General features: G+C 50.3%; 6 protein-coding genes across 9 annotated transcripts in view; 2 read left to right on the forward strand and 4 right to left on the reverse strand.

Moving 5' to 3' along the window:
• Positions 1-8,176: 8,176 nt before the first annotated feature.
• Positions 8,177-17,124, reverse strand: CABP5 (calcium binding protein 5; the record flags this gene model as incomplete). Of its 2 annotated transcripts, XM_079723852.1 has the most annotated exons (6): positions 8,177-8,202; positions 10,670-10,817; positions 13,782-13,891; positions 14,849-14,992; positions 15,490-15,520; positions 17,053-17,124. In XM_079723852.1, the coding sequence occupies 6 exons, from the start codon at positions 17,113-17,115 to the stop codon at positions 8,177-8,179; spliced, it is 522 nt and encodes a 173-aa protein (XP_079579978.1). The 2 variants fall into 2 exon arrangements, with proteins under 2 accessions (XP_079579978.1, XP_079579977.1); XM_079723851.1 differs by lacking the exon at positions 15,490-15,520 and having other exon boundaries at positions 17,025-17,115.
• Positions 17,125-20,774: 3,650 nt separating this feature from the next.
• On the reverse strand, positions 20,775-51,617 carry LIG1 (DNA ligase 1; the record flags this gene model as incomplete). 2 transcript variants are annotated; one of them, XM_079723932.1, is made up of 27 exons in its annotated part: positions 20,775-21,030; positions 21,190-21,282; positions 23,049-23,192; positions 23,863-23,916; positions 24,026-24,178; positions 25,741-25,823; positions 25,978-26,122; positions 26,548-26,619; positions 27,164-27,274; positions 27,912-28,007; positions 29,021-29,136; positions 29,623-29,708; positions 30,727-30,826; positions 31,060-31,151; positions 32,010-32,086; positions 32,508-32,674; positions 35,562-35,734; positions 36,528-36,584; positions 36,876-36,956; positions 39,778-39,853; positions 40,060-40,176; positions 41,237-41,338; positions 42,877-42,993; positions 45,017-45,143; positions 46,297-46,435; positions 49,000-49,089; positions 51,595-51,617. In XM_079723932.1, the coding sequence occupies 27 exons, from the start codon at positions 51,609-51,611 to the stop codon at positions 20,947-20,949; spliced, it is 2,769 nt and encodes a 922-aa protein (XP_079580058.1). In that variant the 3' UTR covers positions 20,775-20,946. The 2 variants fall into 2 exon arrangements, with proteins under 2 accessions (XP_079580058.1, XP_079580057.1); XM_079723931.1 differs by lacking the exons at positions 41,237-41,338; positions 42,877-42,993 and having other exon boundaries at positions 51,595-51,611.
• Positions 51,618-61,962: 10,345 nt separating this feature from the next.
• Positions 61,963-89,664, forward strand: ZSWIM9 (zinc finger SWIM-type containing 9). The gene is made up of 4 exons (XM_079723291.1): positions 61,963-62,024; positions 63,129-63,404; positions 72,209-72,521; positions 87,378-89,664. The coding sequence occupies exons 1-4, from the start codon at positions 62,002-62,004 to the stop codon at positions 89,565-89,567; spliced, it is 2,802 nt and encodes a 933-aa protein (XP_079579417.1). The 5' UTR covers positions 61,963-62,001; the 3' UTR covers positions 89,568-89,664.
• Positions 89,665-107,160: 17,496 nt separating this feature from the next.
• On the reverse strand, positions 107,161-128,447 carry ODAD1 (outer dynein arm docking complex subunit 1; the record flags this gene model as incomplete). The annotated part of the gene is made up of 14 exons (XM_079723545.1): positions 107,161-108,217; positions 108,288-108,366; positions 108,691-108,794; positions 108,883-109,046; positions 110,955-111,123; positions 111,228-111,310; positions 112,134-112,268; positions 112,498-112,685; positions 116,128-116,195; positions 119,923-120,036; positions 120,395-120,517; positions 126,694-126,883; positions 127,050-127,149; positions 128,378-128,447. The coding sequence occupies 14 exons, from the start codon at positions 128,445-128,447 to the stop codon at positions 107,684-107,686; spliced, it is 2,121 nt and encodes a 706-aa protein (XP_079579671.1). The 3' UTR covers positions 107,161-107,683.
• A 4,518-nt stretch (positions 128,448-132,965) lies between these two features.
• On the forward strand, positions 132,966-136,619 carry EMP3 (epithelial membrane protein 3 (MAM blood group)). Of its 2 annotated transcripts, none has more exons than XM_079723616.1 (5): positions 132,966-133,033; positions 133,974-134,134; positions 134,378-134,480; positions 135,359-135,499; positions 136,351-136,619. In XM_079723616.1, the coding sequence occupies exons 2-5, from the start codon at positions 134,057-134,059 to the stop codon at positions 136,518-136,520; spliced, it is 492 nt and encodes a 163-aa protein (XP_079579742.1). In that variant the 5' UTR covers positions 132,966-133,033; positions 133,974-134,056; the 3' UTR covers positions 136,521-136,619. The 2 variants fall into 2 exon arrangements, with proteins under 2 accessions (XP_079579742.1, XP_079579743.1); XM_079723617.1 differs by having other exon boundaries at positions 132,985-133,033; positions 134,042-134,134.
• Positions 136,620-138,790: 2,171 nt separating this feature from the next.
• The window catches only part of TMEM143 (transmembrane protein 143), a gene marked incomplete at both ends in the record, with an annotated part of 16,287 nt that continues 14,176 nt past the window's right edge, over positions 138,791-140,901 (reverse strand). Inside the window, 2 exons of the mRNA XM_079724331.1 lie at positions 138,791-139,050; positions 139,669-139,858. Coding sequence (XP_079580457.1) covers positions 138,791-139,050; positions 139,669-139,858 — 450 coding nt within the window. The remainder of the gene's footprint in view (positions 139,051-139,668; positions 139,859-140,901) is intronic.

Genomic DNA, 140,901 nt, shown 5'->3' on the forward strand with positions numbered 1-140,901 from the left:
CAGAAATAGGTTTTTTATGATCACTTTTTTTCACAATCCCTTTGTGTTATAGTATATAAAGATGTAATCTATTAGGAAAGCATCCGATAAAACATTAAAAAACAAAATATTGGTGCTATAAACTCAAGTACACATAAACATGTGTATATACATTTACATTTCCTTGTTTTTTTGTTTGTTTTTATTCCATGCCTCCTCCCCCGCTATTTCCTTGTATTTTCCAATAATGTAATAAACTGCAGACATTCTAAAAGGACAATAGAAAACTTTTTTAATATCCTTGGAAACTTCAGAGAACATTTTTGTTTTGTTGAGACTTCCCAGCTTCTCATGTAGTTCCAAAATGATAAATAATTGAGCAATTTCAATTGTTGTTTTGCCAAAAGGTACTGTGTGTGTTTTTCTGTTCATCACGACTTGTGAAATTCAGCTGTGTCCTTGGTCCTAGCTAGCTAGAGCTGGGAAAATACAAAGCCGTTCCATTATGGCTCAGAGAGGACTTTAAAAATTTTTTTAATTTTATTGAAGTATAGTTGATTTATAATGTTGTATTAATTTCTGCTGTACAGCAAAGTGATTCATATATATATATATTTGTATATATATATTCTTTTTCATATTCTTTCCCATTATGGTTTATTACAGGATATTGAATATAGGTCCCTGTGCCATACAGTAGGACCTTGTTTATCCATCCTATATATAGGATGCATCTGCTAATACCAAACTCCCAATCCATCCCTCCCCCCCACTCTTGGCAACCACAGGTCTGTTCTCTATATCTGTACTTATGTTTCTGTTTCATAGATGAGTTCATTGGTGTCATATTTTAGATTCCACACATAAGTGATATCATATGGCATTTGCCTTTTTCTTTCTAACTTCACTTAGTATGATAATCTTTAGGTCCATCCATATTGCTGCAAATGGCATTATTTCATTCAAAAAGAGGCCTTTTTAAATTCAAACTGCTGCAAAGTCTCCCTCACCCCAAACTGAATTCACAGAGAAATATATTTAGAGTATTAATGAATAATGTTTGTTGCCACACTAAAAAGTTTTCTATAAAAAAGCACAAGTTTTTAGAAATCATAAATAGTGTCTATAATTTTGCCAATCTACAGAATGCTAATGTAAAAGACAGTTTGTAATTGCTTACACCTTAGTTAAAATAAAATTTGAGTAAATACATTTTAATATTAAAAGTAAGCTGGTACAAAACTAGAATTTTGTTTTCTCTCTGTGTTAAGAGAACAAAGGTTTTTTGGAATATTGATCTGCTTTTGACAACGGACTGTAAAGTTTCTTTACCTTTTCAATAATCTGTGGTAACTTTCTGTATTTGTCTTTAAATTTTTTATTGTCACTTTGGTTGAATGAATAAGTACTGTTTCACAATAACCTATGATCTTATTTGACCAAGTATTTAAAAACCTTTTGATATCTTTAACAAACTTCCCCAAGTCAAATTCTAAATGAATTTCTTTTGACCTCTAGCTAACTTTGGGATGATGTTTCAAGGGGACCCTGAAACATCCCAAAGAAATAAATTAAATTAATTGAGTTTTTTTGGTATATTAAATTACATGGGAAACATTGTCAAATAAGAGGTGATAAACCTTCTTAGGTTATACTGTATGGGTAAATATCATTAATATAGATATTCCAAAAATTATATGGAATTCTTTAAAATCTGGTATGTCCTGGTGTAATGTTATCAGTAATAATTCTAGTTATTGTCTTAAAATGTTGTAGGTCACAGAAATAACCAAGTTTCTTTTCAATTGCATTATAATCAGATCTTTAACCATGCCACCTTAAGTCTTTTGTCATTTATAGACAGTCATTGTTTTACTCTGATGCTTTTACGAAAGGAAGATCTTCAAAACGATTCATAAAATAGACTTTTTGACAAATAAGGTTTCTGATGACTTTCAGATCATACCATTGAACTGGGTAAGAAATTAAAAATTCTAATGGAAAACCTGATGGCTTCATCCAGATCAATAGGAATTAATTACATGGGACTGAATGAACTGATAAATATGATTTATAATTTTATGACTGCCTGAAATATTACTGGCTTTTAATCTTTGTTTTCCAGAAACCCTTTCCTCTTAGGCTAAATATATCTTACAGCAAAATGATAAAGTATACCTTTGTAAACAAAGATGAAACATTTATCTTTTTCTCTCTACCTGATCCCCCCAGATTTTGGCTTCTCCAGCTGACTCCCCTCTGGACTTGATGGCTTATTGCAATCCAGATTAAAACTAGTTATACTAATCATTTTAATTTGCTTTCTCTTTGTGGTTTTCAAACTGTTTATGCTTCGTGTCTTTCTCTGCTATACTAGAACCTTATTAATGTTACTAGCTATATTATTTATATCCTGTCTATTTTATAAGGTTGCTGTCTCTTGCATTACCCAAGGTGTAATCAGGCCTCTGACAAAATGAATGATGGATAAATGTCTTAAGGCAATTGATCACATATACAACTATATAGAATAATTGTAATAGTGCAACTCTAGGTATAGGAAGAAGCAACAAGGGAAAACATTATCAGGATCATAATAGACTAGTAAGACAGACAATCCAGACAACTTTAGTTTAGCAACAGGGCCTAATCCAAAAATAACATATTGAGTGTCCTGTCAATGAAATTCTCCTCTGACCTAGGAATGAAACATCATAGAGTTGTGATACAAATTGGTCACCAGATGCCTCCCAAACCTTGGTCAAATTTATGACCAACAGGGGGCACTGTAAACAAAGAATATTGCCTGCCATTCCAGTTCTACAAGGATCAAGCCATTAGCCACTGCAGCTGCCCACCAATGGTACACCTCAAGGGAATTCAGGATGGAGAAAAACAGGCAGAATTCTTTGCTTTGGATACTGGCCCTAGATAGTTAAGACTGCATATCTAAGGAATAATTTCAACAAATCCACATTCTTGCATCTTCCCATACATTAAAAAAGCGCTAAAGTGATTAACTTGCGAAATCTGGTCTTTGTAATGCACAGTACTCTCTAGATGTTCAACTACATGTTTTTCTTTCCAGCAACAACAAGAACAAACAAAAACAAAACAAACAAAAAAAACCTGGTGTATATCTTTGTTCCTCTCTTACCCCTTTGGAGCAGTTCCTCAGAGCTATCTGAAGGCTGTCTCCCAGGCTAGAGTCCTCGGTAAGATCCCTGAATAAAACTTAACTCACAAGTTTTCAGTCGTGAGTTTTTCTTCAGTTGAGAGTTCCAATGGATAGCGCTGAGTATGTGATATTCAAGCAAACACTAATTTATTCTTTTATCCTATCAAGGAACTTGTGCAAGGAAATGCCACCCATGTGCTCAGGAGGTGGAGGTATGAAACAGATTCAGTCCCTGATCTTCCTGAACTTCTGGGGGGGACAGGTGAGAATGCAGGTCATTTCAAAGTAGCAGGTGAAAACATTGAAGACCCTGAAGAAGCCCTCAGGGGAGTTCCTCACCCAAGCCTTGTGAGAGAGGTGCAAGGGCTAGAGCAAGCCTTAGACCTCAGTCTGGGCATTGTGGACATTTTGGCCCGGATCATTCTTTGTTGAGCAGGCTGTCCTGTGTACCTACAGCATGCTTAGCAGTATTCCTGGCCTCTACCCACTAGATGGCAGTAGCACCCCTTCCCCCGGTTATGACAACCAAAAATGTTCCCCATGGCCCCTGGTAGAGAACCAGTGTCTTCGAGGAAGGGATGTGAAAGCTGATATTCTCAAAAATAAGGACAAGTTACGCAGGCAAAGAGGGTATGCGCCTCTCTGAGAGAGAAAGAACAGACTATCACCGGGAAGTATATTTATAATAGAGGCCATCCTCCAAATGGACACATATTTCCACCTTTCACGTTCATTATTCTGAATCCTAAAAGCAAGAACATACTGCAATTGCAATAGCAATAATATAAACAACAACAGCAACCATAGCTGGTGTATTTGAGGTCTTCATGCTGTTGATTACTAGCCCTCAGTAAGAGAAGGAAGTGGATTTACACATTGGCTGTCTGAATCCAGAATGCGTGCTCTTAATTACAACACTGTAATTATCAGTTTGATCCAACAGGAAAAAAGATAAAGTAACGCATCCTTGGTCACAGAGTTAGAAAGTGACCAAGTTGTGATTCAAAATCTAGTGGGGGGCTTCCCTGGTGGCGCAGTGGTTGAGAGTCCGCCTGCCGATGCAGGGGACACAGGTTCGTGCCCCGGTCCAGGAAGATCCCACATGCCGCGGAGCGGCTGGGCCCGTGAGCCATGGCCACTGAGCCTGCGCATCTGGAGCCTGTGCTCCGCAACGGGAGAGGCCACAACAGTGAGAGGCCCGCGTACCGCAAAAAAAAAAAAAAAAAAAAAAAAACAGAAACAGAGTCACAGACATAGAAAACAAATTTATGGTTACCAAAGGCAAAAGGAGGGAGAGGGATAAATTAGGAGTTTGGGATTAACAGATACACACTACTATATATATAATAGATAAACAACAAGGACCTACTGTATATCACAGGGAACTATATTCAACATCTTGTAATAACCTATAATGGAAAAGAATCTGAAAAAGAATAGATATATGAACATATATATACACATATATATGAACATATATATATATATATACATATATATATATGAATAACTGAATCACTTTGTTTTACACCATAAACTAACACAACTTTGTAAATCAACTACAGGTCAATTTTTTTTAAATGGTGCTCTCTCTATTGTAATATTATAAGACCACTTGACCAAAGGGAACCATTGTATTCTTTGTCTCTTTCTTAATTTTTTAAATCAATAGGGAAAAAAGAAACAGTATAAAAGAAAAGGGATTTGAGAGATTCTGTTTATGTTTTCTCAAAGCCAAGACACTTGATCATTATATGACTTCTATTTTTTGTGCACAGGACAAAAGACATTTAGTTTGTTTTAACCAATATCCTACTGTTGGGTATTTAAACTGTTCCTGCTAGTATCCAGCTTTTGCATATTTAGGATTTACTCTTCCCTGGTATCACTGTCTTTCATTCTCTTAGATCAATGCCCCCCCCTTTTATAATAAATATAACATCCTTTTTACTCCCCTGAAATGAAATTTATAAATAACATTACCTATGTACATTCATCATTTCAAAACAATGAACATATTTCTTAACTGTAATATAAGACAGAAATAAAATGAAGGAAATTGATACTAAAGTAATAAGCATGCATGACCATAAATAACCTAAAGGACATTAAAAAGTGGCCACAGGATTGTATCTCTAAGCAGAATCTCTTTGATTACACGAGCTAAAATGACTACAAGGACTTCCCTGGTGGTCCAGTGGTTGAGACTCTGCACTTCCATTGCCTGGGGTAGGGGTTCTGTCTCTGGTCAGGGAACTGAGATCCCACAAGCCGTGTGGCGTGGCCCAAAAACAAAACAAACAAAAAACAAAAACAAAATGAAAACGAACAAAACAAAACCTGGAAGCTATCACAAGTATACCTCAGAGATATTGTGGGTTCCGTTCCACACCATGAATTTTTTGGTTTCCCAGTACATATAAAAGGTATGTTTACACTATACTGTAGTCTGTTATGTGTGCCATGGCATTATGTCTAAAAAAAGTACATACCTTAATTTAAAAATACTTTATGGCTAAAAAATGCTAACCATCATCTGAGCTTTCAGGGAGTTGTCATCTTTTTTGCTGGTGGATGTCTCGCTTGATGTTGATGATTGCTGATTGATCAGGGTGGTGGTTGCTGAAGGCTGGGGTGACTGGCAGTTTCTTCAAATAAGACAGCAATGAAATTTGCCATATCAATCGATTCATCCTTTCATGAAAGAGTTCTCTGTAGCCTGTAGTGCTGTTTGATAGCATTTGACTCAAAGTAATGTAGAACTTCTTTCAAAATTGGAGTCAATCCTCTCAAACCCTGCTGCTGCTTTATTAACTAATTTCATATACTATTCTGTATCTTGTGTTGTCATTTCAACAACCTTCACAGCATCTTCCCCAGGAGTATTTTCCATCTCAAGAAACCATTTTCTTTGCTCATCCATAGGAAGCAACTCCTTATCCACAGCTTGTGCATTTCAGGTTGCCCCAAAACAATTATAATTGTCACGTCAAAGATCTCTGATCACAGATCACCGTAACAAATACAATAATAGTTTAAAAGTTTGGAATATTTCAAGAATTACCAAAATGTAACACAGAGACACACAGTGAGCAAATGCTGTTGAAAAAATGATGCCAACAGACTTGCTCAATGCAGGGTTGCCACAAACCTTCAATTTGTTAAAAATGCAATATCTGTAAAGCACACTAAAGCAAAGTGCAATAAAACAAGGTAAGCCTATACCGCCTCTGTTGAAAACTTCCACTCCGGTTCAAACAAATCAGGATCAACTGGTTGAAACTGAATTAGAAAATTAAAAACAGACATTTTTTTTAAATGCTGGAAAAGAGGTCCCCAGGGAATTCCTTGGTGGTCCAGTGGTTAGGACTCTGCGTTTCCACTGCAGGGGACATGGGTTCAATCCCTGGTTGGGGAAGTAAGATCCCACAATTTGCCTGGTGCGGCCAAAAAAAAAAAAAAAGTCCCCAAACATGCTTAAGACATATAAATGGGGGCAAAATTCTGCCAAAAGTACATATAAAGACACAATCAGGGCCGAGAGATATTTAATTCCATATCACTGTTTTGAACAAAGTAAAGAATGCAACCCCTGCTTTTTTTTTTAATTAATTAATTAATTTATTTATTTATTTATTTATGGCTGCATTGGGTCTTCGTAGCGGTGCACGGGCTTCTCATTGTGGTGGCTTCTCTTGTTGCAGAGCACGGGCTCTAGGTGTGCGGGCTTTAGTAGTTGTGGCACGCGGGCTCGGTAGTCGTGGCTTGCGGGCTCTAGAGTGCAGGCTCTGTAGTTGTGGCGCAGGGGCTTAGTTGCTGCGCGGCATGTGGGATCTTTCCGGACCAGGGCTCGAACCCGTGTCCCCTGAGTTGGCAGGCGGATTCTTAACCACTGCGCCACCAGGGGGAAGGGAAGCCCTCGTTCCACTTGTTTAAATGTAAATTAAAATTTTAGAAAAGGAGGCTATTGAACCAGGTGACCCCTTCTCTACGTCTACTTAATGGACTTCAAAAGTGAGAAAAACTCAGAGGAAGGTGTCAAATGAACTCTTTATTTGGAGGACCTTTGAGTTACTGAAGTGTCCTGCTAGCAGGCAGAGGTAAGGAGGAACATATCCTTCCAGTTTCCCAGCACAGATCAGGGTCGGGAGGCGAGGGATGGAATCCAACAGAGGGAACCTCCCCGAGCAGCCCAGGGCAGAGCCACGCGGAGGCAGGGGGCTTCCAGGAATGGCTTTGCAGAGACCCGGCTGAGCCGAGGATTTGGAAGAACCCATCCTCTCTCTCTTTGCATGATGTCATTTCGAGGGGGATTAATTCTCTGGGGGATCAGCTTGCTCTAAACCTTGATAATCCAGATTTGTGATTTAGTTCAGTGGTCTGAGTATCTGACACAAGGAGAAGGAAGTAGGAGGCTAGAGAGATAAAAACAGACTGTGCTTCCAAGAAATCAAGGGTGGGGGTGCGGTCATCTCATTTGGATGCCTCTTTAATTAACCAGTTCCATGCCCAGTCTTATCAAGAACGCTGTTTCTACCCTCATGATTGATCCATGCCTCCTTCTACTGAAAGAAAGAAACTGAGGAGATTTGAAGCAGTTGAAGCAAGAAGGGGGAAGGGTAGACTCTGTGCTGAACTCTTTGAGTCTAACAGGGGAAAAGACTACTTTAACCCAGAGGAACTGCGGGAAGAGACTCTGGCAGGTCATAGGGATTTAGGATTATGAGAAGTCAAAAGATGTCATTAGTCTTTGGAACTTGGGGAGCAGCAACTAGACTGTTCTGTTCACATTTCCACACACAGACTCTTCCTTCTTAAACTAGTTCCAGAGATGTAACCCCTACCCCATCTAACCCCTACGATAACCAAAGCTATCGTTTCTAGTCTAACCTCAATCCATAGCACTGCAGTGCCAGTCTCCCACCCTCTCTCCTTTGAGGGCCCTTGGGGATGTGGTCCTCCACTAGGGCTTGATCCATGTTGACCAGGTGGAGAGTGACGGGGGATTCCAGAACCTCCTCAACGAGACATCATCTTCACAAACTCTGCAAAAACAAAATTTCTGGTGAGGCACCTCTTTGTTGGTTTTTTTTTTCTTTATTTGATTTTTAAAATAATTTTTTTATTGGAGTATAGTTGATTTACAGTGTTGTGTTAGTTTCAGGTGTACAGCAAAGTGATTCACTTATACATAGAGATATAATCATTCTTTTTCAGATTCTTTTCCCTTTAGATTATTACAGAATATTGAGTAGAGTTCCCTGTGCTATGCAGTAGGTTCTTGTTGTTTATCTCTTTTATATATAGTAGTGTGTGTGTATGTTAATCCCAAGCTCCTAATTTATCCCTCCCCGCTCAGTGAGGTACCTATTTGTAAGAGTAGCTGCCATTATTTTTTCCAGCCTTTACTATGTGTCAGGAACCACCAGTGATCTTTGGGAAATTAATAACTTGACCCTCTATGCCTTGATTTCTTCATCTACAAAACGGGAATCATAGGATTGCTATTTACCTTCTATGATTTTTAAGATGGTTAAACAATATAATGCTTAGATCTAAGACACAGTCGGTGTTCAATAAATAGTCATTATGAGTCTCTGATTTCAACTTTTCAACCGATCTTGGAGGGGTAAGTACCGTTTTACAGGTAAGCAAACTGAGGCTGGTGAGGTTGACCAACATGGCTGAGATCACGTGGATGGTGAATGGAGAACCCTGGAATGAACCCAGGCGGTACTTGACTTTGCTGGGACTCAATGTCAGGTGGACTTATTGGTCCCACCCAGGTCTCAAGGCCCCTCTGTCCTTCCCTGGCCTGTGATTGGCCTGAGGAACTATTTCCTCAAACCATTGTACCTCTCCCAGATATTCATTGATACCTACTCTGCGCCTGAGCCTGGCTAGATCCAGCAGGCATCCAGCAAACATTTGCTATGTCACAGCCATGCAACAAACATCTACTAAGTTTCTACGCTGGGAATTGCACAGCAGAGATGGGTTAGAGAAGCTCCCTCTGCCCCACAGGAATTTACAACCCAGGAGGCAAATGTAACTCAAGGTCTGCAGTCATAACTTCCTTTGGAGAGGAAGAGAAATATCCTTGTATGTCTTTACAGCTGGGTCTACTACACCAGATAAGGATGAAGGGAAGCTTCTTAGCAGAGGTTGCACTGGCATGAACTCCTGAGAGACGCATAGGATTTGAAAATGCATTGATAACACGGGGAAGGTGTGGTAAGTGGAAGGAACATCAGGGAGAAAGGAACAGAAGTTGGAGAACACAGAGCAGTACCAAGTGTGCACCAGAGCATAAAAATTCAGAGTGGTTGTAGAAGATAGAGGCTGGGTGGGTGGGTAACTGGGGCAGCATCATGGATGCACTTGAATATCAGACTAAGAATTTGAACCAGAGAATGTCACGATGCGAGCTTGACGTGCCCTATTGATGTCTCCCACAGAAATGATCCCCCCTCCCATGCGCTATTTCTCATTTATCCAATCACTCAAAACACATGTGCTGAGCTCTCTGCTAGGAATTGGGGTATAATGATAAAAGATTTAGTCTGTGGCCTCAGAAGGAAACAGGCAATCAACGATTGGAAGCTACTGTGATGTCATGTGCCAGTATCACTGCAGAGGCATGCGTGGGTGTTACGGGAGCACCGAGGGATGCCGAGCCTGGTAAGAAAGATGGGGCCGGGCCTCCCTGGTGGCGCAGTGGTTGAGAGTCCGCCTGCCGATGCAGGGGATACGGGTTCGTGCCCCGGTCTGGGAGGATCCCATATGCCGCGGAGCGGCTGGGCCCGTGAGCCATGGCTGCTGAGCCTGCGCATCCGGAGCCTGTGCTCCGCAACGGGAGAGGCCACAACAGTGAGAGGCCCGCATACCACAAAAAAAAAAAAAAAAAAAAAAGAAAGATGGGGCCCCAGCCAGGGGCATAACTGAGACTTAGCCAGGGGAAAGAGGAAAGGGTTTTACAGACAAGACATGAGCAATGAGAGCAAGGGGTCCTTAGTGTATGATTTCTTTTAGTTTTTCTCTGAAATTGGGGAGAAAGGTATCATCTTTACTCCCATTTTGCAGGTGTGAAAACTGACACTAAAAGAGAGGAAGTGACTAGGATAAGGCCACATAGTTACTAAGAGGTGATCCTGAATTTGAAACCCATGAATCTGACCCCAGCATCCCAGCGGCTAACTAATCCACTCTCCTTCTGATGGGACATTTTTTTCCTATGACAAAGGCATCCAGGGAACAAAGAAGGGATGGGAGAGGTGGAGTAGGAATGGGCTTCTGGACAGGGTGTTCCAAGGAGTGGCCAAGACAGAAGCAAGGAGAGGTGAGAGGCACTGAGCTCTTGGAAATGACATGGGCAGAAAGGGATGAAACAAACACCTCCAAAATCTAACCCCCCTCCTCCAACCTCAAACTGGGGCAAGGGTGAGAAGGAATGGCCGACTTGCGAAAAGATCACACTGGGGAGATGGAGGTGGCTGCCCCACACAACATCACCTTCAAAGTCGACGGTGCCATCTCCGTTAATGTCGGCTTCCTGGACAACCTCAGAGATCTCCTGGGGAGTGAGCTTGTCTCCCAGGAGCCTCTGCATGGCTTGCTGCAGCTCCCCCAGGGTGATCTCCCCGTCTCCGTTGGCATCAAACTGAATTGGAGCACAGGGGATGATATTAGCAACAATGACCACAATAATAATAATTAATAATAGCACTGTTTATTGATCACTTACTGTGAGTCAAGAACTCAGCTAAAGATAACCAACAAGGACCTACTGTACAGCACAGGGAACTATACTCAGTATCTTGTAATGAACTATAATGGAAGGGAATGCAAAAAAAAAGAATATATACATTTATATATATATATATAAAATGGAATACATACAGTTTTATATATATATGTATAACTGAATCACTTTACTATATACCTGAAACTAACATGACATTGTAAATCATTGTAAATTTCACCACTGTGGCCCTGGGTCCAATCCCGGTTGGGGAACTACAATCCCACAAGCCACGTGGTGTGGCCAAAACAAACAAACAAACAAAACTCAGCTGAGAGCTTCTGCACATTATCCTCTAAAAGTCAGCTCCTTGAAGGCAGGTTCAAGGAGTCTTGTTCCTTGTTCCATGCTTAGCCCTCCCTATGCTGCACACCTTTAACTAATCCACTAGAAAGTCTTAGAACATAAGTTCTATGTCCAAACACATCTGGGAGCCAACTGCCCTTCTACAGCTACATTGATGCTAACTAACCTGGTTCAAACCACAATCATCTTGTGCCTGATTATGGCGACAGCCTCCTAATTGGTCTTCCAGCTCCCACTGTGGTCCTACATAATCTGTCCTCCACACGTTGGGACTTGACATTCGTGTTCATTTAAAACACCAATCAGATCTTGTCCCTCCCTGGCTTAAAGTCCTCCGATGGCTTCCTATCCCACTCAGAAGAAAATCCTGACACCGCTCCGTGACACGCAAACTCCTATGGGATGGGGTCCTGCCTTCAGCAACTCTTGTTTATTTCATGCTACTCTCTATGGCTCATGCCTCTCCAAGTACTCCAGGCTTGCTCTTCCTCAGACATGCTTTCCTGCCTTTCAGTGTTTGTACCTGCTGCTTTCTAATCCTGGGATGTGATTTCCCCTAGAGCAGTGCACTGCCCAAAGGAAATACAGTGTGAACCTCATGGGTAATTAAAATTTTTCTAACAGCCTCCTACCGCACATACACAAATTTTAAGGGAACAAGTGAAATTAATTTTTTATAATTGATTTTACTTAATCTATCTAATATATCATTTAAACAATTTAAAATGTAAGCAATTTAAAAATTGATTTAACCATGTAATCAATTTAAAAATTATTAATGAACTATGCTACATTCTCTTTTTTTTTCTGGCATCAAACCATTTTATTTACCCAACGTCCTTCTCCTGGCCGGGATCTCTCCAGCTTCACAGTCACTGAAAAGCTGTTATATTCTTTTTCTGCATACTGGATTTCATAAGACTTAGTATAATACCATGCTAAGAACTTACTTAGTATGTCCTTAGCATGGTTAGTTAACACACCTACCCTCCAAAGATACTTAAACTAAGCTACTAAATCTTAATCCAGCGTGTATTTTATACTCACAGCACGTCTCAATTCAGACACTAAATGTTATCAGAAATACTTGATCTGCATGTAGGTTTCATGAAGTATATAGTTGAAAAGGTGGATTTGCATACCCAAGTTGTTCCAAATGAAAGTTTTCCAATAATTGCATACAGTATTCATTTTTAGATTCAAATGAATTGAAATTATATTCAATTGAATACAAATGGAAATTTAATTGAAACTAATCAAAATTAAATACAATTATGTGTATGCAATGGAATATTACTCAGCCATAAAAACGAATGAAATAATGCCATTTGCAGCAACATGGATGGACCTAGAGATTATCATACTAAGTGAAGTAAGTCAGAAAGAGAAAGACAAATATCATATGATATCACTTATATGTGGAATCTAAAATATGACACTAATGAACATATCTATGAAACAAAAACAGACTCGCAGACATAGAGAACAGACTTGTGGTTGCCAAGGGGGAGGGGGTGGGGGAGGGAAGGATTGGGAGTTTGGGATTAGCAGATGCAAACTGTTATATAAAGGATGGATAAACAAGGTCCTACTGTATAGCATGGGGAACAATATTCAATATTCTGTGATAAGCCATAATGGAAAAGAATAGGAAAAGGAATGTCTATATATGTACAACTGAATCGTTGTGCTGTACAGCAGAAATTAACACAACATTGTAAATCAACTATACTTCAATAGAATTTTTAAAAATTAAATACAATTAAAAATTCAGTTCCTCAGTCACACAAGACACATTTCAGGCCAGTGGCTACCACTGTGGACAGAGCATTTTCATGATCACAGGAAGTTCTATTGGACGATGCAGCTCTAGATCTTTACATGAAGCTGAGACAGAAAACCACACAGCTAGTAGGTAGAGATCTTCCTGGGATTTGGACCCATGTTTGCCTGACTCCAGGGTGTCCCCTTCTGAACACTATACGCTTCTTTATTTTTGCCTCACATAGTTGAAAGCTCTCTGAGAGAGAAGAGCATTTTATCAAGGAATCTAAGTGAATTTCAGCAAGCCCCTTACCCTCCCTGGATCTCATCTTTTTAAAGCATCCCTACAACAAGTAGTTTCAACCAGATGATGTCTTGCAGCTTCTTTCTGGGATCTCAAATTCTTGGATTCCCTCTTCCCATTACAGCCATGAGGATTAGAGGTTCTAGCATGTGTTTTGTAGATTGCAGGATCTTGGATAAAGTATGCAATGTCCATGAGCCTCAGTTTCCTCATATGTAGTATTGGGATACATGACTACTTACTCCTAATGTTATTTGTGAGGACAAAATCAGATGAAATAGGTAGAGGACCTTGTGTATTGCAAGTGCTTGAAATATGTTATTTTCCTTCCCTATAAATCCCACCATAGTTAGAAAAATAACTGGTTTTGGTGGGTTCTGTCCATGGTTAATGGCTAATCATAGACCTCTTGGGTCTCCCTCAACCACCTCCAACATTATGAAACTTACTTCCTTGAAAGCATCTCGCATCTCCTGGACACCAATCATCCCAGCTGTTTCTGCAAGCAATTTGGGGGCCATCAGCTCCACAAAATCGTCAAAATCTACACGGCCACCCACTGAGGACAGAAGAGGCAGGTCTAGTGAGATTCCATATGCCCCCAACCCTCCATTACCTCACTTTGCCCTTCAACTCTGTTCAAGAAATAGATCTGCTCCAATCTCTCTGCCTTCTAAGAGCTTCCTTTCTTAGCCAGCTCATGCCCTCTTGTCCCTCTCATCTGAACAGGAGTGGATGGGGTGCCGTATGGTGGAAGTAACTAACTGTTGGTGTGACCTTGAGAAAATCTCTTAATTGGTTCAGATCTAGGTTCCCTCATCTGAAGATCTGGAGAAGGGAGAATATGAATTAAGTGGGCACTCAATCCCTTCCAGATATGAATACTATCACCTCCTTGAATTCAGCATTGTTTACTCAGTAACATGCCCAGAAGCAAACCCCGTAGCAATTTTATCCCAGCTTCGATGACAAAATCAGCTTGTCTCCATCTAAAAACCCATCTTTTTTGTAACATTATTCACCAACATTAGGCTCCAACTCCAAGTTTGTTTCCAGCATCAAATACAGCTCCAATGTTGCCCTCCACTGACAAATCTTAGTGGTGATAGTAATAACTTACGTTTAATAAGCATTTACTAGAGGCTAAGCCTTTACCTGTATTAACATCTTTATCCCTTCCTTTCTACAATCCCACAAGGTAAGGAGTGATATCATCTTCACTGGGTGGATGGGGAAACTGAGACTCAAGAGTGGGGGCCAACTCCACTTCTTATATGACTACAATTAGTAAATAACAGAACTGGGACTTGAACCCAAATCTATCCCTAAAAGTCACGCTTTTAACCACTTCAAACGCTGCCTCCCTAAGTAGAGTCTGAACTGTTTCCTTCCAGACTTCTAGCCCCTCTTCCCTCCTCCTTATCTCCAACTCTACTCTCAACCTCCATATATCCTTCCTAGTTCCACCCTTAGCCCTCCCCTAAGCCCAGTCATTCCTTCCACCCCCTGGCCTCACAGTTCATGCGGATTTGCTGGCCCAGTTCAATCAGTTCCATCTCCGTGGGCATGTAACCCATTGTCCTCATGAGATTCCCCAAATCCTTACAAGAGATGAACCCATCTCGGTCCTTGTCAAACTCAAGAAATGCTTCCCGGAGCTCTGAAAGTTAAGAGAGAAGAACTTTGGGGAAGTTGAAACAGTCACTGGGGAAGAGTAGCATGCCTTGAAACTATCAATGAAGTACTGACTAAAGACTCCTCGAAAAAGAATACATTATAAAAATTTTTTAAAGGAGTGATGTATGAAATGTGTTAGCAAAAAGACTAGTTCCTGAGACCACTAAATGATAGCACTGAAGTCCTTCACATTTTTGGGTGAAGTTATGGGAAACTTCGAAACTACCAAGAGAAAAAAACAAGTTTGGACTCATCCTAAAACTCAGGCATCATTTGTGGGTCTCTGAGACCCTTGGGCATGGGGATGGTTTCTAAACACTTGGGGAAGTACTTAAACTGCCACAAAATCACAGTTGAGTGGGAAGAGAGGGTGTTGTAAAATTTTCATGTCAAGGGGTTTACATTGAAATGCACAAGGGAACAGAGAGCAGGTAAGTGGGTGGATGGCAAAGTGGGGGCATTTAGGGGAGAGAGCTTTACCTTCAATCTCATCTGGTCCCAGTGGTCTTTCCTAGAAAGGAATGCAGGGGGCAGGGGATTTGGAGAGAGGATCAGGGATCCACATTCACTTCCTGAAACACATCTCATCCTCATCCTTTCCTGTTTCTCTTCCCTTCTTGCTCCCGTCTCCCCCTCTCACCTTCTTTCTCCCATCTGCTGACTCCCATTCCATGGCTATTTGTTCCTCCTGTTCTTCCTCACCCCTTCTCATTTCCTCTCTCCCATCCTTGAATCTTGGTCTCTCTCCTCCTGCCTTTCCCAAATAGACATCCATCCTGTTGTGCCGAAATGTGTCCTGGAGGCCGTGGAATCCAATCCCCTTCTTCTCCAGATGAAGAAAGCCAGACTTAGAATCACAGCTCACATACTCAGTTTGCTGACTGTGCCAGGCTTCCACAATCATTTCATTTAAACGTCTTTGAGGTAGAGCCAAATATCACTCCCATCTTATTTAAGAGGAAGTCGAGGGACAGAGAGGTTAAGGAACCTGCCTGAGGTCACACAGCACGTAAGTGGCAGATCCCCTCCCAAAGCAGGGAGACGTTAAATCATTCCTTTGAGGTCATGCAGAAATTCAGGTGCATTGAGAGCTGGGATTTGAATGCAGGTCTACTGGCTGCCAGGTCAGAATTCTTTCCACTATACCCTACTGGCTGTTTTTTCCACCTGCCTCCATGCTTTCTCTCAAGGGTTAGAATCCCCTGGCTGTGGAAGCTGTGTTCAGTGGCACCCAGGCAGGATGATCATTGCCAGCATGACCAATTGCTGAAACCTTTCATGTTGCCACCACCCACTCCTGGACATAACTGAAGGGTCAGGCTTGGGTACATGGCACATCACCTGGAAAATTCCATCAACCCCTGGCCTCTTTCACCCCCTTTTCTCCCTTTATCCTTGGAGATTTCCCCCCAGCTTCTCTTTCTTACTATCCCCTTCTCCCCAAATCTCTCTCAATCTTTCTCTCTCTCATGATCTTAAAAACTAACAATTAAAATCATGACCGTTGGAACCAAACAGACCTGACTCTGCCATTTACTAATTGTATAAGCTTAAAGCAAGGGACTTCATGACTCAGAGCCTTAGTATCCACGTCTGTAAAATAGGAATGAAAGTATTATGGACCTCATGAGTCATTCCGAGGATTAAATGACATCAGGAATGCAAAGCCCTTTGCACAAGTCTGGGCACACAGCGATGACTTAATGAGTGGCATCTATTGTTATCACCACCTCCATCATCATCACCACCGTCATCACTATGGGTGTCAAAGAAAAGAATGAGGATGATCACCAACAATGACATCATCGTAGTTCCCCTTTCCTTTTTCTTTTTCTTCTCCTTCATCTTCCACCTTTTGGTCCTGACTTCTGACTTCACCCTCACGCATCTTGCTGACCCACGTGTCCCCACGATGCTCCCTGGAATTCTCCTACCTTCTCAGTTCATGCTCTCCCCACCGGCTCCCCTCTCGTCCCTTCTCTTCCCCGCATCCCAGCTCCCTTTGCCCTGCCCACCATCCTCCCTCATTGTCCCCAGTCTCACCCGCTGTTTCTCAGCGATGCCTTTTCTTAGGAAGATGCAGGCGGGGCCCATGGGAAACTGCATGGAGGGGGCAGGGCAGAGCTCGCCAGGCGCCAATCTCAAGACGGCTCCCCCCCTTCCTGTCCCCCGTCGTGGCTCTGACTCCTTGTCTTCTCTACCACTCCTTTGCCAACTCTTCCTGCCTCTCTTGGCCTCTCCCTCAGTCACCTTGGCCCCCTTAGAGCTGTGACAGCTGGGTCAGAAATCTCTACTCGGGTTGGGGAGGGATCACAGTTGTTCCTGCCTCCCCATCTGGCTTGAGAATGGAGGCGGAGCCAGTGTCAGGCTCTGACCTTTTATCCCCAGAATAGAATTGGAAGGATAGTTTTGAAAATGAGGATTAGAGCAGAGGGCATCGATTCGCACAATGTTTCAACAGGCACGTTGAGGGATCAGTCTAAGCCTGGCCTCTGCTGGCCTTTGTGTGTGTGAAGATGGAGAGGACATCTGGCCTCCAGGAGCTCTAGGGTAACTCAGGAATGTGTGTAAACGAGCAGAAGGCAAAAATTGCGTGACAACCTGACTTCAGGAATAGACATGCACAGTGGCTCAGAGGGAGATATTTGCCCTTCCTCTTGCTCCTCTCGTCCCTTCCTTTCTTCCTGCATAGTTCAGGGGGGAGAGGCGAGGTAGCCATCCAGGCTGGTGGGCGTGGTCAGAGCCCAAGGAGGCCATGAGGGTGCATGCACGGAATGGGGAGGGGACTGGGGGCCGTCGGTGTGGGGAACGAGACCTTAAATAGGAGAGTGGAGCAAGGGGCAGTCGCCACAATTCTTTCCACTATCCCCCCTCAGGCAGGGGGGTGGGGGGGTGGAGGTGGCGTGCAGTCCCGCCCAGAGCGTCAGGGCCTGGGAAGGTGAGGAGGAACCCATGGAAGAGCAGCCTGGTGTGGAATACTGGAGCGTGAGCTGGGTGATGAGGATGTCTACACGCAAGTCTCACATCACGTAGGGGAAGGGTTTGCACCATGAGCAGAGTGAAGGCAGCGCGGTGTAGGGTGTTGAAGCCAGATCATGGCGAGAGACGCAGCCCCACAGGGGTGGGATGGCAACGGAGAAGGGAGGTTGGTTACATGTGGGATTGTATGGAGGCTAATGGGAATCGGGTTGCTCGCTGCTGGAAAAGGGAGTTCCTAATGCAGGCCAGAAAGGGGAAAAGGTAGAATGAGCTCTGTGGTGTTGGATTGGAACGGGAGGCACTGGTATATACTCATGGATTTCAACTTACAGAGAGGGATATACAAAGAAACACAGACGTCACTGTGTGTGTAGGGACATGGGAACATATATTCTCTAGCTAAGAGGATACAGAAGCAGTGACACCGCAGCATTAAGGAACACCTCTACAATCCAGATCCTGACTTCTAAGTACCGTTCTCCACTAAATAGGAACCAAGTCTCCTAGAAGCAATGGCTGATTTCATGTCTGGAGCAGGACAAGTGTTAATATTAGAAGATGAGCCTGAAATTTACATCTTCTTGTGCCATAAAGCAAGAATGTGCCCAGAGGCACGTCAAAAGGACACAGAGGTCAGCTTGAAGAAGCTCCACTGGCCATTTGAAAATTAGAACAAATTATATAGGATAAATAGGAAACCAGGAGTCCATACAAATATAGATAAGGGGAAAGTTTGATATTTACACAGCTCAAAGTACCTCCTCACAAAATACTAATCTCAAAGGAGAGTCCCTTTATAGTGGGGAAACCTGGCAGACACTTTTTCCTTTTTTAAAATATTTCTTTATTTATTTGGCTGTGACAGGTCCCAGTTGCGGCACTCGGGATCCTCGCTGCCGCGTGTAGGATCTTCGTTGAGGGCGTGCGGGATCCAGTTCCCTGACCAGGGATTGAACCGGGGCCCCCTGCGTTGGGAGTGTGGAGTCTTAACCACTGGACCACCAGGGAAGTCCCTGGCAGACACTTTCTTAAATGATTAAAATGAACATCATCAGTTTGCTCCTGCAAACCTCCCTGTCTCCCCTCCTGCAGACTCTTCCCAGAGCCCAGCTCCAAGAATCATCTCCCCTTGATTGGTTCCAACAATTTTTAGAAGGAGGAACAGGATTTCACCAGGGGGAACATGGTCTCCGCTGCTCCCCTCAGCTCCAGGCTCATCTCTTCAGGGTCTGCAAAATCCAGCCGTCAGCATGATCTTTTCACCCCTAGACCGTACTGTGTCGCTTCTCTGACTGCAGGATAAGGTCACACCCTCCCAGGGGCACACAGGCCGGGCTTGCCACGAGGCACTTTATTTAGGTGGGGTCTGAGTGCAGGGTCTCTTGCAGACTGCCCAGACCAAACCCTGGCCCTCCATTGCCTAGATGGTAGACCTGGGGAAAGTAACTTACATCCCTGTGCCTGTGTCCTCATCTGCTTAATGGGGACAATAAAAGCACCTACCTAGCGGGGTTGTCATGAGGGTCACTGATGAGTGAGGACATCCCTGCCCAGCCCTGGCAGAGGGACATGGCAGCCCTGGCTGGTTGTGTGTGTTCACAGGGGCCCTGCAGGGGCATGGGGAGGAAGGGCATGTCCCTGCCCCCTCTTTCCTCAGGAAGACCCCAGTCCACGCCTAAGGGAGCCGTGGGGATCCATGCAGAGCCAGACTGTCACTGGAATCCCCAGCCATACAGTACTTAACACCTAATCAAACATTTTGCCTTAAATGTTTTATTTGAACTTGATAAATACGGATGCACATTAATTGCCAATCCTTTAAGGAAGAGCTCTTTCAACTATGAGAAACAAACCCCATTTTTACAGTGGTGTGATCACAACAGGATTTTGTTATTTTTTTCTCCCACCTCCACCCCACCCCCAGGACAAGAAGCTCAGTTAGGCAGCTGCTGCCCTTGGTTCATTGGTTAAGGGTTGTCAGGGTGGCTTTCTCTTGTGACTCTCCTGGTTCGTTCCTCATGATCACAAGGTGGCAGCCCCAGCACCAACCATCACATCCACAGTCAGGGCAGGAAGGAAGGGCTGCCACAACCAGGTCTCCTTTCTGATCAGGAAAAGTAGCACTGACTATACTCCAGGCACTGTGCTATGGGCTGGGGGATGTAAGGATGGGGAAAACAGATAGGTCCACTGCCTGCCCTCACAGGTCGGGTCTGGAAAGCTGTGCTGAGGATTCAGAGGCCAGGCGTGGTCACTAGATGGCGGGTGGCAGAGCTGGGAGTCTCACACACAAGTCACCGCACTTAACAGTCTCCCAACAGGATGGGGACCATCCTGGAAAGGTGTGGGGCCTGAAGCCAGACTGCTGAGTCAGAAGCCTGGTGTGGTCCTCCCAGCAGCAGCCCTGGGGAAGCTACTTCCCCTCTCTGTGCTTCCTCATCTGTGAAACAGGCTCTCGACGTGCCTACCTGGTAGGACTGCTGGGAGGTTAAAGGAATTAATACAGAGAGTTTGGATGGCCCCTGTCCAACAAAATGGCCATTCGGCACATGTGGCTATTTAAATGAAAATTAAAAATTGAGTCCTCAGTCATACTGGCCCCATTTCAAGTGCTCACCAGCCACTCTCACACCGCCCAGCACAGACGTGGCACATTTCCATCACTGCAGAGAGTTCTACTGCAAGGCCCTGGTTTCGACAGTTGAGACACACTGTTACACGCTATCAAAGGGTGAGCTGTTATGGCTGTACCCCCAGAGCCCAGCACGGACACAGAGCAGGTGTTCAACAATTATTTATTGAAAAGAATGATAGAACCCCAGACCCCGGCTGAAACCATCCCCTCCCACACGCACACCTGACTATCACAACCCGCACCCGGCAACACCAGATTGCTGAGCACCTGAGGCGACACCCCTGGGCCCCCTCCGCCCCCAGCCCCCGGGGAGAGCAGGGGGCCTAGTAGAAATCTTCCAGGTCGGAGTCTGCCTCTGCGCCTTGCTGGTTCTGAATCTGACTTTGCTTCCGGTACAGACAGGCCACCTGAAGCGAGAGGGTGGGTGGTGGGAGGGTCAGAAGCCCTGGGGCTGCCCCACCCCCTTCCATGCCAAGCCAGGCCAGAGCCCACCTTCTCCAAAAAGTAGGCCTGGCCAGGCAAGCCCACCCCTGAGCCAACCACCCACCCTCTACCGCAGGCCTCACCTGGGAACTGGTGGTGGCCTCCTCCGGCCTCTTGTCCTCACGGACGCAGATAAACCGAGGGAAGCGGAGGGAGATTCCCTTCTCGCTATCCGCCTGCGGAGGCGAGGCGTGGTGGGTGGAGTGGTGATGAGGACCAAGCAGCAGTCCAGCCTGCTCCCGGCAGCAATTCCCCATCCAAAGTCTCCTCCCCACTCCTACGCCTCTGGCCTGTTTCCTGACCCATAAGCGATGGATCATTGTAAAAATTAAATAAGGTCATTTAGTGCCTGGGGCCGCTCCGCGGAGCAGGAGGCTGCAGTAGCTGTGCTTTATGCCGTTGTTATTATTATTAGGGCCAAGGGGTGGATTCTAGAACCAGACTGTGAGGTTCAAATCCCAGCTCCCAGTCTCGAGAGCCTCGTGACCCTGGGCCAGTTACGCTCCCTGGGGCTCTATTTTCCCATCTGTAAAATGGGATGGTCAGCGTCTTGGTGAAGATGAGTGTGAACAAGTGACATGCCTGCTTCACCTAAATGCTCGATAAATGTTGTTCCCATCTCTTTATTACCAGGGGCCCCCGACTTCCCAAGACGGTGCAAGAGTGAGAAATTTCAAGAAGGAAACTAGATGAAAAGTATGAGTTTTGCCTTTACATGGAAGTCAGCTGCTAAGCAGAAAAGCACATGCTAGCTTTTGAAGGATCAGAAAAAATCCCAAAGGGAGTATGCACTTTAAGATTTCCTGTTCCTCAGTCAACTATACTTTAATTAAAACAAAAAACAAAAAACAAAAACCCTCCAAATTGATGTTTCTAAGAATCCATAAAGAGAAAACAATATAATTTGCATTTTAACAATGTTATTAAGATTTGAGATCTCTGTGGATTTTAGGGTTGAACACTTTGGTTGACAATAAGCTGAATTTTTGTGCTAATAAAAGACATATCTGTAACAGTAAAAAAAAAAAAAAAAAAAATTTCCTGATCTTCAGAAGGAGGATGCTAAGAGCTGTCCTAGTGCCGGTGGGGGAGTGTTTCCCTGGGGACACTGATCCTCTAGCAGATGCGGAGGACAGAACCACTATGAGAGAAATTAGCCAAGGAATGTTAAAACTCGGTAGCGTGAAAATTAACTACAGTTGAGAAAGAAACACAGTAGTGGACCTAAATGCTCAGCAGGAAGTATCCTAAATTTTTACTGAAAAGAACTGTTTTCAAAAATTACTTAAGAGCGGAATGTGAGATTATGATATTTAAGAAAGAGATTTTAAAAAAATGATACCAATGAACTTATATACAAAACAGAAATAGACCCACAGACACAGAAAACAAACTTATGGTTTACCAAAGGGGGAAGGGGTGGTGAGGGATAAATTAGGAGTTTGAGATTAACAGATATACACTACTATATATAAAGTAGATAAACAATAAGAACGTACTATATAGCACAGAGAACTACTCAATATTTTGTAGTAACAAAGGGAAAAGAATCTGAAAAAGAATATATATATGTATGTATGTGTGTATATATATATATAAAACTGAATTACTTTGCTGTACACCTGAAACTAACACAACATGGTAAATCAACTATACTCCAATAAGAACATAAAATTTAAAAAATAAAAATAAAATTTTTTTTTAAATCAAAGAAAGCAATTTCACGGTTTTCTTTCTACTCGTGGGGAATTTCTTTTTTTTTTTTTTTTTAATGAGACTTTGACCTCATTCTCTGAAACCCAAATAAAACGCAAGCTCCAGTCTTCCTAAGCATCACCCAGGAAGCTCAGACATGGGCTCCAAGATCCCCTCCCCCCGTTTCCCCACCCTCCCAGCTGGGGTTCCTTCGGAGGGTCTATTCCAGGGTCCCCCAGTTACTCACCAGGCCCCGGGCAGCCGGATAGATGGGGGAGAGGGAGAGGTCTGCACACTTCACCTCCCACACGGTGCTGGGGTCCAGCCAGTGGTCGGGGGCCACGGCGCCGTCGGCCCGGACATAGGAGCGTGGGGCGGGCAGCACCAGGGCCTGCAGCCAGTGGCGGGAATAAGGGAGAGAGGGTCTTGGATCTCAAAGTCAAGGCTGAGGGGAGGGTTGTGGGGGGCGGGACTGGAGAGTGAGGAAAGAGGGAGGAAGACGGGGGAAGGGGATAGATACAGATGCCCCTCCAAGTAAAAAGCTGGTGGTAGGTGGAGCCGGGGGGTGATGGGGGAAACGGGAGAAAGGAAGGAACGACAGAGACCCCTGGGAGCTGAGACAAGAAATTAAAGGCAGAGAGAGTCAGAGAGAGGAACCGAGACCCAGAGACGGGGAGTCAGAGACCTGGGTGGGGGGACACCAAGAATGGGACAGACAGGGCCAGAGACACCAACACACAGGAAAGCCAGAGCACGCCCCAAATGCCTGGGACCAGGACAGCAAACTCCGCGACGACTAGGGGCTCCACTGGCATCCTAAGAGCGAACTCAGGGAACGAGCAACACGGCCTCCCTGAGCCTGTCTCGGGCGCGGCCGAGGCACTGAGCCCGGGGAGATGAGGCTCCCTGACCGGAGGCTCTGGCCGGTAGCTGGAAGGGCTGGGACGAGAACTTGGACGTGCTGCACTCGGAAGCCAGCTCTGCAGCGCCGGGCCCGCGCCCCGAGCCTCCCAGCGAGAGCCCCAAGCGCACACGGGGGTGGGGTGGGGGTGGGGCCTCACCTGGAGCCTCTGGTGATGCTCCTCTAGCTCCTCGTCGCTGAAGCCCGTTCCGAGCTGCAAGGAGGACGGAGGTCAGAGGCTCCACGTCCTCCCAGCACCCAGCCCCCGAGGTTGAGCCACACCCACTCCCTTCCCGCTTCTGCGGCCCCCCAGCTCCCGGCACCTTGCATATGGCCTGCAGTTCCTCACTCTCCTCGTCGTAGGCGGCCAGCAGGAAGCCCCCGTACCGGCCGGCCCGCTTTCCCCGGCCCAGGTAGGCGCCGATCACCACGAGGTCCAGGGTGTCGCCCACGCCGTCCAGGTAGTCCTTCTTCAGCTGGGAGGAGGGAAGGTGGGGGATGAGGGTGTGACGCTCGGGTGTGGCTCCACCACTGGAGCTTAAGCACTGTGCGAGGAGGGGCTGGGTGAGAAGACCCATGACAGTCACCGTGTGGAGACTGGACGTGGAACAGGTTTCTAGGCTGCAAGGGTTGATGAGACAGAGGGGACGCAAATGCGAAGAGGAGGCGGGACCGAGGGGACAGGTCAGGCGGGGCGACCTCGGGGGTCACCCCGGAACCCCCCTCCGTTCGATATGGAGGCACATTCCACTCCTTCACACAGAGAACATTTATCCATTCATTCCAAAAACGTTGATTAAGTGCCAACTGTGTGCCAGGCAGGAGCTCAGCCGTGGGGATACAACAACGAATATTTCTTGAGACTGGCAAGGTTTGTACCTGCACAGCCGCTTACAGCTTAGTGGGGGCAGGACGGACCATAAACGACTAAAAAACACACAGGGAGGGATTTCCTTGGTGGTCCAGTGGTAAGACTCCACACTCCCAATGCAGGGGGCCCAGGTTCGATCCCCGGTCGGGGAACTAGATCCCGCAGGCAGGCTGCACCGAAGATACCATGTGCCGCAACTAAGACCCGAGCAGCCAAAATAATATTTAAACAAACAAACAAACAAACAAACACACACACATAGGGAAACCCTGTCCACAGGCTCCGCCAGCTCAGCGCCCGGCTATCTCCCGCTTGGGTCTCCTGGCCCCCTCCTCACTGCTGCCTCTCTGCTCAAGCTCCCATCACCTCTTACTGGACAGCTGCCTTCGGCTGCCTGCTCCCACTTCTGCCCAGCACCCCCGCACCCGTCCACCACCCACAGAGTGGCCGGAGGACTTGTGCCAAATGACAATCAGACCAGGTGACTTCCCCCTTAAAACCTCCGCTGGCTTCCTGAAACCCTTGGAGGAAAACCCAGTTTTCTTTTACCACCCACTGCTGGGTGATCTGGGACCCACTCTCTGCCCTGACCTCACCTCACGCCTCGATGGTCCTCGACCCCTGCACACACTGAGCTTGTTCCTACCCCAGGGCCTTTGCACTTGCTGCCCACCCCCAACCCCCACCTACATGCTCCGCCCCTGATCTTCACATGACCGACCACTTCCTATCATCCATGTCTCGACCCAAACACTGCCTCTGGAAAGGCTTTTCCCAATCACCCAACGTACTGCAGACCCTCCCTGGCCCCAAGTGGACTTGCTTTCTTCACAGCACTCATCACTCCCCGACTTTATCCCGTTTGCATGCTGGCTGACTTCCTGGCGGAAGGCAAGCTCAGAGGGAACAGAAAGCTCCTTGGGCTCCCTCACCCCCACATCTGGGGTGCCTAGCCGGGGGGTTCTCCACCAGTCCTTGGTGAATTTGCTCATGGCGACTCACTAAGGGAGCAGAGCCAAGGCTGACTGCAGTGGGAGGTGGGAGGGACTGAGCAAAGGGCTCCGGGGCTCACATGGGGTGACTGTGGGGACTGGGCATGGCCCACCCAGCAGGGGCAGGCTTCTGGTCCCCAGCTCAGCAAGAAACGGGGGCAGGGGCAGGCTGCACCTTGAGCCAGTTGTGCGACCTCTTGGCGATCTCGTAGGTGGCGTCCACATCCAGGGTCTTCACCATCAGCCCCTCGCAGGAGTCTGGGGGACACATGAGAGCCCTGTGAAGCCCCGGCTCACAGCCTCACAACAGACGCAGGCAGGGTTCTGGTCCAGTCGTCCAGGGTGGGGCTGGGATGGGTGCAGATCTTGGGGGGTGGGCGGAGGGGGCGCAGACCTTGGCGGATGCCCTCACCTTTCACCGACTGCTCCAAGAACTCGGCGATCTGGTCCGTGTCCTTGGTGTCCAGAGAGGTGGCAAAGACAAACTCGCCCTCCGTCTCCACGAAGTTCTCCCGGAGCAGCTGCCGGCGTCGGGAAAGGGGCTCACGTACCAGGGACTGTGGGGCAGGATAAGAGAGATGGGACAGCATCGTGGAAATAAAGAGAAGAAACCCCGACCTCAGGAGAAGCAGGAAGCGGATGGGTCACAAGTCATCATGTGGCTTATGGAAATGAGTGTGAAGAGGGGCATTATTTTATATTTTTGCCAACTCTCTAATGTCTGGTTTAACAGAGGTTGGATTCTCACATCTGCTTCTGCATTCGGACGGCTACAAAATGTCGTTCAGGTTGCAGGACAGGAAGAAAATCTCCCTCATACAGATGTTGGGAAAGGGAGGGCCTCACGGTCCACGTTTTGAGAACCACTGCCCGAGTGTGGCCTCCGGGCTCAGTGATGAAACTCTAACCGCTGGTTCCCAAGCTCTCCCCCCATCACCTCAAGTCATGCCCCAGCTGACCCGGGCACGATGCCAGAACTCACCTCTCCATTGAGGTAGATGAGGTCGAAGGCGTACAGACACACCTGCACCTGGATCTCTGCCGCGTCCACCTCCTGGGTCAGGGCAGGATGGAGACCAGGAGCGGGGGAAGGTGAGATGGGGCCCAGGTGGGTCCCTTCCCACCATGCCTGAGGCAGACACCCCGGTCACCTGCCATGCCCCCCTTCTCCCCAGCCAACAGTCCACACACCTGTGAGGGCAGCAGTGCTGCCAGCCACACGCACTGAACTGTGATGGCTCTTGGCTAATCCCAGCCACCGCATTCACCACTGCTAGGTATCTGCTCTCCCAGCCTCCCTTGCAGCTAATGGGGGGTGACATGACACAACTCTGGCCAATGAGAGTAAAGAAGATTGCTGGGGTGCAGGTTGTGGGAGCTCCTAGAACAGATCTTTCACAATAAAACAGATGTTGGAAAAGAGGCCTTCCCTCCTTCCAACTTGGCACGCTGGGATAAGAATGCGATGGCTGGAGCTGTGGCAGCCACACTGCAAAAGGCTGCGAGAACTACAACCCAACTGATAGCTCCGTCTCTCTGGGATTGCACAGGACTGGGTGGAAGATGAGGGCAGGCGGTGGAGGGGGCGCAGAGGCTACCTTGCGTTTGCGGGTGGTGAGCACTTGGAATGGCTGGATCTGCTTCTTTTCCCGGTCCCAAGCCACGGCTTCCGTGTCCAGGATGAAGGATGTGACTGACGGGAGTTTAATCTGAAAGGTGAAGAGGGGGACCCAGGGCTGGTGAGAGGTGGCGGATGAGGCCACAAGACAGACGCAGGGAAACAAATATCTTTTTCCTTCTGCAGCTCTGAAGATCCACTGACTAACTGATGTCAATCTTAAAAAGATGCGTGTGAACACAGACCCCTTCTCTTGTTCCCCACCAAGAGGGGAAAAAAACTATGTTTTCTGAGGACTTACTATTTGGTCCCCTATGCTGGAGTCAGCCAGGGGTGGTAGGAGGTACCCAGAAAAGCACTAACTTTCTTTGTGGGAAGGGATAGAAGCTGGAACCCCTTTCCTGTCTGGAAGCGTGGTGGCTACTTGGAGACCATAGGGGACAGGCATTGGGATGAAATGGAACCAGCCAAGGACAGTAGAGGGCAGAGGACCAAGCTGGGTTTGGGAGGACCCTGGTGCTCAGCTGAGCCAGCCTAGGGCCACCCGCCTTCAGATTTGAGAAGAAAAGAACATCTGCAGTTGTTCCGTTATTTGCAGCCCAACGCACTCCAATCTCCTTCCCATCAACCCCTGCTGTGCCGAGCTGGCCTGGCTGGGCCTCAGTTCCCTGCACCCGTAAGTGCAGCCCCGGCCCCCATCTGAGTGAGAGGCAGCAGCAGGTGCCCACCTTGTGGATGCGGCTGATGATATCGGGGTACCTTCCGGTATTGTCCTCCTGATTCCTGCTGAAGATCTTCACCTCCCCGCCTTCCAGAACATGGATCTGCCACAGCGGGGGAGCGGAGAGGGACTCAGGGCCAGGTCCGCCCCCAGGGCCCCCTCCTTTCTCTTCTTGACTCCACTTTCATTGGCAGACGGTTCCAGAAGCTCTGGAGGAGGTACTGGTGCAGAGATCTGAGTGAATCCTCTCCTTGGTTCAAACAGCACCTCCCAGCCGTGTGTGTGGAAGCCCCCGCCACCTCCGCTTCATCTCCAATCCCTACCCTCCTCCCCATGCAAGCACAGGTACTTGGCTCTGCGCGTATGTATGATCTGTCTGGATGTTGTTAGGCCGTAAACATCATTCTGGCTTTTATGATTTTAATTTATTCATTTTACTACGTCTGGGCCCCAGTCCTTGAGTAGTGCTACATATGTGCCACCCAACACGTATATTATCCCAAGAAATAGTAGTGTGTGTGTATGACGTAATATATGACTTTACATATGTATTTTTAAAAATCACTGCCACTATGGTAACTCATTTTGTTCATCTTCTTCTCAGCACTGTATTTCAAAGATCCATCTGTGTTGTTAAGCGTCTACTGAACCCACTGTGTGTAGCCTCCTCAAGGCACCACAGGGTGGCGCCCACCAAGCTCGCTTATCCATCCCCAGGTGAGGAACAGGGCGGAGCCGGCCCCAACTCCCCCCAGGACAGAAGAGCCGCAAGGAGCATCCTTACAGCCCAGACCAAGGCCATCTCCGGCCCTGGGAGGCACCCGTTACATTAATACACCCACCAGCAGGGCACGAGTGCAGCCGATGCTGCTTGAGCTCCCACTGCCGAAGGTCAGGACTGTGACGATGTTATCAAAACTGATTCTCAGAGAAGCCAGTCAGGTGGCTATGATCGCGGATTGCCTGGAGGTGGGAACTACAGCCCCGAGAGATGCGCACGACCGGACGGGTAGTCGTGGCAGAGGCCGGCCGGCCTGGAACTCAGGTCTGAGGGACCCCACGGCCCTGCTCGACGGCGTGCCCCTTTCTGCAGAAGGGATGTGTCCACCCCCTTACCTGTGCCCTCTGTCCATCGTATTTGTACTCGCAGGTGAAAGCTGCCTCCTCAAAGCGCCTCAGGACCTCGCTGACGCCCCGGGTTGGGTGGGCCAACATTGGTTTCAGGGGGACCCCTGGGGGGGTTGCGATGAGAGTGAGGTCAGGTAGACGGGGTGGGGGGGGGCACATTAGGGTGACAACCTCAGGATGACGAAGTGACGAGACAGAGGGAACCTGGGTGGCTGAGCCCTGGAGTGCCGTGCAGCCCCTCCCTGGCCTCCTGCCTCCCTCTGGACTCTTATGTACAAGAAAACGAGAGTCTGTCTGTCTGCCTGCCTCGCCTTTTGGGGTATCTCTGGTGTAGCAGCTCTAATACAGAAGCGGGAAGTCCGAGCAGAAAAGCAACGGCTTTTGGCACAGGGGACAGGACTGACTTTGGAGGAGAGGGTCCTGGGCTTCTGAGACGGGTGCTCTCTGGGCAGCGGGCCCTCCCACGGCCGCCCTGGAGGGCAGAAGCCAAGGCCAGGTGGAGGGAGCGGAGCCGGAAGGCGGCCAGCCCAGCGCCTGGGGCCCAGGGTGAGGCTGTAGACCCACTGCAGAGGGGCCCGTGGGGCTGGTACCTGGGCTCAGCCTGCAGTGCTCCGGGAGCCGCTCCAGACTGTGCTCCAGCAACACGGGGATGATCCGGTCCAGGTCGGGCACCTCGCTGGGGTGGGAGGCGAGAACAAGGTGGGGCACGTGTTTCTAGAACCCTGCTCTCGGGCTGCAAGATCCACCTCTGCGGGCCACCTGGCCCCAGGTCTACTCCCGCCTATCCCCGACTCCCCTTGTCGCCCCGTCTCTGTCGTAGTCCTCCCTCAGCGTCACTATATATCACTCTGACTCTGGCTCCCTCGAGCCGGGCCCGCCATCGCTCCCCAGTCTGTCATCATGAGACGAGCGATTCTCTACCTGGGCTACATGTCACAGCCACTCAAGGACGTGTTCAAAAAAGTGTTTCTTCAAGGCCAGCCTCCACCTGCAAAGATTCTGATTTAACTGGCCTGGGCAGGCCTGAGAGCGACAGTCTGTAGGTGCCCACACAGGGGCAGAGTTAAGGCTGCCGCCCTGGCCCCAGAGGCTCTGCAGGGCTTGTCTGCCTTGTGTACCCAGCACCCAAGGGGCCTGGCCCAGAGCAGGTGCCCCGTGGGCATTTGTGGAATGGCTCGTTTGCCCTCCTGCCGCTGACACCCCATCTGGCTGTCACCGTCCCGCTGGGGCCAGCCCTGGGTCGGTAGCCAGCCAGGTCCCTCCACGCAGCTCTCTCTGGAGCCCTCACCATCACTCCACAGACGTCCTCTCCTTGACTGTCACGACCCCTCACTGTGTGTCAGTCACCAGCCCCCATCTGGGGCTCTCGTGGCCTCTCCACATGCGCAGTCCTGTCTGGAACTTGGAAACCTCTTGATACCTCCTCCTCTTCTCTGTGTCAGCATCTCTCCCCGTCCCTGTGTCACTGACCCTTCACTGTTGGCCCTCTTCCCGACCTTTGTCATCATCCCTGTGCCCAGCACCAGTCTCGTCTGGATCACCACCCAGTGCTCTGTCACTAGCCCTGTGATGGTCACGGATGCTTGCTGGCTGCTGGCCCCTCCCACTTCATCCATGACCCCTCGGGCCCTGCCCACCGCCCCCCTCTGGCTCCCCCCACCCCTCTAGCTCTGCCCAGGGCCCCTGGAACTCACCAGAACGTCTGCTTCAGGATCATGCCTTGCTCCTCCAGCCATGTCTTTCTGGCCTCTGCTGTCTTGCCCTTCCCAGCATCCACCACGGCTGGGGGGAATTCTAAGACAAGCCCCAGCAGAAGAGACTTTGGGATGGGCCCAACCCCGCTCAGCCACCCGAGTCCACAGTGGGTGGTGGTGCCAGGAACAGTGTCCGCAGGGGAGAGAAGCCTGGAGTGGCAGTGGGAGGTGGGAACCACGTGTAGGGGTGGGCGTGGGCGTGGACTTCTGACAAGGAGAAGGGCAGCCAGGTTAACTCGAGTGCTGGGCACGGGGCCGGCCACGGGGGCTCACCTTGACCTGGCGGGGTGAGGCTCACGGCCTGGGCGAGGGCCGCCAGCACCGACTGCTCCGCCAGCCCGAGGCGCAGCCGTCCACTCAGGGCTCTGGGGAGACAGCAGGTAATGGGGAGTGGGCTTGTCCGTATGTGTCCGACCCCGCCCTCTACCCCTTGTTCCTCTCTCCTCCAGTCTCCCCTACCTCGACCCTCTCCTCAAAACCAGAGCCAGAAGTGACCTGAGATCACACAGCCCCACTTAACAGAGGAGGAAACTGAGGCCGGCCAGAAACCACCGTGACCGCTGGCAGCGCCTGCGGACAGAACTGGGGGCCTTGCGGGCGTCTCCGCCTCTCTCCTCAGCTGCCCTCTGAGAAACGGGAGTGGCTCGGGGAAGGTGGGTCAGGGCCAGAGCTGGGCCTGGAACTGGAAGGCAGCCTGCCCCAGGGGTGCCAGAGCGTGATGGTCAGGAACCTGTCCCCGCCACAGGCCTTGCTTTGAGCCAGCGACCTCAGGCAGGAAGCTTCACCTCCCTGGGCCTCCATCTCCCCTTCTGTAAACTGGGGTGAGGCTAACAGGGCCCACCTCCAAGAGCTGCAGGGAGGAAGAAAGCACGTGGCATGGGGCAGGGTACCCAAGAAACAGTCCAACGACTATGTCGGACAAATACTTCAAGGACGGCTACCGCTTGGCTACCCTGCTTACTGTCCCCGCTCAGGCCAAGGCAGACATCACTAATCAAGCACGGCACTCTTCACCCACGAGCCCCCACCCTTCTCCAGGCAGTGCTCCTGAGAAGAGGAGCCGGCTGCGAAAGGAAACCTATGTTCCCATCCCGTCCCCTCAGGGCCCAGGCTCCTCTCTCACGCTGTTCTCATCCAAGGGCGGTCGCGGCGCCAGCAGTGATACAGCTGCCAGTCCCTCTCCACCTTCACCTCTCCCCACCCTCACAGGCCCCCATACTCACCTGGCGATGAATCGTGCTTCTGAGTGGCGGCAGGCCACAAAGAGGCCTTTGATGACGTCCATCTTCTTGGCTGTGGACTGAAGATACGGGGGAAGGGCAGTCAGTGCCTGGGGTGAAGGGAGGGGAGGGGACCACACCTCCCCGCCAACCATGCTGCCTGGGGAGCTGCCACCCTTGGAATACCTGCCCCCCATCGCCCCCTCACTCCCCCATCCCCCGGCCGCGTGCTCACAGCGCGGTGAAAAGCTCGCTCTCTTCTTGCCTCCCACCCCAGCTTTGCTCAGCACATGCCTGTGGAGCCATGACCCACGGCCCGCACTAGATCAGGGCTAGACTCTCGGGAAGAGGCTCCCTCGGTCTTGAGAGCAGCAGAAGGAAAGGAAGCTCTGATCCCACAGGCAAGACCAAGGCGATCCAGCCCTGAACAGTCTAACCAGAGCCTTTTGGGTCCCCAAGGGACAAGGGTCTGGAGAGGGGGTGAGCCGCCTGCCCACTCACAGCGCTGCCGGCCAGCTGCGCGATGTCCCGGAACTTGGTGAAGACGCCGGCGGCGGTGAGGGCAGGCGGGGGCAGCACGAGCCTCTGGGTGCTGCGGCTGCTCTCGGCCACCAGCCCCACGTCGCCCTTCTCGGCCGCCTCGGCCCGGACCGACTCGAGCTGCCGGCCTTGGGGGGGCGGAGAGAGAGGGTGCTGAGGGCAAGGAGAGGTGTGGCCACATGGCTCCTGGCTCCAGGCGGCCTGGATGATGAACCCGTCTACACCAGAGGGGATGTCTGGGGTGGTGTCATCGGTGTGTAGACGGGACTTAAAGCCTTGGGGTGGAATGCAATCACCAGGGGAGCAAGTGAGAAGGCGGCCAAGGGACCCTGTGCCTGCCCTCCAGTTGCTCACTAACGTCCTCCAATGGGCCTTTGCTTGTTTGCTGTCACCTTATCCTTTTGAAGTCATCAATTTAAATACAGTGGAGGTGTTCTGGCCTTACTTATTGTCTAGGCTGGGTCCCATGGGTGCCCCTTGCTGTAAGAGTAGGCGGCTGGACCCCTATGTTCATGGCAGCACTATTCACAATAACCGAAACATGGAAACAACCTAAATGTCCATCAACAGATGAATGGATAAAGATGTGGTATATACATACAGTGGAGTGCTACTCAACCACATAAAAAGAACGAAATAATGCCCTTTGCAGCAACGTGGATGCAACTAGAAATTATCATACCAAGTGAAGTCAGACAGAGAAAGACAAATACCATATGATATCACCTATATGTGGAATCTAAAATGTGACACAAATGAACTTATCTACAAAACAGAAACAGACTCACAGACACAGAGAACAGACTTGTGGTTGCCAAGGGGAAGTGGGGGTGGGGTAGGGAAGGACTGGGAGTTAGAGATTAGCAGATGCAAACGATTATATATAGGATGGATAAACAAGGTCCTACTGTATAGCACAGGGAACTATATTCAATATTCTGTGATAAACCATATGGAAAAGAATATGAAGGAGAATGTATATATATTGGGTTGGCCAAAAAGTTTGTTTGGTTAGTGAATACAATGTTCAATAAAATTCCTGGTGAAAATGAAAAACGTGTCTTTTTACTTAAAACCGAACGAACTTTTTGGCCAATCCAACATATGTATAACTGAGCCACTGCTGTACAGCGGAAATTAACACAACACTGTAAATCAACTATACTGCAATAAAATACATTTTTAAAAGAGCAGGAGGCTGGGAAGGTGGAGGCAAGTTATCACAACAGCTCTGCCTAGCAGTTCTCAACCTATCAGAACCACAGGCCCTTCCCAGGACAGGCATTTTGTGTCACTCCTCTCTACTCCGGAAGAAATGCAGAGATGACACAACTTACCCACACATATCGGGTCAGCACAATGCCCCAACTCATGTACAAAGGAAACAGAGGGAAAGCAATTCACAATGAAACAGCAGGCATTTCAATCTCTGGCCGCTTGGCCAGAGATTTTTTTTTTTTTTTTTTGACAACGACTTACACTTATCTATTCCATAGCATCGCTGATACGCAAAATACAAAGCAGGTTCTGGTGTCTGGACCTACCCCAACTCACTTCCAAAACAATTATATTCCAAAGCTTTATCTGGAAGCCACGAGGACACATGACCGAGTTGCCAGGCCCCGTGCCTGTAAGTGGTATCGCCTGACCAACTCTCCACACCCCCTTGGGCCAGGCAGCCGAGGGGGGCCTGAGGAGACACGTGTGAGCGTGAACACGGAAGGGCGGAAACCGCCTCGGCCCCGCAGTCCCGTCTGGCAGGGAGGCCGGGCGGCACTGGCTGCCGCCTACTCTCCGCTCCTCACTATGTAGGAAGGAGAAATCTTCCTTCCTTTGCGCCAGCGTGGCTGGGTTTTGTGTCACTGGCAGAGGGAAGTATCCTAGTGGACACGGTCTGCAGCGGGACTGGTGCGATGTCAGCACCTAAGGAACGTGTCTTGAGTGAACGCGTGGGAGTGTTCTGATCTCAGCTCCTCTGGCTCCGACGACCCCATGACTCTCTTCCATTCCCAGCCAATCTTCCTCAGGCACCTTGTCCTCTCATGAAACCCTCAAACCTCTTCTTCCTTAAGCGCTGGTGCTGCGCAAGGTGTGACTCAAAGCCCCGCCCCTCTCCTCCCCAGAGACCCTCTCCCTGGGCACGAGAACGGGCCAGCACGTAACCAGGCCTCCGAAGCTCAGGGCTCCCAGATCCTGCTCTGTGATCCAGATCTCCTGAGCTTCGTTTCCTCGATTGTTGGGTGGCCCACAGATACAGGTTGGTCCCAAGCTGAATTTAGTAACTTCCCCTGAACCGGCCTGCCCCTCAAGGTGTCCTGTCCTGGTGGAGGGTCCATCATGATGGACCCGGGGGTATTCTTCTCACCTCCCCACCCCTGACCCCCGCAGGCAGTTCCCTCCTGGCCCCGGTCTCCCCTCTCTTGCCCTCTCCCCTGCTGCCCACAGCTCCCCTGGCCTCAGCTCCTCTTCCCCCAGACCTCTGCCCCACTTCCTCCCCGGCCTCCTGGTTTCCTGTCCATCCTCCACATGGGCCCAGAACCGACCCTGCCCTTTGCCTGCTCAGGACCTTTCCACAGCTCCCCAGTGCCGTCACAATAAACATGGAGCATTCCAGGCCCTTGGCGGGCAGGAGGCCCCGTCCACATGGCCAGCCAGCCTCTCCTAAGCACCGAGGGCTTGGCCCTTGGAGGCTGCCGGCCCCGCCCACAGCCTGCTCTTTCCTCATCTCCCCTCGTGACTCCGCTGGTCAAAGCCCTGCTACCTCCACAAGCCCCAGCCCTCAGTCCTGGCCCCCGTCCCGCTCTGGGCCTGCAGCACCTCCTCCCACCCCGACCGGGCCTCGGCGCAGACCTGGTCCTGCTCTCCCCCCGCACTCCGCTCGCTGCCCTCGCTCTCCCCGTCTCTCCACCTTCCCAGTCCCCCTCCATCGTCTCCCAGGGGCTCCCGGCCTCTCCACTCCCTCCCTCGAAGCTCCCCCCGCCACCGCTGGGGCTTCCACCACAGCCCCCTCCTCACCTGTGGCCTGGGCCACCGCCTTGAGGAGGATGCCATCGCCAATGCCAAGCTCCAGGCCCTGCTGGGGCGGCCCCAGGCGGTTGAGGCTGAGGTAGAGGACGGGGAGGAGGTCAGCAGGTGACAGGGCCGCCACAGAGCGCAGGAGGTTGCTCAGCGTCTCCACCATCCGGAGCCTGCAGGAGGGGATGGGGCGGGGGTGGGGGGTGACCACTTGGCATTTCAGGACCAAAGTGGGGCGGCGGGGGCAGGATAAAAGGAATCTGGGCACCGAGACGAGGAGAGGGCTCACGACCAGCGCCCGGTGTGTGACCCGAGCCACAGGCACCATCACAGGCTGCTGGGGGGAAAAGGACCTCCATTTGACCGTCATCTATAGAGAAGTAACAGCTGACGCGTATGGACTGTTTTCTAGGTGCCGGGCACTGGTGTTAAGCCCTCTGCATTCTCTAACTCCCTGAACTCTCACAGCTCCCCTGAGCTAGATATTATTTGATTTTACAGGCAAAGAAACGGAGGCATGGAAAGATCGTGTAACTTGCCCAAGGTCACAGAGCTAGCATCAGGCTGAGATGGGGTTCTCGCTACAAACAAGACCTGGATTTCCTCTAACGTCGAGGCACGTCAGCCAGGTGGCAGATACTTCTGACTACTTAGGCTAGACTCCGTTCCTGCCACCAGGAGGTGGGGGCTGTTTCCTCACGCCAGGGGTCTGGGCTGACCCTCACATCTTGCTCTGACCAACAAATGAGGCAGAAATGACGGCTGGGCCTCCTGAGCCTGGGCCTCCAGAGGGCCTGCAGCCACTCTCGTGGCCATGCCCGTGGCCTGCGATCTCGTGTGTCAGGGTGAAGCTGAGAGAGGAGAGGTTAAAAGGATTAAGCAGCTGGAGGCGCAGAGGCTTCCAGAGAGACAGGGCCGGAAGGGCCTTCACCCAGCGGCCCCCGCCAGGCCGGCCCGGTTAATTACCGCGCAGAAACCTCTTCGATCTTCTCAAACGTCCGGGCCACAGCCAGGTAAGGGACTCTGCGGGAGGAAAAGAGAAAACAAGAGCTGTGCGTACACCCACGCTGCCCCTCCAGCCACCTTCCTCCCCACACCTCCTTGGGGACAGCCTTGCTAAATCCCCAGATGCACGCAACCCCGCCCAGCCACTGCCTGGGGCGTTCTCTCCGTCCCCTTCAGAGCTGCCAATGGTCTCCCCAAAACACAGAGGGTAGAGATTTGCCAGTTTTCTCCCACTGAAGCTTCCGGAGACAGGGCCTCCTGCAGTGCCAGGGACTGGAGAAGGACAGCCTGGGGAGGGCCAAGCCTCACCTCTGGCCCACCTTCCAGCAAGCATCTTCGACGGGATGGTAGTTGTTCTTGGCAGGATTGTAGCTGGATGGGTCCAGGTGTCTGTGGAGGGAAAAGGGAGACTGTAGGGTAGATGCCTGGGTCGAAGGGAAGTCATTCCTCCCGCTAATATTTACTGAGCACCTACTAAGTGCCAGGTACTATTCCAGGCACAAGGGCACAGAAGTGAATGAAAACAAGTTTGCTAACCTGGAGCTCACATTCCAGAGGGAGAGTCAGGGGGAAAAAACAAACAAACAATAAAACGTAAGGGAATAAATCATTTTAGATAAAAAATATTTTAGAAAACCAAGTAGGGGGAGGAATCGGGATGGTAGGTGCTACTTCAGAGGGCGGTAGGGGAAGGCCAGAGGAGACATTTGGGCAGAATGATGTGAGGAGTGAGCAGTGTGGGTACCAGAGAGAAGAGCATTCCAAGTGGGGGGAACGGTGAGTGCAAAGGCCCTGCGGCAGACACACACCTGGCATGTTTGAGGAAAAGAAAAGGGGTCAGCGTGGCTGGAGTGGAGCAGCGTGATCTGAATGTTTTTCAAAGCCCACTCCAAGAGGCAAGGACCTCCCCCGGCCTCTCGGCCAATCCCTCCCTCACACTCTGGCTGGAACAGCAGGAGGAGGGTACAGTCCCTGGGTGCCACAAAGAGCCAGGCACCGTGCTAAGAGCACTACATCTGCTAGCAATCAGCCCTGTAGGCAGGGACTCTTCTACCCTCCATATCCAGATAAGGAAACTGGGCACAGAGTGGTTAAGTAGCTCACCTGAGGTCACACAGCTAGTAAGCAGCACAGTTCCAGAGACTGTTCTAAACCTCTACATTATACATGCCTCTAGAAATGCCTCACACTGACCCCATTAGAGCCACTGCAGTCACACTCATTTGGGTTAAAATCCCTGCTCCATCACTGACCAGCTGTGTCGTGGTGAGGAAGCAGCTTCCCTCTCTGAACCACAGTGTCTCCATCTATACAATGGAGCCACCAGGAGTCCCTACCCTGACACGTTGTCATGAGGTTAAGGAAGAAATTATGGTGAGGGTTCCCACTCCTTGGTGCACTCTGCGGGGAGCATTTTTAGAACAACACTGACTCCCCAGCCTCAGGCCTATTTCTCTACCGAATGTGGGGGCACAGAAGGGCGAGGGAGAAGACTTCAGATTTTTTTCAGCTCTTCAGCTGATCCTGATGCACAGACTGGGTTGAAGACGGCTGAGCTGGACGGAGCATGCTCAGTGAGTTGTAAGGACTCAGCGTTTGATAAGCGGTAGCCCTCCTGGCCCTTCCTATCATTACAACGAGAGAGACGGCAGAGCGCGGTGGGTAAGAAATTCTACAGCCACACTGCCTGGCTCAAATCCCAGCTCTATCATACACCCCGTCTGTGACCTCAGCAAGGCAATCAAAATTAGTAACAATAACAATAATAATAATAGCAGCCACAACTTGCTGAGCTTGGGCATGGCCAGGCCCTAGTCTAAATGCTTCAAACCCTCAGGACGAAACTGGCCCAGAAAGGGTAAGTCACTTGGCCAAGGTCACACAGCTGACAAAGGTAGAGCTGGGATTTCTAACCTCTCCACAATACTGTCCTGCCTCCAAGCCTCACTTTTCTCACCTGTGAAATGGGGATACCAACAGAAACGACGCACAAATTTGCTGTGAGGCTTCGATGCATTAGGATATAGAAGGCACACTGCCTGCTGCCTGGCACACTGTTAACAGTGGATAAAAGAGTGTGTTTTTGCCACTGATAAGTCCCCATTTTAAAAGCAAGGAAATTGGAGGCCCTGAAAGTTTGTCTCCTGGAGGCAGCCATCAGCGATCAGACTGGGAATATGGTGTAAGCAAAACCATCACAGGGCGTCCCTGGTGGCACAGGGGCTGAGAATCCGCCTGCCAACACAGGGGACATGGGTTCAAGCCCTGGTCCAGGAAGATCCCATATGCCGCAGAGCAACTAAGCCCGTGTGCCACAACTACTGAGCCTGTGCTCTAGAGCCCACAAGACACAACTACTGAGCCCACGTGCCACAACTACTGAAGCCTGCGCGCCTAGAGCCTGTGCTCCGCAACAAGAGAAGCCACCGCGATAGAAGCCCGCATACCGCAATGAAGAGTAGCCCCCACTCACAGCAACTAGAGAAAGCCCACATGCAGCAACGCAGACCCAACGCAGCCAAAACTAAATATAAGTTAATTAATTAATTTAAAAAAAACAGAAAACGATCATAGTATCACATGAAATAAAAATCAGGACATAAAACTTCATGTCAGGCAACGATTCTGTTAGAGAAACTTATTTATAAATAACATAAGCATGGACACAGGCCCAGAAGGCAAGATGGGGCAGTGGTGAAAAAGAGGCCAGGCTTAGGAACCAAGTGGACCCAGGTTTCAGGCCTGGCCCTACCCCTGCCTCCCTGTGTGACCCAGGGAAGATGACCTAACTTCTCTGGGCTACTAGTCTCAATGTCTGTGCGATGGCTAAAATACCTGCTTCCTCCGCAGGACTACTGCAGAGATGAAGTAAAAAGGCATAACAGAAACCTTTAACACCGGATCTGACACATAGTAGGCGTCCAAGAAAAGGAGCCGACCGTTCCTGCAGCGCAGTCACATGCTGAAATGGGGCCATTTAATCTCAGTAATCAGGTCTCAACTGGGGTACAAAATTGCCATTAAGAATCTCCCCCAAATTTTTATTAGAATAATTAAACCCTAATCACAAAATTTTAAGGCTGAAAGAATGTTTTTGGTGACTACCGGTCTCATTTTCGGAGGCCTACTTACAATCAGGTCAGAGAGATCTTGGACTCACTGCCTTATTCCGTTTAATCTGCTGTCATCTCTACAATAGATCCTGACTCACCCCTTGGTCTCGTCCTTTCTCAGAGCGCTGGGTCCCTCTTCTTTCGCTTCTTTCTTGATTGCTGGCTTCCGGGGAGCTGGGAATGAAGCAGGGAAATGGTGGGTCCTTTCTCCTTGTGACAGCCCCTGCCTGCCAACCACTTTCCAGCCAGCATTGCGAGAGGCGAGTTAGACTTTCTAACCAAGTTAGACTTTTTAACCCACGGGAAAGCCGCACTCTCTGGAGAAAGATCCACCCACCTCTCCCCAGGGCAACCCTGCAAGGTGTGGGGGAGAAACTCACAGAAGAAACTGCTGAGCGTCTTGGGAGCTTTGGGGGGAGGCTTAGCCTGGCCGTCCTCCTGTGGTCCCTGCTTCACGGCCACCTTGGGCTCTGAAACGCTTTCTGTTGGGGGCTTTGCTTTGAAAGCGAGAGAGGTCAGATGGTGATGCAAACTATTTTGACTAAATTTTTTAACCTCAAGGTCATTCTGACCCTGAAGATGGAAGACATAATCAATTCTGCCCTCTTCCTTTCCATAGTTTCATTTTGGAGCCTCTCAGGCCTGATGCTTCAGGACTAACTAGTGGAATTCTAGCATCTGGCCTGAGATTGGAGATTTACGGATGGTGGGAAAAAAATCTCAGTACGATAAGAAGAAAATATTCCCACTTCTGCAGGTGCAGAAAATCAGATACGATCCTGCATCCCAAAAATATCCTCACAGCATTTTTTCTGCCATGGGAGGCTTCTGGACACCTCACTGCAGGAGCTGTTCTATGGCCTGGGAGGGTAACTTTAACCTCTAAAATCTTGTAACTCACCCTGGTTATCTAACTTAAAAAAATTATTGCTCGGGACTTCCCTGGTGGTCCAGTGGTTAGGATTCTGCACTTCTACCGCAGGAGGAGCAAGTTCGATCCCTGGTTGGGGAACTAAGATCCCACATGCCGTGTGGTGTGGCCAAAAAAAATTTTTTTAATTAAAATTTTTAAAATTATTGCTCAATTAATAACATACAGTGCCTATAATTTCTGAAAGATATTTTGTTGGAGGATGACTGGCTCTTTTTTTCCTCACATGCACGGAGGAAAAATAACAATAAAAATAATAATAGCGGACTTCCCTGGTGGTCCAGTGGTTAAGACTCTGCAATCCCAACTCAGGGGGCCTGGGTTCGATCCCTGGTCAGGGAACTAGATCCTGCATGACTCAACTAAAAGATCCTGCACTCGGCAATGAAGATCCTGCATGCCACAACTAAGACCCAGCACAGCCAAATAAATAAATATTTAAAAAAATAATAATAGCAATAGAACCTATAATTTCCCCTAGAATCTGCATTTAGACAACACACTGGAGAATCTTATTTAAGTCTTATTTCATCTGAGCCTTATTTAAATTAACTGTCCTCCAGAGACATCTGACCCCCAAAACCATAGAGGTGGGGCTTCAGGGAGGAAGAGGACCAGAAACTCACTGGAGGTCTTCAGGGGCTCAGGGGGTGACCTGGGCTGGTCTCCTTCTTCTGCTTCCTTCTTCTTGCCCCCTTCAGGCTCTGTGAGGCTTTCTGTTGGTGTCTCTAATTCTGAGGACCGATTAAAAAAAAAGCCAGGTGGCAAAAAGTCACTATGACCGCTCCCCCCAAAGGGCATTTCGATTCCCAAGACACTCTGCCCCCGTTTTTTCTCCGCTGTGCTGACTGAACATCTGTGAAGTGACGGGAGGTGTGAGAGCCCACTCCTGGTCAGCCCTGAACCAGGCAGGGACCTTGAGGGAAACCAACCCCGATGCTCACCTGGGCAGCTAAGAAACTGAGAGGGTCAGTCTTTTCTTATAAACCATTATTTTAGAATTATTCACTGCAAAATAGAACTGGAAAGGGTTCAAAATGCCAACAGTAACTTGTTAGAGATAAAAATAAAGGTGCTGTTTTTTTTTTAAGCTGACTGGAAAAAAAAAAAAAAAACCCACATCCAGGGTAATAATAAAAACTGCATCAACTATCTTGGGAAAAAATCTGCCTCAGTAGAAAGAAGCCCCACCTCACCCCCCAAAATCCCCAGACACAGACAATGGCTAAAACTGCATGATTTATAGTAAAATTTGTTACTGACTAAAAATTGCCAACTGGAAATCAAATCTCCACCAAACTCAGATCTTCCCTGGGAAAGATAAACCTAATAAGGACCTTATATTAAACAAACAAACTGACAGTGGCAAAGGCTATGATTATTATAATCTCGTACAGGCCCCAAATGATCAATGGATCAGGTCTTTATGGTTGTGTTTCCCACGGAGCACATTTTATATTTTCAAGGGAAACTGGTGACATCTGCTGGACACCGTGTGACCTACTGGCTCAGGGTATTTTGCCTGTCAGTATTAGATCACATTCTTGGCAATTCCTGACGTTAGCTTTCTGCAAGGCTGGGTACTCACTGGTGGCGTGATAAAAACCAAGTACTGCACAAAAATCAACAAGGAAAGTGGCAGTGTTCAACTGGATTCCAAAGTCTGAGCAATTGTGCAGTGCCCAGGAGACATCACAACTAGTAACTAATTATGATTATTTAGCAGCAAAATTAAATATTATTTTTCCTTTCAACGTTATATGTATTATTTTCTCAAATGCTCAAGCTGCTAGAACATAAATAAATAGTTGTTCAGACATAACAACTTAACTGAACAGTAAAGGTACTGGCCTTGAGGCACCGTGAAAAAGTTACTAAGGCACCATGGGCCCTGGAAGTTTGCGAACCCCTCTGCTTTCTGGTAAGATTTACAACAAAAAACAAACCATTTAGAGGAAAATACATTCCATATGAGAAACATAAAAATAGAAGAGAAAATTGAGAAGCTGTATATGAATTCGTACTGAATTAAGATGGCCAAACGAATGTATTCCAGAATGTTTTCATGACAAAACTCCCCGGGTGGGGCCTTGGGATTCTGACGGACTCGTGTGGATTCTTGGACAGAGGTGTCAAATCAGTGGGGTCCTCACACCCTGCCCTCTCAGACAGGCCCCCGCCCCTCCAGATCACACACACACACACACACACACACACACACACACACACACACAGTCAGTCCCCACCCCCCACCCCAGGGCCTTACCTTCCTCCTCCTCCTCCTCCTCCTCCTCCTTCTTCTTCTTCTTGGCTCCTCCGTCCTCGTCCTTGCCCTGCTCTTGCAGGACATCCTGAAATGTCCGTTTGGAAAGCTGCTTCCGGGCTGGGAAGGCAAAGGGCTCAGTGTGGCCTCCTTGCGGCCCGCCTGCCCCACCCTGGTGAGCTCAGACCCCGCGACGACGGGGCCCTGAGAAGGCTCTGGGCCCCTGCCCTCCTCCGCCTGCCCACAGCCACGGCTCCGGTGCAGGCCTCTGCTGCTTCCTGGCTGTGTGACCCCGAGCAGGTTCCTTCACCTTAGGAGCCAGCAGCCACCCTCCTCTCTGCCTCACCTCTCTCCACACACTATCCTCAAACCCTTCCTGCTCCCCAAATCGCACCTTATTGCCCAGAGATGCCGAGGTGTATGGGATTCCCCCATGTGCCGTGCTGTTCCCATCTCGAAGCCTTTGCACGGGCTGTCTTGGCTGCAACACTTCCCAACCGCCCTTTCTCAGCACAGCCAACCCTAACCCATCTTCCAAGACTCAGGCCAGAAGGCACCTCCTCTGGGCCACCTCAATCCACAGCTCCCCAAGCATCTGGCGTTACCACTATTTTTCCTTACACCAGCACCATCAGTGAAAATATACAGTGAGCCACGTACATCATCTTTAACTTTCTAGTGGCTACACTGAGAAAAGGAAAAAGAACCAGGAGAATTGTTTGAATAATATTGTTTACTTAACCCGATAAATCCAAAATATGATGACTCCAACATGTTCTGAATATTAAAAGAAATGAGTAACATTCTTTTTTCTATGCTACGTCTTCAAAATCCGATGCACTTAAAAGCACATCTCAATTGGGCACTAAATTTTCATCAGAAATACTCGATGTGTTTAGATTTCATGGACTTTACCGTTGAGAAAGTAGCTTCACATATCCGAGTTGATCAAATTATTGCAAAGCTTCAATAATTGAAACTAGAGTCAGCTTTCCAATTTAAATTGAATTAAAGTAGCATTAAAAATTCAATTCCCCAGGGGCTTCCCTGGTGGCGCAGTGGTTGAGAGTCCGCCTGCCGATGCAGGGGACACGGGTTCGTGCCCCGGTCCGGGAAGATCCCACATGCCGCGGAGTGGCTGGGCCCGTGAGCCATGGCCGCTGAGCCTGCGCGTCCGGAGCCTGTACTCCGCAACGGGAGAGGCCACAACAGTGAGAGGCCCGCGTACCACAAAAAAAAAAAAAAAAAAAAAATTCAATTCCTCTACTGTACAGCACAGGGAACTCCACTCAATACTCTGTAATGACCTACACAGGAAAAGAGTCTAAAAACGAGTGAATATACGTATATGTATAACTGACTCACTTTGCTGTACAGCAGAAACTAACAATACTGTAAATCAATTATACTCCAATAAAAAAAAAAATTTTAGTTCCTCAATCACCACGGTTCAGGGTCTCAGCAGGCCGTATCATCCTGCATCATGTGGGGGGTCTCTCCCCTGTCCCGCCCCTGTGTAAAAATCTTCCCAACGCCCCTGGCGACAGAGGCGCCGCTCCTCAGACGGGCTTTCCATGGACCTGCTCTAGTCTCTTTGCTCGTTGTCCCCAACCCCACGCTCTGAGCACCAACACACCTAGCCATCAGTGCCCCCAGGGCCTTTTCCACTCACACTCCCCCAGCCTAGAACCCTCTCCCCTCCTCAGTCCCTGCTCACTCCTCTTCTGTCCCTCAGGGCTCAGCTTGGTTAAGCTCTCTTCTAGAAGTCTCCCTCGAGTCAGGGGCCCTCCCCTGGGCTCCCACAGTGAGCCGTGTGGCCTCCAGCACTGCACACATCACAGTGACAATAACCGACATTTACTGAGCGCTTAGTGTAGGCTGGGCCCAGTTCCAAGCCCTTACAGGTACTCACTTTTAATCCTCCCAAGATCTCTGGGTGGGAGGTACTGTAATTATCATTCGTTTTATGGATAAAGCCCAGAGAAGGGAAGTCATTTGCCCAAGGTCACACAGCCAGTGGATGGTGGAGCCGTGCTCTTAACCACAATGCTATCGGAGCTGTCACGAGGATGGCTGAATGATGCAGAAATCCAAGTGTGGACAAAGACAGGCAACTGAAAGGGCGAGGCCAGGGGGTCCTTACCCGTGCGACGCTTCGGGATCCCTGATGGGGAGACGACCGTGGGAGAGGTGCTGGAGTGGGAAGGGCTGCTCTCAGGCAGTGTGCCAGGACTGGGAGGGGAGACTTGTGGGGAATCTGGAGCAGGCTTCTGGAAGGGGAGAGAAAGAGCAATTCCTGAATGAGAGGAGGAAGGAGGGAGCACCCAGCTACGTCATTTTCCAAGCACTTGAGAGTACAGAGGGACTCAGCCCCACTTAGGCCTCATCCCCTCTTACCTGGGCCATCCCTCCACCATCCTGAGTAGTTTCATGGTCCCAGACTGTCCCTATCATGGACCCCAATAACAATTCTTTTTTTTCTAAAGTAAAAGAATCTGTGATCTTTAGCTAGGCATAATACAGCCCAACTAAAAACTATACTTCCCAGGGTCCCCTGTAGCTAGGTGTGGTCAGGAGACTGAGGACTACACTTCCCAGCCTCCCTTACATCTAGGCGTGGTCAGAAGCCCCAGGTCTACACAATGCAATGTAAGGATATACAGGTCCCTTGGTTCAAATAACATTCACCTAAAGGCAAGTGGAGTGCCCTGCTCTTCCCACTGGCTGAATGTGGGCATTCACTTGGACAAGGGCATCTAGGGATGGCAAGCAACAGTATAGAAGCACCCTGGGGCAGAGTTAGCCAAGGAAAAGACGAAGATGACAAGGAAGAAGCGGCTTCTGAGGGGCCTTGGAGGCTCCGTAAGGACCAGCTTTGGCCTGAGCTGGCAACGCCAGGGGGTTTGAGCAGAGGATCTCACTTCACCATCGACAGACTGAGAAGTGCTGCACTTCAGACGTTATCCTCAGAGCAGCCAACAGGCATGAAATGACTTAAATGAGAGGAGCGAGTGAGCCGATGCACTTGAAGATGGAAAGCCCTCCCACAACAGGAGAGACTGGACGGATTTCCGAGCCCTTCCTCTGTAGCAGGCATTCTTCTCCGATCTGGATGTGAATCGACTCACTGCACCTTCACGGCCACCCTACGAGGCGAGGGCTATCTATCGGGAGCTGCTCTTGCCAGTTGAGGCTGCCCAGGCACCCCAGGCCAGGGAGCCCAGCCCAGACCCCGGGCAGAGGTGGGGTTAGGAGCACAGAGACCAGGCAGGACCACTCAATTCCTCCACCCGCTGGGGCATCATTTCCGGAATTCTCCTGAGCAGCCACTGCACTCAGCTCCAAAGGCCAATGGGAATGATGGTTTCTTCTGGTGAATGATGGTTTCTTCTGGTAAATGTGGGCAGGCTGCTGGGGCCCTACCTGGCTTTTGGGGGGTTTGGGGGCATCCTCCTCCTCGTCCTCCCCTTCGCTGCCCAGGACCCGGGCCGCCTTCCTCCCTGGCCTCTTCACTGGAGAGTCGCCCTCAGGTACCACTCTATTCCGCTCCTTCAGCGCCACCCTGGAGGATGAGAAAATGGAGGGTTTTTTTCCAGCAGATAGAGTGGGGACGCTACTCCCAAATTCTCCAGCCCCTTCTTTATGTTTCATTCCCTTCCTTGCCTTTCAAGCATTCAATGAACATTTTCTAGGAGCCTCCTCAGCATATACTCTTAGTCACCCATCCACCCATCCCGCTCTCTGGAGGCCTCCTGTGTGCCCACCCTGTGATGGGTGATGCTGAGGAGCACGTGAAGTCCCTACTGAGGGCAGAGACTGGCCTCCAACATCCCTTTGGAGACGCTCTTTCAGTCATGTAAGCCCCTGAGTCCCCTACTGCTTGTCCTCACTGCTCTCTTATCCCTAGAACTTCGACTTGCTGACCCCTTTTGACAATGCAGATGAGGGCAGGACAGAGCAGAGAGAGAGGGAGAGAAAGAACCTGGGTCCCAGGACCACCAAGTGGTACAGAGTCGCCTAGCTGCCCCAAACTGCTTAAGCAGCTCAGAATCTTTCAAGTGAGAAAGAGGCAATTTTAACTTTAACCAAGTCACCATGACTTTGGTTACTGGTAAAGCAGCCCAACGACTCCCCCGACACCAGCTCTGAGGCACTCCCAGTCTGGTGAGGAACACAGACACGGCTGTCAAAATACAGCCAATATGCTTGCTGATGGAGGTCACTTAAGGGGCTGGGAACACAGCTGATTCCTACCGGTTTCTGCACTCATAAAGCTCGCGGTCTGGACAAAGACCAAGATGTACACAAACACCTCCCTACTTAGGTCAATGACGGCACGCTTTTGTCATGGGAACATTAAAGAGAATAAAGTAAGTTTAGATGAAGTGCATAGCTCTAAGACATTTTTTTGTGGGGAGAGAAAGTAGACTGTCAAATCTGCGAGAGGAGTTGCTATTGATTTTATTCACTGCTAAACCCACAGGGTCTAGGTGCCCGGCACATAGTAGATTCTCAGTGGATATTTGTTGACTAAATGAATCTATACAGTATGATTCCATGAATGTTTGCCCATATGTACCTGCAACTTGCATACAGAATAATCCTGCTTTTCCTATTTAAAAATAAATTAAAAGTGTGTATTATTGGGCTTCCCTGGTGGTGCAGTGGTTGAGAGTCCACCTGCCGATGCAGGGGACACGGGTTTGTGCCCCGGTCCGGGAAGATCCCACATGCTATGGAGCGGCTGGGCCCATGAGCCATGGCCGCTGAGCCTGCGCGTCCGGAGCCTGTGCTCCGCAATGGGAGAGGCCACAACAGTGAGAGGCCCGCGTACCGCAAAAAAAAAAAAAAAAAAAAAAAAATGTGTATTATTATCTGTTGTATGTCAGGTATGTGCCAGCTACTTGAGATATAACAGTGACCAAAATGAGAGTCCCTGCCATCCAATATATAAGTGTGAGAAACACTTATTCACTCAGCAATTACCTATTGAGCACCTACTATGTGTCATAACTAACTGTATTAGGCGCACGTATGTTTAATGCATAGAAAAAGGTATGGAAGGATACACCTCAAAGTGATAACAGTAGTTCCTCTGGAGAGTAAACACTGGAAGCACTTCAAATTTTTATTTACCTACTTCTGAGTTGATGTATTAATAATTACCATGTGTAATTCCACATGTGGGTATCTATGCTAGAAAAAAAAATCTGCATGTGTGCCCAAGAAGTCACACATACAGACTAAATTGCAGCATGGATTGTTTCAGCCAAAATGCGGAAACAACCTAAATATCCATCGGTAAGGGGATGTTAAATAATTTCTACAGTACATCCATAAAATGGAACACAAAGCAGAAGGTAAAAGGGATCCGATGGTCCCTTGTGTTCAGGAGTGGAAAAAATCTCTAAGTCATACTGTCACTGAAGAAAGCAAGTTCAGGAACCATATACACAGTATGATCTCTATTTTTCAAGACATTAAAACATGCCACAGAAAATAAAACCACACACAATAAGTGTGTATATATAGCAGTGCAAACACAAAAGGGGCAGATCTAGAAGTCGAGAGGGTTGATAAGTTATGACCTCATTCTTACCACTTACTGAGCATCTTTTATGAACCAGGCACTGTTCTATAAGTTGTTAGTGTGTTAAGGCATCAAATCCACACAGAAAGCCTGATATAGATCATGATACCCTGCTACCTGTGAGGAAACTGGGGTACAGGAAGTGAAGTTACTTGCCCAGGCTCCCAAAATGGGGATGTGAGCTAAATCTACCCTGAGTGCATGCTTTGGAAAGCTGACCGGTCCAGGGGCAGGGTCTTCTCGAGAATCTGTGACAAGGGCGCTGGAGGAAAGAACATTGTTCTCTTCTATTTAGATGCGGCCAGTGGCAGGATCTCTGCCTTGTGGCGTCTGCTCCAGAATGAAGTCAAGACACTGGGACGGAGCCCTGAAGACAACTCTGAGGCCCTGGATCCAGCTGTGCCTGAAGATGACCCTACCTTTGGCTTGTCCAGTTACCGGAGTCAAAAATTCCCCTGTGGGGCCCTGAGATATTCTGAGCCAGGTCCCGACTGATAAAAGGAACAGATTCACCACATCCCAGCCCCAGAACATACTTTGGAGGGGACTCTGTTTCTCTGGTGCTGTTGGATATCTCCTTCTCTGGCTTCTTCACTTTGCCCTCTTTCTTGGGCTGGAAAAATGACCTGGAGGAGCAGGGGCGGGGGCGGAAAAGGCAATGATAACAGAACCAATGACCCCTCTAACACACGCCACATTCCACAGCTTCCGATGCCCGTCCCTGTCCCAGGACGCAACAGAAGACTTCAAACAACCCCCTTAGACCAATGAGGAAAACTGAGGCTCATCAGACGGAGGAGGCAACGCTCTGCTTATTTTCTGCCCCAACTTGCCACTCACCTGAGAGACAGGACACATCCCGATTTCCACTCCACAGGGATTAACTATGCACTTACTATGTGCCAAGGCCTGTCCTTGGAAGCTAGGGGCAGGGGGATGACCCAGACACATATGCCCCTGCCCTGGAGGGGCTGACACTCTAGTGGGGTAGGCAGACGTTAGCAAGCAGCTAAATATAAAATGTCCAGAGGCGTTACGTGCTCTGAAAAAGATAAAGGTGCCCTCCCCGCCACCTGAGCCTGGTTAGGCTGAGTGGCTTGCCCCAGAGAGCAGAGTACTGAGAGGGGAAAAACAGGGGCTTGACAGCGCAGGGACCTGGCCAAGTGAGGAGGGTTAGCATTGCCTACGATGTCTTGGGGACGTCGTGCACCCCCAATATGAGGCAATGAGAGGGCACCTCACCTCAGTGCCCCAAACCCCAGGCTAATTATGAGAATATCGGACAAACCAAACCGGGGGTAAGGCTACAGGTGACAAAGGAAGCCTGAGAAAATGTCACCCAGAGGAGGCATGAGAGCTAAATGCAACATGGCTCCAAATCAGATCCTGGAACAGAAAAGGACATTAACAGATAAACTGGTAAAATGCAGCTTAGTTAAAAGGAATGTATCCCTGTTGGTTCCTTATTGTGACCAATGGACCACAGTGATGTAAAGTGTCAGCAATGGAAACCGGGTGAAGGGTATACAGGGACTCTCTGTCCTATCTTTACAACTTCTTGGTACATCTAAAATAATTCCAAAATTAAAAGTTTACTTAATCTTTAAAAAGTAAAATAGGGACTTCCTTGATGGTTCAGTGGTTAACATTCTGTATTCCCAATGCAGGGGGCATGGGTTTGATCCCTGGTCAGGGAACTAAGATCCCACATGCCATGTGGCATGGCCAAAAAAGGAAAAAATTAAAAACTAAAATAAAATAAAGCAAGGTGACAGAAAGCAATCAAAAGTGCTATCATCCCAGGAGAGACTGTCCCCAGATTTCTCATCACCTGAGAAAAATGCAGCCTGGGATCTGTGTAAGCCACCAACTCCCAGGTCTGTGTGGGTGACATCCAGGTCTGGATCTGTCTAGAATCCATCCCCTCCTTCTGGGAATAGCCCTCCACGTTCCTCTTGTGATGCCCGTTCCCCCACATTCTCTCAGTCCCTATGGTTCACGTGGGTCTGCATTTTCACCCACAACCAGGGCACAGGCCCCGGACCTGGCCACTCAAGGCCCTGCATCCCTGGGGCTACGACAGTGGCTGCTTCAGGGACCAGCATGCGGCCCAAGGTGGGCCAATGAAACTTAATTCTAGATATTGTTGTGACAGCTGGGAGAGAGACCACCTCTTTCCACCGGGATTGCTGACTCTAGGGTACTAAAAGCCTAAGGAAGACAGCCTGCCAGAGTGATACAACATCCAAGAAAGCAGAGCTGAACGGTGGAGACAGAGTCCCAGTGAGAAAGTCTGGACAACTGGATCTAACTATTAAAGCCAAGTTTCAGGCTTCCCTGGTGGCGCAGTGGTTGAGAATCTGCCTGCCAATGCAGGGGACACGGGTTTGAGCCCTGGTCTGGGACGATCCCACATGCCGCAGAGCAACTAGGCCCATGAGCCACAACTACTGACCCTGCGTGTCTGGAGCCTGTGCTACGCAACAAGAGAGGCAGCGACAGTGAGAGGCCCGCGCACCACGATGAGGAGTGGCCCCCGCTCGCCGCAACTGGAGAAAGCCCTCGCACAGAAACGAAGGCCCAGCACAGCCAAAAATAAATAAATAAATAAATAAATAAATAATTTTTTTTAAAAGCCAAGTTTCCACTACACAAGCCAAAGAATTCCTTTTCTGCTTTTCCTGAAGCCAGCGTGACTGAGTACTGGGTTCCTCAAGCCGGGCATTACCGACCGGCATTTCAGGCCAGATCACTCTTCGTTGTGGAGGGCTACCCGGGGCATTGTAGGATGTTTAGCAGCCTGCCTGGCCTTTATCCACTAGATGCTAGTGGGAAATTCCCTCTCCCCCCAGGTGGTGACAACCAAAAATGTCTGTTGTTCCCTGGGGGACAAAACTGCCCCTGATTGAGAACCAGGGGTCAGGGTCTCTGAACCTTGCAACTAAGAATTTTGGTTACTACACCACCCATTTTTCCGATCCCCCTTCCCACTTTCCGTACTGCTCAACTCCTGGAAATTCCTACGTGAAGACTAACCCGAGCTCTTCTAAGGTAAGGCGCAGAGTCAGAGAGGCGAGCAGAGAACTTGGAGTACGAAAGCCGGTGGCAGGGGTGGGGTGGGGGGTACTTACATAATACTTCGCTGCATGATGGCGTCAGAATCCTCCCCTCCCCTCTCCTCCTCTCCTGCAATGGGCAGCTCCTGAAGTAGACATCCAAATACTTGGTGAGGATACTGATTGTGCAGAGATCAAAACAGAAACTTTCACACGTTGAGGTTTGGGGAAATCACCCTGAAATCTACATCCATCACCTGGCTTGATTTTTTGCGGTACGCGGGCCTCTCACTGCTGTGGCCTCTCCCGCTGCGGAGCAACAGGCTCCGGACACGCAGCCTCAGCGGCCATGGCTCACGGGCCCAGCCACTCCGCGGCATGTGGGATCTTCCCGGACCAGGGCACGAACCCGTGTCCCCTGCGTTGGCAGGCAGACTCTCAACCACTGTGCCACCAGGGAAGCCCTTTTCCTCTTTTTGAAACCTTGAAGGAATGTACTCCCGGTCGTGTTTGATGTACGTTCTTTGTTCTAACAAGACATAGAACTGTGCTGAAAACCATGCTTCTCTGGAGCAGTTCCTCAGAACTGAGAGGCTGTCTCCTGAACTACAGTCCTCCGTTTGGTTCGAATAAAACTCTTTTTTTTCTATTCCCATTATAGATCGTTTCTCTATTATTTACATTGACACTTCTTTTCAGAAAGAAAAAAACCCCACAAAATCAGAAACACGAGTTTCCCCATCAAGAAGAAACTCCAGTTTTTACAGACCAAAATGATTTGCTGGTGAGATTTATTAGTGAAGAAAAGGGGTCTGAGTCAGAGAACAGGCGCTTCCTTTACCGTATGGAGCCTGCTTTTTGTCTAATACAATGACATAATGAAGACCAAAAGGTTTTGTTCAGTTGGGGTTTTTTTTAAGCTAAGTTTTCAGGTTAGTGAAAAAAATTTTTGCAGTGATTATATAATGTGCTACAATGGCTGTGAGACATGGCAGTTCATTAAATCATACCCACAGGGCTAAATAAATCAGCTGCTGAGCAGTTTCTAAGGTATACTGTTAACCGAAACAAAGGGCAGACCCTCGTGGGGGGCACACCAACCTCAAAAGGGTGCGGACTGCATGATTCCATTTACATGACACTCTCCAAAGGACAAAACTCACGTGGAGATGAGCAATTGCCAGGGGGCGGGGGCTATGAAGGGGTAGGTAGCACAGGGATTTCCTCTGGGGAGACGGCACTGTTCTGTATCTCAACTGTGGTGGTGCGTCCACAGATCTCTGCATGGGATCAAACTGCATAGACACAGACAGTCACACACACACAGGAGCACATGTAAAAACTGAACAAGGGCTAGAATCCAGCTAACAGTACTGTCCAAGGCTAATCTCCTGGTTTTAATATTGGATTACACTAATATAAGATGTCACGGGCTTCCCTGATGGTGCAGTGGTTAAGAATCCACCTGCCAATGCAGGGGACGCAGGTTCGAGCCCTGGTCCGGGAAGATCCCACATGCCGCGGAGCAACTAAGACCGTGCGTCACAACTACTGAGCCCACGAGCCACAACTACTGAAGCCCGTGCGCCTAGAGCCTGTGCTCCGCAGCAAGAGAAGCCATCGCAATGAGAAGCCCGCGCACTGCAACAAACAGTAGCCCCTGCTCACCACAACTAGAGAAAGCCCGCGTGCAGCAATGAAGACCTAATGCAGCCAAAAATAAAATTAAAAATAAATTTTAAAAAAAAATGGATGTCACCTCTGGGGGAAGATGGGTGTACTATTTTTACAACTTCCTGTGAGTCTCTAATTATTTCAAAATAAAAAGTAAAAAACAAAACAGAATGAAGGCACTATTACTGCTATAGAAAGGCGGCCTAGATCTAGTAAGTCACATTTTAACTAATAACAATAAATAATAAAGGAGGCAGAACAGTGGATATAATATGCTATTGATTTTGCAAGACAAGGGAAAATAAGAATATACATATTCGTTAGTACTGCTTATTTCAGCTAATCAGAAACTCTGGAAAGATAACCAAGAAAGCAACAGAAGTGGCTGGGGCCGACAAGGTGACGGGCTGTGAGCCAAACTGGTCACTGTGTACCTCTGTCCTGATTTTATTTTGAACCATACATATTTATTACCTGTTCAACTTTTTTTTTAAATAGTAAATCTAAGCCCCAGATAACTTTTCTAATTCTCTTTCTCAGCCCCCCACGGGCTCTTCCCTCTGGTGAGGCCCTGCCCCCCCCTCCAAGGGCCAGTCCCCTTCGGCCCAGCTCCGAGCTGTTGGGCCGCCAGGAAGCCTCCTGGGGGCACCTGCTAGAAGAGCAGCTCACTTTCCTGGCCTCTCATGGTGGTTAATTAGTACTTCTCTCATCACACTTATTGCATCCACCCCGTGGTCCCCACATTACGTTCAGCTTAACTTTCCAAACAGATGTGGGGCTCTGGAGCCATGGGGCTGTGCCTGGTTCACTCCCATCTCCTCCAAAAATGATTTCCCAACCTTCAGACATTCTTCATACCACCCTGGCAATTTCCACCATATCTAGGGAAACCCTGAATTTTTTTTCACTGAATTATTTTTTCTGTGAAAGAATCAACTTCTTATGAACTGAGGTGCTTAGTGGGCGGTAGGCACTCTTCCAAAACTTTATATGAATTAATTCATGCAAAAGCTATTACAATTCATCATTGTCCTGATTTTACAAATGAGGTGACGGAAGCACAGAGAGGTCGAGTAACCTGCTCAAGGTCACACAGCCTAATGAGTTGCAGAGCCAGGATCCAAAGCCATATGTCTGGCTCCAGAGTCCATGTCCTTAACCACTAACATTCTGAGGGTGAGGAAGGAAGGGGTCCCTCCATATTGGGATCAAGGGAGATGGAGGTGGCCCTAGAACTGGGGGCTGTTGAGATAACAACTGTACCAACAATAATGTGACCCCATACTACCCAACCACCCACTCAAGCATTTCCAACTGTTATCCCCATGTCACCGATGAGAAAAGTGAGGCACAGAAAGGTTAAATCACTTGTCCTGAATCACAGAGCTCGTAAGCAGCAAACGGGGGATCCAAATTCAGACAACCTGGCTCCAGATCCTAGGCCCCCTGCACTCCCATTTGTGTCACTCCCACAGACAGAACAGCATCGCTTGTCACAAATAGGAGACAGCCACAAAAATAAAAAGAACAAAACCAGATGATCAGGTTCTAGTTAAAAGCACCGGCTGCTGGAGGCTCCAAGCCCAGACCTGCTGCTTTCTGTTTGTTCAGAGCGGTAATTAGCCAAGTGCTAGAGGGGGCTGTGAAAGGCACCCTGCACCAAACGCACCCTGCACCAAACGGAGCCTTTCTAAGACAAACTGAAAGAGAATATAAAGGGATTAACTTTCTCCTTATGAGCGTTAGTGTTATTTAATGTCATACCCATACACCACTTCAAGTTTCCTTAAGTAATTCTGTTAATTTTTTAATGTGTGAAACTCAAATCAGAAAAAGCCTTTACTGCTTAAAGAAGCATGCTGAAATAAATAGGGACAAAATGTCATGACGTCTGTAAACTAGTTCAAATATTTCAGCAAATGCCTGAAGTTTGCTTTAAAATAATTCAGGTGTTTTGGGGGGAATTAAGGAGCATACAGATGCAATAAGAATGAACATATTTTGATAATTCCTGGGGCTGGGTAATGGGTACACAGGGATTCATGACACTACTCTCTACTTCTGTGTATGTTTGAAACTGCTACAATAAACGTTAAATTTTTTTTTTTTTTTTTTTTTTTTTGCATTACGCGGGCGTCTCACTGTTGTGGCCTCTCCCGTTGCAGAGCACAGGCTCCAGACGCGCAGGCTCAGCAGCCATGGCTCACGGGCCCAGCCGCTCCGCGGCATGTGGGATCTTCCCGGACCGGGGCACGAACCCGTGTCCCCTGCATCGGCAGGCGGACTCTCAACCACTGTGCCACCAGGGAAGCCCTGTTAAATTTTTTTATTCAGAAAATTAGACGGTGCAAACATAGCAAAATGTTAACAGCTGTAAAATCGAGGCGGTGGCACATTATCCTAGTTGCTCTACTTTTCTGTCTGAAAGTTTTTATGAGTCAAAGGCGAAAAAGTAACCTAAAATTGGGAATAAAAATATAATTTGCGTATACAGCCCAAAGCTCAGAATTCATGAAAATCAATAAGGTAGTGAATAACCCAGCCCCTTTGCCCCTCAAAAAACACTAGTATTGGTACGAGTCCCTCACTTGAGAAAGTTCTAATCTATCCTGGACATGAATTATCTGTTAAAGTCAAGATCTTTTCTTCCCAACCAGCCAGGGAGCCCCTAAATTCCCTTCCACACAAGGAAGAACAGAGCCTCACGCAGAAGTCACTGTAGGGCTCCCAAGACTTTCAGTCTCTGGGACAATACAGGAAAGGAAACCCAGGCCCTGCTCTTGAAAAACCTCACGGGCCCCACTGTCAAAGATATGCAAAGTACGGGACTTCCCTGGTGGTCCAGTGGTTAAGCCTCCACGCTAACAATGCAGGGAGCAAGGGGTTCGATCCCTGCTGGGGGAACTAAGATCCCCACATGCCGGCGCGGCCAAAAAAAAAAAAAAAAAAGTACAAAGTAAATAAGGGTGAAATAGGACTCAGCGCTCCAACAAGGAGACTGGAAAAAATGAAGGAACGAACAAACGAATTAACGAACTCGACTAAAACCCAACTTCTTGATTCGAGGCTCAGGGCTCAGGGCCCTGGCGATAAATACCATTTATATGCTGATTTATATCTCAAACAGCCTATTTATTCTCCAACCACCACCCCTAAGTTGCCAGCCAACTTCCTTTAGGAACCCAACTCCAAAAGTTTCCCAGTCCTTCCCTAAGTCTACAAACCAGTCAATCCTCCTCCTTTTCACTTTCCTTCTGCATCACGTCCTCCCTTCCTGCCTTGACTCGGGTGGATTCCGGTGCACCATTACCGTCTTTCGTCGCTCTCTTGCTCTTGACTCCCGCCCTCCGTCTCACCGTGCAAAACCCCAAAGCTGCTGATTCCAGCCAACTTTCCACCTACCCTGTGCCTGCACCCGCGGAACGGACCTGGACTGGTCCCCAGGGGTCCTTCGGACTCCGGTCCAAGTCTCTCCATTCTCCCAGACCGTACTTCACACCAGCTTCTCCAGCCGCCAGCACCGCCTCCACTCTCCTCCTCAGCGGAGGAAATGGCAGCAATCGGGAGAAAGACAAGTTCCCACCACCTTATCTGCCTCCGCAACTGCGTCTGCGCGCAGGCGCTCCGACTCCCAGCTGTAGGTACTGGGACCACCCAGCTGTGCCCTCATTGAAGGCCAGACCCTCGACCAGCGCACGCAGATCTTATGCCCTCTCACCTCCTCAAACCCCATGCTCCAGCACGCCTCTCCCTTCTCTCCTGCGTCATCAACTTTTCTCTACTAGACCATCCCTATCGGTTTACAATTCTGCTGTGACTCCTCCCACCTAAACAAACAAACAAACAAAAACCCCTCTCTTGACGCCACGTGCTCCTGGCAGCTATCGCCCCATTTCTCTGCTCCCCTTTTCAGAGAAGTCATAGAAAGAACTGTCCCAAGGCACCACCTCCAGTGTCTCTCCTCCCATCCCCGCTTGAACCTTTAAGTTTTCCCACATCACTCCGCTGGACCTTGCTCATCAAGGGGACTGAGGACCTCTGGGCTGCTAAATCCAAAAGTCATTTCTTGTTCCTCATCTTGGCCCATCAGCAGCAGTAGAAACATCTGACTCCTTGCTCCATTGAAATTCTTCCTTCAAACCACACCCTCACCGATTTCCTGGATTCCTGTGATGGGTCTTCCTTAGCCACTGCGGTGAGAAGAATAAGTGCTCCCAAAGATGTCCCCACGCTAATCCTGGACCTGTGGATATGTTACCTTACGTGGCAAGAGACTGCAGATGTGATTAAGCATTCTGAGGTGGGGAGAGTACTGTGGATTATACAGGTGGGCCCAGTGCGATCACTTAAAAATGATTACAGGGGCCTCCCTGGTGGCGCAGTGGTTGAGAGTCCGCCTGCCAATGCAGGGGACATGGGTTCGTGCCCCGGTCCGGGAAGATCCCACATGCCGCGGAGCGGCTGGGCCCGTGAGCCATGGCCGCTGAGCCTGCGCGTCCGGAGCCTGTGCTCCGCAACGGGAGAGGCCACAACAGTGAGAGGCCCGCATACCGCAAAAAAAAAAAAAAAAAAAAGATTACAAGTGATCCTTGTAAGTGGAAGGAGGGGCTTAGAGTCAGAGATTGGAGATGCTAACTTGCTGGCTTTGAAGATGGAGGAAGGGGCCACCAGTCAAGGAATGCAGGTGGCTTCTAAAAGCTGGAAAAAGCAAGGAAATGATTTTCCCTAAAGCCCCCAGAAGGTATGTAGCCCTGCCAACACCTCGATTTTAGGGAAAGCAATTTTAGACTTCTGGCCTCGGAAACTGTAGGAGAATAAACATGTGTGCTCTTTTTTTTTTTTTTTTTGCTGTACGCGGGCCTCTCACTGTTGTGGCCTCTCCCGTTGCGGAGCACAGGCTCCGGACGCGCAGGCTCAGCGGCCATGGCTCACGGGCCCAGCCGCTCCGCGGCATGTGGGATCTTCCCGGACCGGGGCACGAACCCGTGTCCCCTGCATCGGCAGGCGGACTCTCAACCACTGCGCCACCAGGGAAGCCCCCATGTGTGCTCTTTTAAGCCACTCAGTTCCTGGTAATATGTTACAGCAGCAACAGAAAATGTAGCAACTCACTTTTCTAACGGGTGCAGTGCCCAAGGCCCAATCCCTCCTCTCTGTCCTATTTACACCCACTCCGTTGGAGACCTTATCCAGTTTGATGGCTTAAACATACTCTGGGATGATGACGACCCCAAAATGTCTACCTCTAGCTGTGACTTCCCCTCTAGACTCAAGGACTCATATTTCTAGTTTTCTGTGCTGCTATCTCCATCTGGATATCTAACCAACATCTCAGACTCAATGGGACCAAATCCAAACTCTTAGAAAAGACACACACGCACGCATACACACACTTTTATCCCTCCTCCAACCAATGTTCTCCATCTCAGCATTGGTAGCTTTTTTCACCCAGCTGCACAGGTCAAAAACCTTGGAGTCCACTACATACCTATTATTCAATTATCAAACAAGTGACAATACCAAGGGCTGGGGAAGATGTGGAGCAACTGGAACTCTCATATATTTCTGGTGGGAATGCAAAATGGTCCAGTCACTTTTGGAAAAGTTTGGCAGTTTCTCAAACCGTTAAGTATACATTTACCATATTGACCCAGCAATCCCACTTCTGGGTATCTACCCAGTGAAATCCTATGTTCACACAAAAACCCGTAACCTAATGTTTACAGCAACAGGTCTGTTTATAATCGCCAAAAACTGTAAAAAACCCAAATGTCCTTCAATGGGTGAATGGATGAACAAATTGTGGTACATCATACAATGCATCTAATTGCTGGCTAGTATTCCATTGTAGAATATTCTAAACTTTGTTTACGCTTACTCGGCAATAAAAAGGAGTGATCTACTGATACACTACAGGAATGGAGAGGGATCAGTGGTTGCCAGACGGAGGGGTTAAAGGGAGGCCCAGAATCATTTTTAGGGGTGATGGAACGGTTCTATACCTTGATTGTGGTGGTGGTGACATAACTCTAAATGTTTCAAAATTAACAGAACTATACACCGAACAGAGTAAATTTTACTATATGTAATTTTTTTATTATTAAAAAAAAATCAATGGAGTTACCAATGATTCAGGTCCAGCTACTGCCACCCCTGGCCTGCTGTACTGTCCCCTCCCTCTTTTTCTTCACAGCACATAGCACAACCTGACCTTATAAATTAGAATTTGTCTCACCCTCCAGAGCAGTGCTTCAAACAGGGACTTTCTGCCTGACAGAAATGTTCTCTATCTGCACTGTCCAGAAAGGGAGCTCTAGCCATATGTGGCTTCAGAGCATTTGAAAGGCAGCAAGTGCGACTGAGGCACTGAGTTTTTCATTTGTTTCTAATTAATTTGAATTTCAATAGCTACTACTATGTATAAAATAGATAATCAACAAGGACCTACTGTATAGCACAGGGAACTCTACTCAATATTCTGTAATAATCTATATGGGAAAAGAATCTGAAAAAGAATGGATATATGTATAACTGAATCACTTTGCTGTACACCTGCAACTAACACAATATTATAAATCAGCTATCCCCCAGTATAAAATAAAAATTAAATTAAAAAAATAATAAAAGTAATACCTACTCATAAAAAAAATTCAATAGCTACACGTGGCTAATGGCTACTGTATTAAGCAGTGCAGGGATCAAATGTAAGTTCCATAAAGATAGGGATTTTGTCTATTTGTTCAAAGATATGGCCACGGGACCTAAAACAGTGCTGGCACTGAATGCACTGGCCCACACACACTCCTTTGATTACTAAAAATTGGGATAACAAAAACATTACTGAAGAATTTAGGGTTTATAAGCAAGATCTTTCAAACCTGGAGACCATGGTAACAAGGGGGATGTAAAAGGGTGTTTAGGGGTGAATGGTCTGAGGATGACAGGCCAGAAGGCTCAAGTCTGCATTTCTTCTATTTAGTAAAAGCTCACATTTCCTGACCTGTCCCCTATCCTCACCCGACCCCTGTGGAATATTTTACACCTTTCCCGTAAATATGCTACTCTCCCTCCTGCTCTGAGGTTTAAAACAGCTCAGCATTCCCCCAAAAGACAACTCAGGAAGCTGAAACAGGAGAGGGAAACTGCCTTGTCCAGGGCCACACAGCTGGTCAATGACGCATACTATAAACGAAGGGTGCCAGTTCTGAGAACCGCCAGGGATTCACGTTTAAAATATCCCCACCGCACTCCCAGACCTACTGAATCAAAATCCTGGGAATGGAGGGGGAAAATCTGCAGGCCTACCGAGCTCCCAGGGAATCCTAAGACAAGATGAAATTAAGGAGGTCTTACTTAACACGTCCTTCCTTCCTGCCTTTTCCTCGTGCCTTCTTCTCAGGCTGCCTAATAAGTCAGAGATTCAAACGGGCTGAAAAGGGGATGGTGGCCAAGGAGTGAAGTCCTTAATCCCATTTTCTGCTGGCTCCCCTCACTGATTCTCCTCAGCTTTCAGATGCCAGCTCTCCTTTCCAAACGCCCCCTCTTCCTCCCAAGTACCCTCCCCCTTACTCTTGAAGCTTCCCCCTCACTTAAGGGCCTCAAGATCCTTCTCTCTTCCCTCCCCAAGCTCTTCTGGCCCTCCCTCCACCATCTCAGGTAACAATTAGCCCAGACCTTTCAGCTAACCTCCTCTATGGCCCCACCCCCTCCCAGGCCTTAGCCTCCTCCTCGCTGTCCAGCCTCCCCTTCACTGCTCTTCCCTTGGCCCCACCCCCTCATCAGGCATACACAAGGCCAGACCTCCCCCCGTCCAGAAGGTTCGAGACCTTTCATAAGACCTTTGCCTAGGCCTAGCTCTTACCACTGACTTTCCTCTGGCCCCACCTCCATCTACCTGGTCTCACCCCTTAAAGCTGACCCCTCGCCTTCAACGTTTCCCCCGGCCCCGCCCACTGTTAAACTTTTCCCTAGCCCCACCCCTTCCAGGTGGGCACACCTCCCCCGGCCCGTCCAACTTCCGGATGGCCTCGCCCACCGACAGCCTTTTCCCCGCCCCTCATCCCTATATAACCGCGCCCCTTCCAGGTAGTCCGCCCCTCCAGGCCTCTCTTCAGACCCTGTCCCGTACAAGGGTTTCGGCCCTCGTCTACCTTCTACCCGGCCCCGAACCTCCAGCGGACGCAGCCCCGCCCCCTCCAGCGGCCTGCTGCCCGCGCTCTCCCCTCCGCAGCGCGCTCCCCGCCTCCTCAGCGACCCCTACGTCCACTCTCTGCAGCCGATCGACCAGGCGAAGGCATGAGCCCCGAGTTTACGACACGCGTGCCGTTCCCCAACCCTGAAACCCCTCACGGCCGGCGCCACTTGCCTCGCGACGAGCCCGCGCGCCGCTGTCCAGAACGCCACACCCGGAACCGCTCGGCGCTACACTGCAGTCCCAAATTCGCGCCACGGACTTCGCGCGCAGACTTCGGCGGGCGGGGGCGGGGCCGAGCCGAGGGGCGGGGCCGGGCGACGTCCGCGCCACCGCCGCGCGGAGGACGCTGGGAGTTGTAGTCTCCCAGACGCGGTAGTGCCAGGAAAGGGGGTGAAGTGGGGCAAGCCCTCCCGCAGAGCACGCTGGGAAACAGCCCCAGGCCTTCTGTTGCTCTGGATGAGTGGGTGTGGCTGGGGGTCTGCGGAGCGACCGGCGGGAAAAGGGAGATTCGGTGGAAGTCGCTGCGCGACGCACGGCGGGAAGAGAGGCGGGAGGCCGCGCAGGGCATCCCGGGAGCAAGGGCCGGGCCGGGCCTCGGCGCGGGGCATTGTGGGATGTGGACGCCGCTCCGGGGCGGGTAGGTGAGTGGGGAGGGGCGGGAAGGGTGCACATCTGGGGGAGGGGAGAGGCACAGCTGGGTGGGACAGCCGGGATGGGAGGTGCCAAGGCAGGCGGGGCTGGGAGGGGTTGCGGAGGCTGGAGCCGGTTGGGAGAGGCTTCATGAGGAGGGAGGCGCAGCTGGACGTGGGGGAGCATCTGGGGTGATGAAGCCCATCTAAGGACGACGGGCCATGTTTAGGACGAGGACCCATATCTCGGGGAGGATGATAGATGTAGATGGGAGGAGGGGGCCACAGCTGGGCTGGGCGGTGCATCTGGGCAGGTGGGGACCACAGATGAATATTGGTGACACTTCTGAGAATTGGCCACAAGTGAATGGGGCACACACCTGTACGCGAAGGGGCCATACTAGATGTGGGGAGTAAGTCTGGATATGGGAGCATCTCTGGGAAGCAGAGGCACAGCTGGATGTGGCAACCCATATAGGGGTCACATGTTGGAGAGGAGCAACAGCTGCCCAGTATCTGAGACACATCTGGGGAGGAGGGAGCCACAGGTGCATGAAGAATATGACTGGGGGTGAGGGGTCCATGACTGGATGTGCAGAGCACATCCGGAGATGGAGCATCTTTACAGGCGGGCACAGCTGGATGTGGGTTATAGCCCCTGTGTACGCTCATGGAAGGGGCAGTTCCAGACGAATGGAGGCACTAGAGGTTACCGCCAAATGTAGGAGGCGCATCTGGAAGAGGAGGAGGTCCTACCTGGAAGCCGGGAACACATTCGAGGAGGTGTCCACAATTGAGTTTAAGAATCATATATTGGGAGAGGGACCCCAACTGTGCCTAGGGATCGTATTTATGGAGGAGGTGACCAGAACTGGAGTTAGAGATCAGGATGACAGGTTCCAGCTGTCCCAGGAATAAAGCAGGGGGGTGGAAGGAGGCCAAAGATGGGCTAGAGGTTCATGTATAGAGATTAACGGGTATATCCCGCCCCAGGCCCCACCTGGATAGAGGCATCAGCACCGAAGAGGCAGGCCGAGAATGGAGGAAGCAGGACGCCTTGGGAGGGGATGGATCTGATATCCACGTGTCCTCCCCACCCCCCCCCCACCCAGGCGCCCCAGGATGGAGCCCCCACCCGGCACGGCAACGGGGCAGGAGGAACAGGATCTGCGGGAGAGGGCCTTCTTCTCGTGGGCCGAGTTCAGCCGCTTTTTCGACGCGTGGTGCCAGCAGCGGCTGGCGCTCTTCTTCGTCAAGAGCTCCATGCACCTGGCGCGCTGCCGCTGGGCCAGCGCGCCCCCGCTCTACACTCTCATCGATGTGCTGAAGTACAGCTACGTGCGGCTGGTGTGCAAGGACGTGCGCGCGCCCAGCCGGCCCGCCGTGGGGTGCGTGAGCTGAGCCTCCTGTCCTGCTGGGGGCTGGGGGGGAAGGGCGGCCCGGGGGAGGGGGAGGCAGTGAGCCCTCACCCCAGAGACTGGGAGGGGAGAGGTGCCAACTAAAACCGCTAAATACACCTTGAAGAGAAGCCGAGAGGGTCAAGGAGGGAAGCTTCCTGAGATGGAGACAGCCAGTTTGCTGGAGGGACCGAGGCACAGACAGAGGGTGGGCTCCACTTAGAGATTTTAACAGAGACCCGTGGAGAGGCAGGGAGTGAGATAGACACACACAACCAAGAGACATTAAAAAAGAAAATTCCAGAAACACGGAGACGTGGCACCAGAGACACCAGCCAGCCAGAAAAACAGGTGAGAGCCAGATTTGGGACACCTACAAAGAGATCAGAGGCTGAGCTGCAGAGAAAGCCACAGGACAAAAATAGAAAAAAAAAAAATCCATCCATTCAGTAAATACAGGGCCAGGTCCCATGCTGGGAACTAGGGATATTTCACTTGGGGGAGTGGGGAGTTTAGCAAGACGGACAAATTCCCCGCCCTTCTGGAACTTTCATACCGGACAGAAGGCTGACATGATATGAACAAACTCACAAATAGTTCCCTCCAACTGTAATGCTACGAAGGGCTTGAGGACTCCAAGAGGGCTAGGAAACATACCCAAGTGGCCAGGGGTGTTTTAATGGACCCCAATTTTAAACCCTAAACATTCCCCATACAACGTTGGGTTTCCAGCTTCCCTTCAAGCTCGGGAAGAGGCTGAGACCTTGTTCTCATGTGGCAGATGGCCACCCCAATTAGACAGGGCATTGGCACTCAGGTTTGCCCCAGACTCCACTGCTCTCTGCCACCTCATCCTTTGCTACATCCTTGTTTTGCCTGTCTGGCCCCTGTCTGTGTGTGAGTTGGAGACCCTTGGATGGGAGCCATGGACAGAGAGGTGCACTTAAGAACACAGGCTCTGCCTGCTGGCTGCTTGAGACTGGCTCCACAACTTCCTGGGTGGGTCTCTTTGGGCAACAGACTTCACATCTCCAAGCCTCAGTTTTCTCATCTCTGAAAGGGGGTTAGCGCAGTACCTGCCTCGTGGGGCTGTTAAGAGGTTACCGTGAGCAGGAAGGCGTTTACCCAGTGCCTGGAACACGGGGCGGCTGGGTGCAGAAGAGCTGTTACAGGAGCCAAGAGCACAGACCAGGGAGCCGGCAGCCTGGGTGCCCACCATGGCTCCACTGATGATCAGCCTGTGACACTGAGCTCGTGACGTCCCCTCTCTGGGCCTCAGCTGCCTCCCTGGGAAAAGGCGAGAAGCCATAGTATTGATCGCATAGGTTTTGTGAGGATTAAATGAGCAAATACATGCCAGTCATTCAGAAGAGAGCCCAGGTGAGCACTCGGTACCAGTGATGCTCACTCACAGTTAATTAAACATTTATTGTGAGAATTACGGTTCTCAGTAGCTTACTCACTGCTTATTCTGGAAACAGACTTGGAGATCCGGAAGCAGAACAGGATCAAACACCCATCATCACCCAGATACCTAGAACACGAGAGCTTGCTGGAAGCTTAGGCCCAATCTGGAATCTCTGCTTGTTAGCAGAACCCAGTGCAAAGCAACAGACACTTACTGAGCCCCTACTGTGTGCATGCTCTTCGAGAGGCGTGTGGAACCCAGAGAGCAGGTCTCTGCCCTTGAGCAGCTCAGGATCTAATGTAGGAGACAAAGACACCCGCCCCCCAAAAAATGGCCCAAAGTAGTGAGAAAGATGTTGAAGAGGGAGATGGAGGAGGATAAAAGAGGAATGGTCAGCTCTACTGAGAGTCTCCAGGGTGGATCTAGAAGGCTTCCTGGAAGAGGTGACCAGTAAGTGGAGCCTTGAAGGATTTTCTTTATTTATATATTTGTGTATGTCAGTATTTGACTTAAACACATGGCACATATTACATGCAGGCACTGTCCCTCTACAAATATCGGAGGGGAACCAGGGGGCAGAAGGGATGGGAGGGAGTGACAGGCCAGCCAGGAGGCAAGGACAGTGCCTTGGGCTTGGGCCTGGTGACTGGGTGGACAGTGGGATGTTACCTGGATGGGGAGCCCATCACTTCTGAGCCCCTCCGTCCCTCTAGCTGCTCAGGCAGGGCCTGACCAGTGTCACAGCCCAGGGACCAAGGACAGAGTCTGGAGAATTAGTATGTTAGAAAAGGCAGGACATGTGGCTAGCATGGTGTCAGGCCCAGACCTGTGGGGCTGAGTCCAAGGGCTGGGACTTTATCCTAGGGCACTGGGGACCCCTGGGAGGGCTGTGAGCCGGGTCAGCTCTGGGGGTCAGAAGACCCTCTGGGGTCTCATGGGGGATGGACTGGAGGAGAGAAACCAGAGGCCAGGCAGGTGGCTGGGGCTAGGGTCCAGGGAACTCACAGAAGGGCCATCTTTCCGGCCGCTCCTTCCGCCTTTCCTGGAGGTTGCACAGTGACCTCCAAATCACCGTCCCTGCCTCTTCCCCCCTCCAGCTCCGGAGCTCTCCCACTCTCCCCCAGCCTCTCACGGCACTTCTGTTGCTAGAACAGGATTGCCAAACTTTCCCAACACACACCAGCCTTTGGAAGCACAAAGATCTTGAGAACCTGAAAGATCCAGAAGAAATGGACAAGTGGAGTGCAAAACAAAGCAATGGTACTTTTTAAATCTTTTTGGCTGCACCGTGTGGCTTGCGGGATCTTCCCGGACCAGGGAATGAACCCAGGCCACAGCAGTGAAGGCCCGGAATCCTCACCACTAGGCCACTAGGGAAGTCCTAGCAATGGTACTTTTAGAAGAAAAAAAGATGTTTGAAAATAGCTGCGACTTTTTAAACTAACTGTTTACCAGGCACCAGCCCCTTTTCTAACCATATACATAATTTAATCCTCTTATTGAATCCTTCAACAACCCTGCAAGGTCAGTATTATTATTAGCCCCAATTTCCAGAAAACTGAGGCACAGAGAGGTTAAAGGATTTTCCCAAGATAACACAGCTGCTAAGAGGGAAAACCAGGATTTGGACCCACACAGTTTGACCACAAAACCCATGTTTTTAATTACCATTCTATCTCCCTCTTCCTCCCTCCCTCTCCTCTCTCTTTATTTCAATCATGTATCGTTAATATGAGAGTTGAATGTGCCAACACCCTAAGGATATTTTGGTCCTAGGTACCATGTGTTTGTTCATTCATCCAAGAGGTTCGTTTTGAGCACCTACTATGTGCAGGGTGTATATGTTTTCGATGCTGGGATTTCGGTGGGAGTACTCCACATTCAGTGGGGAGCATTCATTACAGATGGGCATCAATCAAATCATCACCCCAATATGTGATGGAATCTGCCTGGGGATGGTCAGGGAAGGCTTCCTGGAGGAGTGATGCTGGCTCTGAGTTGTGAAGGATGAGTAGGAGTTAACTAGATGAAGGGAAAAGGATGTTTCGGGAAGAGGGAAAGAACTTACAGTAAGTTGGTTGCAATGGAAATGTGAAAAAAGTGGACGATTTGGAGAGTTCAAAAGGCATGAGAGGGCTTGTGATGGGTGGTTTTGGTGGGGTGAGTGATGAGTGGTGTGCCTGGTACCTGGGTTTCAGACAGGGGGATACAGTCATTCACTCATCGTTCCTTTACTGAACTGATCACCTCCCAGGGGCCAGGATCTGTTCTAGGTGCTGAGGATACAACAGTAAACAAAACAGACTAAAATTCCTGCCCCTGTGGAGTTTACAGTTACGGGGGTGGGGTGGTTGGTATTACTCCCCCAGATAGATGGAGAGAAATGGCCTATTGAGGCTGCCTTAGACCATTGTGTGGGATACTGGGAACCCACAGAGGGGACATGCCATTCTCTGGTAAGATGCACGGCTTCCCAGAAGAGGTAACCTCCCCTGAGCGGTGCGGGGGGGATTGTTCTACGGCCAAAAGAGGTCAAACCAGAGAGTTTCCCCAAAGCCCGTGAATTTTTCTAGACAAATGTACTGGGTAGAACCCCATGAACTTGCCATTTTGGTAGGTCAGAAATGGCTGTGTGTTGGAAATTTGTTCGAGTTGCATCTGATACCATCATGGTGGCTCCGCATTTGTATTTTATTTAGAATGATTTTACACTTTCAATTTTTCTGAATTTGCATTATTTTTGTTACTTTAAGTTAGGCAAAAAGTCTTAAATGCTTATGTAGATTTTTTAAATCTGTCAGCCTCCAAGGTTTTACTTCGTGCATAAAGGAGAAAAGGGTGTGTCAAGGATCCCCTTCTGACTTAACAAAGACAATTCCTAAGTATTTAGACTGGAGGTTCTCAGGGTGGATCCTAAGAAGGATCCCCCTCCTCAGAGACTGTTTAGAAAGAACGTAGGAGCATTTTGGGTGTGGGGTGTGCTACTGGCATTTACCCCCTGGGAGCCAGGCTTCTTAACTATATGCCAGGCCCCAGATGGTCTGTGTTACAAGGGTTGGCAAACTAGGAGCCCTTGGGCCAAATGCAACCTGCAGCTCATCTTTATAAATAAAGATTTATTGACACACAGCCACACCCATTCATTTACATATCACCCATGGCTGTGTCTGCAGTATAGCAATAGGACATATCTACCGTCTGGCCCTTGGCAGAACAAGTTTGCTGACCCTTGCTCTATAAATGTGAAATCTACCAAAAATGCTGATCTCACCTCCCCTTGGAGAAACATGGACCTGCTTTCAGACAGCAGATGCCAATTTAAATATTATCAGGGAAATATACTCTGATTTTCTTTTGCCCTATTCTCTTTTTTTTGTTTTGTTTTTGTTTTTTAAATATTCATTTATTTATTTATTTGGCTGCATTGGGTCTTGGTTGCAGGTCTTAGCTGTGGCACGCAGGATCTTTCGTTGCAGTGCGCGGGCTTCTCTCTGTTTGTGGCGTGTGGGCTTAGTAGTTGCGGCGCTCTTTCATTTTCTACCATGCTGGATGTCACTCCCTAAATTGATGTTAGGTGATGGGCCATGCCCTTCAGTTTGAAAACCGCTGTTCAGGACAGACTCTTGCTCACACACAAAGAGATGTATAGGAGAGTGTTCACTCAAGTGTTGTTTGTAAGAAGGTAGAACTGGAGGCAACATAACAGTTGGCGTAGTTGCAGAGTGGAATATCAGGCAGCAAGTAATGAAACGTAAAAGTCTTGAAGAGCTGAGGAGTGAAAAAGCAAGCTACAAAAGGATATATAGAGTGGGATGCTTATATTTGTTTCCTGTTGCTGCTGTAACAAATAACTACAAATGTAGCGGCTTAAAATAATACAAACGTGTGACCTAACACCTCTGAAGGTCAGAAGTCCAACACGGGTCTCACTGGGCTAAATCAAGGTGTCTGCAGGACTGCGTTTCTTCTGGAAGCTTGAGGGGAGAATCCGTTTTGCTGCCTTTTCCAGCTTCTAGAGGCCACCCACTTTCCTTGGTTTGCAGTCTCTTCCTCCACTTTTAAAGCCAAGAGCGTAGCATCTTTCAGTCTTTCTCTGAGACTCTGACGTTTCTGCTTCCCTCTTCCCCTTATAAGGACCCTGTGATTACCTTGGGCCCAGTATCTTCTCCTCATCTCAAGATCCAAATTTAATCATGTCTGCAAAGTCCATTTGCCATGTACAGTAACATTGCCCAGCTCCTGCGACTAGGATGTGAATATTCTTGGGGGGGCTGTCATTCCGCCTGACATCGTGCTAGAAAACAAAAATTTCCCAAGTAAACTTCTACTTATTTATTTTTTTAATATTTATTTATTTATTTGGCTGCGCCGGGTCTTAGTTGTGGCATGGGGGATCTAGTTACCTGACCGAGGGTCAAACCCAGACCCCCTGCTTTGGGAGCACGGAACCTTAACCACTGGACCACCAGGGAAGTCCCCCAAGTATACTTTTAAAAACACACATTCAGAAAAGTGCACACATCCTGCATGTACAACTTGATGAATTTTCCCCAAGTAAAATGCACATGTAACCAGCACCCAGTACAAGAGACAGAATACATCCAGTGCCAAGAAGCACCCCCTCCACCATGCCCCCCATAACCACTCAGGGTAACCACTGTCCACTCTTTGGCCAGCAGAGGTTAGCTTTGCCTGTTGTTGGACTTTCTATAAACTACAACCATGTGGTGGATCTTCTTTTGTGTCAGACTTCATTCATCCAGCAGGTTTGTGAGATCATCCATGTTTGGGGGGAGAGTAATGGTTTGTTGATTCTTATTGTTGATTAGTATGTTATTTTTAGGAATATATCACAACTTGTTTTCCTATTCTATTCTGTGTTTGGGTTGTTTCAAGTATTTGGCTAATATGAATGGTGCTGTTATGAACATTCTAGTACACATCTTTCGGTGCTCATCTGCAGGCATTTATCTTGAGTGGAAATGCTATTCACAGAGGAGGCACATGCTCAGCTTCAGTAAATAATGCCACTCAGTTTTTCAAAAGTGACTGTACCATTTCACACTCCCATCAACGACATCTGAGAGTTCCAGTTGCTCCACATCCTCACCAACAGTTGATGTTATCAGTCTCTTTTATCTGCTGGTGTAAAGTGGCCTCTCCCTAGGGTTTTTTTTTTTTAAATGAAATATACTTGATTTGTAATGTTGTGTTAGTTTCAGGTGTGCAGCAAAATGATTCAGTTACCCACACATATATATATTCTTTTTCAGATTCTTTTCCATTATAGGTTATCACAAGATATTGAGTATAGTTCCCTGAGCTATACAGTAGGTCCTTGTTGGTTATCTATTTTATGTATAGTAGCGTGTATATTTAATCCCAAACTCCTAATTTATCCCTCTCCCCCCTTTTGCCTTTGGTAACCATAACTTTTTTTTTTTTTTTTTTTTTTTTTGCGGTACGCGGGCCTCTCACTGTTGTGGCCTCTCCCGTTGCGGAGCACAGGCTCCAGACGTGCAGGCTCAGCGGCCATGGCTCAGCGGCCATGGCTCATGGGCCTAGCCGCTCCGCGGCATGTGGGATCCTCCCAGACCGGGGCACGAACCCGTGTCCCCTGCATCAGCAGGCAGACTCTCAACCACTGTGCCACCAGGGAAGCCCCATAACTTTGTTTTTTATGTCTGTGAGTCTATTTCTGTTTCATGAATAAGTTCATTTGTATCATTTTTTTAGATTCCACATATAAGCAATATCATATGATATTTGTCTTTCTCTGACTTACTTCACTTAGTATGATCATCTCTAGGTCCATCCGTGTTGCTGCAAATGGCATTATTTCATTCTTTTTTGTGACTGAGTAATATTCCATTGTGTATATATACCACCCTAGGGTTTTGATTTGTGTTCCCTTGATGCCTAATGAGTTTGAGCCCCTTTTCATGTGTACAAAGTTTTAAAACCTGGTAACATACCTTCCACTGTTTTTTTTTTTAAACTTGTATTTTTAAATATTTATTTGTTTGTTTGTTTGTTTGTTTATTTTTGGGTGCATTAGGTCTTCGTTGCTGCACACAGGCTTTCTCTAGTTGTGGTGAGCGGGGGCTACTCTTCGTTGCGGTGCGCAGGTTTCTCATTGTGGTGGCTTTTCTTGTTGCGGAGCACAGGCTCTAGGTGCGCAAGCTTCAGTAGTTGTGACTCGCGGGCTCTAGAGCGCAGGCTCGGTAGCTGTGGTACACGGGCTTAGTTGCTCCATGGCATGTGTTTATAGATACATTAAAACATATGTGGGAATGCTCAATACCTAATTTGGGTAGCGGCTACTTCTGGGGTCAGAAGGAGGGAGGGGACATTATTGAGACAGGGTTCACAGAAGGCCACAGCTTGCAATGTTGTTATCACTAAATCAAAAGCAGATACAGGAGTATATGAAATATTTTATTTCTTAAAGTTGATTGAGGTAAGTATAATAAACTATGCATTCACTTTTAATAGAGCTGGGGGTGGTGGGTGCAGAATTCTAGCAAACGTACAGCGCTCCCCCATGTTCCAGACAGTGTTTTTCAGTGCTTTCCAGGTATCAATTCTTTTAATCCTCGCAACAACACTATGAGAAAGGTATGATGATTATTACTCCCTTTTAAGAGGAAACTGAGGCCCAGAGACCTGAAGGGACCTGCCCAAGGTCACAGAGCTGGCATATTCTTAAGGCCCTCTATTCTTCTCTATGTTTGAAACAAATTTTTTAAAATTTTTATTGAAATATAATTGATTTACAATGTTGTGTTAGTTTCAGGTGTGCAGCAAAGTAATTCAGTTATATATGTATTCTTTCTTTTAGATTCTTTTCCATGATAGGTTATTACAAGATATTGAGTATAGTTCCTTGTTGGTTATCTATTTTATATATGGTACTGTGTATATTTTAATCCCAAACTCCTAATGAATCCCTTCCCCTCCTTGAAACAATTCTTTTTTTTTTTTTTTAATTTATTTATTTATTTAGGGCTGTGTTGGGTCTTCGTTTCTGTGTGAGGGCTTTCTCTAGTTGTGGCAAGTGGGGGCCACTCTTCATCGCGGTGCACGCGCCTCTCACTATCGCGGCCTCTCGTGTTACGGAGCACAGGCTCCAGACGCGCAGGCTCAGTAGTTGTGGCTCACGGGCCTAGTTGCTCCGTGGCATGTGGGATCTTCCCAGACCAGGGCTCGAACCCGTGTCCCCTGCATTTGCAGGCAGATTCTCAACCACTGCGCCACCAGGGAAGCCCCTGAAACAATTCTTAATGTTAAAAAGTCAAAATAAGAATAAAGGAGAGAGAGGAGAGAAGGCAGAAGAGGGCAGGCAGCAGGGTGATGTGACTGGCGGCCGTGGTCGTTCCTCCCGCAGGTCCCCCCAGCCCGGCTGCCCGGCCTTCATCATCGTCAAGCTGAGCCCGCTGCGGGACCGCCTCGTGGTGACAGAGTGCCAGCTGACCCACTCACACCCGGCCTGCCCGCTCGAGTTCGCCTACTACTTCCGCCCGGGCCACCTGCTGGCCAACGCCTGCCTTCCCGTGCGCACCACCAACAAGATCTCCAAGCAGTTCGTGGCCCCGGCCGACGTGCGTCGCCTCCTCTCCTACTGCAAGGGCCGCGACCACGGCGTCCTGGACGCCCTGCACGTGCTCGAGGGGCTCTTCCGCACCGACCCCGAGGCCAAGGTGGGGTCTCGGGAGAGGCAGGCGTGGGTGGTGGCGGCGGGGTGGGGGTGGCGCGGCCGCGGAGAGGCACGCCCAAGACTCGCGGGCCGTTCATTCATTCATCCATCCGCCCACTCATCCATTCACGCCTTTCATTCATTCCTTTGCGTATTCATTCAAGATTTATCGAGGCATGGGGTGGTGGTCGGGGGCGGCCACCTGCAAGATATGGCCCCGTCCCTACCCTCAGAGAACTCATCCCCTAAGGCAGCGCCCTCCACTAGAACTTTCTGCGGTGATGCGAATGCCTTGTGATTCCGCACTGTCCAGTATGGTAGCTCCGAAGCCACATGTGGTTATTGGGCGCTTGCCCTGCGGCCAGTAGGACTGAGGAACAGAATTTTTAAATGGTATTTCATTTTCACGAATTGAAATGTAAATAGCCACTTGCAGTGATTGGCTACTACAACCTTGCAGTTGTCCGGGGAGAAACCAATCATAGACGCATCCAAATATGATATCAGGTCATTAGGGTTGCGGCTAGGAGAAAGAGGATCCAGAGTGATGGAAAGTGCTATTTAAAAAAAAATTGTTTTTAACTGAAACGACACACATAGAATATGCACAAATGATAAGTATAGAGTTTAGTGAGTGTTCACAAACACCCCTGTGCCCACCCCCCAGATCACGTCTTAGTAGGGAGGGTGCTACATGACATAATACGATGGATTGGGGAGGAGAATGGTAAAGAAGAATGGACGAGGGCGTGGACAATTGTAAGGGTGCTATTTTTTTTTTTTTTTTTTGCGGTATGCAGGCCTCTCACTGTCGTGGCCTCTCCCGTTGCGGAGCACAGGCTCCGGACGCACAGGTTCAGCGGCCATGGCTCACGGGCCCAGCCGCTCTGCGGCATGTGGGATCTTCCCAGACCGGGGCACGAACCCGTGTCCCCGGCATCGGCAGGCGGACTCTCAACCACTGTGCCACCAGGGAAGCCCTAAGGGTGCTATTTTAATGTGAGTGGTCAGGGAAGGCCTCTGTGAGGACATGATGGGTAAGCAAAGGAGACAGACTGGAGGGAGGGGGTCCCCCATTCTGTCTTCAGAAGGAAGTGAGTTCCAGGCAGAAGGAACAGCCAGTGCGAAGGCTCAGAGGCTGGAGCGAGATCCATGTGCTGGAGGAACGGTGAGGCTCCTCCACGAGGAATGTTTCTGTTGCTTTGATCCAACTTCAGGGCTAGTGTGGGCTTGGAGGGAAGGGAAGAAGGAAGGAAGGAAGGAAGGGAAGGAAAGAAAGAAAATCGGTTTCTCCTTCAGGCTGTGCTTTTCTCTCATGCATGGAAGAGGTCCCAACTCAGGGTAGAGATGAGGCGTGAACCCACTCTCCAGAATCAAGTCCAGAGCACTCCCCCCATCTACACCTCATACCCAGTAACCAGCCCTCTTCAAGCCACCAACAGAAACCCAGCCCTCTATCCATACATAGTATTGATAATAATTTAGGAAACGTTTATCAGGCACTTACTATGTGCTGGGCACTACCCTAAGTGCTTTATAAATTGTAATCCATTTAAATACCACTAGCACACTATGAGAAAGGAATCCACCATTCTCATCTTCACTTTACAAATAAGGAAACTGAAGCACAGAGAGGGCAAGTAACTGGCCCGAGGTCACACAGCTACTTAACCACAGAGCTGGACTTCAGACCCACACAGTCTGGATCCAAGGCCATGCTCTTCACCACTCAGCTATTCCCCAGTTTGGAAATGAGGTTCGGGCCCCTCCCGGTCAGTTCTAGCTGTACCCTGGAAACACCCTATGTAGGGTCGCCCTTGCAAGAAGCAGCATATTCATTATGGAAAGCCTTCAATGTCAAGGGATCATCCTTTTAACGCCCAGTTTGGACGCTGTCATGAAATCTAGCCTAAACCAAGTTTGACTCCTGGATCTGTGATTTGCCCCACCTTAATTTTTTTTAATTGCATTATAGTTGATTTACAATATTGTGTTAGTTTCAGGTGTACAGCAAAGTGATTCAGTTATACATATAAACATTATCTATTTTTTTTCAGATTCTTTTCCCTTATAGGTTATTACAAACTGTTGAGTATAGTTCCCCGTGCTATACAGTAGGTCCTTGTTGGTTATCTATTTTATATATAGTAGTGTGTATATGTTAATCCCAACCTCCTAATTTATTCCTCCCCCTGCCTTTCCCCTTTGGTAACCATAAGTTTGTTTCCTATGTCGGTGGGTCTATTTCTGTTTTTGTTTTGTTTTGTTTTGTTTTGTTTGCAGTATGCAGGCCTCTCACTGTTGTGGCCTCTCCCGTTGCGGAGCACAGGCTCCGGACGCGCAGGCTCAGCGGCCATGGCTCACAGGCCTAGCCGCTCCGCGGCACGTGGGATCTTCCCGGACCAGGGCACGAACCCGTGTCCCCCGCATCGGCAGGCGGACCCTCAACCACTGTGCCACCAGGGAAGCCCTATTTCTGTTTTGTATATAAGTTCATTTGCATCATTTTTTTAAGATTCCACATATAAGTATCATATGGTATTTGTCTTTCTCTGTCTGGCTTACTTCACTTAGTATGGTAATCTCTTGGTCCATCCATGTTGCTGCAAATGGCATTATTTCATTCTTTTTTTTGGCTGAGTAGCATTCCATTGCATATACATACCACATCTTCTTTATCCATTCCTCTGTCGATGGACATTTAGGTTGCTTCCACATCTTGGCTATTGTGAATAGTGCTGCTATGAACATCGGGGTGCATGTATCTTTTCAAACTAGAGTTTTCTTAGGATATATGCCCAGGAGTGGGATTGTAGAGTCATATGTTGGCCCACCTTAATATTTTTAAAAGAAATGAAGAAGTTCTAGAAAACCAAGAGACAGACCAGTGAAAGGGTTATTCCTTTTTTAAAAAATTTAAATTGGCTTTTTGAATATGTAAGACATTCACATGGTCCTAAATTCAAAAGGTACAAAAGGGTATGTAGTGAAAAGTACCCTTGTCACCTCCTGACCCTCAGGGCCCCTCCTCAGAGGCTGCTGGAGTATCAGTGGCTTATCCATCTTTTATATATCTTTCTGTTCTATGGCCCAGTGCTGTCCAGTAAAACTTTCTGTGATGCTAGAAATGATGTGTGTCTGCGCTGTCCAGTAGAGTAGCTGGTGTGGCTATTGAGTGCTTGAAATATGGCCAGTATGACTGAGGAACTGAATTCTTAATTTTTTTTTTTTTTGTCACAATGGACGGCATGTGGGATCCTAGTTCCCCAACCAGGGATTGAACCCACACCCCCTGCAGTGGAAGCGTGGCGTCTTAACCACTGGACCGCCAGGGAAGTCCCCTGAATTATTAATTTAACTTAATTAATGGAAATTTCGACAGTCCCATGTGGCTAGTGGCTTCTGGATGGAACGGCACAGCTTTATACACAGATACATTTGCTTGTCTTTATTTTTAACCTTATTTCCCCTTGTCCCCTCCCCCAGCAAGGTAGCACGTTATACCCACTTTTTTGCATCTTGCTTTGTATACTGGGGCGTGCCAGATGGTAGCATCTTTTGTTCTTCCTCTGGGGCTGATCAAATCCCCCTGAGAAAACTCCAACCACTTGGCTGGCTGGCAGGTAAAGAACAGGCTGATGGCTTCTGGGAGCCATGTTGGGGAAGAGAGCTGGGGAGCTGGCCCTCCATCAGCAAGATGCACAGAACTACCACTCCCCCATGCCCCGCCAGCAGATGGGCCCAATGTCCCCAGGGCCAGCAACCCTTTCTGTTTTACCGCCTCCACAGAATAAATCTCCAGCCACCTGGGGGTGAGAAAAAGCATGAGCTTAACAGATCTAACTGGTTCTAAAACAGCCCTCACATCCTTTGTTTTAACCTCCCCACACTGCCGGGATTTGCCAGTTCCTTTTGAGGACTCTGCTATTGGTCCCAACTGATGGGGGTTTTTGGGGAGGTTGCTTTTGTTTTCTTTTTTTGGGGGGGAGCAGTGGTCAGCTTGTTCATCTGCTTTCCAACTTCTGAAGTTTGGGTCCTGTTGTCTCCTTTCCTAATGCCTCTATAACTTTTTTTAAAAATCCCTTTTCTATAGAGGTACTTGAAGGTCAGGAAGGAGTGAAATTAGCAGGATGTGTTCAGTCTGTCACCTTTACACGGAAGTTTCACCTGGCTTTTTTCACTTATAAGATATAGCAAAAGAGTTCTGGATATTATTCTCTCTGCTTCCAGCAGTTTCCTGAAGGAGCGATTATATTTGAGAAGCTGAATGCTGGGGACCCCCTGTGTTGAGGTCGTTCACTTGGTCTTGGGAGGGGATCAGACAAGAAGAGTGTACCCCAAAGCCACAACCACCGTTTGTGGGCAAGACTGAGTAGCTGCTTCAACCAAGGAGGTGTTAAGACCTTTTATAATCTGCCCTGAGGCCGTGATGATGGGCTGAGGCATCTAATCCCATCTCCTTTGTGGCAGGCTCCAGAGTAACCAGCAAGCAAGCTGGCTTTCTGGGTGAAGATGGATCTTGCACAGAAACGTTGCAGCCCTCTCTCATGTGTACGCTTTGCCTTCTGAGAAAGGTGAAAGTTGTTCTGAGTGTGCTACTTTTAAGAATACTAACTGGTCAGCTGGTACAATCTCAGCAGAGGACTCTGTCAATATCTGTCAAAATGACCAAGTCACTCACCCTTTGACCACTCCCTCTCCCACTGCTGGGAATTTATCTTGCAGATGTAGTTGCACAGATGCCGAATGATTTCCACGCAAGGTTAATCATTGGGGTTCGTGAAAGTAAGATTGGAAACAACCAAACCCCACCCATGGGTAATGGTTACATAACTGGAATACTATGTAGCTTTAAACAAGAGTGAGAACAATTCTAGGAACTGATCTGAACAGATCTCTCAGTTACAAAAAAAAAAAAAAAAAAAAGCAAGGAGCAAAACAATGTACATGGTATATTGTATGTATAAAACGGAGAAAATAGAATATAAAGGTGGCTTGCTTGTATTCACATAAAGAAAATCTAGAAGAACAGCAAGAGATGTGGATGGACATAAGAATAGCGAATGGCAACACAGTGGTTAGAAAATAGAAGTAGGAAGAGGACCCAGTGCTGGATAGCTTTCTATTATTTGGCTTTGGGACCTTGTGAATTTTGGCACATTTGAATAATTCATTTTAAAAGAGAAGATAAGGGGCTTCCCTGGTGGCGCAGTGGTTGAGAGTCCTCCTGCCGATGCAGGGGACATGGGTTCGTGCCCCGGTCCGGGAGGATCCCACATGCCACGGAGCCGGTGGGCCCGTGAGCCATGGCCGCTGGGCCTATGCGTCCGGAGCCTGTGCTCCGCAACGGGAGAGGCCACAACAGAGAGAGGCCTGCGTACCGCAAAAAAAAAAAAAAAAAAGAGAAGATAAAAAATAGACAATAGTCCCAATGTGCCACACTGATCTGTTTCTCTCTAGAAAAGAAAGATTTGGGATGAGCAATGAGTGTCCTAAGACGTGACAGTCAGGATGGCCTGGGTTTTGCCTTAGTAACAACCAGCCCTGGAATCTCAGTGGCTTACCTCACTGAACTTTATTTCTTGCTCACTGGCCAAAGCTAGTCATGTGACCGTGGAGAACTGCAGGGGGGCAGAGAGATGCAGTCCTGCCAAGTGCCCAGGACAGGAGAAACCCACCATTACTTGGCACAGGGAAAAAGACAACCACAGGCTTATAGAACTGTTTCACTGAGGGTCTCCCAGAGCCCTATCTGAATCTGGGGCTTGTGTTTCCCCTGCTCTGTAGTTACCCTGGACTCTTGTGGCTCAGTCTCAGCCTTTCTGCCTCTTCCTGGCTCCCCAAGGGAATCTCCTCTGTGTCCAGTAGCCTATTTTTACATCAGGCCAGCCACTTTGGGGGTGATACAGTAACAGCTAAAAACTTGATTTTATTTGTACAGATATACACTAAAAACTTTACATACATTCTAGCTGTGCCATTTCCTGGCTGGGGAACATCCAGTAAGTTGTGAACAAGTTATGTAACTTCTCCAGACCTTGGTTTGTTCATCTATAGAATGGGGATAATAATAGACACTACCTCATAGTTGTTAGGGTTGTTGTGTGAGGGTGTGTGTGTGTGTGTGTGTGTGTGTGTGTGTAAGGAACAGTGCCTGGAAAGTAGGAAGCTCTATATGGTTTAGCTATTTAGCTATTATTTTTATTCCCTCATTTTTTGCGGGGGAACAGTCTAGAGAGTAGTATTATTCTGTTCACATGAAAAAGGAGGCTGTGTGCCTGAATATAGGAAGAGGTGTGGGTAGGGAGTGTTGTGTGGCATGGTTTCTGATGTCCACATTTGTGGAATCTGGTCTATAGTTAATGCATCCCTGTGCCACCGATTTGTGTGTCTAAGACGGTACCCACGATCATTCCCATCCTCCAGTCGGCTCCTCCCTGGGCTGCTCCATCCCCGCTTGTGCCCCACCATCCACTCTACGCCTCAACCCAGAAGCCTGTGTGTCAGGCCCATGCAATCACTTTTGTGAAGAGTCTGGTGGTCAGCTGCACAGGCCCTGGGCCCAAACTGCCTGGATTCAAATCCCAGCTCTGCCATTTACTACGCGTGTGACCCCAGGCAAGCAACTGAACCTCTCTGTGCCTCAGTTTCCCCATCTGAAAAATGGGGATAGTAATAACAGGACCTGTTGTGCCGGATTGTTGTGGAGGTTGAAAGAGTTAATGCCTTGGAACTGGGGGGTTAGTTCTCCCCAGCACTTTACACACGTGAAATCTCCTGTTCATATTTATTCATCTTTGGTTTGCAGGCTCTCTCTTCCCACTCAGAGGTGTCTTATTGGCCCTCCTCAGTGCTTGAGCAGCACTTGGCATGTCTGATTTGCTCAGTAAATATTTGGTAGAGAAATTCATTCTTTTTTTTTTTTTTTTTTTTTTTTTTTTTTTGCGGTACGCGGGTCTCTCACTGTTGTGGCCTCTCATGTTGCGGAGCACAGGCTCCGGACGCACAGGCTCAGCGGCCATGGCTCACGGGCCCAGCCGCTCTGTGGCATGTGGGATCTTCCTGGACTGGGGCACGAACCTGTGTCCCCTGCATAGGCAGGCGGACTCTCAACCACTGCGCCACCAGGGAAGCCCAAGAAATTCATTCATTTATGTATCCCCCTCCCACCTTCATCACATGTCACCACACCCCTCCAGTGTCACCCACACATCTCCGTCCACACCTTGTCTTTTCCCCCCACCACCATCCTTTATGACCTGGACTTGAATCCCAGCCCTATTGCTTGTTAGCACCATGATCTGGAGAAAGTCACTTCCCTGGTGTAGTCAGGGACCCTAAGACCACCCTCAGGTTCAATGGGGACTCACAGAACTCAGCAAAGCCATTATACTCACAGTTACAGTTTATTACAGTGAAAGGATACAGAGTACAATCAGCAAAGGGGCGCATGGGGTGGGGTCCAGGAGAGACCAGTGGTCTCTCCCAGTGGAGGTATATGGACAGTGCTTATTTCTCCCGGCAACAGTGTGTGACAACACGCATGGAGTATTGCCCACCAGGGAAGCTCACCCAAGCCTCGAGTCCAGGGTTTTTATTGGGGTTTGGTCATGTAGATATGACTGCCTGAGTGGCTGACCTCAGTCTCCAGCCCCTCTGGAGGTCAAGCCCGAGGCCCCCACTATAAACCAGTTGTTAGCAAGAGACTATTTAGAGTGGCCCAAGCCCCCCAAGTGAACAAAGACACTCTATTGGGCAGGACATTCCAAGGGCTTAGAGGCTGTCTCCTAGGAGTCAGGAAGGAACCAGACCTTTCTTTGGAAGGTGTGGGGTTTGGACAACCCAGACCTGCTGAGTTAATCTTCTACAGCAAACCTGGAATCTCTCAGCCTCAGTTTCCCTATCTGCAATATAAGGAAAATAATGGTCCCCTCTCAGCAATCACCCTCTCTCAGTCAGAGGACCCCACACTGGGAATTCCCTGGCAGTCCAGTGGTTAAGACTTGGTGCTTTCACTGCCCCGTGGGCCTGGGTTTGATGCCTGGTCGGGGAACTAAGATCCCACAGGCAACCACACGCCAACCTCTGTCCCATTAGCCTTTCTCTTTAGCATGTCCTCCACACTTGGATGATAATAATAATAATAATAACAGCTATCACTCAATACACACTGACCTCGTGCCAGGCACTGATCTCCATGCTTCATGCAGATTAACCCATTTAATCCTCATAGCAACTTTATAAGGTCAATGCAGTTACACTCCCCACCTTTGTGGATGGGAACAGCTCAGGCACAGAGAAGTTCAGACGCTTTCCCTAAGTCACACAGCTGATGCATAAATCCGCACAGTTAGTAAGAGGAAGAACCTGGATCTGGATCCCTACGGTCTGGCTCCAGGGTCCAGGAACCCTTAACTATCCAGTCATTGGGCCTCTCGGCTGAAAGCAACACTAGTTGTGTTATTGTTCATGGAGACTTGGCCAGTCCAACAGGACAGGACTTGCACCTGCCTCATTCAGTCCCTTCTGTCTCCTCAAGGCTAACACAGTGTCAAGCACATAGTAGGTGCTTAGTAAATGCCGTTTAATGAACAAATGGCTGTGCAAGAAAAGCTTATGTGCCCTCTTTTTTTTTTTTTTTTTTTTTTTTTTGAATGACCTTAAATGTCTTTAATTGTAGTTCAGGATGCATGACTGATAAGCACAAAATTAGATCTAACAAAATGAGGAAATATATAATTAGCAGGAATGCAGTGGTAATGAGAACAACAGGAAGTTAGAGATAGTAGCAAACTAACATTGGCTTGGCTTGACTCTTGCCTTGTGGGAAGCCCAGAAGGAATTAACCTGATGAATTCTTCAATCATTTCTTTATCTAATGATCAGTCATATTTGGTACCAAGACAGACTGTAGTGTTCTGCTGATGCTGACACGGCTTTGAATAAGAAAATGTGTGAAAACTCAATAGCTCCTCCTACAAGAACTTCATTAATATTCAGTTATTAGATTTAACTTGTAGTTGGATGTGTTGGTGGATGGTGCTCAGGGCTTGTTAGAGATGGGAATACTTCCATAAAGCAGCACCAGATTAAGCAACAATAAAGAAATCTAAATGTTCTCACTATTGGGTATGGGACTGGTGTAATATTCTTGTTAAAAATCTGCTTTCCCCTCATTACAGTTATATTTTCTGTTGGAGTTTGTGGCTTCCTGTGGAATCTAATTCTTTCTTTTGTTTCATAATTCAGTTGATAGAGTAAAACATGTTTTTAAAATTTCTTGGGAGAATTATCAGCCTTTATATCTTTGGGGCCAAGTTATTGAGCTTCAGCTTCTATGAGTCCTCATTTCCCATTTTGACCCCTACTCTTTTTTTTTTTTTTTTTTTTAAATTGTTTAATTTCTATGTGTTTATTGTTCATTCACTTTTGAATTTTCCACTAGACTAGTAATTTTTTTTTTTCTAGTAGGTCTGTGTCTTTATTCCTGTCTTACCCCTATGTTCTTCATGACATTTTTTTTTTCTTAAATTCCATATATATGTGTCAGCATACAGTATTTGTCTTTCTCTTTCTGACTTACTTCACTCTGTATGACAGACTCTAGGTCCATCCACCTCATTACAAATAGCTCAATTTCGTTTCTTTTTATGGTCGAGTAATATTCCATTGTATATATGTGCCACATCTTCTTTACCCATTCATCCGATGATGGACACTTAGGTTGTTTCCATCTCTGGGCTATTGTAAATAGGGCTGCTATGAACATTTTGGTACATGTCTCTTTTTGAATTATGGTTTTCTCAGGGTATATGCCCAGTAGTGGGATTGCTGGGTCATATGGTAGTTCTATTTGTAGTTTCTTAAGGAACCTCCATACCGTTCTCCACAGTGGCTGTACCAATTCACATTCCCACCAGCAGTGCAAGAGTGTTCCCTTTTTTCCACACCCTCTCCAGCATTTCTTGTTTCTAGATTTTTTGATGATGGCCATTCTGACTGGTGTGAGATGATATCTCATTGTAGTTTTGATTTGCATTTCTCTAATGAGTAAAGATGTTGAGCATCCTTTCATGTGTTTGTTGGCAGTCTGTATATCTTCTGTGGAGAAATGTCTATTTAGGTCTTCTGCCCATTTTTGGATTGGGCTGTTTGTTTTTTTGTTATTGAGCTGCGTGAGCTGCTTATAAATTTTGGAGATTAATCCTTTGTCAGTTGCTTCATTTGCAAATATTTTCTCCCATTCTGAGGGTTGTCTTTTGGTCTTGTTTATGGTTTCCTTTGCTGTGCAAAAGCTTTGAAGTTTCATTAGGTCCCATGTGTTTATTTTTGTCTTTATTTCCATTTCTCTAGGAGGTGGGTCAAAAAGGATCTTGCTGTGATTTATGTCATAGAGTGTTCTGCCTATGTTTTCCTCTAAGAGTTTGATAGTGTCTGGCCTTACATTTAGGTCTTTAATCCATTTTGAGCTTATTTTTGTGTATGGTGTTAGGGAGTGATCTAATCTCATACTTTTACATGTCCCTATCCAGTTTTCCCAGCACCACTTATTGAAGAGACTGTCCTTTCTCCACTGTACATTCCTGCCTCCTTTATCAAAGATAAGGTGACCATATGTCCGTGGGTTTATCTCTGGGCTTTCTATCCTGTTCCATTGATCTATCTTTCTGTTTTTGTGCCAGTACCATACTGTCTTGATTACTGTAGCTTTGTAGTATAGTCTGAAGTCAGGGAGCCTGATTCCTCCAGCTCCGTTTTTCGTTCTCAAGATTGCTTTGGCTATTCGGGGTCTTTTGTGTTTCCATACAAATTGTGAAATTTTTTGCTCTAGTTCTGTGAAAAATGCCAGTGGTAGTTTGATAGGGGTTGCATTGAATCTGTAGATTGCTTTGGGTAGTAGAGTCATTTTCACAATGTTGATTCTTCCAATCCAAGAACATGGTACATCTCTCCATCTATTTGTATCCTCTTTAATTTCTTTCATCAGTGTCTTATAATTTTCTGCATACAGGTCTTTTGTCTCCTTAGGTAGGTTTATTCCTAGATATTTTATTCTTTTTGTTGCAATGGTAAATGGGAGTGTTTCCTTGATTTCACTTTCAGATTTTATGTGCCCTCTTTAGAAAGAAAACTCAAGATCAGAAATCTAAGTTTTCTCTTTAAGAATGAAAGTCAGCTTCTAATTAGGCAAGTGCTGGCCAGCTCCAGAAAAGTCTCAAGGCAAATACGTTTTGGTGTTTTTACTTTTCTCTTATTCCTTTTCCCAAGGAGAAAAAGGTAAGAACTTACCTAATACTATAGAAACATGTAAGGTTTTTTTTTTAAACCCATTATGCCTATTAAATTTTTTTTTTCAAATTGAAGTGTAGTTGATTTACAATGCTGTATTAATTTCTGCTGTACAGCACAGTGATTCTGTTATACACACATATACATTCCTTTTTATATTCTTTTCCATTATGGTTTATCACAGGATGTTGAATATAATTTCCTATGCTACACAGTAGGACTTTTTTTTTTGGAGATGTAATTGACCTATGACATTCTATTAGCTTCAGGTGTACAACATAATGATTTGATATTTGTATATATTGTGAAATGATCGCCCCAGTAAGTCTAGTTAACATACGATGACTTTTATCTTTACGTTAGTTTCTAGACCAGCACCGTCGAATAGAACTTTCTGTGGTGATGGAAATGTCCTCTACCTGCACTGCCCCATAGAGTAGACACTAGCCTCACGTGGCTATTGAGCAGTGAAATATGACCAGTGTGACTGAGCAAGTGAATTTTTATATCTTTTTAAATCTTAATTTAAATGTAAATCGCTACTGTATTGGACAGAACCATCCTAGATGGAAACATCTGCTAAGATAAATTAAATCATAAAGTAATGGTAGGTGTAAAAATTAATGATGGTTGAAAAAAACAATAGTGGTATTGTAACCAATTCAGTGGTAAGCTGACTAGGCTTTTCTATAAAATTTATTGAATGCCTCTTCTACTTAAGATGCTGAATGTATAATTTTAGGGTGAGGAAAGCAATTTTCTTGCTCTTTTTGGACTCCACTAGACTTTTTTTTTTTCTTAATAGAGTTGTTTTGTTGTTGTTGGCTTTTTGGGTTTTGTTTTTTGTTTTTGTTTTCTTTTGGTCTTGAAAGTGGAGAACTGTGCCTTGCATTTTAACTGGTTTCATAGGACGAGGTCCGATTATGGCAGAATGGTTTGTGGAGAGATCTGTGTTTAAACTGTATTCCAATCCTGGTTCTGCAGCTGTGGGCCAGCTCTGCAGCGCCTGGCTGAAACAGTCTAGCCATCTGCCTGGTGTAGGGGACCCTAGCTCATCTCTGCTAATCTCCCTACCCCGTTAAGTGGCTTTTGTGCAAAAATAATGAGGCCAGAGTGGCTGAGGCCAAGGCAGACGAGAGGGACAGAGATGAGGCCCAAGGGCCTGATCGCCCAGTGCACAGCTGTGGCCTGAACTCTGGATTTGACTTGAGGGTGATGGGAAATTCTGGGAAAGGTTTTTAAGGAGGGGAGGGGTTGATCTGGTCAGAGTCTTGAAAATGCCCCCCAGCAGCCGTGTGGGGGACATGGAGAGACAGGGAGCCCAGGCAGAAGCAGCTACAATAATCCAGGTGACAGATGGTGATGGCTCTGACCAGTGGCCGTGGGGGTGGGGAGAAGGGGTCAGATTCTGAACGTCGCTGCTAGGATTTGGGGATGGACTGCATGCAGAGGAGCTAAGACTCAGCCCTGAGTGCCGGAGCCTGAGCTATAAAGTGGGTGGTGGAGCCATTGAGGAAGAGACGGCCGACCAAGGAGGGGCAGGTTGGTGGGGAGTGAGAATCAAGGGTGCCTTCGGGCCATCAGTCTCAAGGGACACGTGAGCTGTCTAAGGGTCCATGTTGCTGCAGAGACAGGTTAGTAGGTGGGTCTGGAGCCTGGAGATACAGAACTGAGAGTTATCAGCTTAGAGATGCTAAAGGCCATGTAACTGGATGAGATCACCTTGGCTGAGCCTAGAGACACGAGAGAGGAGAGGAGAGGGCCTGGACGAGCTCTGCAGCACAGCAACATTTAGAGGTGGATCAGAGGAAGAGGGGCAAGCAAAGGAGACTGCAGAGGAGATGGCTGGGAAGAAGGAGGAAAGCCAGGAGTTTTTCAGGGTGACAGAAGCCAAAAGAGACCGACATTCCAGAAAGGGGACAGGGTCACTGTACTGAATGCTGCTGAGAACTCAAGGGAGATGGTGATGATAGCTGGGATTTGATACATGCCAGGCATCATTCCAAGCTTTGGACATGGATAATCTCTATTTAGCCTCACCACAAGCGTTAAATAGACATATATTCCCATTTTGCATAAAAGGAAACTGAAGCTAAAATGCCAGAGGAGGGAATTCCCTAGCGGTCCAGTGGTTAGGACTCCACGCTTCAACTGCCAGGGGCCTGGGTTTGATCCCTGGTTGGGGAACTAAGATCCCACAAGCCAGCTCGGCGCGCAGCCAAAAAAAAATGCCAGGGGAAGTGACTTGCCGGAGGTCTCACAGCTGGGAAGAGACAAAACCAGGATCCAGAACTAGGATTCAAAGCCAGGATTCCCTGAACTTCCACTTCAGAGACACGGCCAGTGGATATCACCGCACATTCGCACATTCACACACTCATTCGGGATGTATTGAGCTGTGGCTCAGGCCAGGAGCCATTCAAAGCATCAAGGGATGCAAACGTTAAATGAAGCAATATCCTTGTGGGGCTTACATCTTAGGGAGGGCAAACAGGCAATAAGCAAAGCAGCAGATAATGATGTAACATGCTTCAGGGTGGTAAGTGCCATGGCCGGAAGCATCCAGAGAGAGCTGTGGTGTCCGCTTAGATGGGATGGTCAGAGAAGACCTTTACAAGCACGTGGTCTTTAAGCAGGGATGATAATTATGGTAATAAGGAACACTTTAAGAGCACTTACTATTTGTTGGGTGAGTATTGTTCAATAATAGTAATATTATTTGTGCCAATGTTCCAAATGCTTTAATTCATTTCATCCGTCCAATCACTCTCATCATCATCACTTTGCAAGTGAGACAGAGGTCAGGGAAGTTGCGGAAAGCCACACAGCCAGGAAATGGGGGCTCCAGGGTCTCAGCCCAGGCCGACTGGCTCCAGACGCTGTGCTGGACCCGACACTCCATGCATGAAAGAATGACTGTTCAGTTCCCAGAAGGGGAAATTGGGAAACGAGGAGGTTAAGGAGGAAGCTGAGGCACAGAGAGCTCAAGTCACGTAGTTAAAAGCGCCGGTGAGGCCGGGACTCAAACCCAAGCAATCTGGCTCCAGTCTATGCGCTTTACTTCTAGACCAGTGGCTCTCAAACTTGAGCGTGCGTGGGAATCCCCGGGAGGGCTTGTCAAAGCAGATTGCTGGGCCCCTCCCCGGGAATTTCTGACTCAGCAGGGCTGCGGTGGGCCTGAGAATATATGCATTTCTGTCAAGGTCCCAGCAGGCGATGCTGACGCTGCTGCTCCAGAACCTATACTTTGAGAACCACTGCCCTAGAATGCCTCTGACCGCAGGAAGGAATGAATCCCCAGTTCCTAGTAGGGGGAACTGAGGCTCAGAGAGGCTGTCTAGTGGGCAAAACCACACAGCTCTTAGGTGGTGGTGCCGGCATCGGAAACCCAGGCAATCCGGACCCCGGGTTTTTAATCATTCCCCTGCACTGCCCCCTGCTGGTCAAAAATGCACGCACGTAAGAAAGAATGAATGAACGGAGTCCCGTTTCCCCCGAGTGGGAAATCGTGGGCGGGGCGACCCCGGACACCTCCTGACCTCTTTCCCCGCCTCTCCGCCCCCGCCCGCAGGTGAAGCTGGTGTTCGTGGAGGACCAGGCGGTGGTGGAGACCGTGTTCTTCCTGACATCGCGCACCCGGGCGATGCTGCGGCGCTTCCCGCGCATGCTCCTGGTGGACCGGCTGCCGGGACTGCAGGGCGCGCTGGATCTGCTGGCGGTGCTGTGCGTGGACGGCGCGGGCCGCGCGCGCCAGGCCGCCTGCTGCGTGGCGCGGCCCGGCACTCCGAGCCTGCTGCGCTTCGCGCTGGCCTCGCTGCTGCAGAGCGCGCCCGACGTCAAGGGCCGTGTGCGCTGCCTCACGGCCGGGCCCGAAGTGGCGGCACAGCTGCCCGCCGTGCGCCAGCTGCTGCCGGGCGCGCGCGTGCAGATCTGCCGGGCGCAGGGCCTGGAGACGCTCTTTAGCAAGGCGCAGGAGCTGGGCGGCGCCGGCCGAGAGGACCCGGGCCTGTGGCCGCGCCTGTGTCGCCTGGCGGGCGCGTTGTCGCCCGCCGCCTACGCCGAGGCGCTGGCCGAGCTGCGCGCCCACGGCCCGGCCGCCTTCGTCGATTACTTCGAGCGCAACTGGGCGCCGCGCCGGGACATGTGGGTGCGTTTCCGCGCCTTCGAGGCGGCCCGCGACCTGGACGCGTGCGCCCTGGTGCGCGGCCACCGCCGACGCCTGCTGCGCCGCCTGAGCCCCTCGCGCAGCGTGGCGCAGTGCCTTCGCGACCTGGTGGCCATGCAGTGGGCCGACGCGGCTGGGGAGGCGGCGCCGGATGTGTCCGACGATGGGGGCCCTTGGCTGGAGGGTGAGCTGGGGAGGGGAGCCCAACTGGAGAACGAGAGGATGAAGGGCGTGGAAACCGGAAACTGGGGCGGGGCGCGGAAGGAAGGAAGTTTTCGGAGAGAAGCCCAGTTAGAGAAGGAATGGGCCAGAGGGTTGGAGACCAGAGACCGGGAAGGGGCTCAGGTAGAAAATGAGAAGGGGAGAGGGTTGCAAATCCGAGACTGGAGGGGGGTCCACTTGGAGAACCAGAAGGTGAAAGGGCTAGAGGGGAGTGTCTGGAGAGGGTCCCAGTTGGAGAACGAGCACTTGAGAGGGCCCGCGATCAGAGACTGGAGGGGGGGCCCGTTGGAGGGTGAGAAAGACTGGGGACTGGAAGGTTATATCTGGAGGGGGGCCCAGGTGGAGGACCAGAGGTTGAGAGGATTGGAAGAGTATACCTGGAGGCTGGCCCAGCTGGAGGATGGAAGGATTAGGCTGCTGGAGACCCCAGACGGGAGGGGGACCCTGTTTGATTATGAGAGAACCAGCAGTCTTGACGGGAGCCCCTGGAGGGGGGCCCAGGTGCACGATGAGAGGGTAAGTGGACCGAAAACCAGAGACTGGAAGGGGCCGCATTTGGAAGCAGAGAAGGAAAGGGGGCTGGAGGTCAGAAACTGGAGGAGGGTCCATGTGGAGAAGCCCCCGGAATTGGTCCCCGAGAGCGGAGACCTAAGGGGGCCCCAATGGGGAGATGGGAGGCAGAGAGGGCCAGAGACTAGAGAAGAGCGAGCAGTGAGGTTGGGTGTCAAAAGAAGAAGGGACCTGGAGGATGTAGTTCTGGTCCAGCTGGGGGACACAAGGGTGACAGGCCTGGAGAATGGAGATGGAGAGGGAGCCCAGGCTGGGGGCCCCAGGAGCAGAGGAGGGCAGGGGATGGAGTGTGGGGACACAGCAGGGGGCCGTCTAGGGCTGGGGAATGGAGTCACGTGCAGCACTCCCGTGGGGACTGTGTTGGAGGGTGACCCAGAGTGGGCAGTGACAAGGAGGATGTACCTGGCGGCCGGAGAGAGCGCACAGGAAGGAAGCGGAGGAGAAGGCCCCAGGGAATCAAAGAGGCCGTGCTGCCCCTCGGAGGAGGAGGAAGTGGACTGGGAGCCCCTGGCCAAGTTCCGAGCGGCCTGCGGGCCAGAGCTGGCAGAGCTGGTGGCCGAAGAGCTGGCCTTCGCCCGGCAGCACGGAACCCGCGGTTTCCATTGGACAGGAGCTGGCTTTGCCCTGAAGGACGGCACCTCGGACTTCTTCCTGGACGGAGCCCTGACGCGCTGCAGCTGCTCCATCCATGCCGCCCGGCGTCTGCCCTGCCGCCACCTCTTCGCCGCGCGCCTGCTCACAGGGGCAGCCTTATTCCACATGGACCTGCTCAGGGATTGCTGGGGGAGAGCCCCCGAGCCCTGAGCCTGCTCGCGCCTGCCCGTCACCCTCCACGGTGGGGGCGGGAGGGCATTCTTCGATCCCAAAGATAACAGGGCTGAGCCCAAGGAGGCCACCTCAGTCCCCCCGGCCACCTCCTGGGGCATCCAGCGACTTCATCTGGGCAGTTTGCCTCTCTGGGTCCGAGGGGAAGCAGACGGTGTGGTCTCGGAGGTCCTGGAGCCGCAACTGTGTCAGATGGTGATGGCCAGGGTGAATTCTGAGGGCTTCCCTCCAGAGAGGAAATGTGTGGTGAGAGGGTGTAGACAGGGTCAGGTCCGGCCAGGAGAAGGAAGGGAATAAAGCTGGGGGAGGGGAGGACACCAGGATGTGGGGAGAGCCTGGCAGGAGGAGGGAAAAACGGGGGGGTAATGAAGAAGAGGGAAGGGGAGGAAAGACAAAGGGGACACAGACATGGAGGAGAGAGGACAAGAAAAGAGGCAGAAATGGAGAAGAAATGGGGACAAACGGGAAGGGAGGAAAGGAGAGGGGGGTGGGGGAGGGGAGGAGGAGACAAGGATGGAGGAGAGGGAAGAAAAAAGGGAGATGGGAAAGGAAAGGAATGGGGCGGGGAGAGAAGAAACGAGAGGGGAATGACTTGGGGATTTCTCTAAGGTCTGGAGTCTTGGACCCCCTTCACCTTCTGGTTGGTCATTCCTGGAAGAGGCAGAATAAGAGGGGGCCCTGGGAGTCTGGTGGGATGGGCTGGAGGCTCTCCAGTTGGGGAGGGGAACCCTCTGGACTTCTGTGCTTCAAGATTAGAATAAAACAGTATTATTTTGGTTTCTGTGCTGAGTTCTTGGCTTGTGGGGGAGGGTGGGAGGCCCAGACCCAGAGGGCAATTGAGATGGTCCAGCATTCCTTGACTTTTTCAATCAACAGGCCCTACTGTTGATGGAATGCAGGAACCCAACATGAATCCATCTTCATGGCAGCTCAGGCCTCATCCTCCCTTGCCTGGACCAGTATGCCATGGGAACAGCTTGCCAACATCCGTGGATCCTCCGATGACTAGTCCATGCCAATCTCGGCCACTATGCCAGTGATTGGTTTAAGAATGAGCGTGGAGCCTGATCCTGCCCAGTGGGTCTGCTTAGGGCGGGAGGCTTCTAAAGTTTCTCTCAATCCTAAGGAGAAGCCCCAGAATGAGATGGTTAGGCCTAAACCTGCTTGCAAGCCTCTTGATAGAATGTGAGAATGAAGGATGTCATTGAGGATGACAGAGCTAAGAGATGAAGAAAATCTGGGGAGCCCCCTGGCGGTCCAGTGGTTAGGACTCTGCGCTCTCACTGCCAAGGGCCCAGGTTCGATCCCTAGTCGGGGAACTAAGATCCCATAAGCCGCGCTGCAAAAAAATAAAATAAAAAGAAAGAAAAAAGAATATCTGCATCTGGTTGAGTCCCTAAAGTCTGCCCTCTGAGTGGGGGCTTCCTAAGTAAGATAAAAGATATTTTAATACTCACGGCAGTTTGAGTTGGGATTTCTGTTATCTCAACTGGTGCGGGGGACTGCAGGTGATAGAAATTGAGGTGGAAATAGCTCGGCACTTCTTAAACTTTATGAACAGATGAATCACCAGTCGGTCTGCGGTGGGGCTCAAGATGGTGGAAGGTTCTCTGATGATGTGGTTGCTGCTGGATTGTGGAGCACACTTTGAGTAGCAACGAAGGAGCTTAATGTAAAAGGTCATCCAGCCATTCACGTCGCTGGGAAATTAGTCTTCAAGTGCAGCTGAATCCAGGGGCTCAAATAATGTCAGGTTTCTCCCTTGTGCTTCTGCCCTTTATGTCATGGCTTCCTTCAAAAGAAGGCTATCCCCTTTGACTGAGAAAGATAGCGACTTGAAGCCGTAATCTCATATCCTTAGATCTTGATCCCCAAAGACCTTCCTACCAGCATCCCAGCATCAAATCTCAAAGAAGAAACTGATTGGGTTTACTAAGTGTATCAGTATCAGTTATCTATGGTTACATTGATGCTGTGTAACAACCATGACACTTCAAAAGTATTTAGTGATAAGCATTTATTGTTTGTGCCTTTTATTGTTTCTTGTTTATGTGCTCAAACTTGAGCAGGCCTCAGGAAATTGATTACCCAGAGACCATGTTAAAACACAGACATCCCTCCCACCCCGAGTTTCTGATTGAGTAGGTCTGAGGTAGGGCCTGAGAATTTGCATGTCTAATCAGTTCCCAAATAATGCTGATGCTTCTGCTTCAAAGACCATCCTTGGAGGGTCTGCTCTGAGCCGTCACCCTGGATATCTGCCCATTCTTGTAGCAGACTGACAGGGCAGACAGAATATACAGGGTCACAGAGAGTGAGGAGAGGGGTTGTTAAAGAAAGTGAGGCAGGAGATAGATGGGTCCCAGGCTAAACAGCTGCAGTTTGTCCCCTGTGGACAGATACTCCAAGATGAAGATAATAGCAGGATAATAGGAGACGCTGAGCCCTGCCCAGATAAAAGAGACCACATATTTCTCATTCTCAAAGTCAAGGAGACCTTCCCAACAATGCATGCACAGAAAGACTCCTTGGAGGTCAAAAAGGGAGTGATGTCAACCTACCCATAGGCCTCTTTGCTGGAATCCATCTTGGCTAAGAGATGCGCGTGTACACAGGGGAGGACCCTAAGATAAACCAAATACAGATCCAAAACCAGGCAAAGCACGATGATTGGCCAAAGGAAACACAGAAGAAATGCTCCATATAAGTGATTCAAACTGCCACAAGGGCGCGACTCTCTGCGCCCGCCAGTTTGTGCCTATTCACATGTACTCTTTTTCCTCCTAATAAACACTTTACTTGTTTCACTACTTTCCGTTTCTCTGTGGGAATACATTTCTACAAAGCTGACGGGCCAGGGGCCTTGTCACTGGCCACTGGTCTAGTGGCTAGGATTCAGCGCTCTCACTGCAGTGGCCTTCAATCTCTGGCTGGGAACCAAAATCCTGCTTCAAGACGCTGAAGGCAGAAGCCACCTAAGATCAAAAGGAGGCAGGAGGAATCCTGGGCAGGCAAACCCAATAGCAGTCCAGTGCAGACCGATGTCCCAAACTTCCCCACGTGACTCTTTTATCCTTAGACTCTTGGATGTGGGTTAGGGAGAGTCCTAGGGAGGGAAAGAGCTCGAGCCATACCATAAATTGAAAAAGGGTTAGTAGAGGGGGGTCAGGGTGTGAAAAAGGGAGAGATGTTAATAGTGGCCATCAGGGCCTTGTAGGTACAGGAAGAGGTGAGTCTTTATACTGGGAGCAGTGGGAAGCCATTCAAAATTTTTCAAGCAGGAGCATGGCTTGATTGGATGCACAAGAATAAAATTACCCCTGGCAGCTTTATTGTGACAAATGGATCGGTTGTGAGTCCAGAGAAGGAAGAGATTTATGGTTAGCAAAACGGGACAGAGACGTAGTTTCTTCACAGAACCGGATCTTTTTTTTTTTTTTTTTTTTGGCTGCGCTGGGTCTTTGTTGTGGCACGGGCTTAGTTGGCCCGCAGCATGTGGGATCTTAGTTCCCCGACCAGGGATCGAACCCACCTCCCCTGCACTGGAAGATGGATCCTGAACCACTGGACCACCAGGGAAGTCCCTCAGAACCGGCTCTTGAGGGATGCATTTGACAGGGAAAGAACGGGGAAGCGCATTCTCAGCAGAGGGAACAGCGTGTGTAATAGTCTGCCTTTGGGGAAGGCAAGAGAAAAATCCAAACGTCAGTGACCCTTGGACCTCTACATGCCCCACGTGCCCAGCACAATCCCTCAGGCCGCTACTCAAATGTCACCTGCTCCTAAAAGCCACCCCTGAACAGTCCATTTAAAGAGTCGTCTCATCCCTTTTCTCCGCTTTATTCTTCACAACAATTAACACTGCCTGAAATTATGCCACACATGTCTACCAGTTTAGCACTGTAGTTAAGCTTACAGAGTATGAATCCGGATGGTCCTGGTTCACATCCCAGCCCTACTCCTTGCTATGTGCCCTTCTGTTGCTTAATCTCTGTTTGTTACAGTTTGGCGATAATAACAGTGCCTGTCTCACAGGGCTTTGTGAGACAGATGAATTCGGGTGTGTACCAATGTTCTCACATGATCTGCATTTCCACTTCTCCCGAAGCACCTCAATAACCTATTAACATACCGTTTTCTCTAGCGATTTGTGTTCATCATTGTTATTAATAGTCAATCTCCCCCCATCAAATTATAAGCTCTATTTTGTTTCCCATTGTATCGCCAGTGCCTAGAACAGTGTCCGGTGCAAAGTAAGCCCTGAGCAAGAAAGATGAAAGAATAAAAATGGCAGACTGGCTACTAGGGCTGGTGCTTCATCACGCTTCATTGTTGCTGTGGTGACAGTGGAGCCTGCCCGACGATTCTCAGCTTCAGTAACCTTGTTTCTATCCGGCTCACCCATTGGCCACCTGTGTCTCCAGCTGTGGCAGCCAGAGAACTACAACTCCCGGCAGGCTGAGCGCCTCCAAACGCGGTCCGTAAGGGTGGGCGCCTGCGCAGTAGAATCTGCCACCCGACATTCCCCCGGAGTGTGTACCTGCTGCAGGGCGCTTAGTCGGATGGGGGCAGAAGAATGGGGAGGACGCTTTGCTCTCGCTGAGCATTGTGGGGCCCCCTAGTCTCTCCCGGCTCTCTCGGGTCCGAAGGGTCTGGGTCCCAGAACAGCCATCTCAGCGTGGGGTGGTGGCGTGGAGGAGACCTCTCCGGTTTCCATGGTGATGGACCAGGCTAGGCGCGCGTGATTGCTGCGGGTGCGTTGCCATGGTAACCCTGGAGCGGAAGGGGGCGGGGTGAGATGAAGGTGTTTAAGGGCTGTCTTGGGAGGAAATAGAGTAGCAGCAGAGGAACTGAGGTGCTCATGGAGGAACGGAGCGTGTGATGGGGGAATCGGTGTGACAGGCGGAGTTGGGGAGATACTAAGGGATTGGGAGTGTTTTGGTGAATTCATATGTAAAAGGAACCGAGAATTGGGTTGTTTGAACATATGTACAGTTGTTACAGGATTCTTATAGGGGCGAGTGGAGGCTTGTAGGGAACACTGAGATGTTTTGGGAGAGTGGGGGAATTATAAGAAGAGTTTGATGTTTTGAGGTGTGATGGGAAGTTGTATTGCTATGTTGCCCAATACCCTAGCATGTAGCCACATGTGGCTAAAGTAAATTAATTAAAGTGAAATATAATTAAAAATTCAGTTCCTCAGTCACACTCACTCCATTTCAAATACTCAATAGCTCCACTGTATTGGACACTAAAGATCTACAACATTTCCATCATGGGAGAAAGTTCTGTTGGCCAGTGCTGGTATATAGAGTGAATTGGGATGTTTTGGCGAATGTGGAGTTTCCCGGTTCCTAACTGTACAGCCATATCTCTTATCACTTGCCCTCCTGCCTCACCTACAGTGGGCTCCACCCCGTTCCCCAAACAGGACCAGCTTAATCCAATTTTTGCCCCTGCCGTTCCCTGCCTGGATTGCCCATCCAACTCTTTACCTTTCAGACTTAAATGTCACCTCCCAGAAGAGGATACCCTGGACAGCCCTATTTAAAGTAGCCACCACCCCATTCCCACCACCAGCAACTATTCCATTCCCCTTTCAGAAACTTTATCAGGATCTAAAATTATCTTGTCCATCATTTGTCATTTAATTGTCCATCTTCCCCACTAGGGGGAGGTCTTGTGCTGTTTACCATGAAAAATTCCAGGGCCCGGAAGTGTGCCTGGCACAGAGGGGACACTCCATAAATTATGTTGATGAAATGAATAGAGGCGATTCAGAATTTGGAAGCAGTGATATTACAGGGGAGATTGGGGGTATTAGAGAAACAGAGTCATAGTGGAGCTGCGGGACATAGAAGGGGAATAGATACCAGGAATTCAGGTGATAAAAGAGGAACTGGGGTGCAAGGGTTACATTAGAAAACAAATGAGGGGGTGGTAGAGGAGGACTTGGGATGTTCCATGGAATACATTGTTGTTTGCAGAATTATTAAACGCCCAGTGCCTCAGTCTCCTCATCTGTAAAATGGAAATAATAGTAGTATCCATCTCTTAAGTTTCTTGGAGGAATAACTGAGGTAACACATGGGATGTGTTTGGAAGACTGTCATGATCAAAATTATTACTGAAGTTAAAGCAGGAGTTGGGATACAAAGGGTCCTGCCTCCCTGCCCCACCCCATCCCCCAACTTGGCCTCACGCACCTGGGAAGAACTCTGGGGTTCCAAACAAATGGTTTGAATTCCAGACTGCTGAAGCACGCCATCTCAGACTATGGGCCTGTGTTTTTGTAGCAACAATTGGCAGGAGACGGGTAGCAGTAACTCTTCTCTGTGTGGATAGTAAAGAACTCTCTTTGGGGCTTCCCTGGTGGCGCAGTGGTTGAGAGTCCGCCTGCCGATGCAGGGGACACGGGTTCGTGCCCTGGTCCGGGAAGATCCCACATGCCGCGGAGCGGCTGGGCCCGTGAGCCATGGCCGCTGAGCCTGCGCGTCCGGAGCCTGTGCTCCGCAACGGGAGAGGCCCCAACTGTGAGAGGCCCGCATACCAAAAAAAAAAAAAAAAAAAAAAAAAAAAAATATATATATATATATATATATATATATATATAGGCTAATAACATTATCTCTAACACCATCCCCAAATTCACAGATGAGTATGGGTTTGTGAGGGCTGCTTTAGTGTTACTTTCCAGATTCAAATCTTGACTCTTCCACTCCCAAGCTCTGTGACCTCGGGCAAGTGACTCACCTTCTCTGTGCCTCAGTCTTCCTGCAGAAGACTGGGTTATTGTGAGCACTCAGTCTGGTGCTTAGTATCCAGAAGGTGCTGAATAAACGCCAAATAAAAGGTGTTTTTTTTTTTTTTTAGCTGTGTCCCCTCTGTGGAGTCTTGGCTGCAAATGGCATGTGTTGGTTTCCCATGAAACCAATTACCACAAATTTGGTGACTTAAAACTACACACATTTATTCACTTACAGTCTGGAGATCAGAAGTTCAAAATAGATTTCACTGAGCCACAATCAAGGTGTCAGCAGGGCTGTGCTCCCTCGGAGACGTTAGAGGAGAAACCACTTCCTTGCCTTTTCTATCTTCTAGAGCGGCATTCCTTGGTTCCTGACCCCTGCTTCCATCTTCACAGCCAGCAGCTTAGTATTTTGGTTCAGTGGTCACATCACCTTCTTCTTCTGCATCAAATCTCCCTTTGCTTCCCTCTTATAAGGACACTTATGATGACATTCACAGTCACCCAGATAATCCAGGGTAATCTCTCCATCTCAAGATCCTGAATTGAATCACATCTGCAAAGTCCCTATTACCATTTAAGGCAACATTCACAAGTTCTAGATATTTAGGACCTGGATATATTTAGAGGCCATTATTCAGCCTACCATATGACAGAAAACCCCAACTCAAACTTGCTTAAGCAACAAAAGGTAATTTATTGCCTCACCTAACCAAAGAGTGGAGGAAAGGATGCTTCAGGTGAAGCTAGATCTAGGTGCTGTCTAGATCTAGGAAGCTAGATCTAGGAAGCTGTCTCTCTCTTTTCTTGGGACTGTTTTCCTCTATGGATATTTCATTGCCAGGCTGACTCTTCCCACAGGGTGCAAAAGATGGACACAGGCAGTTCCAGGCTCACATCCAAAGATAAGTGCTATGGAGAAAAGTAAAGCCAGGGAGCAGGTAGGAAGAACCGGAGGGGTAGCATGAGTTTCAATTTCAGATAGAGTGGTAAGGAGAGGCCTCAGGGAAAAGTGACATTGGACCAAAGACCTGACCAAGGTGAGGGAGGAACTGTGCGGCTGTGGAGGGGAAGAGGGTTCCAGGCACCAAGTCCGTTGAGGAGGGCTTGAGTGTGGCCAGAGCCTAGTGAGCCAGAGGAGAAGGCGAGAGATGAGGTCAAAGAGGGAACACAGGTGGGTCATGCAGGGCCTCCTGGGTCGTGAGGACCTCCTGGGTCGTGAGGACTTGGGCTTTTCCCTGAGTTAGAGGGGAACCAGGGGAGGCCTCTGAGCTGACTTAGGTGTTAACCGGCGCCTCCTGGCGGCTGCGTGGGGAACAGACCTGAGGGGTGGAGAGCTGAGGCAGGGAACCCAGAGAAGAGGCCACAGCAATAGCCCGGGCGACAGATGATTTTGGCTCACAGAAGGGTGCTGGCTGTGGAGATGGTGAGAAGTGGCCCGATTCTGGCTGTATTTTCAAGTTAGAGCCAACAGGCTTGATGAGAGATTAGATGAAGGTGTGTGAAAAAGGGGTGTCAGGTTTTCGCCCCGAGCACTTGGAAGGAAAGAAGGAGCTGCCTTTTGCTGAAATGAAGGCGTCAGGAGGGACGGGGGTGGGGGGGAGCAGAATTTCAACCTTAACCCACTTAATCCGCGTTGCCGCTCCAGGAGGGCGGTCCCGTTATCTGCCCATTTTACAGATGAGGCGGCTGCAGCCCCAAATCCACAGTCATGTCTGGGCAGGGGTGGGATGGGGGGGATGATGACCCGAGAACTGAGCCCATTCTTCTCTTCCAGGCGCCCGGAGGAGACGAGGCGGAGGCTCCGGCCCTGGTGCAGCTCATCGATGAGCACGGGACATACTCGACTGCACGCCTGGTTCCCGACGGTTCTGCGGAGGAACGCTCCGGTAAGGAGGAGCCAGGCTCGCTTCGCAGCGGCTCCGAGGGCCGGGGTGGCGGGGGCGCTGGCGCGGCACAGGCAGCTCTGCTGCGCGGCCTGCGGGAGGGCCTTCAAGCGCGCGTGGGAGCTGCTGAGCCACGAGGTGGTGCACACGGCGGCGCGGCCCTTTAGCTGCGGCCTGTGTGCGGCCGCCTTCAAACGCCACTCGGACCGCAAGAGCCACCGGCTGGTGCACAGCGACGAGTGGCCGCATGGTTGCGAGGCCTGCGGCAAGCGCTTCAAGCGAGCCAGCAACCGGCAGGTGCGGAGAGGGGTGCGGGGCCGACGAGAGGCCGGGGTACGCGAAAGGGGCAGGGGAGAGCGGTGGACCCGAGGTGGGCGGGGCCTGTTGCGAGGGGCGGGGCCTGCGGGGGAAAGGCAGGGCAAGGCAATGGACCTAAGGTAGGGCCAGGTATGAAGGGAGGGGTGGAGCTTTCTGGGACCAGGGTGAGCAGGGCCTTGGACTGGAGGTGAGCGGGAGCCGGTGGGGAGAGGCAGAGCCCGCCGGAAGAGGGAGAGCATAGCTGGGCCTGAAGGGAAGGTGGGCGGGGTGACCGGAGGCCGAGGTGGGGAGGGGTTCAATGTATGTGGAGGTGAGCTAGAAGGTAGAAGAATCCCAGGGAAGAAGTGAGGGGAGAGGCTTAGAGAAAGTGGTCTTGGCACTCAGGGAGGTAGCATCTGGGATGATCATGAGATGATAGGAAACTGGGGATGGGTTTTCGAGGAAGGTAAGAAGGAGATAGGGGTCAGATTTGGAGGAGAAGGTACTGGAAAAGGAGGCTTCCATGGCTCGGGAGGGGTGGGGGAGGAGGGAGCTGTGTTGAGGGCCATGATGGAAGAAAGGAGAGGCTGGGAGTTAGCCTGGAGGCAGCCCAGCTCTCAGAGCCCTACCCTGGATCTCTCCTGTGACTGGATGCTGCCCTGACCCTCTCCTCCTGGCCCTCCGTGTGTGGACAAGGGGACAAGAGACCCTGGGACTCCCTACCCAAGGGGCCCAAAGTCTGCTTCCAGGGCTCTCTGGATCCACCATCCCCAGGGTGCGCCTTGCCCCGCCTGTGTGCACAACCTCTAGGCTGGACGGGTGGCTTGGGCATGTGGACTGGGCTGTCCTTCTGTGGGTGCGATATCCCCCGAGGCCTGGGAAACCCCAGCCAGCTCTCATGGGCCACCAAGTTCTAGTGTGGAACTCTGAGGATTCCAAAGAATATAAATTTGAACCTGGCCTTCTGGGTCATTGTGAAGGTCTATTTGTCAAGGGGGGAGGAAGAACGTATTTTATTTAATAGTTTGGTTTGTAATTTAAAAAATTTTAGACAATTGGTATGTGTATCTTCATTTGATCTCTCTCTCGGAGACCTGCAAGGAGTAGGGGTGAACCTACCTGGAGAGGCATGTCCTGCAGAGGTGAGCCACTGTTCCTCACTCCCGGTGCTGGCCTCTTCCCCAGGAGCACTGCCGCCTCCACATGGGCGAGCGCCCCTTCCCTTGCCTGTCCTGCCCAAAGCGCTTCAAGACCCCCTACGAGCTTCACCGCCATGAGCCTCTGCACGCCCCTTCGCGGCCCTTCCCCTGCCAGGGCTGCAGCAAGGCCTTCGCGGCCGGGCCGGCCCTGCTTCTGCACCGGCGGCAGCACTGCGAGGACAAGCCGCACGCCTGCAGGGTGTGCAGCAAGCGCTTCACCCACCGCCACAGGCTGCGGGCACACGAGCGCGTGCCAATGGGCAATCGGCCCTTCGTCTGCCCGCTGTGCACCAAGGCCTTCAGGCAGTCCAACGCGCTGGTCTCTTACCTCCGCGTGCATTCGGGCGAGCGGCCCTACCCCTGCGACGGCTGCAGCAAAGCCTTCTCCAGGCCTTCGCTGCTCCTGCAGCATTGCCGTGTGCACAGCCCCGTGCGCCCTCACACCTGCCGCTTCTGCCCTAAGCACTTCAGGGACCTGAACTACCGCGCCATCCACGAGAAGGTGCACACGGGAGACACACCCTACAGGTGCAGCCTCTGCGGCAAGGGCTTCGCGCGTCCCAGCAACCTGCTGTAACATCAGAGGGTGCATCGCGATGGGTGAGGGCGGGGTGCCAGGCAGTGGGGGTCCAAGGAGGGCTCAGTGTCCCCAGAGCTGGAATGGGGGGTAACCATGTCCAATGGAGGCCTGATTTAGGACAGCACCGTCCAATAGCATCTCTGCAGAGAGAGAGAAACATTCTGCATCTGCGCCGTCCAGTATCTTAGCCACCAGGCACATGTGGTCCTCTGAGCGTTTGAAATACGGCTAGTGCCCCTGTGGAAGTGATGTTTTTTGTGGGGAGGGTAACTTTCTAGTTTGAAATCGTTTAAGACTCACAAGGAGTTGCAAAATTAGCACAGAGTCTTCCCATGTACCTTTCACCCAGCTCCCCCCATGAATACTATCTTAAGTAACCTTAGAATATTGTCAAAAACCAGGAAATCAAGTCCGGTACAATTCTGTTAGCTCAGGTGCAGATCTGATTTAGAGCTCACCAAAACATAAATGAATATTTAAACTCACTAAATTTGAATCAACTTCCATTTAAACAGCCACAGATGGCTAGCTGCTGCCATCCTGGACAGCACAGGTCTAAGGTATGAAGGCATGAGGGGTGCCCGGTAGTGGCTGTGACATTTGAAGGATTGCCACTGATGCCCATGTAAGCCACTTAATATACTTAATATTCTTGAGAAGAACTTTGCAGAGGGCCTTTAACAAAACCTTTTTTTTTTCCCCCCTGCAAAGCCAAGAGGAAAGTTTATAAATCTCATTCCAGGGTAGCAAGTGCACACACCCAACCGAGCACACTGGTTATGTGGTATAAATGTACATGGTAATAACTTTAATCAAATCAGAGCTGCTGGTCTTCCCTGGTGGTGCAGTGGTTGAGAGTCCGCCTGCCGATGCAGGGGACACGGGTTCGTGCCCCGGTCCGGGAAGACCCCACATGCCGCGGAACGGCTGGGCCCGTGAGCCATGGCCGTTGAGCCTGCGCATCCAGAGCCTGTGCTCCGCAACGGGAGAGGCTGCAACAGTGAGAGGCCCGTGTACCGCAAAAAAAAAAAAAAAAAAAATCAGAGCTGCTACCATGTGTAACCTGTTAGGTGGCCCTGTAGCTGTGTCAGTGTTCCTCATTTACTAAAACGTCGATGTGGTAATGAGGTCATCTGGTGGTGAGGATGTCCCATTGGTGGCTTGTGGCATAAAGAATATCAGGGTAGCCACAAATGCAGGTAGCAGCTGTAGGAGCCTTTCTTGAATGTGAGCACTTCTGGATCCTCCTCCACCACCTGTACGTAGACCTTTGGTACTAAGGCCTTGCTGGTGACTCTTGTCAAATTTGAAGAAGTTCACGGATGGATGGATAACTCTTCACTGTGGACACCCTGGGTTATGTCCTTGCAGGCATAACACAGCAAAACCATTGGTGCTGAGATCTTCTAGTTGGTGGTGTATGGCATTTTAGGAACAATCATTTTGCCAGACATTGGCGTGACCTGCACTTCAGGTGGGCGTCCCATCTCTGTTGGCTGCTTCTTGGTCCCCATCTGTCAGATCAACGTGTAATGGTTGGAGGCCTTTCCACACCATCCACAATGTTCCCTTTGACCCTAGCATCAGCTCCATGAGCCCTACCTTTGGATGGACGTCCACTCTCATAGACCTTGCCTTGCAGGTGGTTGGAAGTGTGATAAGATGGCTTATGGGATGGTGGCCTCAGTGGTGTCCAGAATATCTGAGTCGTCCCATCCCAGCTCTGAGATCAGCTCTACAGATAGTATTTTTTGTTGTTGTTGTTTTGTTTTGTTTTGTTTTGTTTTTGTGGTACGCGGGCCTCTCACTGTTGTGGCCTCTCCCGTTGCGGAGCACAGGCTCCGGACACACAGGCTCAGCGGCCATGGCTCACGGGCCCAGCCGCTCCGCAGTATGTGGGATCTTCCTGAACCGGGGCACGAACCCGTGTCCCCTGCATCGGCAGGCGGACTCTCAACCACTGCGCCACCAGGGAAGCCCCGAGATATTCTTCTTTTGATTATTTTTTTCCAACCATTTAAAAATGTAAAACCTTAGGGAATTCCCTGGCAGTCCAGTGGTTAGGACTCTGCTGTCACTGCTGAGGGCCCGGGTTCAATCCCTGGTCGGGGAATTATGATTTTGTAAGCCGCGTGGTGCAGCCAAAAAAAATTTTTTTAATTAAAAAAAAGAGCAGGGCTTTCCTGGTGGCGCAGTGGTTGAGAGTCCGCCTGCCGATGCAGGGGACACGGGTTCGTGCCCCGGTCCGGGAAGATCCCACATGCCGCGGAGCGGCTGGGCCCGTGAGCCATGGCCGCTGAGCCTGCGTGTCCGGAGCCTGTGCTCCACAACGGGAGAGGCCACAACAGTGAGAGGCCCGCGTACCGCAAAAAAAAAAAACAAAAAAAACAAACAAACAAGAAAAGAGCAGATCAGTGGGTGCCTGGGGCTGGAGGTGGGACAGGAAATTGACTGCAAGCTGGCAAGAAAGAACTCTGGGGGGTTCACGGGAATGATCTGAAACTGGGCGGTGGTGATGATTGCACAGCTCTGTAAATTTGTGAAAAACCATTGACTTGTACACTGGCAATGGGTGGATTTTTTAAATTATTACTTTATTTATTTTTGGCTGTGTTGGGTCTTCGTTGCTGTGTGCAGGCTTTCTGTAGTTGCGATGAGCGAGGGCTACTCTTCGTAGCGGTGCGTGGGCTTCTCATTGCGGTGGCTTCTCTTGTTGTGGACCACGGGCGAGGGCTTCAGTTGTTGCAGCACGCGGACTCAGTAGTTGTGGCACACGGGCTTAGTTGCTCTGCAGCATGTGGGATCTTCCCAGACCAGGACTCGAACCCGTGTCTCCTGCATTGGCAGGCAGATTCTTAACCACTGAGCCACCAGGGAAGTCCCAGTGGGTGGATTTTATAGTCTGTAAATCATACCTTAATGAACCTGTGGAGGAAGAAAGGAAGGAGAGAAAAAAAGTCATAGGTCCTCTTGGGAGTCAACAGCTGCGTGGCGCCCAAAAGCTCTACTAAATTCAGCTTTTGGTGTTTTGGGGAAAATCTGGAGGCAAAGGATTCCCCCCCACCCCGGCCTGAGCAAAAAGACTCTCTAGCTTGGTGCTTTCTCCCTCATGCCGGTGGACTGTGTTTCCCAGACTCACTGCTTTTGTCCTAGAATCTGGGTGCATTCAGGCCCCTCCCCATCATCCCCAGACCGTGCAGAAGGAATTGGGGCACTCCCATCCCAAGGGAGCGCTGTGCAGAGGAAAAAGACCCTGGCTGGGAGTCAGAATCCCTGGACTCAACTCTGAGGGGGAAAAAATATGGCTTTGGGGATTCCCTTCCCCGCCCCATGCCCAGATCCTCAGTCCCTACAGCTGTCAAATGAGAATTTTAAACACTGGGTTTAACAGACATAGGCCCCTTCTAAGTACTTTACAAACATTAACTCATTTAATGCTCACGACAACCCTATGAAGTGGGTGCTATTAGTCCCATTTTGTAGCAGGGGAAACTGAGGCACAGAGGGGCTAAGCAAGCTGCCCAAGGTCACAGCCGGCTGGGGGCGGGCGAGATTCTACCTCGTGCCGTCCTGCACCGGACTAGGTGCGTAGGCTTCCCTGTACTGGTGGGGTCTTGAATTTGGGATCTTGTCCGTCCTCCCCCATCAGGATGTAAGCTCTGGGATGGGGGAGCTCGTCTGGTGCACACAGGCATTTAATGAACATTGTGGAATCAAGAAGGGATGAGTGGATATCTTAGGATGGCCACATCCCTTCGTGACCGCCTGCGCCCTCCTGCCGTGCTCTGCTCGGGGAATTCTATTCGTGGTCAAGACGTTTAGTCCCAGTAAACTCGATCCTCGGGGCGAGGGGTGACCCCAAGGAAATCACCAGCTTGGGCTGAGTCAGGACGGAGAAGAATCCGCTCACAGCGGGGCACGGGCGCCACCTGGCGGCGGAGTTCTGCTAAGACAGAGCCGCTGGGAGTCCCGGAACGTTTGCTTTGGGTGAAGTGGAATCAACATGTGAAAGGGAGTTGATATCGGGTGTCATTAGTGGGCAGTTGTCTGAAAATCAGTGTATGATGATGGGTGCCATCTACCAGTGGCTTCCAAACTTTTCTGACCGTGACGCACAGTAAGAAATCATTTCACATCAACATGGTTTCATCAAATACCACCCTGTACTACAGGATGTTTTTTATTCTACTGTATTCCTGTTTTTAAATGTTGGTCAGATCCCCTGATCACGCCTCCAGGGATTCCCCCTCTGACTTCAAGATGAACGGAGCTCAGAGAGGTGAAGACACTTGTCCAAGGCCACACAGGTTGTATGCGACAGTGCCAGTTTCTGCCTCAGTCCTAAAGCAGAGAAATCACTAAATGCTCCAAATTTCACTGCTATTGAGTACAATTTAATTTAGTCCTTTCTCCATTTTGCCAATAAGATTGAGCTGCACTGATCTGCTGTCTTCTTATTACTGTATAATGTAAATGAATGACATTCCCGAGCTCAGGCTTAAAAAATGCAAGTCTTCTTATGTTACAAAATGAATCTGAGACAGCAATAAAGAATCTGCATTGAGGTGGCACTCGCAGCATCATTGCCAACACCACCGTCACCATCACCACCATCACCATCGTCACCACGGTCATCATCGTCATCAGCACATCCCCTTCTCTGTCACCATCAGCATCACTCGTGATCATCATCATCACTGTCACCACCTTCATTCACCATCATTATCGCCATCCCCATTATGGCCATCGCCGACATCACCACTATCACCACCACTGTCACCGCCACAAAAATCACCCCCACTTGAAAGCACGTATCAGCAGCCCACTCTTTTTGTCTCCTAGCTACAGCCTTGGCCCAGCAAGCCTGCGTCCTCCATCCCTCTCTCCACCCTGAGCCGCAGGGGATGTGACTATGACCCCGAGGGTAGTGCTGTCTTACTTGGGAACCAAGAGGATTCTGGGTTTGATGCTCTGACTTTTTTGGGGGGGGTATGCGGGCCTCTCACTGTTGTGGCCTCTCCCGTTGTGGAGCACAGGCTCCGGACGCGCAGGCTCGGCGGCCATGGCCCACGGGCCCAGCCGCTCCGCGGCATGTGGGATCTTCCCGGACCGGGGCATGAACCCGCGTCCCCTGCATCGGCAGGCGGACTCTCAACCACTGCGCCACCAGGGAAGCCCCTCTCTGACTTCTCTTTAAGTGGCCTCAGTTCTATTCTGAGCCTGTTGCCACAAGGTTGACCATCCATATATGGTGAGCCCAGCCCCTGGACCAGGGGAGGCTCTGCTCAGTGAAGCTCTAGGACCCTTGAGGTGGCTGAGACTCAGGGTGGGGTGTTTAAGGCTGAATGCCTCCTGCTATAGGGGTTTGAGACCACTTTGGGGAGGGGAGACCTGCGGGTCTGGGTTCTCTGTGCTCATTGTCCTGTCTTAGGAGAGAAGAGGAAGTCCCTCTGGGATGGCAAATAGGGCCGGTGGTCATGACTGCCCCCCTCCAAGATGAGACTTCCCAGGTCCCAAAGGAGAAAGTAACAATGACAGCCTAACTTCCAGAAGTCACATTCTAGGGAGTTGCCATTTCCATCGCCTTCCTGAAATACCCGTTTTTAAATTTCTTGTTCACTGTTATATCCCCAGAGCCTAGTACCCTGTATGGCACATAGTAAGTACTCAATAAATGTTTGTCAAATCAATGGGAAAAGAGATGGAGAGTCCCCCTCCCCTGCAACTGTTAGGGAAGAGATGGGATTCTGCATGTCGTTAATTCAAAGGATCTGATTTGATGCGGTGTGAAGGGGAGAAGTTTTACAAAATTATTAACTTTGTACTGTGCACTAAAGAGACTGTGAAAATTAATAATTCATTCCAACATCTCCTGTTCCTTATGAATATTTCTCAGAAGTGATTTCAACAAAAATGTTTTCTAGCATGCCCCAAACTGTAGGAGTTGTGGTCAGGTCCAGTGACTATTCCCTCCAGAAGAAGGCTTTCACCCTGCTGGGTTGTCTTGATCATTTGCTGCCCTGCTTTTAACATCCTGCCTGTAAACTGAATAAATACAGGTAAGCTTTCTCATCAGATCACAAGATCGATAGCCCCTTCCCTCACGATGGGAAATTAAATCCCATGACTCTGATGGATTAATTATTTTACAAACAAAACTAGTGAGCCCACGTTTGCACTAAATTAGCAAACGGTGCCAGGCCCACCGATGACTGAACTTCCGGGATGGCTGACAGTAGAAGGTGGCGACCCCTGCTCGCAGCCCCGACACACACAGGCGAGAGTCACTTCCAATTTTGTCCAGTTTTTTGAGTCCAATTTTGAAGATTGTTTTGTGTTCTTAAAGCACTCTTATAAAGCCTGTGTGTTGAACTGCATTTGTGAGAACAAAATGTGTTTCAGGTCCCTTATTTTTAATGCTTTCTTTCTGTTGTCACTATTTATATTGTTTATATGTCTTGATTAAAGCTAATTAATCGACGTGATGGGCAATTTGGAGTTTTCTTTCCTGTGCAATTCTGAGGTAGCAAGGTTGACATGCTGCTTTCAGTCCCCTCTCTTGAGATATGAAGAATTCCAAAATATAAATTAAAAAATGTTAAAGGTACACACTGAGATTCTGGGGTTGCTTCTTACTGCAGCATAACCCAGCCTATCCTGACTGATACAGTTCCTGGTTCTCAGTAGAGCCTGAAATGTGCAAGTCTCAAAAAAAAAAAAAAAAAAAAAAAATGAGCAAATGAATGAATGGCAGGGAATAGGGACAGGGTCATACATTTTCTCCTGGGCCAAAGGTAGAGGAAACAGCCATGTCTTACGCTCACTCACTCACATATATGCTTGTAACCAGGCTGGGGTAAAAATCAGACTCTGACCTTTATTTCCTATGGTCACAGCTCATGCTGACCCTGATGTCTTTGCCCCTATTCTTCCCCCACTGGTCAGTACTGGGGACTCTTGAGGAGGACAAGGAATGAGGAGCTACAGAGACAGGGGCATGAGATGCAAGGAGAGGAGAGGGAGTTAGAAGTGGGGAAGCCGAAACAGGAGGTGGGGGGGATAATCAGAGAGGTCAGAGCAGAGATGGGGAGACAAACATGGAGACAGGACAGAGACACACTGAACGGGAAGCCTAGAGAACAGAAGATTAGGGAACTGAAAGGGAAGGGCAGGTTGGAAACAGAGAGGGGGACCAGGCGACCGATGAGGGGGAGCTGATGGGAGGAGATGCAGAGACAGAGTGAAGGGGAATTGCAGACAGGTGTGCAGGCAGTTCACCCAGAGCTGGGTGAGAAAGATGGAGAGGCATAGGGGAAACGGAGAGGCAGAGACCCCGAGAAGGCCCTGCAAGGAGCCAGGGGCAGGGTGGGGGCTGGGTGCCCCTACTAGTTGCTCTGGGAATCTTTGCTGGTGGTGGAGACCCGGCTGCTGCTAGAGGCAGGGCCAGTGCTTGAGACTTGGCCTCTGCTGGACTCGAGGCCTCCACTCGATTCTGACTCAGGGCTTTTTCTCTCCGGGCCCCCAAAGCTCTCGTGGTCTCTGTTGGACCCCAGGTAGCTGCTAGAGTTGGGGGGTGTGACAATCACTCGGCCCGCAGTCGAGCCCTGGCTGGACATAGGTCTCCCGGTGACGGCGCTGGTGGAGCCGAAGGTCGTGTGGCCTGCGCCGGAGCTGGGGTCCCCAAAGGGGACGCGGCCGACATTGGAGCCGGTGGCGCGGCCTCCGCTGGACGCCAGGATGCCGCTAGCCCTGGGGCTCATGAGGGAGCCGGAGACAGCGCTGGGGCTCTTGGGCAGCAGGGGCAGGCCGGAGCTGGCCTGGGTGCTGGAGAGGGTCACGCTCAGGGTGCTGTCCACCTTCGTGACGGCCTCCGCCGGCTGCTTCAGGTGCTGCCGCCTCGCCGGCTCCCGGGCCTCCAGCTGCGGGGGAGGCGAGTTAGGGACCCAGAGGAGGAAGAACCGCCGCGCAGCCGCGGGCACCCGTCCTCACCGACTTCACCACGTGGCTCAGCAGTTCCTCCTTGCTCAGCGGATAGTCGTCGTTGGCCTCAAAGCCTGGGGGGTCCTCACTAAAGTGGGTGGAAGACAGGAAGGGACGCTACTCCTCGACCTTCAGAAGGCCGATGGCGCCTCATTGCCAGGCTCTGAGACCCTCAGCCGTGCGCCGGGTTCTGAGCGCCCTTCACCTTCGGGTCCACCCAGGGCCCCATCGAATGTCCCTGGAGCCCTTACTCCTTCCGATTCCCCCGAAGTACCCACTTCATCTTCTACCCCCCCGCCCCCGAGCCCCACTCACCCTCCAGTCCCAGGGGCCCACCCACGCCTGAAAACCCTCCCTTCCCGTGTCTCCTCTGCCCCCGTGGAAGCTCCCTGACCCTTGCCCTCTGGCTCACAGATCGTCAGGGGGCTGAGGTGGGGCCACTTCCTCGGGAAGATCCTCGGGGCTCTGGCCCAGCACCAGGAGGGCTGCGTTAGGCGAGCTGGCAGAGAGGCTGTTCTGGAGGGTGGAGAAGCCAGTGGTCCGCTCAGGCCCGTCTCCAAGGCCCCGGCACCCTGTCCCCACTCCGCACCGTCTGCAACCCAACCTGGGTTTCGAGGAAGGCCTGCACCGTCAAGAGCTCCACCAGCCGCTTCTCGATGACGCCCAGGAAGAGACCTATGTCCCGGTCTCTCATGTGGATCTTGACCCCTAGGAGGTCATTGGTGACGGTGCTGTCACACTGGGCCCTGGTGAGGAGGCGCTGGATATCTGGGGTCAGAGGGGACAGGCCATCATGGATCCGGTGCCCATGGGGTGCCACCCTCTCCTTTCCTCAAGGCCCTGCTGCCCAAGCGAGGCTCAAAGATGCAAAGGGACTTGCCCAAGTTCAGACAGCCAGGCGGGGGGAGGGCATCGCGGTGTGCCCGGCCACCGGATTCCAGATGACAGAGGGCAAAAAGCGAGGGAAGTCCAAGGGAAACGTGACAAGGGCACCTCCACACAGCCAGTCCTCTGCTCACGGCTCAGAACCACCCAGCTTCCACCCAGCCCAGCGAGTCCACGGCTCAGGATGTGCTTCTCCCACAGAAACACAAACACGTGCTCCACGGGAGAAAGCGGAGGAAATTCACAGCTGCACCAAGGCTGTGACCCGCTCTCACAATTGGCCCGCTTGTATTTAGTTAACTGGTTATTGTGAATGAAATAAGATGCACCCATGACCTTGACAGAAACCTGCACCCAGCCTGTGGCATCCCTACCACCCTCCCCTGCCTCCCCCACCTGAGCTGCAGGCTCATATTCAGTTTCCTCCGGGGGTCCCTCTCCGAACAGTCCGCAATACCACTCACACTGAGATCAGGCTCATCCCCCAGAGCAGTTCCTCCTCCCAGGTTCCGCATTGCACCCGCACCGGGCCAGACCCCTGGTGCCTCAGCCCTCATCCCCCCGGTGCCTCAGCCCTCATCCCCCCATAGCCCCTCAGCCTGACACCTCTGTGCTCCATCTCTCCCTCTCCATCCTCATCCCCCTCCCTCCTATCCACCCCCCTCTCCTGCTCACAACCCTCCCATGGCTCCCCAGCACCCCCAGGAAAAAGCCTCAGCCTGGCATCCGTTTAGGATCTGACCCTCTTCAACTCCCACCCACGCCCTCTCTGCACGAAGAACCTGCCTTCCTTGGATGCCCCTCCGAGCCTTGGCCCTGCCTGCTGGGAGCATCCCGTCTCCCCAGTTTTTCGGTTAAATACTCATCCTTCAAAATCAGCCTCAAGCATCATGGCTCCCAAGAGACCTCCCCTGTGACCCCAGCAGAGCCAATGTCATGGGCACAGGGCCCGTGCTGAGAAGGGCCCCACGTTTGGTTTGATGCTGTGCTATGGTCACTTGAAATTCTTGCCAGTTTGTAAACAAGGGGCCCCGCATTTTCATTCTGCAGTGGGCCCCCAAAATCCTGGCCCTGCACTCCACTCTGAGTTAAGGCATACCCTTCCTCCTGCAGAGCCCAGGGTGTCCTCCTTCCCAGCCCCTGGGTTACCAGTATCCAGAGCCCGTGTCAGTCTCTTCCCCGCCCTCCCCCTGCCCGGTCCTCAGCACCTAGCACAGGGCTTGTCACCGCAGTCCCTACAACAGAGGGAGAGAGGGTCTGCCAGTACTTGAGCTCCGACCGCGCAGCGCGAGGTGGCCCTCCTGCTTGCTCCCCACCACCGCTGCCACCTCCCAGTCTCTCTCTGTCCCTCATCCCATCTAATTCTCATGCCGACCCTACAACCTAGGCACTGCTATTCCACTTCCGGAGGGGCTCCAACAGAGGAAACCACACACCAAAGTTCACAAATGGTGGAGCTGGGATTCAAACCCAGGGCTGCCTGACTCTCATGGACTCCACACTGGAAGGGCGAATGGATGATGGATGCAGGATAGATGGATGGATGCAGGATGGCTGGATGAAGGCTGGCTGGCTGGCTGGAGGCAGAATGATGATGGATGAGTGAATGGATGGTTGGATGGATATGGGATATGGGATATGTTCTGGAGGGTGGAGAAGCCAGTGGAGAAGCCAGACGACAAGGGAGTGCACAGAGTGGTCCGTGGAATGTCTCCGCGTGGCCGGCCCGGGCAGGGCTCTCCGCCTGCTCATCGCATCCTTCCAGATGAAGAAGCCGGGGCGGGTGCTCACCGGTCTTGAGCTTCTCCAGCTGCCCGCGAAACTTCTGGAAGCGGGCCTCCAGGTTCTCGGCCTCCGTGTGCACCTCGTCCACGCGCTGCTGCAACTCGGCCCGCTGCTGCTCCTGCCTCGAGCGGCGGTCCTCCTCGCTGCGGCGCAGGCCCTCCAAGGCCTCCTGCAGCTACAGGGGCAGGGGCGCGACGCTGCACCCAGCTCGGGAGGGGGCGCCAACGCGGGTGGGGGGGGGCGGGGGAGGGGTGGTGGGGAGGGGCGGGTCTCGCTCACCTCCTTGATCTCCTTCTGCAGATGCCCCAGCTCTGAGTTCTGCTCACTGATGAAACTGAACTCCGCGAAGTTCCGCTCCTCCACTGGGGGCGAGTCGGGAAAGGCAGGGTCCAGAGAGACAGAGACCAGCAAACAGAGACACACACAGAAGGGCAGAGAAAGAGATGTTGAGAAAGGCAACAAAGACACAGAGACAAAGAGAGGCAGAGACGGAGAGATATAGGCAAAGAAATAGACACAGGGGACACACAGAGAAATACAGGGCAAGGCAGAGCGACGGAAAGAGATAGCGACCGAGAGGAAGTCACAGAAATGCCGAGAGAGACACAGAGAAACGGGGAAGTGAGGGAGAGAAAACGGTGAAGGTGGGTAAAGAGAGAACATTAGACCCCGGGAGAAAGACAGCAACAGGGACACGGAGATAGGCACACAGAGGTTGGGGGGGAGATTCCCAGGGAGACCCGCAGGCCCAGGAATGAGGGAGGCAGAGGAGGGAGGGAACGGGGAAGGGGAGACGGATGGGGGAGGCGGGAAGGCAGACACGCCAGGGAAACTGGACAGAAAGAAAAAGACGGAGATACACTCAGTGAGAACAGAGAGATGCTGACGGGTGGAGACACAGAGAAGGAAGGGGTCAGAAGGCCCGAGACGGGGGTAGGAGAGAGGGTGGGGAGAAGCGGGGGAGAGAGAGGGGCGGAGGCAGGGCGGACGGGAAGAGGCGAGGAGGGCGGAGCCTGATTCCTGGTCCCTCCAGCGCAGGTGGAGGAGTCCCCGGGGCCGAAGCGGAGGCCCTCGGAGACCGAGACAGAGCACAGTCTGCACTGGTTTCCGGGGGGCTGGGCGCCGTGCTCCTGCCCCCCTCCTCCCCGCCCCTTCCATCCCCACCCCCTACCCCCAGGGACTCACACTCCAGGTACTTCTCCACCAGCAAGTCCAGGTCGCTCTCCCCGGTCAGCTGGGACAGTTTCTTCAGGGCGTCCTCGTAGCTCAGCACCAGCTTCTCATAGGAGGTCTTCCGGAGGCCTTCGGCCACCTCCCGGGCTGGGGGGTGAGGCGTCAGTGATGTCGGCGTCCGGGGCGGCCACCAGGGCGGAGGGGCCTGGCTGGGCACGCTGGTGGGGAGGGGGCAACAACACCGCAGCCGCGCAGACCCCGCCCCTCCAGCGCCGCCCTCCGGCCGGCCCCGCCCCGCGGCGAGACCTGGAGCGAGCCGCTCCGCCCCTCCCCTGGCCCGGCCCGCTGCAGGCAGAGGTGGCGGCCCCGGCCTCACCCCGTTGCTCGCGCTTCTCCACGACGGCGGGATCCGGCTGCCGATCGACGTTCTTGAGTATGAGGAAGCGGCGCAGCTGCTCCAACTGCGCGATCTGCCGCTGCAAGCTCTGCACCTTCGTGTCGTTCTGGGCCACCTCCTTCTCCGCCGTCTCCCGCAGCGTGCCTAACTTGGTCTTCGTCTTCTCCCTGGGAGGGGTGGGGGGTTAGACCCGGGTCAGGGAGATCGGAGGTTGGATTTGGGTTCAGACTGGGGCCCACGGAGGGGCGGGGTCAGCCTGGGGTTGGAGGGTGAGTGGGGCAGGGTCAGCCTGGGGTCACAGGAATGCGCGGGGTCATCCTGGGGCTGGGGGGGGTGGATGGGGTACAGTCAGCCTGGGGTCTCAGGGACGGGTGAGGTCAGCCTGGAGTCACAGGGATGGGGCAGAATCAGGTTGCTGTTACCCTGCGGTCACAAAAGGCAGAAGATTGTCTAGGTTCCTAGAGGTGGGTCAGGATGGGGTTATGGGGCAGAGTCGGGGGCTCACTCACTGAGACTCCCCTGGCCTGCTTGGCCGAAGGTGGAGCTTTTAAGCTTTTAAACGTAGTGCAGCCAACTGTAAACTCAAGAGTGCCCCAAGCCTACTTCACAGGTCACAGGATCAAAGGTCAGAGGGTCGTTAGGTTGGGAAAACAGCAGGTCAGTCGCCTCAGGTCCCTGCCCGTGGACCATTCTAGCTCCCCTTTCCGCACCTTTGCCAACCTTGGTTGCCTCGACTCAGGGCACTAGCTCCTTACTCTGTTTAAATTCCTCTGAGGCTTACTCAGGTCAGTCCTTCTTGGTGGGAGTCCTCTCCTGGCACCCAGCAGCCCTGGCCCCCGGCGACCCCTCTAGCAGCCCCTCAGGGATTAGGACTCAGAGTTCTTTCTGTGCCTTGGGCTTCAGGCCAACAGAAGGGCCAGGAAGAGGGAACCCAACTTCCCAAGAGCCTGGCCCTGCAGGAGATGCTCTAAAGCAGCACGCCATAAGTCCCCACAGCAGCCCACGAGGTAGATACCATTACTGTTGCCATGTCACAGTAGAGGAAACTGAGGCTCAGAGAGGGGAAGTGACCTGCCCAGGTCAGCCAGCAAGGAAGCACTGGAGACACTGGCTGCTCTGACAGAAGTGTTGGTCCTGACAGCTGCCCCCTGCCTTCTAACGGAAGCCACCCTATCTTCGCACCCAGCTAGGCTGCCCACTGCAGTCAACTGGAGGAGTGTTGGCAGAGGCTAGATCCTGGTGATGCAAAGACAGGCCAGCAGGCCATCACTTGTGGGACGTGGCAGAAAAGATGAGCGGGGCCAGATTCTCTCCTCAGAATTTGAATTGGGAAATGTTAAGAAGGGGACAGCGGGAAGCCGAAGCTAAAAGGATGTATAGAGAGAAGCCACAAAAGGTCATGTTATGAAGGCCAAGTTAGGAAGAAGCCAGAGCTATGCGTGAACAGAAGCCATGAGTCAAGGCTCTGAAGAGGTCATGGAGGACCACAGGTAACAAATTACAGAATCAGCCATAAAAAGGCATGACGTACTGAGAGATGCTACAACGTGGGTGAACCTTGAAAGCATTGCACTGAGTGAAAGGAACCAGACACAAAAGGACACGTTGTATGATTCCATTTGCATGAAACAGAGAGGTAAATTTACGGAAAGGCAGATGTATATCGTTGAGACAGGAAGGAGACTAGTGGTTGCCAGGACGCTGGGGAAGAGGGAAAGAGAGAAGAACTGCTTAATGGTTACAGGTCTCCTTTGGGGGTGATGAAAACAGAAGTGATGATTGGACAACATTATCAATGTACTAAATGCCACTGAATGGTACATTTTAAAATGGTGAATTTTGGGACTTCCCTGGTGGCGCAATGGTTAGGAATCCGCCAGCCAATGCAGGGGACACGGGTTCAAGCCCTGGTCCGGGAAGATCCCACATGCCGCGGAGCAACTAAGCTCGTGTGCCACAACTACTGAGCCTGCGCTCTAGAGCTCGCGCGGCACAGCTACTGAAGCCCGTGCGCCTAAAGCCCATGCTCCACAACAAGAGAAGCCACCGCAGTGAGAGGCCTGCGCACCGCAATGAGGAGTAGCCCCCGCTCGCGGCAACTAGAGAAAGCCCGCGCAGCAAAGGACCCAATGCAGCCAAAATTAGATAAATAAATAAATAAATAAATAAATAAATAATTTAAAGGTGAATTTTATGTGCATCTTAACTCAAAGGAAGGAAGGAAGAAGGAAAGAAAGAAGAAGGGAAGGAAAGACGGAAAGAGAGGAAGAAGGAAGGAAAGAAGGAAGGGAGGGAAGGAGGAAGGGAAAGGGAAGGGAAGAGAGAGAGAGAGAAAGAAAAGAAAGAAAGAAAGAAAGAAAGAAAGGGAGGAAGGACGGAAAGAAAGAAAGAAAAGAAAGGAGGAGGGCTTCCCTGGTGGCGCAGTGGTTGAGAGTCCGCCTGCCGATGCAGGGGACAGGTCCGGGAAGATCCCACATGCCGCAGAGCAGCTGGGCCCGTGAGCCATGGCCGCTGAGCCTGCACGTCCGGAGCCTGTGCTCCGCAATGGGAGAGGCCACAACAGTGAGAGGCCCGCGTACCGCAAAAAAAAAAAAAAGAAAGAAAGGAGGAACAAAGAAAGAAAGATCACAGAAACCATAAGGTAGATTTGGACTATAACCAATGTCATGAGGAATCATGAACCATGATAAGCAGAAGTCATGTGGTAGAAACAAGACACTGAATAGAAGGTAAGAAACCACTTGGAGCAAGAGAACAGGGCTGAAGCTCAGCGAGGAGCAGAGATGGGATAAGAGAGAGAGCATGGAACCCAGGAGAGCCCCGAGGCAGAGAGAGGCGTCCGTGAGCAGAGCAGCTGGGGCTTCTAGACTCCCCACAGCATGATCCTGTATCTGAAGGTGGCTTGAGAGAATCTCTGTCCCTTTCAACCAATACTGACAAATATCAATCTAATTACAGTCATTCACTGATGCTTCCTACGTCCTGGCCCCCTGCTATGTGCACTTACTTAAGTCTCTATTTTTTTTTAATATTTGTTTATTTTTGCCGGCGTTGGGCCTTAGGTGCAGCACACGGGCTTCTCTCTAGCTGTGGTGCTCGGGCTTAGTTGCCCCGAGGCATGTGGGATCTTAGTTCCTCGACCAGAGATCGAACCCGCGTCCCCTGCATTGGGAGGCAGATTCTCAACTACTGGACCACCCGGGAAGTCCCTTACGTCTCTTTATTTATTTATTTGGCCACGCCCTGTGGCTTCTGGGATCTCAGTGCCCAGACCAGGGATTGAACCTGGGCCATGGCAGTGAAAGTGCAGAATCCTAACCATTGGACCGCCAGGGAATTCCCCTTAAGCCTTTCTACATCCCTATGTGCTACATGCCATTAACAGACTGGGGCTAAAGAGGTTAATTCATACACCCAAGGAGAGGGACCTTGCCCGAGAAGCTGGGAAATCAGTGGAGGGGGGAGAGAAAGGGGCACCTTATTAAAAAAAAAAAAAAAAAAAAAAAAAAGGATGTTCTGACAATCTATTTCTTGAGTTTGGAACCTTCCCACCACTTCCTTAAGAAAATGCATGGACTGAGTCATCTAGGATGCCTCCAGGGGCCCTACCTGATGGTGTAGGCAGAGGTGCAGGAGACCATAAGGGTCCTGACCGTGTCCTGCAGGAGATGCATCTCCTGCCAAGAGAACAAAACAGATGCCACTTCTAACACCCTCATCACTGGAGGGCCCTCCTTTAAGCCCCACGTTTCCCCAATAAGAAGTGAGGCTCCTGGGCCTTAGACACTTGGACCCTCCTAATTAGCGGCAATCGGTGAAAGGGATTTTAAACAGGTACCAAGTGAAAGGAAAGCCAGATTGATGAGCAGGACTGCAGTGAAACGTTGGGCTGCCCTGGTGGCGCAGTGGTTAAGAATCTGCCTGCCAATGCAGGGAACACAGGTTCGAGCCCTGGTCCAGGAAAATCTCACATGCTGCGGGGCAACTAGCCCATGCACCACAACTACTGAGCCTGTGCTCTAGAGCCCGCGAGCCACAACTACTGAGCCCGTGCGCCTAGAGCCTGTGCTCTGCAACAAGAGAAGCCACTGCAACGAGAAGCCCACGCACGGCAAAGAAGAGTAGCCCCCACTCGCCGCAACTAGAGAAAGCCCGCGCGAAGCAACAAAGACCCAACACAGCCAAAAATAAATAAATAATTAATTAATAAATAAATAAATAAGGAATGCAGTGAAACATCCAACCCAGAATATTCCTAAGAGTGCTGACCTAACTTTGTGGTGGGGGTCAGAAATGTGTGTGAATTTCATGATTGTGACCATGCTAATCTGTTTTCTAGTTCTATGGAAGTGTCTTTGCAGAGTTATGCGTAAAAAGGGTTATTTCAGGAGAAAGACAAGAGGAAAGTATATATATATTTTTTATACATATACATAATGTGTATATATGTATTAATGTATATAAACATATATACACACATACACATACATATACATATGTGTGTATATATTAATGTAATACACACATACATATATATGTATGTATAAATACATGTGCATGCGTATGTGTGCACGTGCACACACACAACACACAAACACATACACTTTTGTAACAAGAAACCTAGGATGGATAACCAGAAACTATGGGGGCTGAATGGGAACGAAGCGGAAGAGATGGTGAGGAAATGATGTTTCTGTGGCTTACCTTTTGGCATAGTTTTGATTTGGGAACCCTTGTCAATGGTTTACATATTCATAAAGAAAATTAAATCAACAAGGATAGGGGAGAGAACTAAAACCAAATACAAACAGAAGCAAGTGAACCTAACTGTATTTCAAACAAAGAACAGAACCACAAAGAAGACCAAAAAACTAGGAACGAATCCCAGTGACTTCTGAATACAATAATAATCTCACATTATTATCTAAATATTATCTATATATTATCTATATATCTATATATCTATATATCTAAATAGATAGATAGATACCCATGCCCTCAGAGAACAAAACAATCTGCAAACAAATCTTGAACGCTCAGGTTCAGGGGGTGTTAGTACAGCTATAGCAATTCTGAACCTCTCTTATGTGTTTTGTAGGATTGAACAAGTGAGTACGTATATAAACGCTGTTGTGGGCCAAGGTTCCCACTGTGGGGAAGAAAAAGATAAAATAGGGAAGGTTCAGGAATAGCCCAGTGGTGATGGATTGGAATGAGAGGCACCGACATGAACTCACAATTTTAAAATATGTGCGTGGGGGGCTTCCCTGGTGGCGCAGTGGTTAAGAGTCTGCCTGCCGATGCAGGGGACACGGGTTCGTGCCCCGGTCTGGGAAGATCCCACATGCCGCGGAGCGGCTGGGCCCGTGAGCCATGGCCACTGAGCCTGCGCGTCCGGAGCCTGTGCTCCACAATGGGAGAGGCCACAACAGTGAGACGCCCGCGTAACGCAAAAAAAAAAAAAATATGTGCGTGTTTCCTAGCTCTCTCCAGAGAAAGGGCGTCAAGGCAGGGACACCCCAGTAGCAGTGAGGACTCCTAGTCCCTGTAATTTGGTTTCTCAGCACCAAGAGAAGAAGAAGCAGGACTCCCCACTAGGAAGAACCAGGACTCCATGGAGAAATGCTAACTTGAGAGTTAAGGCTGATCAAGTACAAGAAAATCTGGACTATCTTCCTGTGCCAGAAAGTAAGGAAGTGTTCAAAAAAAAAAAAAAAGATGGGCTTGTCAAAAGGACAGAGAAGCCAGCTTGAGGGGGCTCCCACCAGCCAAATCTGAGACAATCTGAACATCATGATGAGCTCTATGGATTATAACCCATAGAATAAAGTAAGAATACATGAATGCTTACTGATAACCCATAAATATACTTAAGAAGTTCTTCCTTAAGTAAAGTGCCATCTTATAAATGAAGAAGAAATTAGAGAGAAGAATCACCATTTGGTAGCCATTACAATAGTAATTATGCAGGCAAAAATCATTAAGGGATGCTAGAACAATTGGGTGAAAATGTATCAGGGAACAGGATATTTACATAGTCTCAAAGAACCTCCCTGGACTCAGTCATTACAAAGAGGAAAACTCTATATTGGAGAAACCTGGCTGAGCAAGCAATCAAGGTCAACGTTACTAGTTATGGGACAAACTTACATTACGTGCCTACTGATATAATGCCCGCAAATGACACAATACCACCTCTGTGATATTCCACCAAAAATGCACAACTTGAATCTAATCATGGAGAAAGATCAGATAAATCCACATTGAGGGACGTCGCACAGCCCAACTGGCCTGGATGCTTCCAAAATGTCAAAGTCATGGAGACAAAGAAGGGCCGAGGGGGACTTCCCTAGTGGCGCAGTGGTTAGGAACCCGCCTGCCAATGCAGGGGACACGGGTTTGATCTCTGGTCTGGGAAGATCCCACACGCCGCGGAGCAACTAAGCCAGCAACCCACAACTACTGAGCCCGTGCGCCACAACTACTGAAGCCTGCGTGCCTAGAGCCCATGCTCCACAACAAGAGAAGCCACCACAATGAGAAGCCTGCACGCTGCAACGAAGACCCAATGCAGCCAAAAAAAAAAAAAAAAAAGGGCCGAGAGACTGTTCCAGATGAATGAGGCCAGGACAACCAAATGCAATGTGGGATCCTGGCCCAGAGCCTGGAGCAGGATAATTAAATTAGCTATAGAAGACATTGTTGGAACAATCATGAACTTTAAATATGGGCTACTTAGAATTGTAACAATCTTCAGTGCCCTTGGGTAAGGGCACTTTGTTTATATAAGAAAATAGTCTTGTGCTTAGGAAATACACACTGAAGTTCTTAGGACCGTAATGTCTGCATCGTACTCTCAAATAGTTCAGCAGTTGTGATAATAAATTATTTTCAGCAAAACTAATTACACCCACACAGAGACAGAGAGAGAGTAAATTTGGCAAATTATCAATCTTGGTGAAGGATATATAGTTCTTTGTACTATTCCTGCACCTTTTCTGCAAATTTGAAATTATTTCAAAGTAAAACTTAAAGAAAGAGAGAGGGAGAGAATAAAGGAAGGAAGGGAGGTGGACGGAGGGAGGGAGGGAGGATTCTTCAAAGGACTTCAAAGGTTATTGAGAAACCCATGGAATGTAAATGGTCCTGCCTGCGCCTTGGTTGCCCTGGGTGATAACACTCAAAGTGACATCTCTGCTTTCTGCAAATCTCTATGAGGCTGCTTTCTTTGCTGGGGGCAGCCCGGAACATTCTCAGGTTTCCATTCCCTCCGGACTAAAGTAAACCTATGGCTCCGGGTGATTCCGTACTTGAGGCCCAAGTGTTGGAGAAAGTAGGGTGACTCTTGCATCCTCCCCTCCACTCCAGCTGGGCCAAGGGGTCCTGGGCTTCAGGGCCACTGACCTTCTGCAGCTTGCGGTCCACATTCAGAGAGCGGTTCCTCTCGATCTGCAGGAGGTCCAGCTCCTCCCTCAGGGTTGCATTCCGAACCAGCTGGTTGTCAAAGCGACAGGTGACCTGGGATGGGGGGTGGGGGGGCGCGGTGCAGGAGAGGATGCCAAGAGTCTGTCTGAGGCCTGGCCTTCCTCCCTCTTCCACTCTCAGCTGAGAAGGGGGCACTTGTCAGGCAGGGGGCCCATTCCCAATTTGGGGGCTCTGAGAGCATCGCCACCCGCCCAAGACCCAAGCATCAGTCTCCTTTCCTGGGGGACCCTCCACCCCTCCAGGATCTTGTCTCCTAACCCCACTTAGGGAACCCACTATTTTAGGCCACTGCATTCAGGAATCTGGTCCACCGTTTTTGAAACTTGACTCCCATGCTCAGTTCTTCCCCCAAGAGTTCAGGTCGGGAGACAGCCAAGAGGCTGACCCTCACCCTGTCCAGCTGGTCTTCAAGGATCTTGATCCTTCGCTGGTTCTTGACCTTCTGATCCAGGATGCATCCCGGGGCCTTGACATCCTTACGACGGGCAAAGATCCGGCTCTCCCATTCCTGAATCTGGAAGAAAGAACATGGTGCCTATTTGTTGACTGAATGTGGGAGAGATTGAGGGAATGAGGGAGATGAGGGGGAGGATGAGTGGCTGAGCGTGGTTGACAGTTGCAGTCCTCGTGGCCCCAGCCATCTGCTGTACCCCTCTTCTGAGGTGAGTACCCAAACTTCCATGTGGATCTGACTTCCAACCATAACGAGCCGCCCTGCCGGCCACATGACCCAGGTCCAAACAATCCATTTAGATATGGATGTGTGACCCAAGCTGAGCCAGCCTGAATCCTTTCCTGGTATTTTGGGAGAAATGTGTGATCTGGATGGATGGGACGCCACACACAGCAGACAAAGTGGAGACAAGAGCCTGAGAGTGAGACAGGCTGGGACCTGGGACACTTTGCTGCAGTGCCTGCACCTGGACAAACGTCTCCTCGGGCAACAAAAAACAAAGGAACTATAAGGGACTAAAAATAACTGCGTGCATGCGCAGTTAGGGCAAATTCTGGACAAGAATGTACAAAAAGACCAAAAAACCCAGCTGCCACTCCTGAAGAGTCAGGAGCAAAAACAGGGGCTCAGGAGCAAAAGCAAGGTACTACGCGTGTCCCCGATGCAGGGGACACGGGTTCGTGCCCCGGTCCGGGAAGATCCCACATGCCACGGAGCAGCTGGGCCCGTGGTGAGCCATGGCCACTGAGCCTGCGCGTCCGGAGCCTGTGCTCCGCAACGGGAGAGGCCACAACAGTGAGAGGCCCGCGTACCCCAAAAACAAAACAAACCAAAAAAAAAAATAACATAGGTAGTTCAAGAAATTCTTCCCAAGATTAGAAAACACTCTCCTTCAATTTTTAAAAGTATTCAAATTTTGGTCTTTCCATTTAAGTATCTAATCTAACTAGACTTGATGTTTTCAGATGATGTGAGGTAGGAAATTTTTTTCTCAGCTTTGTTGAGGTATAAATGACACACAATAAAACTGCCATATTTAAAGCAGACAATTTGGTAAGTTTGACATAATCAAAGGAGTGAACATACCAATCACCCCCAAAGTCTCCTCTTTGTCATTCCCCCTGCCACTTCCTTCCTGCAGCCCCCAACTCCCATGCAGTAACCCAGTTAGGCCAGTTTGCATTTTCTAGAGCTTTAGATTAATGGGATCACATAGTATATAGTGATCCCATTAATAGTATATACTCTAGTTTTGAGGGGAGGGGTTTGGCTTCTTTCACTCATAACAATTATTTTGCGATTCATCCAAGTCTTTGGGTATATCAATAGCCCATTCCTTTTTTTTCTTTAAATTTATTTTATTTATTTATTTTTGGCTGCGTTGGGTCTTCGTCGCTGCACACGGGCTTTCTCTAGTTGTGGCGAGCAAGGGCTACTCTTTGTTGAGGTGCACGGGCTTCTCATTGCGGTGGCTCCTCTTGTTGCAGAGCACGGGCTCTAGGTGCGCGGACTTCAGTAGTTGCGGCATGTGGGCTCAGTAGTTGTGGCTCATGGGCTCTAGAATGCAGGCCCAGTAGTTGTGGTGCATGGGCTTAGTTGCTCCGTAGAGTGTGGGATCTTCCCAGACCAGGGCTCAAACCCGTGTCCCCTGCCCTGGCAGGCAGATTCTTAACCACTACACCACCAGGGAAGCCCTAGCCCATTCCTTTTGATTGCTGAGTAGTAGTCCACTGTATGGATGTACCACAATTTGTTTATCCATTCACCTGTTGGTGGACATTTGGGTTGTTTCTGTTTTGAATTTTACAAATAAAACTGTTATGAATATTCACATACAATTTGCTATAGGAACATGAGCTTTCTTTTTCCTAGGGTAAATACTTAGGAGTGGAAATGGCTGAATCATACGGTAGGTGGATGTTTAGTTCTTTAGAAACTGCCAAACTATTTTCCAAATTGGTTGTCCCATTTACATTCCCACCAGCAGGGTGTGAAAGTTCCAGTTTCTCCACATCCTCACCAACAGTTGGTAAGGTCAGTCTTTTAAATTTTAGCCATTCTAATAAGTGTGTAGAAGTAGCTTGTGATTTTAATTTGCATTCCCCTAATGACTAATATTTCTACGTGCTTGCTTCCACCTTATATATATTTGGTGAAGTGTGTGTTCAAGTCTTTTCGCCCATTTTTCCTATTAGGTCGTCTGTTTTCTTACTGAGTTTAAAACTACTTAATATATTCTGGATATAAGTTCTTTGTCAGGTACTGGCTTTGCAAATATTTTCTCCCCATGTAAGACTTGTCTTTTCATTCTCTGAACAGAACCTTTTAAGGAGGAGAAGTTTTAAAATTTTATGAAATCCAATTTATCAATTTTTCCTTTTATGGATCATGCTTTTGGTGTTGCATCTAAGAAATCTTTGCCTAACCCAAGCTCACAAAGATTTTCTCCTACACTTCTTTCTAGAAGTTTTATAGTTTTAGGTTTTACATTTACGTCTATGATGGGTAACATCTTTTTTTCCTTAAAAAAATGTTATTGTGCACAGAAAAGTGCATAGATCACATACGTACAGTTTATTATATATTTTAAAAGTGAACATCCTTGAACCACCGCCCAGGTCAAGAACTAGAATACTGACAGCACTGCAATCTAATCACTACCATCTTCCCCTCCACAGAGGTACCACTCTCCTGTCTGTGTTAGTTTCCACTGCTGCTGTAACAAAATACCACAAATTTACTGCCTTAAAACAAAACAAATTTATTATCTTACAGTTCTGGAGATCAGAAGTCGGAAATCAGTCTTACTGGGTTAAAAATCAAGGTGTCAGCTGGGCTGTATTTCTCCTGAAGCCTCCAGAGGAGAATTCATTCCTTGCCTTTTCCAGTTTCTAGAGGTTGGATTCCTTGGCTTACGGCCACTCCAACCTCTGCTTCTGTTGTTACAACTCCTCTCTCCATAATCACATCGTCTCCTCTGACTCTGACCTTCCTGTCTCTTCTTATAAGGACCCTTGTGAGTAAATTGGGCCCATTCAGATAATCCAGGATAACCTACCCAACTCAAAATCTGCAATCACATCTGCAACGTCTCTTGCCATGTAAACTAACATAGTCACAGGGTCCAGAGATGATGACATGGACATCTTCGGGGAGTCATTAATCTGTTTGCCATACTTCCTTAACTGAAATTCTTTATAGTTTTATCACCCAGGTATAAACCCCCTAAACAAAAGTTTGGCTTGGCCTGGTTTTGAATTTTATGTAAACGAAATAATGCTGTCTGTATATTTTATGCCTTGCTTCCTTCAAATGTTTGTGCGATTCATCCACAAACATTTAATTGTAATTTTTTATTGTTGTATACTATGTCATTATAAGAATATACTACATGGGACTTCCATGGTGGTCCAGTGGTAGGACTCCGGGCTCCTAATGCAGGGGGCCCAGGTTCGATCACTGGTGAGGGAACTAGATCCCGCAGGCAGGCCGCAACTAAGAGTCCACATGCCACAACTAAAAAAAGATCCTGCATGCTGCAACTAAGACCCGGCTCAGCGAAAATAAATAAATAAATATTAAAAAAAAAGAGAATATACTACAATTTATTCATTCAAATATTCATGAACATTTGTGTTATTTCCAATTTGGAGCTAGATGATATGAATAATGCATCTATCAACATTGTTTTCATGAGTCCTGGTTCCAGGGTATAGACTCAGAAGTGGAATTGTTGGGTGGGAGGATGGGTTACTGACAAATCTAAACCATTTTCTACTGGGAAATGACTTTGGTTTACTTCGTTCTAACACCATTTCCATGGAAACATACTGGGCTAATGTAAATACGGCATGCCAGCTGTGTTCCCAGGCAACAATGCTGATTACAAAAATGGCCCCTGATTGGTGAACTATATCAGATTGGAAGGATTATGAGTGGACTCATAGACCCCAAAGGCCTACATGACCAGGACTAAATAGAAAACTGGTTTCTCTGTGGGGTGTTTCTTACAATGGAATACGTTCCTCGTGGGGTCTTAGAAGCTGCCCCGATGATCTGTTACAAGAGGTGGCTCATGTTGTATATAAAACTTCCCTATGCCAGGGCGAGCAACACCCACCCATACAGTATCATCCAACTGAAGATGCTGAGAAGCAGCCCCTGGACGCTCAAGGAAGATGTACTGGATGCTGTTGTGCAAAGATGCTGTTGTTTCTTGTCCTCGTTCCTTCTACAGAGTTAAGTGAACCTGGTGCCAAGTGACAGCCTATTGGATCCTGTGAGTGTGATGGTCAGGTACAGCCCAAGACTGCTTCTGGTGAGCATCCATATGGAGTGGATGCAACTCCAGATCGCAGGGTATGTCTCTCTTCAAATTTAATAGATAATGGAGGAAAAAAACCTTTCAGGATACTCATGACAACTTAGACTCCCACTAACTGGTGGGGTCTTAGCAACCAACACTTCATAAGAGTTTCCACCGTTCCTCCTTTCCCCAGCACTTGGTATTTTTGGACACTAATTTTTGAAAATCTGGTGAGTGTGTAATGATATCTCCTTATGGCTTTCATTTGCCTTTCTCTGAATACTGATGAGTGATAATTCTTACATTCATTGGACACCTGTATTTCTTATTTGGTGATGTGCCCACTCAAGTCCTTCGACTGTTTTTATTTCTTTAATTTTTAATTTTTAGTTTTTTAATTTATTTATTTATTTATTTTTGGCTGCGTTGGGTCTTTGTTGCTGCACGCGGGCTTTCTCTAGTTGCGGTGAGCGGGGCTACTCTTCGTTGCGGTGCACAGGCTTCTCATTGCAGTGGCCGCTCTTGCTGCGGAGCACAGGCTCTAGCGTGCAGGCTTCAGTAGTTGCAGCATGCGTGCTCAGTAGTCGTGGCACACGGGCTTAGTTGCTCCGCGGCATGTGGGATCTTCCCAGACCAGGGCTTGAACCCATGTCCCCTGCATTGGCAGGTGGATTCTTAATCACTGCACCACCAGGGAAGTCCCTTTCTTTGGCTTTTATTTGGCTTATTGTCTATCTCCCCAGTAGAATGTAAACTACATGAGAGCAGACTCCTGTCTGTTTTGTTCACTACTGTGTCTTCAACACCTAGAACAGCACCTGGCACTTAGTAGGCACTCAACAAATATTTGTTGAATGAGTGACTATCACCAGACAACTACATCCTTCCTTGAGCTCATGTGGAACTTTACAGAGCTCTATTCAAAGGAGCCACCTGACTACAGTTCTCCATAATCAAGTTTCTTAGGGCAAAGGAATCCATGGAGTCAAGATAATAAGATCATCCCGGTTGGACCTGTCTCTGGTGAGTTCCCATGAAAGACTAAGGAAAGCCAGCTCCGGCAGCCAACACACACTAAGCCACTGTGCCACCATGAAACAGCCAAAATTTTGAGGTGTGTAAGTCAGACAGAATTCAGCTTCCAAAAGGCAGCTCAGGGTGATATTGAGAGCTGAACAAACGGACTGATTGAAAGTCAAATGTAATAAAACTATAGAACATGTAGTAGACAGAAAAATGCCCCTCACCCTCCTGCCCAGATGTCCACATCCAAATCCCTGGAACTTGTGAATGTGTCACTTGAAGTGGCAAAAAGGACTGTATCTGTGTGTTTATGAACTGTGTCACAATGAGTCATGGTCCTAAAAACTGAAAAGAACACTGGCCTAGAAAAGTCACATTGTTTGCAGGGCCAAATAACAAGGTCTTGAAGCAAATAGGATGGAAAATCTGTCTAGGGAATTCCCTGGTGGTCCAGTGGTTAGGACTCCGTGCTTCCACTGCAGGGGGCACGGGTTCGATCCCTGGTCAGGGAACTAAGGTCCCACATGCCACATGGCACGGACAGGGAAAAAAAAAATCTGTCTAGACTCTGCTGAGTTACCCACATCCTCTTTTTGCAGATGAAGAAACTACGGCCCAGAGAGGTGAAGACATGCCCATGGTCACACAGTGCTGATGTGCCAGGACCAGGATTCGAATGCAGGTTTCACTGACTCCAGAAGGTGAATCTTTCCCCCTTAACCACCTTTTTTGAAGGTGTGGGGCTTTGCTAAGCACTAAATACTCATATTCCTACCGGAGCCTGAACACAACTCCCCCAGGGAGATGCTTTCAATAACCCCATTTTTCAGATGAGGAAGGTAAGGATCAAAGAGGTTATGACACATGCTCCTAAGTAAGATCCACCAAGTCTGGTCTCAGAACCCACCTGCCTGTCCAGGGCTCTGGTCTGCTCCTGCAGCTCCTTGACTTCAGCCTGCGCCCGGACCCGGCACTTGAGCAGGTGACCCATGTTTTCCAGCCTCTTGCTGTCCCACAGCCGCTTGACCTGGCTCTGGGTGATGCTGATCTGGACCTGCAGTTTGTCCCGCAGCCCTTCCAGGCGCTGGATCGCCTCACTGCCCAGGCAGGGAAGTGGAGGGGAAGCCAGAAAGGGGCAGAGCTCGGCCTCACTAAAGTCCAGACACACTGGGCCTTCCCTCCCCCGTCAGCCCCAGGAGGAGGCCAGCACCCACCTCCTCAACAGCCCCGCCCCAGCCCCAGGGACCCAGGTGCTTGGCTCACAGCTGCTTGTTGATGCGCTGGTGGACTTCCTTGCCATAGGCTCGCCTTTCATCCTCCATCACTTTGCATTGCCGCTGCAGTCTGCTCAGCTCCCAATCCACTGAGGTGGGACCAGGCCAGGGAGGGACTCCATAGGAATCCAGGTTCCAGCCCCTCCCTCCCCAGCACCTAGGAATTCTGGCTCCCTGAGGGTCTCACAAACTGCAACTGAACTGCAGACCCCGTTCCCAACACCACTCTAGGGCTGCACCTCAGTTCCTGTATCCTCAAGCTTCCTCATCCCTTCACACTTCCTGTACCCCAAGCCGACCTTTGCATTTTTCCCCTAAACCCACTCCTACCCGGGGCTTGGGCACACATGTTTCCCCACTAGAGGGCACTCCTGGGGGGACTCACAGTCCTCAGGGACCAGAAGCACAGGACCTGGAACTTGGGAAAGCTGAGGACAGGTGCCAAGACCCCTCGGGGCACCATGGCTGTTCCCTCCCTCTCCTTCAGCCCACTGCACAGGCTTCCTCAGCCCCACCTCTCACCTCCTCGCTCTCAGCCCATCCCCCTGGCTCAGGCCTCATCCTCCCCTTTCTGGACCGTCACCCCATCACCCCAGCCTCCTCCCTAACCTCCTGGCCTCCCCTCACAGCTCCAGAGGGTCTTTCTATACCTAGAGCTGTCACAGGCTTCCCTGGCGCGCCAGCATCTCCAGGACAAAGTCCCAGCTCTTCACCCTGGTGTTCGAGGGCCCACAAACCCGACCCTACCCACCTCTCCGGTCTCGTCCACTAGCTCCCCATCTCTCACGGCCCAGTGGTTCTCAACCAGGAGCAACTGTGCCCCCTTAAAGACATATGGCCATGTCTAAAGACACTTTCGATTGTCATGGTGCGGGGGCAGGTTGGGGGGTGCTACTGACATGAAGTGGGTAGAGGCCAGGGATGCACTGAGCATCCTCCAACACATAGGACGGTCCCCCCGATAGCAAGGAATGATCTGACATCTGATCCCAAGGGTCAACAGTGTGGAGACTGAGAAAGCTTGCTCTAGTCATATGCTGTTCTCTCTGCGGAAACACTCTTCCCTTCCTTCTCCTGTTGGTAATTCCTAAGAGAAGTTCTGGGCCCCGCTCAAACTTCTGCAGTCTTCCCAGCCATTCCACTCCCCAGCCTTGGCCCGCCCATCTGCCCGGCTCCACCTCCATTCTGGAGCCTGTGCGTTTCCCCACTAGAGGGCGCTCCTGAAGGCCCTCCCTGTCCCCAGTGCCCTGCTGCACAGGACCTGAAACATGGGAAAACCGGGAAAAGAATGAATGAAATAAAGAATGTATGAATTACCCATTCCCTCCAGGAGGGCCTTGCTTCTATCCTCGGAACGAGCGCTCCCAGCAGAGAGTCCCAAAGGCATCTTGGCCAAAGAGGGTGGGGCTCCTGTAGGGGTGGCACAGGATCCCTTCAGACGGCGAGCAGGAGAGGGCTATAGGAGGAGGGCGGGCGATGAACAGCGAAGGACTAGGAATTGGAAAAGAACTAGCTCTGGCCTTTCTTTGAGTCTCAATTCCTCCAGTGGGTCGGAGTGGGTGACCTCTAGGGTCCCTTCCCATGCCTCTCCCGACCTCCCACCTCTCACATTCTCTGTCTTGCGTCGCGGCTCTGACTCTGGCGGGGGGTCTTCTAGGCTCTCGGTATCTCCGAGGCGGGGCTGTTTGGGGAGGGGGCACAGAGGAGGGGGAAATCCTCCCAACCCCGTCGCCTGAGGGGAGCGAGGCCTGGTCCCTACCTGCTGGGCTGGAGTGCCTGATATGTCCTGGATGTTCCAAGCTTGGAACCAGACCAAGTTCCAAGCTTGGTTCCAACCAGACCACTGTTGTGGTCTGGTTACTGGGGAGATGAGGGGCCAATGAGGCCTGAGGACAGCAGCCGAGGAGGAACCAAGGCCACCGAAGAAAGCAGTGGGAGGGGAGACTGGGGAGGAGAGGCCGAGGAGGCCACGAGGAGACTTGCGGGGAGCTCGGGTGCTATGAGAAGATGAGTTAGGGGAGCCCTGCGATGGGCGGGACCTGTGGGGGCGGGACTGTAGGCCTTGTGAGGGGGAGGGTTGGGAGGGCCTGTGAGGGCGGAACTGTAGCCCTTGCGAGGGGCGGAGCTGTAGAGGACTATGAAGGGCGGGACTGAAAAGGCCTCTGAGGAGAGGGCCTGGGTGGGCCTGAGGGGCGGGGCTTCAGGGGAGGGCAAAGCTGCCGGGGCCGGAGAGGGCTGGGGCTGGCGAACCTCGGCAGGGAGTCAGAAACCCGTCCAGGCCGGGGCTTCGGAGCCTTGAGAGGGGAGGGGCAAGGATACCTGTAGAGGGCGGGGCTGAGGGCCTTGTGAGGGGTGGGGCTTCGAGGGCTGAAATGGGCGTGGCTGGAAGAACACTGGAGGGGTCGGGTGGGAGGGCGCCAGAAGAGTGCGGATTCCCAAGACTTGTTGCGGGGGGGACGACTAACCCGGAGGCACTCAGGCTCAGAGAGCCTGGGGAGGGAGGTCGAGATGGTCTATTTGGGGAGCACAGGGTTGTGAGGGCTGGGCTGTGTGTTTCCAGGAGGGAGAGGCAGTAGCTAAAAGAGCCTGTGGAGGCAGGGCTGGGAGGGAAACGTCTGAAGGGCTTTGGAACTGGGCCAAGGTCCTTCGGGACGGGGCGTGAGAGATGCGTGTCTTAAGCTGATTAAGACCACGCTGTTCTGAGGATTCATCAGCAGGCACGCGGTGCCGATGCCGGGAATTGTGAGGGGGGGAGGAGCGCTCACCGCCGCCTCAGGTCCTCGAAGCGGCTGACTACGCATGCCGGCCGCCGGAGAGGCAGCCAAAAACCCACAGCCGCCTTAGAGGTCCGCGCACTGAGAGGCGGAAGTGGGCGGGGCCTAGGGCGCTCCGTGCCGCCCCTGCTTTCCGGCCACGCCCCCATGGCGGCGCCCCTAGCCCCGCCGGGCACGCCCCGTAGGGCATGCCCCGTTGACGGCAGGCTGTTGCCCCCTTGACGGCAGGCGGCTACCCCCGTGACGGCAGGCGGCTGCCCCCGTGGGCCTCTACAGAGCGGGCTGGCAGTAGGCACCGCTCCCTGCAGGCTGGGTGTGCCCGATGCCTGCGGTTTCCTGTGGGAGGAAGCGGCCCGCGGGCGCTCAGCTCGTAGCTTTGGAGGCCCAGGAGGGGGAGATCCCCCCACCGCCCTCGCGTCCCCTGATTCTCCCCCTTCTATAGGGCCCTAGCATGGGGGACCCCCTGCCCCGAACACCCCCGGGGTACCCAACTCTGGCGCTGATTCCGCTCTGGGAGCTTGATTCAGAGTCCTAGCCTCCTGTTCCCCACCTCCCGCCCTCAATTCCATCTCCCTAGACCCTAGTTCCCAGATTCCTCCCAGGACCCAGGTCCAGTCCCCTTGCCTCCTTGAAGAGCATACGATCTCCAGTCCCTCATTTTTCCCCCAGTGACCCAGGCTTTCTAACTTACCTGGGGAACTGATTTCAGACCTCCAGTCCCTTGTCCTTCTCAAAGATGTAAACTGGAACTACTTTATTCCCCACCCCCAGGGACCTTCATTTTGTACTCCCAACTTTGTAGTCTTGGGACCCAATGGACCCAAGATTTTGCCCCTTCCCCAAATCCTAGAGACCTTGACCTTGGGTCTCCCAGTACTGAATCCACTCAGGGCCCCAATGTCTGGTATGACAAGCACATACCACAGTGCTTACTTGGTGCCGGGCACTCCTCTAAGAACTGCTCCATGATGTATTTACTATTATTATTTCGATTTTACAGATAAAGAAACTGCGGCATAAAGAGATTAGTAACTTGCCCCAAATCACAGCTCATGAGTAAAGCAGTTTCAATTTGAATCCAGCCAGCATATCTCTATACAGTCTGTGCTATAGTGATACCCAGCTTCCAGGTCTCCCGAGTACCCACCCAGTCACTGAACTGCCCTTCCCTCACCCCCTCAGGGAGCCCAGATGACCGGCCATTCTCCCTCCCTCTAGCTCTGGCCCAAACAGATACCCAGACATCCCATCGTCCAGTTCCCTTCCCTTGTAGGGACCCAGGATTTCAGTTCTCCAGCTCTCAATTCCATATTCCAGACATCTGGTTCCCTGTCCCTCACTTTTCACCAAGCACCCAACCCTGCCAAGAGACCCAGGTACTTAGTGGTGATCACCCCCCACCCTAATTCAGTAACCCAAGAATTAAATAACAATGATAACAATAATAGTTGACATTAAGTCCCTGGTACTGCACTTCTGTTTAAAACTCTCCAATGGTTTCCAACTGCACTTAGAATAAAATCCAAACTCCTCCTCGAGGCTTCAAGGGCCCTCTTTGATTTCCCTTCCTACCACTCTCTCTCGTTCCCTATGTTCTGGCCACACTGGCCCTTCTGTCTGCTTCTCAAACAACCTGACTTGTTCTCAAAGGCCTGTGCACGTCCTCTCCCTGCCCCGCATTCAGATGACTCCCGTCTGCAAGTCTCAGCTCAGATGTCACCTCCTCAGAGAGGCCTGGCCAGATCACCCTTTTAAAGTAGCCTCCCATCATTAGCAGTGTCATTCTATTTTATTTCCTTCAAAGCCTTTATCACTATCTGAAATCTATCTTCTTCACTGATGTTTTCTCTTTATTGTCCCTCTCCCTCAACTAGAAGGGAAACTCCATAAGAGCAGCAGGGCTCCCATCTGTTTTTTTCATTATTAACTCCTGGTTCATAATAGATGTCCAATGAATGTTTCATGAGGAAGGAATAAACATGTTAGGTGTGTTAGTGTACTGGTATTACCTTATTCGTTTAGAATAAGTATCAGAATTGTTATTATCAGTATTAGTGTATTGTCAGTATTATGAGCAGTATTGTACCCACCTCATAGATTAGGAAACTGAGGCTCAGAGAGTTGAAATAATCGGTCAAGTTCCCCCGGGCAGGAAACAGTAGCCCTGGGTTCTGAACTTCCACCTCCTGCCCCCTTCTGGAGTTCCACACTTCCCCATTTCCCATCCCCTGACCCCCACCGTGGTACCAACGCCACCAGCCCTCAGCTCACTCCACGCTGCAGGAATCTGGCCTCATGCCCCAGTCTCCCATCCCTCTGAGGATTCATTCCTAAGCCCCATCAAGGAAAGCAGACATTAGGGCTTCCCTGGTGGCGCTGTGGTTGAGAGTCCGCCTCCCGATGCAGGGGACACGGGTTGGAGCCCCGGTCCGGGAAGATCCCACATGCCGCAGAGCGGTTGGGCCCGTGAGCCACGGCCGCTGAGCCTGCGCATCCGGAGCCTGTGCTCCGCAATGGGAGAGGCCACAACAGTGAGAGGCCCGCATACCGAGAAAAGAAAAAAAAAAGGAAAGCAGACATCAGTCCCAGGACCAGTCCCAGAGCAGAGGCCTGAGAATCAAATCCTCCCACCCCTGATGCTTGCCCCACCTGAGGGCCCCAGCTCTGTTCCCTTCCTGCCAAGGACGCATCATCTCAACCGCAGGAGGGAGCCCCAGAAGATGCCTGTCTGGGGGCAGTGGGTGGGGGCCCAGAGAATGAGGAACCCGAGTGCCTGGGCCCTCCCTCTGGCTGCAGACCTCAGCTGGGTGTGGTGAGGGTGGATATAAAAGGGTCAGTATATATTGAGAGGAGGAGAGAAAGAGAAACCAGGAGAGTGAGGAGAGAGAGGAGGAAGGAGGTACAGACAGTGAGGACAGGACCGAGAGAGACAAGAGGCAGAAGGAGAGAGAAAGAGAGAGAGGGAGAGAGGGAGAGAGAGAGAGGGAGAGAGGGAGAAGGGGAGAGAGAGAGAGAGAGAGTTCCGGGATTGGAGGGGAGAAGGAGGGAGAGAGCAAGAGGGGAGAGGGAGGGAGGGAGGGAGAAAGGCGGCGAGAGGCGGGGGCCTCGACAGGGTGGAAGGAGGGAGGAGAAGGGCGGGGCACGGAGGCCCAAGCGAGGGACCAGACTGACTCAACTCTGACTTTTTCCGCCGCGCTCGGTAAGTTTCCAATCCGTTATTCAGACTGGGATTTGTTTCTTTACCTGGGTGTGCAGCAGTTTGGAAAGGAGACCCCCAGCTTGGGAGAAGCTTGGAAATCCTTGTAGTTTAAGAAGTGATCTCTTCGCACTTGGGGTGGAGACTTGGGCAGGGGTGGAGCCCGGCAGAGTTTGAGGGTTCCCAGCAGAGCCTCCCCACCCGAAAACTTCCTGCCGTTTTTATCCTGTGGCTGTCCACTCCCCACCCCCGAGGACCCTGAGGTCAGGGCTTCTCGTGAGAACAAGCAGAGTCGGGGGACCCTTCAGCCACCTCCCCCCACCCCTCTCCCGCCCTTTCTGGACACTTGGAGGGTCATGGGAAGCTGGCGCCTCCTTCTCGGGCCTCTCCCCACTCCCAACACGGATCTTGTCCACTTTCCCTACGAGGTGTCCAGTAGACACTAGTCTGGCAGCAGGGTGGGGTGGGGACCTCATGGGCATAGCCAGGGGCTGGGGTTTCCCTGGTGTTTGGGAGGCAAAGGGGCGAGATGAGTCACCGACCAGCTGACTCACCGGGTCCCCCTTCCTCCCCCTACCCCAGGAGAGGAGTGTGGTGACTCAAGGATGCCTGTTTCTGGGGGCAGACCCCAGCTTCTGATGAATCTGAACAGGCGGCAATATGAATTTTCGGAACCTGGCCCATATGTGCCCAGGGACACGGCTCTGAGGAGATGGGGGCCACATTGCTAGTCCTACTCATTCCCGGACCCGAGTGTCCATCCCTGGCCCCCTGCAGGCCCTGGGGAATTCAGGAGTCCGGGCCCCGGGTCCCCAGCCCCCTCCTGCTTCAAACCCAGGAGTCTGGAGCGCAGCCTCCTCCTCTCTCAGACCGGGGGTCCGGGGCTCCTAGCCCCCTTTTCCATAAGACCTGGGAGTCTGGACTCAGCCCCCTTCTCCACCAGAATTCAGACATGTCCCCCGCCCCTGTGCCAACCTCTTGATGTGATGGTCTCCTGACGTCCCCACCCAGGCTTCCAACGCAGCCATGTCACTCCTCCTGCTGGTGGTCTCTGCCCTTCACATCCTCATTCTCATCCTGCTTTTCGTGGCCACTTTGGACAAGGTAAGCTTACTTGGAGTAGGAGTCTCCTGCTCTCCTGCAGACTCCTGCCACGCCCCTCCACTAAAGTCACTCGGGCCCCGCCCCCTTTCCCTAGCACTCACCCTTCTGAGCTCTGCCTCCACCCTACGTGCCTCCCCGCGGCCCCACTTTCCTACTAACTCCATGCTTTCCCATGGCACCTTGCCCTTTTCCTAACCCTTCCTAGTCTCCCTAACTTTGTCCTTGTTCCTCTGTCCATCCCAGTCCTGGTGGGCCCTCCCCGGGAAGGAGTCCCTGAATCTCTGGTACGACTGCACATGGAACAGTGACAACAAAACGTGGGCCTGCAGTAATGTCAGCGAGAATGGTGAGGGGTGAGGGGCATTGGAAACTGGTCTGCAAAAGGGAGGGGTAACCCCAAGTCTCCTGCTGGGACCAAGCATTGGGAACCCCCCAAGGTTTGAGTGGGTGGGTCTGGGTGCCCATGCTGAGTGACTGAAGCTGATGTATGATGACCCATCTATCTGGATGCTAGGGGGAAGTATACTCATATTCTAAAGAGGATGGGCTAAAAGCCCCACTCCCTATGATTCAGAAGGAATGGACGTCACATGCTATAGGTTTAAAGAAAGGGGGAAAAGCTCCCAAGATTCTGAGAAGATATGATTATGTTTCCAAAGTTCTAAGGAGACAGGTGTTCTGAAGGGGTGGCTGGGACCAATCTGTCCAAGTTCCAATGGGGTGGACCACAGTAAGTTTCTAAAGAGGTGAGGCTGAATCCTTCTAAGGTTCTAAAGAAGTGGGACCAGGTGCATCTGAGTTCTAAAGGGGCGGAGCTGCAGCCATAGAAATTTTGAAGTCAAGGTGAAAGATTAAATGATTTTTGCCTAAGAGCAAGGAAGAATTTCTGCTCTCCTTCTATACAACATTGTACTGGAGGTAGCCAAAGCAACAAGGCAAGAAAAAGAAATAAAAGGCGTAAAGATGGGAAAGGAAGAAGTAAAAACGTCTTGATTCCCAGTGAACATCTTTATATAGAAAATCCTAAAGAATCTGCAAACAGCTTCTAGAACTGATAAGGGAATTTAGGAAAGTTACAGGAATTGAGGTCGATATAAGTGATACTACTAAGTATCTAAGGTATGTCTCTAAATGGAAGAAGGATTGGTGGGGGCAATGACGAGCAAGCAGGTGGAGCTGGAACTCTGGACCTGCTGTGACTTCCACCTCTGTCTCCTATTGCAGGCTGGCTGAAGGCGGTACAGGTCCTCATGGTGCTTTCCCTCATCCTCTGCTGTCTGTCCTTCATCCTGTTCATGTTCCAGCTCTACACCATGCGGCGAGGAGGGCTCTTCTATGCCACTGGCCTCTGCCAGCTTTGCACCAGTGAGCACTGTTCCCTGGGAATTGAAGGGAAGGGAGGAGGCCTGTGAGGATGTGTGTGTGTGTGGTGGGGGGGGGAGCTGAGAATAGACATCTGATGAATGAAAACAATTCTCAACAACCCAAAGACCACCTGAGCTTCCTTGGCTACCTCTCTGCCCCAGGGACTTAGGGGAGTTGTAGTTTTCAGTGACTTGGTGGTTTGTGGTGTGCAGCTCTGAGTTTTGGGGGAACTGGCACTTAGGGCTTCAAGGAGCCAGGGCTGGGGAAGGGAGTGTGGACAAATAACTTAGATCCCAGGGATGAAGGGGGGCCAGCAGGGATAGGTAGCTAATTAATTCGCCAGGAGAGAACTCTGAATCATAATAGTAGTTGTTTTATAATGTCAGCCAGCTGCTGTTTCTTGTGGACCTACTATGTATCAGACACTTCAGGGAGTTTTGTGTACTTTTCAGTTTTTTGACTTCAGGTGCAAAGGACTGAGTTAATCATAGTCATCAGTTTTTGGGAACATTATCTTTCTAGGTTCCCTCTCGTTCTATTAATTCACTATCTGTGTGCTTGGCTTGTAGAAAGGTGCTCAAAAGTATTCCTTGAATGGATGGATGGATGAGTAGGTATCTTCGTCCCATTTAATAGATGAGTAAGGGGGGCCCGAAAAAATTAACTAAATTGCCCAAGGCCAGTGTCTGCAGTGGCCCCGAGGCACGGCACTGGGGGAGCGAACCACAACTCCCAGCAGGCAGCGGTGCTGCGCACTCGCCTTCCAGCGGCTTCTTTGGCCCGTGGGTTGTTGGGAAATGCAGTCTTCTTGTGCGGGTCCTGCGTGACGCGTGGTTCCCATCTCCCCACAGGCGTGGCGGTGTTTACCGGGGCGCTGATCTACGCCATTCACGCCGAGGAGATCCTGGCGGAGCGCCCATCAGGGGGCAGCTTCGGTTACTGCTTCGCCCTGGCCTGGGTGGCCTTCCCCCTCGCCCTGGCCAGCGGCATCATCTACATCCACTTGCGGAAGCGGGAGTGAGGGCCGCGCGTCCCCTCGGCTCCCCAGCCGGATCCCGGCCCCTCCACCTCACCCCGAAACCCCCACCCCGCCTCCAGAAAATAAAACCATTTAACCGCTCGTTCTACCTTTGCCTCCTTCCTTCCTTCCTTCTTCTGGGACCCAGGCTGCTCGTGCCTGATCTTTCCTGAATGGGGACAGCCCCCATCAGCAGCAGCTTGGTCTTCAGAACGTGTAGCTCCAGGCCCCCATCTCTCTCTAACTTGGGATACAGGAGCCCGCGGTCCCAGCAGCCTTTCTTCCCCTTCCACAGACCCGAGGCCCCCGGGCCCTCCGGTCTCAAAACTCAGGATTCCTCCCAAGACTAGACCTTCAGGCACTTCTAAGTAAGAACCAGGAATCTGTGTTTCCAGTCCTCTCTCCTTGGCCAAGGGTCTCTCTCTCTCAACCAGCAAGGCTGTGTGTCTTGTTCTAGATTGCTGTTAGACAGGCTGGGACCAGGGACCCTTTGCTACCTTGCTTGCACCTGGACAAACATTTCCTCCAGCTACAAAATACAAAGAAACTATAGGGGACTAACTGCGTGCATGTGCACTTGGGGCAAATTCTGGACAACAAGATACGAAGAGACCAAAAAGCCCAACTGCCACTTCTGAAGAACCAGGAGCAAAAGCAGGGTACTGCGCATGCCCACTGCACACACCACCGAAGGGGTGGGCAAGCCACCTAAGCCACTCCTCTGGCCCAACCCCTGGACACACCCCTACCCTCACCCCATAGAAGGGACTAGCTCACCCCACTTCAAGGGAAACTGTTGTTTGTTCTCGCTCCCCCCTGCTGCAGCAGGGACCCCAATAAAGCCTTGCCTGAATTTCTTGTCTGGCCTCTGATCAATTTCTGTTGATTAAGGAGGCCAAGAACCCTGGTTGGTAACAGTTGGTCTTTTTTTTTTCTCCCTCTAACACTTCCTCTGAGAAGACACTTTTCCATTTCCCTCTTGGAACCCAACCCCTCTTCTTCCCCCACCCTCTCCAAATGCCGCCTCTAATCCATATGACACCTTAGTAAAAATTAGATGACACCCCCCTTCTCCAGGCTTACTCAACCCCACATCAAGATACATGTGGGACGGGGAGAGGCTGGCTTTTACACCAACCCGCCTCCTGGCTGTGTGTCTTTGTGCAGTGAACAATCTGCCCTATCTTCTGTGTTCAGAAGACTCAGTCTTTTGGGGAACCAGGGCTCTGCTCAGGAGTCAGGTCCTCCCTAAGATCCTCTTCTGTGACCCACAGCCACTCTATTTCACCAACTCCAAGCCCAGTCTCTCTCTAGGACTACAGCTTTCTTTGCCCGGGACCCACCCAAAATGCATTCCCCCAAGACCCAGAGTCTCTTCTTTCCAGGATTCCAATGCCTTCCTTCTCTCCAACCCCTACGGCTACCCCACTCATCCAGATTTATGAAACATGATTTATTCCTTTGGGAGACAGGACAGGGGAGACATTGATAGACCAGTAAATAAATATTGCACAGGCCACTGGTGGAGGCAAGATCCAGGCTGAGGTAGTTTCTGTAGAAAGGGTGAGGGACCTGGGCAGGGAAGGCGCCTGAGTTTCGTTGTTGGGGCCTGAGTGGACGTGAGCCTTGGGGTGAAGATGGTTTCCGGTTCCTCCTGGCCCAGCTTTCTGCCTGGCACAAAGCTCCCAACCCCTTCAGCCTGGACAAGCTGATCGACACTTGACGAAATGGCCTGCCTTATAAGAAGCTGCAACTGATAGAAAGATCGGGTCTCCTCTAAACATTCTGATTGGTTGCTTCCACGCAGGGACAACTGGCTGCCCCAGGTTGGTTGCGCCCAACAGCTGTCATTGGCGGTTTGCCAGAGAACCGGGCTAAAAGGTTCTCATTGGACTTGGGCTGGAGCTCCGCCTCGGTGAACACGATGGGCAGTTTGCCCGGTACAGGCTAAAAAGACAGTGATATATAGCCTCGGGAGAGCACAGTTGAACAACTGTGCCTGGTGGTTTGTAGCGTTGCACAGCTGTGATTGGCTGGCACCACGTTTAAATGTTTGCGGGGTGGGGGGGGGAACCAAGATGGAACAGAAGCAGAGCCAAAAAGCCTTGATTGGCTGTTCATCCGAAGAGGGGGCCTAGCAACAGCAGGCTGCCTTGATGGGCGACTTTGTTTAAGAAAACAGGGTAACGTTAAGTAGTAATGAGTAACTGGAGGTTGTGGAGTGGTGAAGCATCGTAGCCATGATTGACGGCTTGTCGGGGAGGAGGCGGAGCTTAGTTTCCAACCAGCTGGCTGGGCGGGGCCGGGCTGAGAGGTTTCGATAAGGGCTCGTCAGTGCTGGGTGGTGCGGCCTTGGGGGAAGTGACAGTAGCCAGCGGGCCTAGTTTGGGGAAACCCGGGGGCGGGTACATCCCGATGCTGGGGGTCAGGGCTTGCAGGTGGGCCAGGGCCCGAGTTCCGTTGAAGGCCACGTCACAGCCTGACTGGGCTAGAAGCCAGTTCTCCACCTCCGACTGGAGCCACTGGGAGGTCTCTGCAGAGGGAGAGGCAGGTGTTGTGAGGAGGTCAGACAGACCTGGAAGGACTGAGAGCGGGCAGCAGGGAGGGCGCAGCACAACGAATAAGAGGGGGCTGGGTTTGGGAGAAGCTAGGGGCGTGGGACAAAGCCTAGGAGGCCCAGCTTTGTGGCTCTCATCTGGGGACAAGCCAGGGACTCTTGCTCAGGGCGCTTACACAGGTAACGGATACGGGTGTCTTGTAGGAAGTGTTTGGGTTCACGTATAGGACGTAGCGGGCGGGGAGTGGGGAGCATGCCACAACAGGAGCCTGATCCAAGACTCCTATCGAGGTTGAGGTTAGGAGAGGGAGGTCACCCCAGGGAAGAGCAGAAGCTGGGTCAGGGGTCCCGACTGCTGAATCGGGTTCACCAGCTCGAGCCGGGACTGGGAGGTGGGCATCGTGGGGATGGTGTCTCACTGGGGCAGGGCCACTTGGGACTAACGGTAGTCTCAACCCGGTAGGGGCAGGGTGGAGTTTGTTCCAGGTGGGGCCACGTCTGAGCCAGGCAGCGTTGGGATGGGGCGGGGCCTCGCGGGGGCGGGGCTGAAAAGGGGCGGGGCAGTGTGGGGCCACCTGGCACTCGCAGTCCTACCTTCCGGCTGGCCCCGCGCTCCCCGGGGCCGCCGGGCCAGGAAGCTGTGCGCCAGCAGCACCTCCTTGGTGTGCTCGTCCTGCGCGCGCAGGGCCAGGGCGCTGAGCAGCTCCGAGTTGTTGGACGTGCTGCGGTAGTAGAGCATGTGCGCCAGCTCCAGCGCCTGCACGCTGCGCCGCTGTCCGAACATCTGCAGGCCAGACGAGATCCGGGAGGGTCAGGGCCGTGCTGGGGCTCCACACCCCCATCCAAACACCCCCCACCACCACCACCCAGCACGCACCCTCACCCATATACACACCCCTGGGTCACTTACGCTGGTACAGCCCTTCCCGAGGGCTCCAGAGACCTCCCCAGACGTCTTCGGTTCAGGTCCCCAGGACTGGGGCCTGGGTATTTGTATGTTTAACCCACATGCTCTCGCCCCTGGTTTGCTCATCTGAGCCACGTATTAACGGATGTGTTCGAGGATTTCCGGACCATAGGAGTTTTAGTCTGGGCACTTTTTGTTACAATGATTTTTTTTTTTTTTTTTTTTGCGGTATGTGGGCCTCTCACTGTTGTGGCCTCTCCCGTTGCGGAGCACAGGCTCCGGACGCGCAGGCCCAACGGCCATGGCTCACGGGCCCAGCCGCTCCGCGGCATGTGGGATCTTCCCGGACCGGGGCACGAACCCGTGTCCCCTGCATCGGCAGGCGGACTCTCAACCACTGCGCCACCAGGGAAGCCCCGATTTTTTTTTTTTTAATCCATCATCTGAAGTGTTCCCAGATGATGCGTGTAGGATCTGCTTCAAAATAATCCAGTGGTCGGGGAGGCGGTCTTTAGGTGAAACCTGATTGACTGTTGCTAACTGTTGACGCTGGTGCTGGCTACAAGGGAGCTTATTATACTATTCTATTTCTGCATCTGTTTGAACTTTTCCATAATTAAAAAAAAGGTTTTAAATGTTAAATTGTCAAAGAGAAGTGTTAACGGACAACAAATACTTGATGAGCCGTTTGCAGAGAAGACGGGAGGGAGGGGGGGGGGAGGGAGGGAGGGAGGGGGGGAGGGAGGGAGGGGGGAGGGAGGGGGAGGGAGGGAGGGGGGAGGGAGGGGGAGGGAGGGGGGAGGGAGGGGGGAGGGCCAGGTCCGGGGCCCAGCTGTCTATTGGCTGCCCCCCCCTCCCCACCTTTGGCCCCGCCTCACCCGGACCCCTTTCCCCATCCTTGTTGGCCCTAAGGAGGGAAA

The sequence above is a fragment of the Hyperoodon ampullatus genome, assembly GCF_949752795.1.
Source record: "Hyperoodon ampullatus genome assembly, chromosome: 18".
In the NCBI taxonomy this organism is placed as follows: domain Eukaryota; kingdom Metazoa; phylum Chordata; class Mammalia; order Artiodactyla; family Ziphiidae; genus Hyperoodon; species Hyperoodon ampullatus.

Coding starts and splice junctions, on each gene's coding strand:
- ZSWIM9 (XM_079723291.1), top strand. CDS start 62,002: ATGTGGACGCCGCTCCGGGGCGG. Junction 63,405..72,208: donor CCCAGCCGGCCCGCCGTGGG/GTGCGTGAGCTG, acceptor TTCCTCCCGCAG/GTCCCCCCAGCCCGGCTGCC. Junction 72,522..87,377: donor GCACCGACCCCGAGGCCAAG/GTGGGGTCTCGG, acceptor CCCCGCCCGCAG/GTGAAGCTGGTGTTCGTGGA.
- EMP3 (XM_079723616.1), top strand. CDS start 134,057: ATGTCACTCCTCCTGCTGGTGGTCTCTGCCCTTCACATCCTCATTCTC. Junction 134,481..135,358: donor CAGTAATGTCAGCGAGAATG/GTGAGGGGTGAG, acceptor CTCCTATTGCAG/GCTGGCTGAAGGCGGTACAG. Junction 135,500..136,350: donor CCTCTGCCAGCTTTGCACCA/GTGAGCACTGTT, acceptor ATCTCCCCACAG/GCGTGGCGGTGTTTACCGGG.